Source organism: Vulpes lagopus, chromosome 13, assembly GCF_018345385.1.
Source record: "Vulpes lagopus strain Blue_001 chromosome 13, ASM1834538v1, whole genome shotgun sequence".
Lineage (NCBI taxonomy): Eukaryota > Metazoa > Chordata > Mammalia > Carnivora > Canidae > Vulpes > Vulpes lagopus.
Window position 1 is genome coordinate 52,669,058 of NC_054836.1, and position 144,179 is coordinate 52,813,236.

General features: G+C 35.7%; 1 protein-coding gene across 3 annotated transcripts; it reads left to right on the top strand.

Annotated features, from left to right (window-relative positions):
- The first annotated feature begins 53,334 nt into the window (after nt 1-53,334).
- On the top strand, nt 53,335-54,808 carry LOC121474713 (protein CDV3 homolog). Of its 3 annotated transcripts, none has more exons than XM_041727792.1 (2): nt 53,335-54,097; nt 54,226-54,808. In XM_041727792.1, the coding sequence occupies exons 1-2, from the start codon at nt 53,425-53,427 to the stop codon at nt 54,231-54,233; spliced, it is 681 nt and encodes a 226-aa protein (XP_041583726.1). In that variant the 5' UTR covers nt 53,335-53,424; the 3' UTR covers nt 54,234-54,808. The 3 variants fall into 3 exon arrangements, with proteins under 3 accessions (XP_041583726.1, XP_041583728.1, XP_041583727.1); XM_041727794.1 differs by having other exon boundaries at nt 53,335-54,047; XM_041727793.1 differs by having other exon boundaries at nt 53,335-54,047; nt 54,499-54,808.
- The last annotated feature ends 89,371 nt before the right edge of the window (nt 54,809-144,179 follow it).

The following is a 144,179-nucleotide window of genomic DNA, read 5'->3' on the forward strand; positions in this document are numbered from 1 at the left end:
AAATACGTATTCTGTCTACATTTCACTGCCTAAAATAAAAACACATTCAGGGCCATTTTGATCCCTACTACCCCAAATTACACAGGCACACTTCTAACTGCAACTGAAGACATATGACACAAGTCTCCAAATGCATGTTTAATAGAAATTTAATTCAGCCTGCTGATAGCACTTATAATCCACAGTGGTTAATGTGACAGCAGTGACCCATGTTAAGAAAGTGTAAGGACAAGTGTAAAGGGAAGGGAAAAATGTATCTCTGACTTGTTCAGTGATTCAATCCAAGTCTTTTAACATCGAGTGTACTTTTCTGCCTCCATTCCTCTGTTTCCTTAGCACTTAACTATTTCCTCAGAGTCTTACTTGATTAGGAGTAGAAAATAGTGAAATAAGATGTTTGTTTTAAAAATACATGATGCATAATGCAATTTTGACTTGATCACTTTAGTCATCATAAAATATTTATCAGATGATTCATAATTTAGTAATTGCTTTTTAAAAATCCATGCCCTTCACCAAGAAACTTTTGTGTAATAAAACACATTAAAACATTTAGCAAAAAAAACAAAAAACAAAAAACAGAGTTATCAAAATACAAATAAAGACTAAACAAACATCTTGCAGGACTGTAGGCCAGGCCTGTCTCATTGGATAGGTATGCTTGTAGCCAATTACTTGGTGCCCTGTTGATTGCTGTCTAGCATGCCAGGTCTCTATTTAAATCAGTTGGTCAGAGAATATTATTGTAGAGATTCAAAACAATTGTCCACTTTTGCATCTTATGTAATTGCTGGATCTTACGTAATTAATTACCTATTTTAAAAACCAACATATTCTGTGGTCATGAATGAAGTTAGGATTATGTGGGTGGATCAAAGCAAATCCATCATTGTCATTGGAGTAGCAACTCAAACTGTGAATCCTGACTATCGTAGGTCAGTAATATCATCCTTGCTTATAAGGATAATACAACACCAAGAGCTGTCCCTCATGGTCATTGGGTATGATTCATCCATCTTTTGTCACTAACAGTCTCTATGACCTTGGACAAATCACTTAACTCCTTATTGAGGGCCAAGAGAAACTTGGGTAACCATGTGAGAGAACTTCTGAAAGTCCTGTAAAAAATGTCCTTTGAGGGCATAGAAAAGATGTCAATTTATTATGGTCTACAAACTTAGAAAATTGCTAGGAATTCTGGACCAGAAAAAGACATGAAAAAACATGGGAGAAAAACCAAGGAAGCTGTAAAGCAAGGAAACTTACTAAAATAATAATTGTAGAAACCTTGTAAAATTCTCCTTTCAAGTGTATTACATTTCTACTGAGTCACAAAAACCTTTAAAGAAATAATACATGTCTACATAGTACCAGTTTTGCTTGACACTCTTCTATTGTAGATATTTAATGAAAGCAGGTCTCAACTTTTGTGAAATTTGGTTAATTTGCTCTTTTGCCTAGTACCTAGCATTGGGGAGTGACCTTTTAGAAGTGCGATTTCAGGGTTAACAAGACTTAACATAAAATTTTAGCTCCTGCTCATTGCTGCTGGTGTTTCATAATCCACAGTAGAATTTCAGTTTTCTATTTTAAGACTTTAATCTCTGGCAAAATTTAAATCCTCTCAGGATTTAGCTTGTGTGAGTTTCTAATGTTTTCTGAGAAAAATCTCTATTGTAGGAAGAAAGCAAGAAGCCCTTCCTTGAGAGTGTCTAATATAGAAGAAAGGGGTCAGTGATCAGAATGGAGAGTCACTTAGAATTCCAAATTGGAGAAAGAATGCAAAATACTGACTACTTGAAATGAGAAAGGTAGATGATATAAGTGGGGAAGGTGATGTTTATAGGAATAAAAAACTGAAGTTCAAAGACCAATTGTCATAAAGTTTCTTTAGGCCCCCTGCCTCTATGTTATACATAGAATAACCTCCTAAGTATGACTCTTCAACTTAAATATATTTCTCAGTTTTGTCTGTTAAGGAAAACATACATTCTAAGTTTTCATTTTCAAGGAAAGCAGAGAAAAGCAATAGTGATGGCTGAAGGTAAACCAAAACTATTAATTTAGTTTATGGGTATAACACTAAATATATTAATTTAGTGAATACATATTTAGTGACTGTGATATACAAGTGGGAAAGGCAAGCAATAAAAAATGCAAAAGTAAATATATTCTTGCATATAAATAACATGGAGATGAGTGTTGGGAGGAAAATAAAAAGGGTGGATAAAGGGATTGGAAAACTTGGGGCATGGTTGTTGGTGGTGGTTTATTTCATATGTTACTATTTCATATGGAGTTACTAGATAGACTTGTAAAATAAATTGATATTGGAGCAGAGACTCAAAGAAAATGACACAGGGAACTGTGTAAATAGGTGAGTAAAGAGTTTGCCAGGTAGAGAGAACTGTTAGGTGCAAAGGTCCTGAGGCAAGTGCATGCTTAGTGTGTTCAAGGAATGAAAAGGAAGCCTATATGGATGAAGTGATATGGTAGAGGATAAAAGTAGGAAGAAAGAAGATTCATGAGGCAATGAGATCTTGATTACTCATGCTTTGAGGACATTGTAAGGACTTTGGGGTTTCTTTGAAAGTGAATAGAAACCATTAGAGGGTATAGATTATCACTCTGGCTACTTTGTTGAGAATAGACTGTGGAAAGTCAGATGGATGCAGAGAAACCAGATTTGAGGCAATGATGATTCGAATCATTGTGGAATAGTGGAGGTGGTGAAAACTGGTAAAAATGTCAGTGAATACATTCGGTCAAGAATTCATTCATTAAAACAAATACTAATAGGCAGGTACATGAACCAAACAATATTCTGTGCTGGAGAAATAGTAAACAGGACAAAGTCCATGCCTGCAGTCAGTAAATGGAGATAGATATATAAACACATGCTTTCCATGTAGTATATGATAATTAAATCTAATACAAAGGAAAGAGTGATTATTTTTCTTAGGGAATGGGCAGCATCAGCAAAGACTACCCAGAAGAAAAGATGCTTCAGTTGGTTCATGAGGAAGGAGCACAGGTTTGGCAGAAGACAGGAAGATAAAGAAAAGACTTTCCAGACAGAGGAAACAGCATAGGCAAAGGCGCAGGGGTGTGAACAGCATGGCATGTTCAGGGGCTGTGAATAAATTTGTATAATGCTGAATTTATTGAAGCCAGGAGTGGTAGTAGATAAAAAATTGAGGAAATGCGGAGCAAGGAGGAAGAAGATGATGAGAGAAATTGTGTATCATGCATGACAAGAGGTCTGCAAGATTATTAGCAAGATTATGGGAAATCACTGTGAGATTTTTTGCAAAGAAGTAGAATCAGCTTTATTTTCTAGAAATATCAGAAGTCTTCACTGATAAGAGCACTTCCATTCAACTTTAATTATACAGTTACATTTTGGTAAGGGAGCAATATACTAAAAATATTGTACATATCTTTTTCAAACATGATAATAAGCAGTTTTTCTTTGAACACTTACTGTGTGGGGCACTTGCAAAGGGCATTGCTCACATTCATTCATCAGATCTTCACTAATGCCCAGTGAGATAATTATTATCATTATGACTTCTTTGGAGAACTAGGAGAACCAATGCTTTGAGATGTTCCGGAGTTCACTCAAATCATACATAAGCTAGTGGTAGATGGGGGCTGCACTGGGCTTCCAGCCCAGCATCATGGGCTGTGCTTTAAACCACTCCGGATACTGCTTTAATATTCCTGAAAGGGCAGCAGAGGTTACTAGAAACATCTCTTTTAAAGACTGCTTACATTAAATTGTCTGTTTGCAATAAACTGGCCTAAATTATAATTTCTTAATTTAATTATGTATGTTGCAAAGAATAAAAAGAAATGAATAATGTGCAACATGTACGGGATGAATGCGTTCAAAGTTGAGAAGGAATTTACACATAGATTTGTTAAGTAGCACAGTTTTCATTAGAGCCTCCTGGCATAAATTTTGACTTGCAAAGACAGACATCCAAATCTTCTTGGTTATGTCCACTCAAGCCAGCAAAGGTTTTTTGAATGCTGTTTTTCTACTCCTTTACGAACTGTTCTATTGACAATCCATACAATTTGGCTGCAGTCTAAGGTATCCAGTCCCTGCTACTCAATACAGTGGAACTTTCCTGCCTGTAGCAATTCAAGGCGTAAAGGACTGGAGTTGGAGGGAAGGGGAGAAAAGGATTCTCAGAAGTTTTAATCCCTTTGGGAAGATTTTATTAGGGGCTGTGACATAATTACTGATACACTGGATTTGCTATTAGCAGTCCTTTCAGATGTATTCTATATTGGCAAAAAAAAAAAATCCAGACTCAAAATTTCTTAGAGAATTACTAGGTTATCTGGAGAATGTCCAGAGATGTAAAATCGAAGATCAAGTTCAAATGTCACAGGGTTATAGTTTCTAAAAAGCGATCAGTTGGATGCAATGGGTGATTTCATGCTGAAAGAAAATTCCTAATCCACTGGCAAAAATTCTGTAGACAAATCTCCCAAACAAGTCCCCAAATGCATGAAAAAATAATAATAAATGTAAGAAAAATATCTAGGTTGCTTTGAAAAGGTTGTTGGATTAATGTTAAATACTTAGGAAGACCAATCATGCCTTGAAAAAGTGGAGTTAAATGTTAATTTTAGTTTAATTTTTATATATTTCAGTAATAAAGGAAGAAAGGCTCATTTCAAAATGTTATTTAGACCATAATAAAAAGTTATCATTTATAGTACCATGCCTAAGACAAGATGCATTCTTGATAATACAGGTAAATTTTGACAATGTACCAATCTCTTAATATTTATTAACATGTGTTATCTGTCTAACCTTTAATCTACTGTATACTGCAATTAAATTACTTTTAATAAACTCTCACTCTACTACTATCTTAAATTATTCTTGCAGTATTTAGCACAGTCCTTTCAGGATTTCATGTAGTTCAGCAAATCTGTCCATGGATCAAAGTCTTCAGTCCTCTGAAAAGGGAAAGTTTTTACCTGGCTCAATGCCCTGTGTTATTCAGACATTAGCAGTAGTTTGCTATGTCACTCCTCCTTGCTCTGAGGTTAAAACTGCTTTTGTGGAAGTGGTTGGCCAGGGTCTCTTGTAATTGTTCTCTTCTCTGTTGTTATGGAGATGCAGCTCACATAGTTTTCTTTCCTGCTTACTTTATCATGCTTCATATCCAACAGCACAGTAAACAACCGATTAGGTGACCTACTTAGGTCTGCCAGCATGAATTCACAGACTTCTATTATTTAAGGTGTGTGATCACTTGAATCTTCCCCTGTGGTCTAGCTTTTTATTTCCATCATCCTTACATTTTCAGTCTGTTCCTTTTAAGTGGATTCATTTGGTTCAAAGTAAATACTCTGTTCAATGCCTTCTGCTGAGGAAAAGGAGTAGATGGGGTGTCTAGGCTGAGAAAGTGAATTTTAGATTTATCGCTATTGACACAATACCAAAATCCACTAATTCAAGGACACAAACTAGTGCAGCATGCCAAAACAATGTCCTCGTGTTGTCAGGGACATTGACACCACTTCTCACAAATCTGAGCTGCTGAAGAAACAAAGGGGCAGGAGGACATAAATTTGGTGGCTTATTGTTTTACCTTGCTTACTATCAGGATTAGAGGGAAGAAAGCATATGAATTTGAGTTATAGTTTGCTGAATAGCAAAAATAAAAAAGGTAGGCTCTGGGCAACATTATGTACCGAAAACAAGGTATGTAGTTGCTTGGGGATCTGAATTCAAATTTTGATGTTGTGGAAGATGCTGTTGTCCCCTGCCCAGAATCCTATTACTAGATTGTTGCACCACCCCTCAGTTTCAGAGTTGGCTCCTAGCAGGCCCCAGCCAGAGAGCTGCCTCATCCCAGAAGTTATGCCTACTTTCCACCTCCAGGTGGCTCACATGCAGTGTCCAATGCATACAAAGGTTAAGGTGCTTTGCCCAAGGTTAGGATCAGTTCTGTGGTGTGCTTAATGCTCCAGTGCCATCGTGGATCAGGCCAAGGTTAGATTTAACCCATGACACATTCTTGCTGGGCTCTTTCTCCTTCCCTGCATCCTTCAGGCAGCTCTAGGGTCTCCTGAGAGCACTCTCAGTAAATTCCAACTATTCACATCTCTTTTGCAGGCTCTGCTTCTAGGAAGGCCAACCTAAATTCAGCTTAATTATCAATTAACTTTATGGTGTATAAGCCAGGTGTTTGGTCTCTACGAGGCTCAGTGTCCTCCTTAGTGAAATGAGCTCTAAAATTCTATTTTCGATTCTGAAATGGAGTCTTATGGAGACAAAACCCAATGGTTTTGTCTGTTTGCAGGTCCTTTGTGATCCAAATGTTCTGTTGGATTCTTTAATGCTGGGCATCTTTGATATTTAAAGCAGATTGATAATGACTAAGTCGTCATTCAATTGCAGTCTTCCTTAGCTATTTTTTTTTCTGCCTTTGAGTATATTCATCCTGGAGTGGGGAGGCCCATAACTTAAAGCAATGCAGCCATGGATATATTGGTGATTCCTAATTCCTGGAGTTTGCCAACAATATTGGCCCTGTTATTGGGGAGAAGGTAAGTGTTCTCATCTTAGCTGTTCTTTTACTCTGGAAAATTATTGAAGAAACAATTCACTTTCTTTTTTATCCTGCATAATAATTAAAGAATTCACAAAGGGAATCTCTCACGATGGAAAGTGGTCCAGCAAATCATCGGAATTAGCATCCACAAAGAGGCTTGTAAAATATTAGAAGAATATGAGAAGAATATTGTTAGAATTAGGAGAATAGATAACCTTCTGGATGCTTTGTTTCCAAGACAGGTTCTGTGCTGTCTGGTTAAAATCACAGTATAAGATACAATAATATAATTCAGTTCAAACTCTTGTCAATCAGAATCCTCTCTAGTGAATATTGTAAGCATATGTCAATTGATATCATCTCTTATTTTCAGTAGTTTCCATATAAGAGTTTTGAGAATGGAATTGTAACAGCTAGTTACAAGCACAATCTCCGGCAACACAGCAGCCTTGAAGGCTGGTGGGAATTGTGCAGAGATCTCTGGCTGGCACAGGATAATCAGATACATGGCTTCTTGTTAGATAACAAGAGGGAGGCTGAGCTGTATGCATCTGGCCCTCCAAAAAGTGATTGAGGTCCAGAATAAAGATTACAAGGAATATTGGAGATGACTCACTTGAACAGAATAGCAATTTCTTCAGATCCTCAAGACAATATGATAGACATAGATGCATATACAATTAAAAGAAAATACCTGGTCCTTACATGCACAAAACACCCTTTTTGGAGTAGTTGATTAAAAATGTCTCAGTTGCTTTGAAGATTCATAGGCATTTTAATTTTTTTTTTTGGCATTTTAATTTTTAATGAATAGAAGGATAATTTATTGACTCCTTAGAAGTCATAACATATTTACATATTTGATTCTTGTTAAGTATTACTGCTATAATTGCTTCTGGACAAAACATCTGATAAGATATGAATGAAATGCAGTCTTATGGAGTGTACTGGTTTTTCTGTATTTGCTTCTGTCCCCAGTCCACTTTCTATTCTTCTCTGTGCCTGAGAATATTGATAATAGCATAAATTACCAGGGTTCCTTGCCTTCTGGTTCCAGGAGAATTGGACCAATGTGAGGCACTGACAAAAGACAAGAGGGTGGGGAGAGAGAAAATCTTGGCATTACTTACACTGCTCCCTCATTGGCTTTCCAATCTGGCAGAGGCTGCCTAATCCATGATTATAGTCCATAGTGAGCAATCCCTCTTGAGCAGCTATAGCTCCTAATAGACTCCTGTAACATCACTTTCTCCCTTTGCTGTTCAGGTGGTAGTTTCCTGCTATTGGTAGCTGCTGCATGGCCACTCCTCCGTAAATACTCCCTTACTTATATCCTCTTAGCAATCCTACTTGAGTATACCTTGTTTCTTGCAGGACCCTTACTAATGCATGAATTCTCCTTCTATTCAGACCCTGTTCAAATTAGGAGCTCTAAGTCTTCTCAAATGCCCAATTATAGGGGCAGGGGTCAAAGTGCAGAGCATAGAAGAGAGATAGCTGATTTTATTGTAAGTATGTTTGAGAAGAGAATCCTTCTACCTCATCCTCCATACACACCTTCTTGCTTACATTTCTCCAGTCTTCTTACTTCCTCACTCTCTCTCCAATACATGGAGCATGTCCCTCACTTATCTCCATTTATCATTCAACCAAAATAAGACCTGCTGCACTTGGTAGATTCTCAAATAATCATTTGTTGAATCGAGTTTAATTTCCTACCTTCATAGTTGCTTCTTCCACCATCCCTTTACTTTTGCTTTTGATTTTAATGTCTCATTTTTTTAAAAAATATTTATTTATTCATAAGAGACAGAAAGAGAGAGAAAGAGAGAGAGAGAGAGAGAGAGACATAGGGAGAGAGAGAGACATCGGGAGAGAGAGAAGCAGGCTCCATGCAGGGAGCCCAATGTGGGACTTGATCCTGGAACTCCAGGATCTTGCTCTGGGCCAAAGGCAGGCGCCCAACCGCTGAGCCACCCAGGCATCCCTAATGTCTCATTTTTAAAATACATATCTTTTTGTTTCAATCTGAGCCAATCGAAATGCCCTGTCTTCTTTTCAAATTTAGGAAGCCTGAAATTTGTTGAAATATGACAAGACTGAGTATACTTACTGTTCTCAAAAGGGTTAAAACAGTGGTTCTCAAATCTGATTGTACTTTTAGAATCATTTGGGAAGCTTTTACTGCTTCCCAGATTCCAAACTCAAAGAAACCTGTTTAACTTGTCTTTAATAGTGCCTGGACATTATTTTAAAAAACTCCCCCCCCCCCAAAAAAAATAATAAAAATAAAAAAACTTTCCCTACGATGATTTTGTGCAACAAAGGACTGACACCACTGCCTTAGAGAATCCAGGTTTGTAGATTTATTTTTGCATTAACTTGCAGCAAACTTGTTTAATCTGAAAGGACCCCTGATAATAAGATGACCCAGTGGGCAGACAGTATTACAGATAGCCGGATGCTTGTCCAGATATCTTGAATCTCTCTGTATGTCATGTGGATGCAGCCTTATGTTATCATCACACAAGGAGGATTAGCTGGGAAAAATATGAACATATTTATCTCTATCAGAGTGGGAGGAATTACACAATTGCTGGAGTTTATCTTTGACTCTCTGAAGAATAGGTCACACATTTTTAAGCCAGCCTTCCAGCAGAGATGGAAACATCAGACAAACTGCTTATCTGACATACCCATAATAATTTAACATAGCATGCCTTTCCCTACTCTGTTGTTCATTTGTACTGCCAAACATGATAAGCGAACAAAGATAGACACACTGTTAACATATAAATATTACAATGCTTCTCTGGCTTTATTATCTATTTTCTTTCCATCCATCTCTCTTCCTTTCTTTTCTCTATCTTCTCTCTTTTAATCTTTTCCTCCTCCATCTTAAGGAGCTTTTATGATAATAAGGGTTATTTTTTATTATGAGCAAGTGACACTGTGATAAATTCCTCCATATGATGTATGTAATGGCACATTGTCTTACTCAAATGATTAATTAAAATTGATGATAAAAGAATGCTAATTTACTAAGGCCCCTTCAATACATATGAATCCTGTTATGAGGGAAGATCACAGTGATGGATGGCAGCAGTGCCATTAGTCTTTCAACAAGGAATCCTTTGAGTATGGACAGCTACATGCTTCTGTTACATTCAGTCCTTTTAAAGGAAACAGCAGAATATCCTTTGGCAACTCCCTGACAGATTTCATAGGATGTGTTTCTTTTTTATTGGGAAGTAGAGCAAATGTATCCAAGGGAATTGGATAGACATAAAAATGTATCATTCTAATTATGTCTATATGGATTGAAGATTTATTCTAGTTCTTTGAAAATTTAAGTGTGTATTTCTAGTGTTAACAATGACCTGACACTTTATGAAATGTGCTGTCTTGCAGTGGGTCCCCAGAGACAAGGAAAAAACTGCTGAGAACAGGATTTCAGGACCTGCAGATCTCATCTTTACCTGTCATCCACTCCCTGTTCTAACCAATCAGCTGCATCCTAGCCATTAACATCATAAGGTCCAGCCACAACATAATAAGAAACATAAAGTTATTGCTGTAAAAAGAAAGAAAGGAAGAAAGAAAGAGTAAAAGTAAAGAAATATAAACCATTGAAAGGAAAGATTACATCTCACTGACTTCTCTGAATTCTCATGTGAGGTATTTTAAATATAAATAAATTGAGAGAAGTGTTGATCCTGGTATTATTAATTTCTACTAGTAGAGAAGGCTGTGACTCCTGAAACAAAATGTTTCTGTAAATTCAGGGGGGAAGTCAGTTTTACTGATTATGAGGCAGTTCAGTTCAAATGGATGATCTCATGTTATATTTAGATATACCCTGAAGATCTGACACAGAGACAGAGAATAATCAAGGGCTCCTCTGTTTTGACTACATCAACATCATAATCATCATCAGGCATTAATTGATGTTTGGGCGCTGTGGTAATCACTGGTGCTGTGAACAGTAATGAAGACACATTAGACATATTGGAGTAACAATGTGAATAGGAGGTTGAAATTTTATTTTACAACAGGGAAAAAGCAAATATCAAGAAAAGTATAATGAACAATGCTGTATGGTTGCAAGAATTCTATATAGTGTCACTGATTTATAGCACATTTGGATCAGAATTAAACCAACTGGCTAAGTCAATTTTGGAACCACCTTTGCCCTAAATGGAACCACCTTTGCCCGAAGTACCTCTTGGTTCACATTTTGCAAGACATAATGCACATTTTTAAGTAATGAGGTCTTGGGAAACTATTTTAATTTTCACATACTTGTGATTTGGAAAAAGAAAGGATTCATGCTTTTTCTGAAGCACAAGAGAAACTTGAGGATGAGCATATGAGCATTTGGCTTGCTTTTTTACTTGAGCACCTGGGAAAGTAGGTATCTAGGGTACAAGTGAATATCTTAGAAACACAATCCTAGGGATCATAAGTAGTATTTGCTGAATGCTTACTATGTGCAAGGTGCTGTTCTAAGCACTTTGTATAAATTAACTCATTTAATCCTCATTAAAATTCTGTGTGGTAAGTATGTATTATTTTATTATTATTATTATTATTATTATTATTATTATTATTATTATTATTCAGAAGAACTAAACCAGAGAAGTTAAATAATGAGATTAAGGTCACAGAGCTGGTTAATAGCAGAGCTGGCATTTGAACCTGGGAAAGCTGGGTCTCAGAATCTGTGCACAAAACTATCACACTTGAGTACCTAGATATATTTGGGTAATTAAAACAATTTTTTTTCTTGCCTCTACTTAGGATTCTATCACAATCTTCTGGAGTTAGTTACTTTTTATTATGTGCATTTCAGATTATTAAAAGTTCAATGATTAAAGTAAATAGCTGAGCCTATGTCAAAAAATAATGCAAAATGATCATCAACCATCAGCGGGCATATTTGCATATGGTCCCTGAAGCCTCTGGAAGGAGGGGTAGGGCATAGGCAAAGAGGAACTAAGGATACACAGACTACCAGAATTTTTATGGATTCTAATAGCAAGATTGGACCATAGAAGGAGTGTCACCCAGGCTATAAGATTCACAAATCAATGATAAAATTTCCTGGGGAAAAGAGGTTTGATGTATATCTACGGGGAAAGGCTTTATTGTTGACTTGTCTGAGGCACCAGGGCCCTCAGGCTATCTAGGAGATAGGTACACTTCAAGGGGCAACACAGGTCTGAATAAACGGGGCAGTGTTTTGCTTCTGATATGTTTACTCATTATAGCAGAATGACATTTCCTCCAGGCTATGGTGTGATCCTAGAGATTAAAGTTAGGGCTCTCGTGCTAAGGACCATCATGAAATAGACCATTGTACCATATAAACAGTGATGGATTCCTGGTCTACTTCTATCGATATAACTAATCAGTGCTCTCAAAATGGTTGATGGGAAAGCCTCTGTGATTTTTCCAGATTAACATAATCTAAAACACCCCAGAGGGATGCCCGAGTGGCTCAGCGATTGAATGTCTGTCTTCAGCTCAGGGAGTGATCAAGATCAGGGGATCGAGTCCTGCGTAGGGCTCCTTGCGAGAAGCCTGCTTCTCCCTCTATGTCTCTGCCTCTCTCTCTCATGAATATATAAATAAAATACTTTTTAAAAGTACCCCCCCCCCCGAGAGGAGATGAGATAGTTTGCCTTTTCTCTTAAGTTTCAGAATTGTTCTCTCTAGTGTTCAGCCAATAACCCTTTTAAAATAGATTTATTTATTTATCTGAGAGAGAGACTGAGCAGGAGGAGGGATTGGGGGTGAGGAGAGAGGCAGAGGGAGAGGGAGAAGCAGGCTCCCCACTGAGCAGGGTGATCCATGCATGACTCCATCCCAGGACCCTGGGATCGTGACCTGAGCTGAAGGCAGACGCTTAACTGACTGAGCCGCCTGGGCGCCCCTGCCAATAACCCAATAAAATGTTATAAAAATAACATTTTATAACAGATGTTTCTTTTTTATCCTAAAATAAAATTTTAGATACTATATCTTAAGTATATTTTTTTAGAGATTTTATTTATTTACTCATGAGAGACAGCGAGAGAGGCAGAGACACAGGCAGAGGGAGAAGCAGACTCTCTGCGGGGAGCCTGATGCAGGACCTGATCCCAGGACCCCAAGATCACGACCTGAGCCAAAGTCAGATGCTCAACCACTGAGCCACCCAGGTACCCCTATGTATGATACTTTTAAAAATCAGTACAATGATCTAGTTTCATTATAGAAGAAAAATAAATACACTTAAATGAAATAATATACATTTTAATATGAAAAAACCCAATCATGATTTTACAAGAAGATAAAATGAAGTAGTGAGATGCTTTCATCTACATACATAGGATTCCAGGAATGTGACTGTGCAGACTGATACAAGTATGCAGACTGTGCAAATGCAGACTGACACAGGTATGTTTAATTGGTTGTATTGGTGACTCGAACTTTGCAAGTGACATTACTGTCTGGACATGTTTTTATAAAACTGTAGACAACTTTTGGTTAAAATCCAGATAAAATAAAATCTTCCCACAATTTGCGTAGTACTGGCATTCCTGGAAAAAGTACCTAGGGAAAACCATGCAAAAACACACTGTGCTTATTATAAAATATCGTTAGCTTCTAGGCTCAGATTATGAACAGATTTTTCATGCTGTGTAAGTGACCAGTGGGACATTTGAAAGTCATGTGGGCTGTGGGATGGTTCTTTGTCAGTGGACTGCTTTGCATACTGTAGAACATGCAGCATCGTTGGCTATCTCTCTTGAAAAACTAGTGTCCATCCTCATTATGACAACCCAGAATAACCCATGCTTTTCCAAAATGCCCCCTAAAGATGGTACCACCACATGGAGTACCATTGGCCACTTGCTTCAATAGAATTTAAGTCTTTTTTCCTCCTTTCTTTAGTGGGAATAACATAGCTATTCATCTGTACTCATGTCTCAATGACTAGACTATATGTACTGCACACAAAGGTTATTGTTAAGCACTTCTTTAACCTTATAAAATGCTAAGGAAGACATTAAACAAAAATCTCTCTGTAAAACTGAAGTTGCTTTAAGAATGATTCAGCCATGGCAACAGTGAAAGTTGGTTTTTAAAAAGAAAGTGTTCTTTGGCCAGTGTAAATTCCAGAAGGGAAAAAGAAAAAAAGAAAAAGCCACAGAGACCATCGTGGTCGTTTTGAAGGGCAAAGATATCTAAACTGGGTTTTATCCAAAACACAAGTACAAATGCAAAGCAGTTTTTCAGAGGGTCAGTGGCTCTAACACAAAATTATACAGTCAAGTCCAGTTAGCATGAATCCAGCCACAGAAATCAATGTTACATATGTCCTGTCAGAATGACCCACACATAAATCTCTTAAGTGCCAGACATATTGATAAATCTACCAAGCACTAATGTTATCTGACTCTTTCACAGATAAGATGCCACATTTTTTGTGGCATTCATAGATTATTTTAGACAGGAATAAATTCCTAGAGGAAGAGAGGATAAGAAAAAGAAGATAAAGTATGTGCTATTTAATACATTGAAATTTCTTTTCTCTGTATTGTTTGAAAAAACCACACACACTTAGTGAGATTCTGTTTTGTCAAAGTCGTTCTAAAACTCACTTTATCCATGAAAACAAAATAGAGAATATTTATAGGATATCAGAAACCCATATGCTCCAATGACTACATTGATAGAATATCAGGACAATGCCCAAATGGATAAAGACTTAGACACAAATAGGACAGATCTTAATGCTTTTTAACTTCTTGGCAAGCAGAACACAGGTAAGACTTTGAAAGTTTTTAAGGAGATGGACCCCTAGATTTGTCAATATAGACATGGAGAAACATGCATATTACCTCAAATTCATAAAAATACTACTTTAGATTCATCACATTGGCAAGAATTTCAAAAAGTGAACCTCTTACCCAACAATGTGAATATGCTTAATACTAATAAACTCTTAAAAAAATGAGTAAGATTTTTAAAAAGTGAGCCTCCGCAGTCAAAATCCTGCACTTTTAAAATTTGAATATAGTTGACACAATGTTACATTAGTTTCGCATGTTCAACTTAGTAATTTGACAAGTTTATACATTATGCTATGTTCACAAGTGTAGCTGCCATCTGTCCTGTTACATCGCTATTACAATATCATTGACTATATTCCTTATGCTGTTCCTTTTATTCCCTAGACCTATTCATTCCATAACTGGAAGCCCATTAACTCCCTCTCCCCTTCACCCATTTTGCCTATCCTCCCTGCCCATCTCCTCTGGCAACCATCAGTTTGTTCTCTGTATTTATAAGTCTAATTCTGCTTTTTTAAATTTGTTTTGCTTTTTGTTATCTGGGTTTTTTTTTTAATTTGACTTATGAGTGGAATCATATGGCATTTGTCTTTCTCAGTCTGACTTATTTCACTTAGCATAATACCCTCTATATCTATCCATGCTGTCTCAAATGGTGTAATTTCATCTTTTTATGGCTGTATAAAATCTCATGGTATATATATATATATATATATATATATATATATATATATATATATATATATATTTAACACACCTTCCTTATCCATTTATCTATTGATGGACACTAGGTTGCTTCTGTATCTTAGCTATTGTAAGTAATGCAGCAATAAACTTCAGAAGGCATATAATCTTTTTTTAATTAGTAAAAACTCTATACCTCTTGATAATTTTCTAAGCCCCATGTGCTATATTATGACCAGTTTAGTACAATATCTAGTGGGAAGTAAGCACTGTGAATGCAAGGATGTGATTTATTTTGTTTATAGCTATATCTTCAGAGTCTAAAACTTTTCTCTCAAAGCAGGAGTTCACAATACTTGTTGACTTTATTATTAAATATCAGTTGTTCTCATGAGCTTTAATGTCTTTGAATGCATAATAAAGTCAGTAATAAAATATACTGAATTGTTGGAATCAAGTGAGATAATGTATGCAGAACTACTTTATCAGCTCTTTCCAGTATGAATAATTATTTTTACATGGTGTTATTTTAATAATGTTTATCTTTTAAAATAAAATTAATAACTGAGTAAAAGCCAAAAGAGTACCTGACTTCTCAGTAACGCTACACATTTCCTGAAACATTCTTGTCTTTTAGTTTTCATGCTGTCTCGTGTCTGAGATTTCACTGATCACTACTTCTCAATCTTTTTTGCTTATTTTCCCTGGAACCTTTTTCCCTTGGAGCTTGGTCTTAAATCCCCTTCCCCTCTCTCTTTACGTTCTCTCTTTTGGTGATACTGTTTGTTACCATCACTTTATGTATCATCTGCAGACTGCAGACCCCTCCATTATGCCCATTTCAAATGTCTCTTCATATATATATTTAACTGCCATCCTGACCTTGGGTGGATATCTTACAGGCATCTCAAAATCTATGTGGATGAAACTGAATTTCTTTGCACCCCACCCCAGCCCACCTGTGTTCACATTTGTTCTTCTTTCAAACTTCTCCAACTCAGTAGATGTCAGCACATCTACTGATGTATCCATTCAGTTGCTTAAGTCAGAAACCTTGGAGTCATAATCTGCTGTTCTTAATCCACCAACCCTCCCTCAGCCAATTCATCAACAGATTCCTTGAGTCTTTCTTCAACATAGCTTCACATCTTTATTTTTCTTTATCTTCTCTGCCAAGACTCTGGTACAACATAACCCTCTGTTCTTCCTTGGAGGACAGCAGTAGTGTGTAGCAGCACTTCCTTCTTTCATTGTCTGTTTAATTGTTCCCTACAACTTGAACTTTAAATCATTTCAGTCCTCTTTTATGCTCTCCCATTGCACTAAGAATCTAATCCAAACCCCTTGATATTTCTTATATAGTTCTGATGATATGACTGCTATCTATTTTTTATAATCTCATTTTATGTTTTTCTTCTCTTCCCTCCTCTGTTCCAGCTACTGTGACATACTCCATGATCTTTGAACAAACAGATCTCTTTTTATGTTTCAGGACTTTTATACATGCTCTTAAAATGGCAAGATCCTTCTGATTCCTTAGTCTTCAGCATACATGTCTCTCCTAAGAAAAGTAACTCTTATTTATTTATTTAAATCAGCCCCATTCTTTGTTGTTCTTCATCACTGTACACTGTTTTCTCCATAAGACCAACTATGATTTGAAATGATGTATTTACTTATATAATGCCTGTCCCCCTAACTGTAGTCTAGTTCTTTTAGGACATAAACATGTCTATTTTGGCTATTACATTTTGGAGGAAAGCCTGGAATCTCAGAACCAAGTTTCCTAGGGTACTTACTTTTTTTTTTCCCGGAAAACTTACCTCTGTTTGTAATTATACAATCCTTACAGTATTCATTTCAATCATATCTGTCTGTCCCACAAACCAGAAAGCTCCATGAAGATAGGAACCATGTCTGATTTTGGCCACTTGGTACAAAGCACAGGGCCCACATACAATAATACTTAATGCTTACTTGTTGGATTTTATTGACTGAATAGTAACTTTGGAATTCATAGAAGGAAACTCTTATCAGATCAGCAACCTTAGATCAAAAGCATCAGATTCTAACCTATCTTACATTTTTAATTGCACTGTACTTTTCTAATTACCCTAGGAATGGACATTTCATTTGGTTTCCATTATCTTAAATCTTTATAAAGTGATACTTTTGAAAATTGTGTTTAAGGGGAGCGTGGATGACTCAGTCTGTTAAGCATCTGCCTTTGGCTCAGGTCATTATCTCAGGGTACTGGAATTGAACCTTTTGTAGGTCTCCTGCTCAGGGGGAGTCTGCTTCTCCTTCTTCCTCTTCCTCTCCCTCTGCTCATGCTCTCTCTCTTTCAAATAAATCTTTTAAAAAATTTCGTTTAAAAAATCCTTAAATAAAACTTTCCATGAAGAATTCTGACAACTGTCTGTGTTCATGAAAATAGTGTGAAAACCTCTGCTGAACAATGTCATTGAAAACTAGAAAGTTGGGATGCCTGGGGGGCTCAACAGTTGAGCATCTACCTTCGGCTCAGGGCATGACCCCATGGTCTTGGGATCGAGTCCCGCATCGGGCTCCCTGCATGGAGCCTGCTTCTCCCTCTGCCTATGTCTCTGCCTGCCTCTCTCTCTCTGTATCTCTCATGAATAAATAAAATCTTAAAAAAAGAAAACTAGAAAGTTGTATGACTTTGATAGTAATGCTTCTTGTACTGCCCATAATGAAAATATGAGCTATTAGATTAGTCTCCCTGAGTTTCATTTTGAATTACAGATCAGTCTCCCTTCATGAAAAGAAAAGGAAGGTGGGCATTTTATTTTATTTTATTTTTTTAAATTTTTTTTTAGGTGGGCATTTTATTTGTCCCTCAAGTCTAGTACTTTATTATGGAATGGTAGCACTACAGATTCAAATACTATGGAATGTATTTTAGAACCTGATAACTTCAAAAATGAAAATTGTGAAGCTTATGTTCTAGTAGTTAAGTGGAGGATTAAAAACTGCATTACTGAACTAAGGTCCCATGAAAAAAATGCCACCTCTTGTATTTCAAGGGATTTAAGAGTTTGAAGTTGCAGTCCAGAATTAGCTTTGCACTTTGCATTATTTTAAAGAGATAAAACCTCAGAGCTTCCTTTGCCATAAAGAAATATCCACTAACTTCATTATAACATCATTGTTTTTAAATTCATGCTTTGTGGCTTGCCGTGTTATAGCCTAAGATCATGTTTAACAAAGTCTCTGTAGCAATTCTGGTCACTGAACTCTATAAATAATGAACTGTGAAGGAATCCTTGAAGAATTGGTGACATTTGCATAGGTGACAGAAGAGGAAAGAAAGATGCTTGGAGGTAGCAATGAACATAATATGTTTGCAGGTCAGTAAAAATACTGACCTATGTTGCTCAGAGGGAATATATGGGAAGAAAGAGGAAATATGGCAGGATAGGTGGGGAGGCCAATGAATACCTTGAAAAGCAAACAAGATTGTAAACTTGACCCAGTGGGAGATAGGGAGTCACGAAAGGTTATTGAGTAAGTAAATGCTCCAAAGTCAGCTAGAGCCCTTTTTGTGTTTTTCACAAAAGATTTTGCTTTGAAAGTGGTCAGAGTTATGGATCTGATAAACACAATTGTGAAGCAGTGCTTACTAAAAGAGATGTATGTGTAGAAACTTGTTAGCAGATAATAGATCCTCATTATGTGTTAGCTTCCAACCTTCCTTTCTAAGGCTTTGGCACCTTTGGGCTAGTTAGTTTTGCCCCAGCACATGGTCATTTTCTCTAAAGTAAAGCAGCTATAACATGATACTTGCCATTTGTCTATCTTACAAAAATATTTTGTAAGAGAGAGCATTCAAACATGAATGTGATCATCAAATTCCTGGAGGCAATATGGCTAAAAGAGATGCATTTTGTACAGCTGTTAACTGTTATACCAACACATGACTGGTAATTCTAAACCCAACACATTTTCAGGAAAAACTTGAATAATTGATGAAAATACAAAGTTAGATATCCAGTTATGGTTCAAGTATGCTTGGGGATCATTAAGGCAAATGTACATTTTAGTTGTAAATAACTGTCTATCATAGTCTAGTATTTAGGATTCTCACCCTGGAGCAGCCTTGAAAGAATAACCTGATGTGGAAATCTCAGAGGTTTTTAGGAATAGTATACATCCATACTAAGATTTTAAAACTCTCAACTCTTGGGTGGCCTGGGTGGCTCAGAGGTTTAGCTTTGCCTTCCAGCCCAGGGCATGATCCTGGAGACCTGGGATCGAGTCCCATGTCAGGCTCCCTGCATGGAGCCGGCTTCTCCTTCTGCCTGTGTCTCTGCCTCTCTCTCTCCCCTCTCTGTGTATTCTCATGAATAAATAAATAAAAATCTTAAAAAAACAAAAACAAAAACAAACTCTCAACTCTCTTCCCAACCTACTTAGCTATTATTACAGTGCAGCCATGAAGTCATGGGTGTTTTCTTGGCAGACAGTGACTCGACTGAGATTTAGAGGTCCAGGTGTGGGCAGGTAACATGATTGCCACTGGGGTGGGGATGGAGTGATGACTAAGCAAACATGAGCCATCTCAACTTAGAGTCCCATCCCGCCGCTCTGCTCTCTTGAATGTCTTTCTTGACTACTATAATTAAAGTTGTTTTCTTTTTTCCACAATATATCCAAGGAATGAAACGCCCCCTGAGCTCATGAGTATCCGTTCATTGCAGTCATCACACATAATCTGGGGAAGAAGGTTTGTCAAGGCAGGCTTCCCTAGAGAAGATGAATCTATTTTTGTGAACTCACCTGCCAGTCTCCCTCCCTTAATGAATATCAACAGTAAGTCCTGACCAGAGTATTCCCAATGTCTGTGAGGCCCAACTTCTCTCCAAAGTCTTAAGGTTGACTTTCACTTGTCTGCTTTGAGATTGCCTGCTGAGGAATATGGCATGACATTAGCTGCCGGCCTATACTGACAGCCAACTTAATCATCCAGTAGTGGGAATGCCTCTTTCTCAACATTCCAACATTTTGACTGATGTAGCCAGCCACTGCAATGTGTAAAATGGCTTAGTGGTGCCACTAGTAAAATAAAGCTGCATCTTAAACGGTGCTACTGCTTTGACTCATACCCCATGGCATACCCATATTCTCAAATTACCCATTGAATCCACAAACACTAATTGACTATCTACTGTGTGCCATTGGGGCTGGTTAATCCATATGCCTAGTACTTAGGCCTTCTTGCTCTTCAAAGGCCATTGACAACATTTAAGAACTTAAAGCATTGATTCTAAAATATAAAAAGACAATAATCCTGAGAAATTTAAAATAATAAATGTTTAAATGTCTACAAAAATTAACATTGCTTCAATTTCATTAATTGTTAAGGTTCATGTCTATTAAAATTTCATAACTATTGAAAACAATTCATGATTTAGAATTTTTTTATTTTGTAGGAATTCCTAAAATGTATTATGAGACTGAGACTGTGGAGAAATTAGAGCCAATCACAAAGTGTTTGGCTTATCACCAAATTTCAAAAGAAATAACAAATAGCTTTAAATTTTTATGGTAAAAATATAGTAACTGAGCCATAACTTGACTACTAAAATTTAACATGTTTCTGATGGTGTGGAGTAGGGCCTCTAAGAAGTTTCTCAGTCCTATGGTTACCTTGAGACAACTCTATATGCTAAACATGGTACTAAGAAACACAAAGATAAATAAAACTGTCCCTCCTTTCAGGAAACTCAAAGTCAAATGAGAGTCATAAGCACTGAAACAAACATGTGAAATACAATGTGATAAGTGATACGATGAATAATCTGGCCAGGCAAAAATAAGTGCTGTTAAAACATGATTTTTTTTTTAAAGTTAAATTTAACTTAGTTAACATACAGTTCAGGACTGGTTTCAGGAGCAGAATTCAGTAATTCATCACCCACAGACAACATCCAGTACTCATCCCAACGAGTGTTGTCCTTAATGCCCATCGCCCATTTAGTTCATCCTCCCACTCACCTCATTTCCAGCAACTCTCAGTTTGTCCTCTATCTTTAAGAGTCTCTTATGATTTACCTCCCTCTATGTTTTTACCTTATTTTCCTTTTCCTTCCCTTCCCCTATGTTCATGTTTTGTTTCTTAAATTCCACATGAGTGAAATTATACATTTGTCTTTCTCTGACTGACATATTTTGCTTAGCATGATGCATTCTAGTTCTATCCACATTGTTGCAAATGGCAAGATTTCATTCTTCTTGATTACAAGTATATATATATATATATGCCACATCTCTTTGTCTACTCATCAGTCAATGGACATTTTGGTTCTTTCCATAATTTGGCTATTGTTGATAGTGCTGCTATAAACATTGGGATGCATGTGCCCCTTTGCATCCGCATTTTTTTTTATTCTTTGGATAAATACCTAGTAGTACAATTGCTGGGTCATAGGGTAGTTCTATTTTTAGCTTTTTGAGGAACATCCATACTGTTTTCCAGAGTAGCTGTACCAGTTTGCATTCCTACCAGCAGTATTGAATTTGATGTGTTCTTTATAGACTGTGGATACTACCCTTTAATCTAATATTAAAACATGATTCTGTAAGAGGTACTGCTTACTTGATTTGCTCAAGTTGAACTCCAGAATTTCTGGAGTCTCTTGTGGAGTTATCTCTGTATGTGGCTACTTAATATGGAATCTTAAGAAGAACAAAAGAGGATTCATTGAGAATGGTCAATCCATACTTCAAAATTAAACAGTGTCTGTATTACTGTGCCTTAACTTGAACATAAATCCAAATACCTATAAAATATATGTATTGTATATTTTGATAAAAATTTCCCTTTCTCCCCCCTGAGGAGCTAATTTTGATTAAGTGCTAATAGAGCTTAGATAGAGCTCATCCCCATGCACATGGAGATTTTTTTCACAAGTTTTATAAATATTTTGTTTGTGTTCCACATCATTCTTCCCCAACAGTGTTCTGTCATAAATATGTTATTTCTTTATGTTAGGGTCTTCATTTCTATCTCAGATATATATTTCTAAATCTCTGTTATATATTTTCTCAAGTTTTCTTCAATAATAATAAACAAGCCATCTCTCATTGAATACTTACTGTGTGTGGCTCTGTGCCATACATACACATTTCATGTTGTTCTGATATCTTTTCAGGATGTGTATTATTATCTTCATTTTACAGTTGAAGAAAAATAGTCTTAGAATTTGTGTTACTGTTCCTGGCCACATGGTGAATATCTTGAGCAAGATTTAGCTCCTTGGTGGTAACTCCCACCATCTTTTCACTATAGGATATTTCCTCCCAAATCTTTATCACATTTCTTATTGGATTGACATTTTAATACAGTCTGTAGGGTACCAGCCCCATGTAGGAACCACCAGTAACTACAAGATAGATCACCTTCCATTCAGTGTCTCTGCCTTCTGCATTTTGACCATGATGACAGTTCTTTCTGCCTAGAATTTCTCTGTTATGCTTTTAATACAGGAAAAGTTAAATAGATCTCCTCTGGGCAAGAATAGTCATTTATTTGCTGGAGTCTCAGCTGGAGACAAGTCTCCCCCCGCCCCCATAGCCCTGCAGTGTCAAGGCACTTCCTGTTTAATGCCATTGAGTTACTTCCCATAACAGCAGCTCATAAGTCCTATTGTTCTGTTATTTCCTTTCCAATACTAGATATACTGCTGAATTAGAAAGACAAGCTCAGAAGGCTGTGGATACAAAAGGAAAGGGCACCAACTCATGTGGTTTCTTTGTCTCGGGCCTTACTGCTATTTACAGACTATTCTATTTGCTTGGTAATATAATTGCTCAGAGTTTGCTTTCAGTTAACAAGTCTTTATTAATTGATTTCTATCCCAGTCTGCTCCCTTTAATGCACTTTGCAAAATGCTTGCTATTTACTTACTGTTAAGGAGGGAATGGCTTCTTTCTAATCTGCAGGCTCTGTCCTATGTGTTTTTTTCTCTTTCTGTATAATCAGCAATCTGTTTGCTGTTTACTGCAGCAGTGGAAAGGGTTATAATTTGTTCCCTTTAGTGGGAAGAGAAAGTTGCTGATTGGGATCACAGTTGAATATGAATCTTTTATAGGACAGAAATGTGTACAACATGTTTAGTGATTAAACATTCCTCAGAGGGTGGTCTGGTTTACTCATTTTGACTCAAAATCATGTGCATTATACAAAGTTAGTTCGATATTAGGAAAACAATTAGTATACTACTTCCTACCAATAGGCCAGAAAAGAAAAAATAATTTGGCAACCTTAATAAAATTTGAAAAATTCTGGAAAAAAATTATACTCACTTTATTTTAAAATCTTTCCAAACTCACATATGAAATTTCATTAACATATGTTGTTTCTATAACATCTCAAATCAATGGCTGACTTCATTCTTAATAGTCTCCAATTAAAATCAGGTGGAAAATAAAAATGCCTGTTATTATCATTGTTATCTAATTGTTCTGGAAGCACTAATCAAAGCCATAAGATATAGGACCAAAATAAGAGGTATAATTATTAGAGAGAAAATGCAAAATTATCTTTATTTGCAGATGGTGTAATTATATACTGAGAAACACAGAAAAGGATGAACTTAAAAACCATAAGGATTTATAAGAACCTTGAATAAAATGTACTGTGATGCAAGAGGAAAACACAGATCTCTCTCCTTACCCCATAAGTGGCCCACCAAGACAGGCAGAAGCATTATTATTATTATTATTATTATTATTATTATTATTATTAAAGGTGGTCTCTTAGGGGTCTCTCAGCCAGTGATGCTCTTGCTATGGATGAATGTGGTGAAGATGGAGTACGTCCTGAGCATTCAGCCACAACACAAGCTCAGATTACAAGGGCCCTTCATCAGAGTTGTCACCATCACCTTAAAACTCAGCAGTCTTACAGACCAAATGTGTGTTTTTAAGTGAAGAATCTGGCACCATATTGATACAGAAGGGGAGTTTGGTAAATCTGTGATATTAAAGCCTTCCAATTACAATCCAAATGAGATAAGTAAACACACCTTTACAGTCCAACTTGCATCTGCTCCTCCTGACACTTCTGGTAACAATGGAAGCAGCAGGACCAGAGGCAAAACCAGAAGACATGGATCCAAAACTAGGTGTGTTTGAATGTGTAGCAGAAAATAATAAGCTACATGTTGTAGAAATCAATAAAACACATTTACAAGTGCATCACAGACAAAAACACCAACAGTATCTAAATCTCTCAGTTCTTTTGGTAGGACGCTGCAGGTAAAGTTCAGAAGCTGCAAGAGAACAGTTAAAAGATGATGAGCTTCTGTATTAGTTAGCTCAAGCTGCCATAAAAACATCACAAACTGGGCAGCTTAAACAGCAGATATTTACTTTGTAGCAGCTGGGAGGCTAGAAATCCATGATCAAGGTGCCAGTAAGTTTGGTTTCTGGTGAGAGCCCTCTTCCTGGCTTGTAGACAGCTGCTTTCTTGCTGTGTGCTTCCATGGCCTTCCCTGTACTCATATGGAGAAAGAGAAAGACAGAAAGAGAGACCACAAGAGCGAGAGCAGAAGAGAGGGAGAACCATCTCTGGTGTCTCTTCCTCTTCTCATAAAGACAGTTATTCATTTGGACTAGAGTCCTGCCTTCATAACTTCATTTAGCCTTAATTACCACTCTAAAGACCCTATCTCCAAATACAGTCATATGGGGAAAGGGGTTAGGGTTTCAATATATGAATGGGGGGCACAATTCAGTCTATAATTCCTTCTTTATGTGGGGAAGACAGTGCAGAGCATAATTTGACTTCTATAATTTCAACCCTTCCTCTGGGGGTTTTCTTTCTTTACATTTGAGGTAATTATAAGGAAAATCTCCCTGTAGAGGCAGCATGCATAGGATGGAATATCAGATTGATGAATCTACTGTATCTTGAGGTTTAAATATATCTTAACAATGTTTAAAAATAAATTAACGATTGATGACATCTCACAGGACTTTCCTTCAAATTACCCCTCCCTATACACATATAGACACACACACACACACACACACACACACACACACAACATACTCTTTTAGATAATTTAAAATGTATAGTAAATTCCTTTTTTGGGGGGGTGATGAATGATTTTTATTAACTGACAAAGGGAATTATAAATAATACCACAATGGAGTACTATAAAGGTAATTTTCACCATTTGTAGGCCTTGGTACATATTGCTAGATTCCTAAGGCATTCTTCTTTTCATTGTTGATACTGGCCTTTGGGAAGCTGGAATCCAGTATGGTGAGGAGTGTGATCACTTCCACAGAGGGATACACCAATGGTTCTTTAACTTCAGAGGTTTCTTTCCCATGTCTTCAATTCTGTTTAAGCCATCAGTTTAATGGTACTTAAACACAGACTCAGAAGCCAAAAAGAATTTCATTGTGGTGATGTGAGATGTGCCAGTCATGAATGAAAGGCATATAGTAACTGATTTACCTAGCACATTGAATTTTTGCTACTTTGTTTTCTTAAAGGGGACTAAACTGGTTCATTCAGTAAAGTTGAACTGAAATTAAGAGATATTTAATGCATGGTTATTTAATGTGTTTCATTTGGTAGTTTTTATTAAATTGTCACAAGATTTTAACTAATACTGTGGCTTAAACTCCTGTGTCTTAATGAATACCATTGGGTTAAGTTGGCATTGTTGCTGAGAGCTGTGCTGGCCCCTTATTTCTACATTATTGTGGAAGTTATCATTTATTTACTTGTTGGAAAACAGGTGTAAAGATATGTTTTTTCATGTAAATAGCATTTATCATAGGAAAGGACATACTTAGTAACAACAATCAAATCTAGATTATCCTTTCACTGAAAAAGAGCAGAGAGAAGCTGAACCTAACCAAAAAGCATATACTGTTTTTCCACAATTCCTAATCACCAGTTAATACTTCTAGCACACTTATCCCCATGTCCAGTGGCTTTAGTTTGGAATCATGAAGAGTGATTCAGGCTGCAGAATGGTTAGGAGAGAGGGTAACCAGTTTTGGGTAGAGAAAGAGAGGAGGGGAAAATGGAGAAAGACTCCTCAGGTAATCCAGAAAATAGTCATTGAGACTATGAATATGAACTTTATAATGTCCAATCTTGTTTAATTATATAGCATCTTAAAATTAAAAAAAATATAAAGCTCCAAAATGGAATTCTTATGCTTTGTAACATTTGCTAAATTGGAGTGGTTACTGTTGTTATTATTTTGTTATCAGAAAGTTGATTTTTAAATAGGCTTAGTCTGTGAAAGATATGTTTCACGACTGAGTTGTATTTTCTTTGGTTAACTTTAGCTGAGGGTATGAAAATAACAAAACAAAATCTTTCTAAAAGTGCAGGATCGTTAGCCTTTCTACATTTTACCACTGTAAATAAATACATACATACAACAATAAGTAAGAAATATATAATGTGGAAATATCATTTTCAATCCGAATGGAAAACTGTAAAAGAATCCTTAACATTAGAAAAATACGTGAAGATCACATGAAGAAAACTATAACACTCTACCGAAATGTTTTGCAGCATTTTTTTTTTGACAATTTAATTAATTTATTTGAATGAGAGAGAGAGAGAAAGAGTGGTGGAGGCAGAGTGAGAAGAAAACTTCCTGCTGAGCAAGGAGCCCAATGCGGGGCTCAGTTCCAGAACCCCAAGATCATGACCTGAGCCAAAGGCAGATGCTCAACTGACTGAGCCGTCCAGGTGCCCCTTTACCTAAATGTTTTTTAATTAAAAAAACAATGCTTATACTAGGAAGAATAAATAGCTATAAGACATCAGTCATTCCCAAATCGATGAGAATTCCAATGGATAGTTTCCATGTTGACAAAATGTTTCTAAAGGTACTCTGAAAGAATAAAAAGTTAGTATAATAGAATATAAAATCTAAAAATAAACCCACAATTAGTGGTCAATTAATCTTCGACAAAACAGGAAAGAATATCCAATGGAAAAAAGTCTTTTCAAATGATGTTGGGAAAACTGGACAGCAACATGCAAAAGAATGAAACTGGACCGCGTTCTTACACCACATACAAAAGTAAATTCAAAATGGATGAAAGACCTAAATGTGAGACAGGAAATCATCAGAATCCTGGGGGAGAACACAGACAGCAACCTCTTTGACATCAGCCTTAGCAACTTCTTACTAGACATATCTTCAAAGGCAAGGAAACAAAAGCAAATGAACTATTGGGATTTCAAGATAAAAAAACTTCTGCACAGAAAAGGAAACAATCAATAACTAAAAAGCAACCTTTGGAATGAGAGAAGATATTTGCAAGTGACATATCTGATAAACAGTATCCAAAATCTATAAAGAACTTATCAAACTCAACACCCCCAAAGCAAATAATCCAGTTAAGAAATGGGCAGAAGACATAAATAGACATTTTTCTGAAGAGGATACACAGATGGCTAACAGACACCTAACAGACACATAAAGAGATACTCAATATCACTCATCAGGGAAGCACAAAAGTACAATGAGATATCACCTTATACCTATTAGAATGGCTAAAATTAACAATACAGAAAACAACGGGTATTGGCAGATACAGAGAATGGAGAACCCTTTTGCACTGTTGGTGGGTGTGCAAACTGGTGCAGCAACTTTGGAAAACAGTATGGAAGTTCTTCAAAAAAGTTAAAAATAGAATTATCCTATGACCCGGCAGTTGCACCTAGGTATTCACCCAAAGGATATAAAAATACTGATTCAAAGGGACACATGCACCTCAATGTTTATAGCAAAAAAATAATATTTTAAAATTTATTCAGTAAATGCTTACAGCAAATTAGATTTGATAATATAGAGGTGATGGGTGGCTTTGACCAATGTAGGGTTAGTGCAGTGGTATGAAAGAGCATCTTATCACAGTAGGTTAAGAGAGAATGAGAATTAGAAAATCACCATAAACAACCGTAGTTGAGTATATTCGCAATAAAAAGGAGCAACCAGGGGTGGTGGAGATATTATATCTTTCTTTTTTTTTCTCAAGAAAGGAATTATTGTAGCATGTTTTTTGTGTTCATGGGAATGATCCAATAGAGAGGGAAAAATTAAAGATGCAGAGGAGAGAAGACATAATAGTCTTTGAAGATGCTGACAGTCGCTAGGATATTAGGCAAAAACAGGACTATCTTAAATCCATAACAGAGTTATGGTTTTTTGATAAGATAAAAATAGAATAATAAATTAATATAGGTAAGGAAAGGGTAATTCTTTTTTTAGTAACATATGCGTTAATGAGAAAAAATGTATACCTGGTAAATGTCTGATGGATAACCAGACAAATAAATTATGGTAGGTTTATTACAATAGTATTCAATTATTTTAAATAATGGGTACAAATGTGTTACCATGACCAAAACATAGAATTCCTAAATATACAAGAGTAAGATTAAGGAACAAAAAGCAAGTTTCAGAACACTATATTCATTGTACAATCTTATTTTTAAAAATTATTTATTTATTTATTCATGAGGGACACAGAGAGAGACAGAGGCAGAGACACAGGCAGAGCGAGAAGCCGGCCCCATACAGGGAGCCTGACATGGGACTCAATCCTGGGTCTCCAAGATCACGCCCTGGGCTAAAGGCGGCACTAAACCGCTGAGCCCCCTGGGCTGCCCTATCTCATTTATTTAAAGAAACAAGTAACACATATAACATTTTTGTATGTTATACAAAATGTATGTTTTGTATGTTATACATATGTTATATGCAGAAAATATTTGGAAAAATTCACAATGAGCTTCATAATGATCATATGGAGGGAGGGTGAGAGAATGTCTGCATTGTACTTTGGGTTTTTCTGTGCCATTTGAATTTTTTAACAGAAACATATGTTGAATTTATAATTAAAATTTGTTAAGCAAATCAAAAAGATATACTGATAGATTCCACCCATATATATATAAAATTACTATTTCCCCAAAAATTAAGTAGAAGGGAAAATGAACTAGAAACACATACACATACAGGCAAAGACATTAGTAGTTTAAATGAACAAATTGCATGAGTAGTAATTCATTCAACATTAAAATATATCTGTTCATTAGTTTGTTACTGTGTATCCAACATTTTTAGATAGTGTAAATGCAAATGTAAGCATAAAATATTGTTCTCAAGGAGCTTCCAATCTAGTGGAAGAGACAAGTGTAAATATGAAATTCTAACTCAAAGTGGTAATATGTATGACATGAAAAGGATGGGCAGACATAGAGAACAAACGTAAACTGAATTTCTAACTACATACATTTAAGTTGAGACCCAACAGCAAGTAGGAGTTATCCAGAGAAGAAAGAACATTCCAGGTAGCAACAATAGCAAGTGCAAAGGCCTAGAACAAGCAAAAGTGTCACATGCTGAGAGAACTACAAGTCAGTTTCATTAATGTGTTCCCAATGTATATCATAATGCCTGACACATAATACATACTTATAAATATTTAGTTGAATAAGTTTGGCTGAGCATAGGGTCACATTTGGGGGAAAAGGTGAGGTTGCAAATATTTCATACAAATGACAAGAAAATTCAAGAAAACTATATCAATTAAAATTAAATAAAAACAAGATACCATTTAATTTACCAAAACATTAAGACAAAAGGAAATACCCGGTGTGATTGAGAGTGACACGAAATTGCCAACACTCCTGTGCATTTTCATTGACAGGTAAGTTGAACGCTTGAAGAAAGAAAGTTCTGCAAAATAAATCAAGAGCTTTAAGAATGTACATGCTTCTGAGGCGGCTGGGTGGCTCAATTGGTTAAGCATCCGACTCTTGAGCTCAGCTCTGATCTTGATTTCAGGGTTCTGAGTTCAAGCCCTGTGTTGGGCTCCATGCTGGGTGTGGAGCCTACTTAAAAAAAAAGAGGTATGTGCTTCTCATCTAATAGTTCTTCTGTTGGGTAACTCTCCCAAAAAACATTTAGTTCCACAAAAAACATAGCCAAATCTGTGTACAAAATACCAACTTCCACAGTACTTCTACTAAGTCAGAAGTAGAAATAACCTGTCATAACAGTGAAGAATATTCAAGTAAATTATCCATTCTGCATCACTAAAAAAAGATGCATAAGAAAAGTTTAAAGTTCTCAGGAAAGACCTTTGTTGTGATATAAAAATGTAAATTATAAAAATGAGGAGCAGACTTTTTTTTTTAAAAAAAATGAGGTTCTGTAGAGAAAATGCAGCAAAATGTTATACTTTTTGTATCTACAAGTGATACTTTTTCTTTCTTTTACCTTTCTATAATTTCTAAGTTTCCTGTACATAAGAAAGCCATCACATGTACTAAATTTTTTTTAAAATACCTACTAGTTATCATAAATTGAAAATATCTAGGCTTCTGTGAAGCCATTTAGAAATAATGTCTTAAAGCCTGGAATATGGAGTAGTAGCTTTGATAGCTCTCTTTTCGTGTTAGTTTTGTCTGCTTCCCAAAATTTAAAGGTGACTGTTTAAAATAGGATTAGCCAAAACTGTTTATTCATGGGGCAATAGGTGAAGGAGAGCTAGTTAGAATGGGTCTGGCTTTGTAGTCAGCCTTACTAGAGAGGATACTCCTAAAACCATGAGATGCAGAGTTTCTGGGGGCCTGTATAAAGAAAGGACAGTCGATTTGTAGATTCCATGACATTGGAATATGGTAAAAGCCAGAACACTTTATTATCTAGGTTTTAGCTAATATACTATAGATTCAAATTTTCCAGTAAACCCATTTTCAAAAATGAATATGTCAATTAGTTATGAGTTTTTCTTTGTACAAGGCTGAATTTTTGACCACTTTATTTTCTCTTTATCCCATCGTAAAATTCCAGTGATGGGGGCACATTTCAGGTGAATGAGTTGCACATTTATTATTGTATAGTTCTTGTTTAATAAAAAACAAACTTTTTCTTGGTACTAAGAGATCTTTATATATCAAGGAAATTAGCTCCTTGTTTGGCAAATATGTTGCTTATTTGCTCTCACTTGATCATTTCTCTTTTGACTTTGTTTACAAATTTTCTTTTGCTATGCAAAAATGTATATGTTATCATTTTCTTAAGCTATACTCATGTGTGCAAAAAAAATAATTATATTTTCCTTTGTTTCTGAATCTATTTCTCTTCACTTATATATCCAGCAACCCTGTCTTCCCTTCTCCACGTGATAACAGATGAATTTTATAAATCTAGTCATTTCACGTTTAAACTAGGACTTCCTTCACTCCCCTACCTGTTTGTACCTGAAGAGGCATATAAGTTCTGGGGTCTTGTAGAGTATCATGGTGTTGGAGGAATGTGATTAGTTCCTCAGCTGGGTTCTGTTCATGTTTTCATTTGTTGGGATGGCTATTAACACCCACTGATGGTTGGCCTCACTAAAATGGCTCTGGTCCCCAGTTGTACAGTATAGTCCATGCTGCCATCTGCTGGTGTTTCCTCTTGTTTACAGCTGTGATACCTCTGGGTTCCCTAGATCACTCTAGAAACTTACAACTGTGTATTTATTTTCAGGGTACTTTCATCTCTTCTTTTGCTCTCTGGGGCTACAGAAAGTTGGTGGTATTGCCTCAACTTCTTAATACAGCAATCCCAGTTGCTCCCATTCTACTGTGATAATGCCAACAAGGACTCCTGTGAAGAACTCTACCACTCGGAGTTCCAGATAGGAAGTAAGATATAGGTCTTTTCTACTCTAGGTGTTAGCCTTCTTTCTCCTACCCTTGAGAGAATTTTTATGTCATTTTGGGAAAACGAAAATTGATTTTTTTGTTCTCCATATTTTTTTTTGGTTTTAAAACTGGGCCATAGAAAGGCCGAGAAATTGACAATTCTCTTTGACTACCCTAAGATTGTCCTCCCTCTTTGTGTCAATGAAAACCTTGTGTTCAGTTCTGATGCTTAGAATAACACTGTAGTGTAAAGGAAGTATAGGAAATAATATACATACTTGAATTTAATAATGTCATCTTGCACCAATTTTTATGTAGAGAAATTTGTTTATTCTGTTGCTCTTGCTTCTGGTCATGGTTATTCTAAGGTCTTTTTCACCTTAAGATTTTGCAGAATTTTATCTATATTTTCTTCTAGTATTTTTATAGACTCGATATTTTAAACACTTAAATCCCAGACTTATCTGATATTTATTTTGGTGTACACAGTTAAGACAGGAACCCAGTTTACTAATTTCTCATAAAAATATTTATTTGAGAGAGAGAGAGAGAGCACTCACACATGAGCAGGGAGAGGGAGAAGGATGGGAAAGAATCTTAAGTAAACTCCAAGCGGAGCTTGATACAGGGCTCCTTTTCACGACCCTGAGATCATGATCTGAACTGAAACCAAGAGTCTGACCCTTAACTGACTGAGCCACCCAAGCACCCTAGTTTACTAATTTCTCAAAATGACACTGTGGCAACATACTGGTTTGGATTTCTTGGAGGAAGATTTAGCCTGAAGCACTCCAAGATACCAGAAATAATCAACTAATTTCATGACTGAACCTGACTTTAGAGTAGTGGTTGTCAGCTTTGACTGCCTACCAGAATATGTAAGGAGATATAAACAATACAAATAAGTTGGTCTTAACCCCTCATGAGAATTCTGATACATTTGTATTTGAGAACAGTTAGGTTATGAGCCTATCTTTATGGCAAAAAGAGAGTATAAATGAAACCCATGTGACACTTATTTTCCTATAGAGCAGTTGTAGAATGTGCATCCCAATCACCTGGAGCACTTGTATTCTAGGTTGCTGGGCCCTACTCTCAGAGTTTCTAATATAGAAGGTCTGGAGTGATGCCTAAAATTAGCATTTCTAACCAGTTCCTGGTTTATACTGGTGTTGCTGGCTGAGAGACTGCAATTTGAGAGGAGCTGTGATGGGGTATAGAAAGGACTTTTGGGAAAAAATAGCTCTTGTCTTTTTATTTGGGCAGAAGTTACCTGCATTTACATTTATACTAGTGCTTCTCGTATCTGAATTTTTTAAAAGATTGTAAATAAAATTATATATGCAGAATTTATTATTTATGTATACTTATTTAAGAAATGATTTAAGATGCAGTGGAATAAAGTTTAAAAATGGAAAGAAGAGAAAATTGGAACATGAGTTAAATACTGTTTGGAAAGATAAAATTAAAAGGGTAATATACATATGTACATACGCTGATATTGGGCTATAAATTTGGCTACGGTTTCTAGCAGTGAACATTAAACAGGGAAACAAAATCATGACAGGATTTACAGCTCCTGAAATGAAAACAAGCCAGGTGCTTCAGATAAAAATACTTGTCTCTGTCCTGACATCACAGGAAAATTTCCTACATGTTTACTTTCAAAGATTTGATGTACAACATTGCGAATAACATCTTCTCTTATCATTATCATTGCAGTGAAAGCATATGTTCTGTTGATCAAAGTTTAGGCCCAATTAGTAACAATATATTGGGTCATTTGGTCACTAGGTAATTTGGAGTTTCTTTCTTTTTTATTTTTAATGAGTTTCAGAGCGTATATACTAAGATGGTACCTCAGGCCTCAGTGTGAAGCCATGATGTCCACCAGAATGCAGTAGAAGCAGTGATACAATGGGCAAATATGATATTTGTTCATTGTTGATAGTCTCAATTTGTTGGTGTTTGAGTCAGAGATAAACTTTGAATTATTTTGGGTCTTGGTTCTTACTTTGGTTATTCTAAGCAGTCATATACTTTTTTTTGAGGATATGGTAATAACTAAGCATCTTCTTCCTAGAAAATAACATATATTAATTAACATTATTATTCACAAATTACAAATTTATGAATTTGCTTACTCAGCGAAAGAATTTGTGACCTCAGAGTCAATACTTGAAGTCCTTTCCTGGTCATTTTCAGGCATGAGCCTGTGCAAGTAATGAAAAACTCGAGTTGCCGGATGTGCACATTCTCAGCTGAGGTTAATCAGACAGCTTTTCTTGTTTCAGGTTTCATAAGATAAAATATTATCAGTTTCACATGCCACGTTTTTAACTTTTTTTTTTGTTGGTTTTTGTTGTTGTTGTTGTTGTGATTCCACTGTTTAAAATGGCCCCAAGCATGGTGGTGAAGCGCTTTTCTGAGCATGAGAAGGCTGTAATATGCCTTATGGAGGAAATGTGTGTTAGATATACTTAAGACAGGCATGAGTTATAGTGATGTTGGCCGTTAGTTCAATGTTAATGAATTAACAATAGATATTAAATAAAGTGGCTTTAAACAGAAACACATAAAGCAAGGTTATGTATTAACCAGTTGACAAAATATTGGGACCACAGGCTTGCAGAAATATATCTGTTTCCCCAAGGAAAGAAATTCTTCATTTTCCTTAGGAGCAATGAATTAGTGTTCACTAATTCCACATTCTCAATGACATTATGAAATATGACCATTGCAAGTATCAAAACTTGACTGTGCATACCCCAAATTTGCCTTCAGATTTTTTAAAGAATTTATTAGGTCTCTCCATGTATGTTGGGTAAGAGTCCCTGATGAAGAATGGATGTACTGAGTAGATTCAGAGCTATCTTGCATAAGTAATTTTTTCCACTCAATAGGCTTTTTATAAGAGTTATTGGTTCTAAAGCCAGATTGCTAAGGTTCAAACCATGTCATTTACTAGCTGTGTGGTCTTGGGCAAATTTCTTAGCCCAAGCTTCTTTATCTGTGAACTAAAGGAATTAAGAAAAGGAATTGGAACATCTATGATATTGCTAATACTTTAAATTGACTGATTGAATATTGACCAGAGAAATACAGAAATGATTAGAATTCTCATTACTTAGCAGGGAGGAGGTTAAATAGAGAATAGTAGGCTGCAGATATTAAAAAATAAACCACTCCGTTTTTACACCTTAATGAACATAAGACCTCTCAATTAAACTGTTTACCATTCAGCTCCACATGGTTCTGTTCACAAATGAGTTTGGTGGGAATACCTGAAAGAAGAGCCCACAGGGAAGCAAACTTCTCATTCCCCAACTTTAGGCTGAAAATAATCACGCTACAAAGTAGCTGGGTTTTAAAGAGAAGAAAAAAGGGTTAGCAGCCAATGGAATTAAAAATATTAAAGGGTGAGTTAAAAGATTAAGATAAAAGGCTAAAGGAAAGGCAAGAAGCTTAGAGATTATAAGAGCAAAAAAGCAAAAGGAAAACTCACTAAAGACAAAGCTCAAGATATGTCTAGTTTCCTGAGGGCTTGGTCCCCCACCATAATCATGATGTGCACTACTCTCTGATAAGTAGTTCTACAGAGATCTGTCATAACAAAGTGCAGGACCACTCAGTTCAAGCAACCAGAGGACATTAGACAATGCAGCAATTTATCTCACCTAAATGGGACACACTGATAAAATAAATACAACAGTGAAATAAGTCTGCTATACTAGAGAAGTTCAAGTTTAGCAACCTTCACGTTTGTTCTTCTTTAACATTACCTTGATTATTTTTGGTCCTTTTCATTTTAATAAAAATTTAAAATTACATTTCCAGTTGGAGTGTTTGTAGTGCAATCTGTAGATTACATTTAATTGATGGTAATTGACCTCTCTATAGTATGTCTTTAAATATATGACCATGTATGTATAGTCCTCCATTTATTTAGTACTTTAAATTCTGCCCATAATATTTTGTAGTTTTCAGTATAGTAGCCTTATACATCTTTTGTTAGATTTATTTCTAGGTATTTGATGTTATTTAGGCTCTTATAAATAGTATTGTTTTAAAATTTCATTTTAAAAGTGCTTATGGCTTGTATACAGAGAACAATTGACTTTTTAAATATTAACCTTACATTGAATGACCTGGCTAAATTCACCCATTGCCTCAGTTTCCAGATTCTTTTGGGCCTTCTAACACATTATTATTTTTGATATGAATTGTATCAGCTTTCATTTTTTCTAATTCCTACAATTCTTTTTTTTTTTTTTTAATTCCTACAATTCTTATAACTTTTATTTCCCTTTCCTTCTTTCCATCCTTGCCCTCTCTCCTTTCTCCTATTCTTTTTCCTCTTCTTCCTCTTTCTTACCTTTTTAGACTAGGTACAAACTCCAATTTGTTGAATAGATATGGTGATAGTAAGCATCTTTGTCATGTTTCCAGTTTGAGGGGAAAGCTTTCAGTATTTTGCCATTAAGTGCATTGCATGTTAAGATTATGTATATATGCTCATCAGAAGACATCATTAAGAGAGAGAAAGTGCAGTGACAGAATGGAAGATATTTTTAATACATACCTCTAACAAAGGACTCATGGAATAAAGGGCTCCTATAAATTCATAAAAGACAGATAACTTAATTGAATAAATGGGCACATTTGAACAAGTACTTCACAAAAGAGGATATCCAAGAAGCCAAAAGACACATGAAAAGATGAGTACTTTTGTGAGTCATCAAGGAAATAGAAAATAAGACCACAGTATAATAGTATTACGTAGCCACCAGAAGGGCGAAGATGCAAATAACTGACAATAACAGGTGTTGATGAGAATTTAGAGCAGCTTAAATCTCATGCCCAGCTGGTGGAAATGGAAAATGGTAAAACCACTTTAGAAAACTGTTTGACAGCATCTATTAAAGCTCATCATATACGTATTCTCTGATACAATAATTATATACTCAATAGAAATGCTTATGTACGATTGTTAAAGTACATATGCAGGAGTGTTCATAGAAGCATTGTTATATCTGAAAACTGAGAAATGGATCAAATGTAGAATGAATAAACAAATATATATGTATAATATATACTTATATGTAAGTATTGTATATATGTAGTATATTATAAAGTAATGGGAAGAAGAAGCTATTGCTATACTTGATGGAGTATATACTGTAGGCTTCTATTTACATAAAATTCAAAAGCAGACAAAGCTGATCTATAATATTAGATTTCAAGGTGAAGAATAGTACCTAGAAGAAGGCATGAGGGGGTACTAGAGTACTAGTAATAGTAAATATCTTGATCTGGAGGCTGTTGATATATATGTGTATAAAAGTTCATTGAGCTGTATATTTGTGGCTTGTGTACTTTCCTGCATGTATTATACTTAGTAAAAGAATAATGAAAACAAACTCAAAGCCTAAGGGATTGAAAAAGGCTATTTGATTACAAACAACTAAAAGCTGTCATAAATGTCTAATGTACCTTAGAGGAAAAAGTAATGCATATCTAAAGATGTCTAAAGTTTATAGACTGCAAAGCTTAGAGCTCCACCAAAGATCTTGATGGGAAGACTTAGAAAGGTACCCCTTTCTCATTATGCCCCAGAATAGACATGAATTACAATACACACTTATGGAGAGAAATAATTAGTAGTAGACAGGAGTATCTGCATTCTCACACCATTAACTGTCTCCAGAGTCCATGCTAATCCCCTCACCCAGAACACTTCAAGACAGTTTCCACATTGAATTTCCCAATTCCATTTGTCCCATAGTATTCTTTTCATAATATATGGTCAATTAATGGGTCCTGATTTGAAACTAAATCTACTTTTGTCAGCCACAAACACACGGCCAAATTAACTGTCCACTGGCTGGTGAACCTGATTGCTTTATTGTTTCTACTTCCTTTTTTATTTTAAGATTTTGTTTATTTATTCATGAGAGACACAGAGAGGCAGAGACATAGGCAGAGGGAGAAGCAGGCTCACCGTGGGGAGCCTGATGCAGGAGTTGATCCCAGGACCCTGGGATCACAACCTCAGCCAAAGGCAGATGCTCAACCACTGAGCCATTCAGGTGCCCCTGTTTCTACTTACTTTTAAATGAGGAAGAAGAACAAGCCTCCTGAAGTAAAAGATACAAAGATTTCTTAGTTTGGTGTCAGTGTGATTACAGGATTTTCACTATCTCTATTTCAGACTGCTAATGCAATGACCAACAAAATATGAAAATAAAGACAAACATGTAGCATCTCTGAAAACGAGGAAAGGTCCATGAAAAGATCAAGACTAGAGACCATTGTTAAAGGTTGACTCACCAATTCACTACAAGAAAATGAATCTGCATTCTCAGGATGAAAATGAGCAGGGACGGTGAAGAATGGAAGAGAAGTTCTGGCTGAATAGAAGAGAACTGATTGCCTTTCAATTCCCAGTGTTAGTGGCCTTGCAGTTTGCTCTTCATCTGCCCGAACACGAAGCCATGCCCCATCACAGACGTCTGATCCAGAGCTTCTAGCACAGGCCCCAAGGAGGAGTTAGGGACCGCTTCCTCTGAGCTTGTGGAATAGCACTTACTACTGGAAATGCAGAAACAGAACTCAGCACACCAACCTGTTTTCCTCTCAACATGTTTTTGTGTAGAAGCAGTACTGGAAACTTTTCAGGGAGTCCCGGTCTGGCTAGCCAGCATGAGCTGTGAGCGGGTGATTACGCAGCAGCCGAAGGGGAGACCTGTGCAGGAGGTGGCCAAGGGCCTTCGGCTTTCACCTGACTGGCATTCCCAGCTGTCCCCGCCCTGGTGTTCTTCTGGGCGCACACAGACCTCGCAAGCATGGTCCATGGTCTCCCCTCCAGACTTGGCCCCACGCAAGAGAACAGAGTTCTAAAGCAGAAGGGAAGAGAACTTCAGTGGCTGGGGGAAGCTTTTAAAGGATACCCTTACTGTGTCAAAAAAAAAAAAAAAAAAAAAAGAAGAATACTACCAACATTGACTAATAAGAGAAAATGAGATATAGAGACAAAGATAAAACACAGGGGTAGTGAAGAAACACAGTACTGCTTGTACTTCCTTTTTATTGATTTGAATCAACCATTTTTGAAAGTATCAATTCTCACTCCTCTTTATCCGTGACTTGAATCACATTTCTTAGACTGATTGATTTCTTATTGTTCACCTAGGATAGGTTTTTACCCCCTCAATCTTTTTTTGTTTTTTCTCTGTTCTTCAGTTGGGATATTTTTTATTGATTTGTCTTAAATTTCATTAACCCTTTTATTCTTTTATATTCAAACTCTTTGTAAGCTAACCAAATAGATTTTTTTTATTTCATACATTGTATTGTTCACCTCTGGAACTTTATATTGCTATTTCTGTATATTTATAGTCTGTCTTCTGAAAGACTTCATCTGTTCATTTATTCTATTAATATATTTCTTTAAATTCTTAATCATATTTATAATAGTGATCTTAAAGTCCTTATGTGATGATTATAATACCTACGTCATCTCAAGATTTCTATTGACTACTTTTTATCTAATTATGTTTTCTATTTTTCTAGGTCTTTGTGGGTACAATAATTTTAGATTATAAGGTGAACATTGTGGATGATCGATTGTAAGGATTCTTGATAATACTAGTTTCTTCTTAAAAACATTGAATTTTGTCCTGGCAGGCAGTCAATTTACTAGATCTTGAATCTGTCACTTTTAGTTTTATGTTTTGTTTAAACTTTATGTTTTGTTTTGTTTCTATTCCATCTTTAATCTCAGGGTGTGGCCTTATTTCTAGTACTTGATCTTTACTTCTGTATTTTCCTTTTCTGGGGTCCCAGTTGAATGCCTGAAGGGTTCAATGAGATTTCTTTACTCTGACACAGCTAGTACTCCAATATATCCCAGCACTGCAAAACTTCCAGTGTCTTCTCTTTTCATCTCTTAACTTTGAAGCAGCTTTTTCTATTAGGCTTTTTGAAATCTTTCTCTGTAGGTGTACAGCTTAGACCTTGGTTAAAGACTCAAGAGTAATCTCCATGACTTCTAGGTCTCACATCTGTGTATCTCCTGGATCTCATTTTTTTTTAAACTCTGTCTTGAAAACTCTACTTCTTTTAAGTGCCCGGAACCCCAACTTCTGCCTCATTAGCTTAGCAAGACTGCTTCTCTGCTTTGGCTCCAATGTCTCTTAGTTCTGATAGATGTGTGTTTCTAGGCAGAAAGCCTAAGTGATTATAGTGTTTATCTCACTTTGTTTCCCTTCTTTCAAGATCGATCTTGCCTATTATGCAATGACTAGAAACTATTGTCTTGTATGTCTTGTTAAGCTCATAGTCACATAGAATGTGTGTATGTACGAGGTGAATTAAATATCGGTTTTCCTATCATTTAAAAGAAAAGTTGATGAGGTTTTAAAAGGAAAACAAGAAGATGTAGAGTGTTACAATTCATGATATTAAAACGCATTATAATATTACAATATTTTTTAAAAGGCTGTAATGACTCCAGGATAGACATATTATGTTGAGCAGTGATGTGTACTATACTCCTATAAACTTTCAATACTGTATTCAACAATGTTGTATTATCACACATCTAGTATATACCCTATTTCTTGGTACACTCATTATGTTGATTTGTATCATTTTTTTAATTGCTTCTTCCAAGAGTGTTCTCATTGTGGCTTTATATGTGGCAAAATATCTGAGACTTTATATGCCTAAGGACATAAAGTTCTTCTTTTTCAGTATTTTAAATATACTACTCCTCTGTCCTTTTGCCTTCAGTGGTGCTGTTGAGAGATTTGACATTAATCTTTTGTTTGTGGGTGATCTACTCTTTTCCTTTACATAGTTTTATTATTTTAATATTGTATTTGTTATTCTTAAATTCCATGATCACTGAGATGTAATTCCCCTAATGTTTGTGGATTTTATTTCCCCCCACTGGCCTGCTAGTGTCTTTTTGTTTGTTTGTTTGTTTTTTAGTGTCTTGCTAAAGTACATAGAGTAGTGGCTTCTTCTTGTTCACCAGGTCCAATTATCATCAATGTTTTGGACCAGTATGATGGAAGAAGTGAGGGAAGAAAAAGATAATCAAGTTCTTTCCCTGTGATCTATGTTATGATGTAAGTCTGATGAGTTTATACACACCTTTGGTAAGACTATGAAGACTTTTCAATTCAGATGGTCTTTATAAACCATTAGAGCAAGAACAAAAAAGCCTTGACCTGATCAATAGTTGCATACGAGGTGTCAGGGGATGTACTGACTTGTTTAAGCAATGAAACCACATCTAGAACTGCAGCTATAATTTGAGTCACCAACACCTGATTGCACTTAGGGTAATTCACTTTTATTCTCAGAGTAATGTAATCTCTGCACAGGCCAAATAGGCTGAATTGGAATTGGGTAGGAAGGAATTTAATACTAAATGTTGGCAAAAATGGAAGATGGGGTGCTTTATGAATATTTGGGCATATACACTTGCACAGAAATTTGGGAAACCAATCTAGTAGTATGTAGGAAAACTGCCCTCTGATCCAACAGCATACATCTATCTATCTATCTATCTATCTATCTATCTATCTATATTGATATATATGTATGTATTGATATGTATATAAGACGGAAGAAGAAAGTCCTTGAATACAGTATGCTAGCATTTTCATTTTTATTGTTAAATCTGTGCAAATTGAATGAAAATGTATACCAGTATTAAAAATGTATGAGAATGTATACCACAGTATTAAAAATGGTTACCTCAAGTTAAAGGAATTAGTAATTGTAAGTTCTAGATTTTTTTCTTATTTTTGCTTTGACAACATATTTTTAGGCAATAGATAACTAGGAAAACTGTCCTAATATGATGTAAAACAAGAAAGCAGTATGCAAACCATATGTATAAAATATGCATGTAATAAAGGAAAATGGAAATATGCCAAATGTTAACAGCTTTTATCTTTCACTATTATTATCATTTCATTTTCCCCTTGATATTTTCTTTTATATAAATATATAATAAATATAATTTCTTTGTAACATAAAATTATCATCTTTTTAAAATGTTTGTACCATTTGATCAAGTTTAGAATAATTTATGGAGATATTAAATGAACTAATAAATATTTATAAAGATTTATTAGATATAAATTTGGAATTATCCTATTAAAAAGAAATAATTATAAATACCTATTAAGCAGAAATGCTTAACTATTGAACTCATGTTGCAAATATTTAGTATTAAATATTGATAAAGCATTTGATACATTTTCAGGTTTAAAAAGCAGATTAAAGTGTGGTACTGGCACAAAAACAGACACATAGATCAGTGGAACAGAATAGAGAATCCAGAAATGGACCCTCAACTTTATGGTCAACTAATATTCGACAAAGCAGGAAGGACTATCCACTGGAAAAAAAAGACAGTCTCTTCAATAAATGGTGCTGGGAAAATTGGACATCCACATGCAGAATAATGAAACTAGACCATTCTCTTACACCATTCACAAAGATAAACTCAAAATGGATGAAACATCTAAATGTGAGACAAGAATCCATCAAAATCCTAGAGGAGAACACAGGCAACACCCTTTTTGAACTCGGCCACAGCAACTTCTTGCAAGATACATCCATGAAGGCAAGGGAAACAGAAGCAAAAATGAACTATTGGGACTTCATCAAGATAAAAAGCTTCTGCACAGCAAAAGAAAGAGTCAACAAAACTAAAAGACAACCTGCAGAATGGGAGAAGATATTTGCAAATGATATATCCGATAAAGGACTAGTATCCAAGATCTACAAGGAACTTATTAAACTCAACAGCAAAGAAACAAACAATCCAATCACGAAATGGGCAGAAGACATGAACAGACATTTCACCAAAGAAGACACAGACATGGCCAACAAGCACATGAGAAAATGCTCCGCATCCTTTGCCATTAGGGAAATACAAATCAAAAGCACAATGACATAGTACCTCACACCAGTGAGAATGGGGAAAATTAACAAGACAGGAAATAACAAATGTTGGAGAGGATGTGGAGAAAGGGGAACCCTCTTACACTGTTGGTGGGAATGTGAACTGGTGCAGCCACTCTGGAAAACTGTATGGAGGTTCCTCAAAGAGTTAAAAATAGACCTGCCCTACGACCCAGCCACTGCACTGCTGGGGATTTACCCCAAAGATACAGATGCTGAAACGGCAGGACACCTGCACCCCAATGTTTCTAGCAGCAATGTCCACAATAGCCAAATTGTGGAAGGAGCCTCAGTGTCCATTGACAGATGAATGGATAAAGAAGATGTGGTCTATGTATAGAATGGAATATTCCTCAGCCATTAGAAACGACAAATACCCACCATTTGCTTCCATGTGGATGGAACTGGAGGGTATTATGCTGAGTGAAGTAAGTCAATCAGAGACGGACAAACATTATATGCTCATATTCTTTTGAGGAATATAAAATATAGTGAAAGAGAACAATGGGGAAAGGAGAGAAAATGGGTGAAAATATCAGAGAGGGAGGCAGAACATGAGAGACTCCTAACTCTGGGAAACGAACAAGGGGTAGTGGAAAGGGACGTGGGTGGGGGGGGGTGACTGGGTGACGGGCACTGAGGGAGGCACTTGACGGGATGAGCACTGGGTGTTATGATATGTGTTGGCAAATTGAACTCCAATAAAAAATTTTTTTAAAAAGCAGATTAAAATACGATGCTAGTATGATTTTGTGGACCCAAGATATGTGTTCATATACTAAGAAAAATATGCTAGGAGGATACATCAGATGTTCTCAGTGGTTGTCTCTATATGGCTTTGTGGTGGGAGAAATATTGGATTTTATTTGTCTTTATTTTTCTGAATTTTCCTATGTAGTTTTCAAAATACACATCACATTTTAAAATTACATATTATAAAAGTGATTTTTCTCCTTCTATACATTATTTTTTTAATTTAGCATAAAAAAGAACCAAAAAATGCAAAGAAATGTGAAAATAATTAGAAAATGATAGGAAATACGAATATAGGCAATATAGAAACAAATGGGATGTAATAGAGTCTGAGTAAATATAAAGACAATGTTCAGCCACTTATTTTAATGACAAGAATCTATTATATTCAAATTAAGTCTTCCAGAATATTTTACTTATATCTAATATTTTTAAAAATAATTTATTTATTCATGAGAGACAGAGAGAGAGAGAGAGAGGCAGAGACACAGGCAGACAGAGAAGCAGGCTCCCTATAGGGAGCCTGACGTGGAACTCAATCCCAGGTCTCCAAGATCACACCCTGGACTGAAGGCGATGGGATGAGCCTTCAGTCTGCTAAACCGCAGAGCCACCCAGGCTGTCCTTATAGCTAATATTTGTATAGAAAGTTGAGGCTTTCAATAGTTATTTTCTAAAAGCTGTTTAAAAAATGTTTTCTTTTTTTCAAGAAAAGCAATCAGCTATTGAGATTTAAATCTGTAACAAATATAGGTAATTAAAAAATACACCATTTTGCTATATTGGTGTTTACTTAGTGTAGGAAAAGATGATGATGCTTACCTGGCTATTTCAGTGCAGACTGACACTAGGTATTGCATAGTAATTATATGTTTCATCTTCAAATATCTGAGCAAATACTATCTATAACAAGTGCAGGTTTCATTTTGTTACCGATACTTCTGTATCAAAAATGTTTATGTGAAAGAATGTGTAGAATGTCTGAGAAAAAAGTTAGGTATTTGTGTTTTTTTCTTAAGAATTAATTTATTTATTTATGAGACACACACACAGACAGAGAGAGAGGCAGACACATACACAGGGAGAGAAGCAGGCTTCTTATAGGGAGCCTGATGCGGGATTAGATCCCCAGACCTGGGATCATGCCCTGAGCTGAAGGCAGATGCTCAACTGAGCCACCCAGGTGTCCCTTTTATGCTTCTTTTAAGAGATTTACCCCAAAGATACAGATGCAATGAAACGCCTGCACCCCGATGTTTCTAGCAGCAATGTCCACAATAGCCAAACTGTGGAAGGAGCCTCAGTGTCCATTGAAAGATGATGGATAAAGAAGATGTGGTCTATGTGTACAATGGAATATTCCTCAGCCATTAGAAATGACAAATACCCACCATTTGCTTCAACGTGGATGGAACTGGAGGGTATTATGCTGAGTGAAATGAGTCAATCGGAGAAGGACAAACATTATATGGTCTCATTCATTTGGGGAATATAAATAATAGTGAAAGGGAATAGAAGGGAAGGGAGAAGAAATGGGTAGGAAATAACAGAAAGGGGAGACAGAACATAAAGACTCCTAACTCTGGGAAACAAACTAGGGGTGGTGGAAGGGGAGGACGGCGGGGGGTGAGGGTGAATGGGTGAGGGGCGCTGAGGGGGGCACTTGACGGCATGAGCACTGGGTGTTACTCTGTATGTTGGCAAATTGAACACCAATAAAAAATAAATTTATTAAAAAAAAATGAAAAGTCATTTAATCTGCTGTATGTTCATTCTTCAGATTATAAACCTTTCCTTGGACCTTTAAGGGAATTTATTTAAAATATGTGTAAGTATTATTTTATTTTTATTTATTTATGTTTTAGTAATAAATTTATTTTTTTATTGGTGTTCAATTTGCCAACATACAGAATAACACCCAGTGCTCATCATCCCATCAAGTGCCCCCCTCAGTGCCCGCCACCCAGTTATTTTATTATTTTAAATCTGTTTCATACAGAAACCTTGGCTCCTTACTTTCTCCCGAGCAAAATCTAAACACTTTATCCTTAGACTCAAAACTCTCTAGAGTAAGGTCCCTATACACTTTTAAAATCTTAAAATATATACGTACACACACATACATATACACATATACACACATATATATTTATATACATAAATATAAAGTCTTAGATATATTTTGAAAATCTTTTATACTTTATACTTCCAAAATCTTATATATATATATACACACATATTTATATATGTATATATGTGAATATATATGTATATTTTTTTCCTTCCTCCACCCCAAATGCCCTGCATTCTTTCCACAGCAGTGTACTCATCATTTTCTGAACATACTGCATTTTCCATGTCAGTTTCTTATCCCAGAATATCCTTACTGTATATCTCCACCTGTCAAATTTCTACCCATCTTCCAAGAACTATCTTATGTCATCTGCTCCACAAAGCTGTCTCTAAATTTAGATTATGCTCATTATTCAGGTATTTTAAGGTATTTAAAAAATATTTTTGCCTGAGGGGGTGGATTATTCTAATAAGTAATGTCAATGTTTGTAGTATCTCCTTCGATAAGTGATTCTCTTCAGAAACAAAAGTAAGAACAGTAACATAACATTAATTTTCTTCCCTTTGGTAAACATTTGCAACTTTGTCACACACATTGGTGATTGTCATGAGCAGGTACGAAACATTTTAATTCACTGGAATGTGTGTCTTGTAATGAGGCAAAGAGGAAGAAATCCAGCTAGATGGCTATCTGACATGGCATAGTCTTCTTTATAGCTGCAGAACTAGAAACCTATTATCATGCATATGATGTGCCACTCTTCTAAAAGTATCTGTAGGGAAGACTTGGCATGAGATCTAGCTATTAAAATCTTTCATACTATTCTATGTTAGGGGTATAGCAACAACATAGTTTGTGGGATAAAATAAAGTACATCTTCATTATTCATGTCAAAGATAGGAATATTTTTCTTCATTCTGTCCTGGAAGTGAATAATTTTAGTTGGCAGATCCCACAACTGGAGGCATCCTGAAATGCCTAAGTAGATCCCAGGTATCCTCAGTTTGGAAGCTTAGGTCTATGGCTTTCTAAGATGACTTATAAAAGATTGTGCGATTGTGAGATTTTAAGGACTTTCTGCAGTAACTGGAAGTCAGGGTCTGTGGTTTTCACAGCTTTTCGAGAGTCAGTCTAGCTCAGTTCCACCTCCAGCACATTCCAGGCAGTTAGCTCTATAATGAAAGAAGCTCTAAGGATAAAGGAAGGAATGATTCTTTTACTCTGGGTATTTTTATTGTCCAGTCACTTCATAATCAGTGGTTCAGGATTAATGAATAATTGCTAAGTATCTTCTCGAAAGAGACATTCTAGATAGCTAATCATTTTGAATTTTGTTTTTATGGAATTACAGGCATTTTACAATGCAAAGCAATAAGCTAACATTTGAGTTTACTAACAACATTGTCTGCTACAGTGTGGATGACTAATTAAACTTACAATATTAAGATATATTACTTGTAAATAACAGTGATTTTTGCCAGCAAACATAAAGGCATTTATCCTATCCAAATTACCGGTTTTTAGCTGTGTGTTTGTAGATTCAAAATTCGAATTTTACAATTATACTAACATTTACAGATTCATCTAAAAATTCTTTTTAAAAAAGATTTATTTATTTTAGAGTGAGAGAAAGAGGGGGCAGGGACAGAAGGAGAAGAAGAAAGAGAATCTCAAGCAGACTCCCCTTGTAGAGTGCAGAGCCCAATGTAGGACTCCATCTCAGGACCCTAACTAAGATCATGATCCTCATGAGCCAAAACTCAGAGTCAGAGCTTAACTGACTAAGTCATCTTGGTACCCCTCATCTAAAAATTCTTAAAGCATGTATTTTAAAACTGGAATCTTTGAAAAACAAAACAAAATGGCAAGCAGAAAAACCTGTTAAAAGGCATTTTTTAAAAAAGGCATTTGACTTAAAAATACCAGATTTTTAAAATGTTTAGTAAATCACTATTTTCATGACAGTATAGTATTAAATCAGAATAAATGGACAATACTATTTTCATAGTTATACTTTAAGTCTATATTGGGCATTGTTTTGATTTTATTGTTTTATTCATTTTCCAGGATATATGGACAATGATTAGCAATTTAAAGAGGTAATCACATCAAACTCCTAGTATAAAATTTACAATTTCTGTGTATCCAGAAACGATACATGATGATGTTATTACACTTCTTTGGGCATTGTTACTTGAGAGTTAAAGGAAACTCTAAATCAGCTCATATGCTGTGGTTTGTGATTATCTTTCTCTGTGTGAGAAAGATAATCTTTCTCTGAATTCTATAAATGATGAATCTTATTGTTGTTATTAGGGGCATAAAGCAGAAGATATACCATTAAATTCCAAACTATTATAGACCTTTAGTTCTAATGGGAAGATTTATTTTCCAATTCCAAATATTTTTATTCCTCCATCTTCTTTATAATCTTTTTTCAATATATATTTTTTGAATATATACCATGTGCAAGTGTACAACTAAGAAATAAGGATATGAATTCCCATTTCCATAAGCCTTTCATTTGTGTTCTGTCACTGAGTCATTATTTTATTGTAAAGTTAATGATAGTAGGTTTGAGTGAGGGTTCAGTCATTTCACTAGAAATTGAAAATTGATTTTGTTTAATGTTTGTTGTATCATCATTTAGATTCAAAAATAATTTTAAAAATTTCTCAGAAATTTGTGCCAGATTTGTTTTCCAAAAGAAGAAAAAAAGACTTTATTTTGATATATTTCACTGACAGATTTCTTTACAACTAAATAAATTGAGCAATATTTAGCTTTATGTTCCTCAACCCCTCAAAAATTTTATTATTAAATAATAAACCAAGAAATATTTGTCCATAATTGACTATGTCAAAGTCAGTTTAGATGAGCATCAGACATTCTACTTAAAAATGCATGAGGAAACCTTAGAAGCATGCCTGGAGTGAAAATCCCCAGTTAAGTTCCTTGACCTGAGTTGAACAGATATTTTCAGGCAGATAGTATAATAAGCATATCTTTTACCTCAGAAGTGTATTGAGTCAAGTTATCACATTCTCTGAAGCTCAGTTTATATTTTATGAAATTCTTAATACTCAGATCTGTAAGAATCCTAATGTTTGACATGACCACATAAAGATCACTGTGACAGCCAACCATATTGATTTCTTTAGTGGTCTAGAAAAAAAATCAAATGCCAGAAATCTGGAAGCTTAAATCATTTCTCTGGGTATGATCTTCCTTTAAATGATTATTCTCAGACCTAGTATTCTAAGATCCTTTAAGAAAAGATCCTTTACAACATCAAGTGATTTTTGAGAATTAAATATGTCATGTTCTTTGTGATTAAGTGCTCAGTACTACTAAGGGTTACTATGCATTTAATCATTGATTCATTCAATGCACATTTATTAAACATATTTTTATGCCAAAGTGCAAGGCTTTGTGATGTCAAATGAACAAGAGTGCTCTTTGCCCTCGAGTTATTTGCAAGTAGAGTTAGACATAAAGACATTTCAATTATTTGTAACTTCTACAGTAGATATGTGAACAAAATGTTATGAAATCATTGAATAAGGAGCAGTGAAGGATGCCTTTCTATAAATGAGATAAAGCAAAAGTTTAGGCACTTTATCACTAAAATATGGTTGTTTCCTATAGAGAAAGTCTTACTTAGAAATGCTCATTGTGGGGAGAGTGCTTAGGTGGCTCAGTTGGTTAAACATATGCCTTCAGCGCAGGTCATGATCCCTGAGTCCTGGGATGGATTCTCACATCAGCCCCCTTGCTCAGCAGGGAGTCTGCTTCTCCCTCTGCCTCTCTCCCCTGCTTGTGCTCTCTCTCACTCTCTCAAAAATAAATAATTTTTTAAAGAAATAGTAATTTTACTAAGTAACATTTATTAGGTTTTCACCAAGTGTGAAACATTGTTCTAAAAAATGTTTAAATAATATTAATAATATTAATCCCCCATCCTTATCCAATTTACATCAGTGGGCTAAACAAACATAGATGCTATACTTGTGGTTCTCACACTGCACCAAGGTGCCCTGATGCACCGCAACAAACTCAGGACAACATGGAATATATTTGCTTTTTAAGGGTAATATAGTGATACCTGATAACTATGAAACTTCACAATTTCACATTAGATTTCACTAACTTATTTTTAATTAAAATCATATTTTTAAGGGATTTTAGGAATGATTTTTTCCTAAGTTATCTGATTTCTTAGTATCTAACTATTTACAGTAATCTGTTATCACACTATGTATATCTGTGGTTATCTATTGTATTGTTTTCTCTTCCATTTCTTATTTTGGTTTTTGACTTTTCTCTCTCTCTCTCTTTTTTTTTTTTTCTTAGTCTAGTTTAAAGCCTGCCAATTTTGTTTATTTTTCGGGAGAAACTGGTCATTACTTTCAATGTTATGTTAATGTTTATTTTTGTCTCTATCCTTTCTTTGTTATATACTAACAAACTATATGAATAGTAAGTTTGAATACTAAGTTTCAGCTCTGTTTCTTCTTATTCTCATTCCTTGTAATGTAATGTTAAACTGTTTCTTTTTCTTCCTTTTTTTTTTTTTTTGGACCTCCTTTTCTTAATATAAGAATTTATAGCATGAATTTCATTCTAACAGTTGCTTTTGCTGCATTCCATAGGTTTTGGAATATTGTGTTTTATTTTTCTTTTGAGACATATTTTGATTTGCCATTTGATTTGTTTGGCCCATGGCTTGTGCAGTAGTGTGCTAATATTTACATATTAAATATTTAGTATTTACATTGTAGATTTTCCAGCTTTGTTTCATTGTTGATCTTTAGTTTTATACCATGTGGTTGGAAAACATACTTGGGATGATTTCTCTTTCCTTAAATTTATAGTATTTGTTATGTCCCTTTTTATGTGATTTAACCAGGGGATTCTTCTGTGTGTACTTGAAGAAAATGTGTATTCTATTTTTCTTGTTTTATATATCTTTTAGAACCATGTATTCTGAAGTATGCATCAAGTAAAAAATTTTCTTGTTGAGAAAAAAAAATAGCACATACTATCTATCCAAAAATCAATATGGAAGAGGCAAAATGGTATAGTAGATAATTTTATTCAACATCCTCTGATTCTTTTATGCCAACCAATCTTGGGTAGCCTGCTCATTTAACTGAAGTTGACTCTATTTACTAGTTCATTTCTTCATGTTTCAGTTTATGTGAGAATGTGACTTCAAGATAGAGATTAGGGATGTAGGAAAGCAAATACCACATTTTGTTGTCTGCCAACTAACTTATACAGGAGAGACAATGAAGTGTGATAGAACACTAGTTGCAGAATTAGATGACTTTTTATACAACTACTTGCATTCCCTTGGTTAAATCTATTTCTCTTTTGAAGTAATTTTTTCCTTATTTGCATAAGACAAAGTTCAATAGCATGGTATTCTTTAAATAGCTATTCTAATGATGCATATTTTTACCATATTTTAACACTTTTTAAGGATATAATCTATGTGAAATCACTACAAGAAACTCACTACTGTTGAATAGTGTATTTAAATTATGTGTTATATATTGAATACTTCTGTAAATAGACAAAGAGAAGGCATCACCTGAATTCCATCCTTCATGGTCACTAGACATGATAAAAACCATTGAACAGGACAGTCCTTAGCATTTGATCAAACAAATTATACATTTGAAACTGAGAGGCCCTGTTTTTATTGTTTTAAAACCAGACTATAAAATAAATCTATCTTGCTCTGGTTGCATTGTGGTTCTCTACAAATGGGGCATTGGTGCATGTAAACAAAATAGTTCCACTTAGAGCACATAGCTCAGAGCCTTCTGTCCTGTTTTCAGTGACCTGGAAAGTACAAAGAGAGCCATGTCACAAAAATGGCTTTACTAGTATATTTGTAGACAGATAGAACCCTCACTATCACCATAAATTTAAGATCTATCCACTTCCTCCAAGGAAAGTATAATAGGAGAAACAGAAATATTGAGTTCTGTTTCAGAACATTTTCATTTGGAAGATTGTGAAAAAGGAGAGGGAAATAGATTGGGAAAATCTTTACCCCTGACATGAAGTAATAATAAATTAAGAACTTAAAAGAGGAAGAATTTTCTACCAGTAGCTTATAGAATTTTATTCACAATTGTACTCCTTTCTAAATAATATTTTACCTATTTGATGTACCTAAAATTAGTCTTCTGCACCAAGCTCATTTAATCACTGGCATTGGTGTCTTTAGTCTTCATAAGTAGAAAAAAAAATACAAACTCAAAAGCATTAGACAGTTTTATTGCTTACTAAAAAGATAATAGAGAAATAGCTTATTGAAATATATTAGTATGTTATAAATTGATTTATGGTCATCATCACTTTCAGTGAAAAAACTTCTTTTATGTAAGATTATAGATATAATCTATCTTTATAACTACTTTTTGAGGAATTCACGAAGGTGATTTAATATTTCTTAAGAAAGTTAAACTGATTTGGAAATGTGTTTGTATAGAATCACACTGCAGTTTTGTTTTGTTTTTGCTTTGTTTAAAGTTCTATTATATTTTCCTCTGCAACTCAGACATGTTGGAATATACTTATATTAAAAAATATATCTGTTCTAGATTCAGATAATTAATAAGTGAGATTCAATTGTAAATGATTGTTTTTTAAAAATCTAGTGTTGATGAGACTAAGGCCCCAGCTGCATTTATTTGGCTTAGCAAAGTAAAAGTAGAACTCTCAAAGCTCTAAAGCCAATCAGTTCTTCTAACTTTGATGCTTTAATGCTTCATAATTTACAACCAATACTGTAGTTTGTACATTTGAAGAGATTATGTAAACACTCGAGACATTCATCTTTAACGTTCCCATTTATGCAAAAGAAGGCGGCTTTGTGTATTTCATTTATATACACGAATTTCTGATATTTGATATGGAGTTTAATTTTTATACTCTTCCCTTCAAGGTGTCACTTTAAGATGCTAGAATTCATCTCTTCCTAATAACTGTTCATTTATTAAAATTTTGTTTTACCTTTTTAGCGATATGTAGGACTTTATTATTACCTTCATCAGTAAACCTTACTTTCTGTGTTAAAGCTAGACATTTTTAAAAAACAGAATGCTTTATTTCATTTACTACTGAGTGATTTAATTCTTTCATGTTGTTAGGACTCTGTTCTGTATTTCTGTTTTAGTAGATGTGTTTGTCTTTTATTAAATTAAGCTGTAGCTGTGTTTTTTAATGAATATCTCACTAGTATTTAGAAACCTAGTGAGGATCTTTTCCCTTCTCAGTTTCATCAACCAGCTGTTTTTCCCCTTTAATATTGAACATACATAAATATTTATCTGTATTTTAAATATACTTGTAGTTATCATCAAGGCTAGTCTATTTAGCAAGTCAGTCAATGTAAGTAAGCAGATCGCTCATTTTAATTGTATTAATTCGCCTTCTCAGAGAAAGAAGGCGAAGCTTCCATCTGTCTCTGTCAATTTTGTTTCTTTCCAAGGAGATGACAAAGACATTTTTACCATATAGGTGTGAAATGCACAAGTGTGGTAACCCAAGTTCACTCCCACGCCTACTCATTCCCCCATAAATCATCCTACCAGCAAGTGGAAAGCTTAAGGATGAGTGACACTAGTGGGTTCAGAATCCTTACTCTCAGTCTCTATTTAAAAAGCAAAAATCCCGGCAGAGCCGGCCGCGACCCCGAGCTCGGAGCCCCGCGAGCCGCGCCCGCCGCCGGCCCCACCCATCCGGGCCGAGGAGGAGGCGGCGGCTGCGGCCATGGCCGAGACGGAGGAGCGGAGCCTAGACAACTTCTTCGCCAAGAGGGACAAGAAGAAGAAGAAGGAGCGGAGCAGCCGGGCGGCGAGCGCGGCGGGCGCGGCGGGCGGCGCCGGCGGGAGCAGCGGAGCGGCGGGCGCGGCGGGCGGCGGGGCGGGCGCGGGGGCCCGGCCGGGCGACGGCGGCACCGCGGGGGCGGGGGCCACGGGCCCCGGGGCCGCCGCCAAGGCCGCGACTAAGGATGAAGATGAGTGGAAAGAATTTGAGCAAAAAGAGGTTGATTACAGCGGCCTCCGAGTTCAGGCGATGCAAATAAGTGAAAAGGAAGAAGATGATAATGAGAAAAGAGAAGATCCCGGTGATAACTGGGAAGAAGGTGGAGGTGGCGGTGGTGGTGTAGAAAAGTCATCAGGTCCCTGGAATAAAACAGCTCCAGTACAAGCACCTCCTGCTGCAGTAATTGTTACAGAAACCCCAGAACCGGCAATGACTAGTGGTGTGTATAGGCCTCCTGGAGCCAGGTTGACCACAACAAGGAAAACACCACAAGGACCACCAGAAATCTACAGTGATACACAGTTCCCATCCCTGCAGTCCACTGCCAAGCATGTAGAAAGCCGGAAGGATAAAGAAATGGAGAAGAGCTTTGAAGTAGTAAGACACAAAACTAGAGGTAGGGATGAGGTTTCAAAAAACCAGGCCCTTAAACTTCAGCTAGACAACCAGTATGCTGTGCTTGAAAATCAGAAAAGCAGCCACACACAGTACAATTAAGGAATGGTCTTTGCTAACCCTTCTAAGGTAACTAGACTGCAGCTAACCACCAGGAACAGCCTTTCATCATCTGATCTCTGCTGGATCCACAGCCGATGCAGAACCACTCCATATAAGTGACCGGTCCTCTGGCACTATGGAAGTAGAAGTGTCACAGCTGCTCTTTGTATATATTGGATTTAGGGGGATTCTCATTCTATAAATGCGTGAACTAGATTCAGCAGTGTTCTTTCATTATTACTCTGCAAATACAAAAACAAACTGCAGCCAGTGGTCATTTCAAAATCTTTTTATGTTCAGATACTGAGCCTTCGTAAGGGCTGACTACCTCAGGTTTGCTGCACTCGTTGCGGACTTCATGTGGATCACAACTTCTGGACACGAAGGTTACAGCTAGTAAGTGTCGGTGTGAAGCTTGAAACCAGCTCTACTGGATTCCTATCAGAAATCCTGCAGAAAGTCAGCCATCTGGGTTCTGATCTGCTGTAAAAGATGAAGATTTAAGTGACCTTAATTAACCTGTCCTGTGCCCCACCCTTAAGGAATACTCTGTAGTGGGCTGTGTTAGACTTCCTGGAACATGCCGCTCTCAAAAGAACTCATGTGTTCAGATGATCTGTGTACGGTTGTGATTTTATAATTTAAACTTTGAGTTGTATTCTGAGGTAACCACAGATTAAATTCAACTGAACTTGGGTCCACCAAGTGGGAAAGGGGGTGGGGGAGGGAGTAATCTTATTTCTTTTAGTGATTTTTTTATTTGGGTAGTGCTTTTTTCTGTGTCCACATTAAGGCCTTTTTTTTTTTTTTCCTTTGACTTGGAATAAATTCTTTGACAGAGCATATTGCTTGGTTAAATAAGTAACCTGAAATATGCATTAGAATTGTGAAATGTCTCGTGAATTTGCCAATCCCTAGAGTGGAACCAAATAGCCTTTGATGTCAAGGGCAATGGATGTGGGGGGCTCTACTTCAGGTGCTGCTAAGCCTCCTCTAATCAGGTCAAAACTGTACAGGAAACTGCAGTGGAAGGAGTATGGGTTCTGCCAAGGGATTCACTGACCTGTCCTTATCAATTCAGAGCAACATGAGCAGAACCTTAACCTAAAAGCCACTTAGGTTTTCACAGATCTTGTATGATCTTTGACAAGATTTCCAGATACACTCGTGCCCAAATTTTCCAGGTATTGGATATTCTACAGATGCAGTGATTGTGCCAGTTTAGCTCTGTTACCAACCTTCTGGTATGTCTTTATGTTCATTTGAAGAGTCAGGGGCGAAAGACAGGTGATGTAGCACTTCTGTTTTTAATAATTACAGCTTAAACTATCCAGTAATTTTTAGTCCCTAAAGGGACTTCAGGAAGCTACCCAGGATTACTGAGAAGTCTTTCCATCTAATAAGATAGTCTGGTAATTGACTAGTTTTGTTATCTTTGGTTCAATAGAGAGATTTCAAAGTGGTGTGTGACCACTTTATGCAGAGTCTGGGTTTCTCTATTATAGATCCCTTTGCCAAATGCAGGAGCTGCAGACTTGCTACTGGCAAGAGTGAAGCAAGTGAGGGTGTAGAGCTATCCTGGTGTGGGGGCATCCCTTGGAGTTCGGTCTGGATGAGAGTGTCAGTGCAGGAATGGGCTCCCAGGAGGTGACCGTGTCTCCGGACAGGACCTGCCCACCACATCTGGGCCATGATGGTGTTTGAGGTGGCGGGCAGGGTGTCTGCCTTCTGGTGTACTGGGGTGAGTAGCTGAGCCAGCCAAGAAGAGGTTGGATGATTAAGCAAGAAACAAGGGATTCTTGGTTAAACTGAAGACTTCATTTGGGAACCAAAAATCTTATCTCTTGGACCTTGAGCCACATATTTCCCCTGAAAAGTATACTTTTTTTTTTCTCCAGCAAAATTTTGTTGGGGGTTGTGTTACTGAGGAATGAACTGAGATGAGTATGTGGAACATTTATTTAATGGCATACTATACTAGAAACCTGAAGACCTGCAGGAGATTTAAAATTCCAACTCTTGTTACAACTTTTTAAAAGATTGTGAAATTATAAAAATGCACATGAATCAAGTTTTAATATACTGTATGATGGGTGGGTGAGGCTGTCCATTGTACCATTTCTTTCTTTGAATTCTCAGGCATGGTTTGGCAGTGTAAGAACTCTGTAACATTAACAAATTCAATAAAATAAATATATGGAAAAAAAAAAAAAAAAAAAAAAAAAAAAAAAGCAAAAATCCCAAGCCAGAAAGCTTCAGTGAGTTCCTAATGCTTTTCTACTGCTATAGGACTTGTAGCTGAACTATTAGTGATGACCTACCCTGCTGGGATATTGCACAGTCCCTTCATGCATGAAATTAATTCCTTAGTAAAGGCAAAATAAAGTCTCATGAAGCCCCCTCACTGTAATTTTTAAAGAATCAAGACAGGAAATGTTTGAGAAAGAAAATGTCTTATGTAAGATATAAAATATAGGTTTATAGATTTGACTAGTCATAAAAAATAAAGATTTAAGTAACATTTTATGTGGGGATTGCTATAACATGTTAAATTAGTAAAATCATCCAAGGGTAACATACTTTTCTACTTAAAAGGTAATAGGATCTTTTGGCTACATAGACTCTCTGCCTGGGGCAGCAGGACACAATGACATTGCCTTGCTTTGTGGCAAGGAAAAATACTCCCCTCCTTCTGACTGTTTTCCCACAGAGTTCATACTTATTTCTAACTTTTTTTCATACCTGACCTTCAGCTCTCCATTTCAAGTGATTCCCTTGATTACCACAGCTATGCTTTTAGCAGCTTGACAAGTCAAATTATGCTTTCTCTTACCACTTATGTCTGTATAGAGTCTTGTAGTCAGAGAAGTCAGAGTAGGGATGCATGAAGAAAATTCACTCCACCTAAACTTGCCCTAACCACATCTTTTATTAGCTTTAAAGTATTTGGAAAAAGGGAACAGGACTATCCTCATTCAAGTAAATAGACTGTCACTTAGTTTCTAAAATGTTGGCTGTTGGGCTCCCAAATGCTTTTTTTTTTTTCATTCAATGAAGTAATTTTATACAGAGGAAATGTAAAAATTGTAGAAGGCTTAAATTTTAGATTAGAAATAACCTTAGAAGTAAAATATTTGTGTTCATCCCTATGAGATGGAAAGAAAGAAATTGCGACCCAATATATTTATGTAACTGAGTTCTCACTTGTAATGGTTAAAGCAGAATCTGATTTCCTTCTATTCTAATTGCTGAGAAACACTCCATTTGCACATGTAATTACCAACTTGTACTTTTATCATAATACTTGCAATGCTAAGAAGTAGAATGATAAATATTAAATTTTCAATAAGGAGAATGAGTATTAAGAAGGTTTCCTATAGGCCAGCTGGTTACGTTGGTCAAATATTTAGGGAAAGGGTGGTTGGAAATTTAAGTAAGGAGAAACAATATTTCTGTGGTGTTTTACATGCAAATTTTCCCTTAAATTAATCCTAAAATGTTAACAGTAACTTTTATCACAACTTACCTTCTTTTTTTTGGATTAATAAACTTTATTCTGCAGTTTCAGGTGCATACCAAAACCAAGCAAAAGTATGGAGAGTTTCCATATAGTTCCTGTTTCCACCCATGCACAACTTCCTCCACTTGTTGACATCCACAGTGGAAGAATGCACATTGACACATCATTATCACCTAACATCCATGGTTTACATTAGGATTCACTCCTGGCATTGTACATTCTATGGATTCTAAGGACATGCATTTGTTATTGTAATATCATATATACATATATAGTATCATTGTCCTAAAAATCTTTTGTGCTCTTATTTACTTTTTCACTCAACCCCTGGCAACCACTGATCATTTTATATTTCTGTAGTTTTGCCTCTTCTACAATGTCATATAGTTGGAGTCATACAGTATGTACCCTTTTCAGATTGGCCTTTTTACACTTAGTAATGTGAATAAAAGTTCTTCCAGGTTTTGTTTTTTTTACCCCGATTTTTGGTAATATGATTTTCCCATACTTCTTTTTCTTTTTCTACTGCCCCTGAAGTATAAAATCATTCAGAGATCGGAGAGTGAGGTTAGTGGGGCACAGTTAAGGATATGGCTGATTCATCTTTTTCTGAGGTTCTAAGTTACCTTCAAGTATTAAGAGAATTTATAGGAATAATCTAGTCAGACAGAAACAGCATATATGGGGAAATGTAATTAAATAGCTTGGATTTTACAAAATCCATTATTTATAGCTTTATAACGTCTCTTGATAAAACCTCATTGAAAGGAATTCCAACAGGTTCTAAGGCATCATCCAGAAAAATGTGCTACAGAATCACAAGTGGCATGCATGGGAGTATAAACCATAGGGACTTCAGCAAAGAGCATTCATTCAACAACTTAAAACAGAAGATACCAGAAGTTAATATTTAGGAAACTCAGAAATCAAATTAAGGAATTTCCTTCTTAATAGGGGTATCTCTTTCCATTATGCCATCCATTTTTGCTGTTGTCTAGATGATTATACTGATTTGAGAGGATCATCACAAAATAACAGGTTTGTCTTTCTGTTATTCTGAGAAGGAATTTCAGTTATCAAATGAAAATTCTAGTTCTAGAGAAGTAATGTAGAAGATGAAATTCTAAAGAGATCATATTAGAACTCGTCAACCTATAATGAACATTATATTCTCAAAAACAAGCAACAAACTTAATATTGAACTTAATATTGCAACTTTAGAAGAATTTGGGACGCAGTTTCCTGAATTTTATAAGAAAGGACATTGACACCTGATTTTGAATTGATATTTATTATGCTTAATTTTGCCTACTATATAAACCAAGATCAACTATCACATTTATAGAATTCAGGTTTCTTTCTTTTCCCTTTTTAATTTTTTCTAAAGTAATGTTTGCATATTGTTAAAAAGATAAAATAATGCCGAAGAGATTACAATAAAGAGTAACTCTCTATATTCACCTCAGTCAACCAAGTTATGCTGCTACTTGTCCTGCCTCCCAGGGGAAAGAAAACGTTTTTTAACCTTTATGATAATTATTACCAAGCAACTAAATAAGAGACAAAATTTTATTTTTACCAACTTAAGATCTGTTTATCTATTGACTCAGCATTATGAGAGTTGAAGATTTCTGTGAAATCCTCTCTATTTTAATAGGCATTAGTTTTTCATTTGTCTATTGGCTAGTTTGTAATGTTAAAACTCTATCTGCATATGTTCAGTTTCTGGTTCAACATTTGGAAGTCGCCACTCTGTCGTAAAGACAAGTAAAAAAGGTGAATAGTCTGAAAAACCAACTACTCGTCTTGAATCTCTAAGAGTGGGAGGGACACAGGGCAAATCACCACCCCTAAAATTGGAAATACAGGCCAATATAGAGAGTCTTGGCTTCCCAGAGACACAAGTGGAAACTGCCAGAGAAACCATTGTCAAGGTAGGAAATCTGAACTGTAACTGATACATTGCTGGAGGCTTAGTGTGGACAACTCTGAAAGTTAAAATCTCCAAAGAAACCCGGTGAAATTGGAAGGGGTATCCCCTATACTTTTGTGAGTTTTACTTCCTGGAACTCAACCAGATTCTTAAATGCTGGAGAAAAATCCTCTATGCTTCCAACAAGGAGAGGGGGAAATGAATCATTTTGAAATATTCCAGAGCATTCTGTTCTCAAGTCTTGCCCTCAGGAGAAATTAGTTAACCAGAACCTAACCTGCTGGGATATTATGAAAGCCTAAGTGACCTGGCAGAAAGAAATATCCAATTCCAGCCCACTCTAGCCATCCAAGGAGAGAAAAACAAAACAAAACAAAACAAAAAACAAAAAACCTAACACTTGGGAAGTTGCACTAAAGACTGTGATTTAATCATAAGAACAATAGAATATTTTGTCTCCTCTCACACCTTACCACTACATTACTAAGGCCTACTTAACAATAATTCTTTTTACATGGTGCATCACATCTAGTATCAAGAAAAATTACAATGTATACTAAAAGACAAACAATATTATTTGAAGAGAGAAAGCAAGATAAGAATCAGACATGGCAGAGATGTTGGAATTATCAGACTGGGAATTTAAAACAACTGTGAGTGATACGCTAAGCATGAAAGAACAGATGGACAATGTAAGGAGAAAGATGGAAATCCTAAGAATAAAAAAGAAATGCTAGAGATAAAAAACACTGTAACAGAAATGAATGGTTTTGATGAGCTTGTTAGTAGACTGAGGGAAGAATCTCTAAGCTAAAGGATATATGAATAGAAACTTTCAAAACTAAAAAGCAAAGAGAATAAAATCTGGGGAAAAAATCAGAACAGATTATCCAGGGATTGCGAGGTAACTGTGTAAGTATGATATATACATAATGAGACCTACCAGAAGGGGAAGAAAGAGAGAAAGGAATATGAAACAATAATGACTGAGAATTTTCTCAGATTAATGTCAGATACCAAACCACAGATCCAGGGTACGGTTAGCAAGATAAAATTCCAAATAAACTGCACCTACATTTATCATTTTCAAACAACAGAAAATTGAAGGGAAAATAAAATCCTTAAAGAAGCGAGAGGGGGAAAAGTATCTTACCAATAGAGTATGAAAGATGAGAATGACATCTGTCTTCTCAGATGCAAGCAAAAGAGAATGGAGTGAAATATCTAAAGTGTTGAGAGAAAAAATTCCCAGCAACCTAGAATTCTGTACTAAGTCAAATTTTTCTTCAAAAGTGAAGAAATGAAGACTTCCTCAGACAAATAGAAATTAAGAGAATTTGTTGCAAGGAGACCTGTTATGCAAAATATCTTAAAAGAAGTTCATTAGAAGAAAAATAATATAGGTCAGAAATTCAGATCTGCATAAAGTAAGGAAGAGCATCAACGGAGGAATAAGTGAAAATAAAATATAACTCTTTTTTATTTTATCTATTTTAATTGATCTAACAGTTTGTTCAAAATAATGTCAACAATGTAATTATGTGTGTGTATATATATATATGTGTGTGTGCTTATGCATGTTTATATATAAACGAGATAAATCACAGCAATGATATAAGGCCAGAAGGGAGGAATTAGGATTATTTTGTTATTATAAGGTACACACTTGTGAAACAATATACTGTTATTTCAAAGTAGCCTTGGGTTATTATAAATTGCCAACTCCAGAGCAACCACTAAAAACCTCTTAAAAGTTTTAAAGAAAAGTATAACTGATAAACTAAGACGAAAAAATGGAATTATTTAAAATATTTAATTAAAACCACAGAAGGCAGAAAAATAGTAGAAGACAAAATTAGGAGCAGAATAAGAGCAACAAATGGAAAACAGTAACAGATATGGTAGTTATTAATCCAATTATATCAATAATCACTTTGAACATCAGTGGACTAAATGCAGCAATTAAAAGACAGGAATGGTTCAAGTAGATCCAAAAGCAAGTTCCAGCTATATGTTGATTAAAATCCATTTTAAATATAAAAACATATATAGATTAAAAGTAAATGGATAGAGAAATGTATATTGTGCTAACATTAATCAAAAGAAAACAGAAGTAGGTATATTAATTTCAGATAGAGCAAATTTCAAAGCAAGGAAAGTTATCAGAGATAAAGGCATTACATCATGATAAAAGTTGGTCATTTCTCCAAGAAAAAAATAGCAATCTCGGACATGTACGCACTTAACAACAGTGTTAAACTATGTGAAGCAAGAAGTCCACTATCATACTTGGAGACTTCAGCATCTCTTGTCAGAAATGGACAGATCCACCAAACGGAGTATTAGGACATAGTCGAACACCGTTGTAATATAGTCAGTCAACTATATTTCAGGGATCTGTTTCTGGGCTCTCTATCCTGTCCTATTGACCCATTTGTTTGCTTGTTTACTTATTTGCCAATACCACATTGTCTTGATTGCTTAGGTGTTTTTTTTTTAAGATTTTATTTATTTTTTCATGAGAGACACACAGAGAGAGAGGCAGAGACACAGGCAGAGGGAGAAGCAGGCTCCATGCAGGGAGCCTGATGCGGGACTTGATGCCAGGACTCTAGAATCACACCCTGGGCTGAAGGCAGCACTAAACCGCTGAGACACCCAGGGAACCCCTGATTGCTTAATTTTGTAATAAGTCTTGAAGTTAGGTAATAAGTCTTGAAGTTGAGGAGTGAGAGTCCTCCATGTTTGTTCTTCTCCTTCAATATTAGGTTGGCTACTCAAGGCCTTTTGCCTCCCTATATAAATCTCAGAATTAACTTGAAAAAGGAGCAAAAACAATACTATGGAGGAAGGATAGTCTTTTCAATAAACGGTGCTGGAACAACTGATATCTATGTGCAAAAATAATGAATCCAAACACAAGCTTTGACTCTCTTCACATCAGTTAACTCAGAATGGATCACAGACCTAAATGTAAAATGCAAAACTAAAAATCTTCTACAAAACTCCTGAAATGCAAATTAAAACAATGAGATACCACTACACATCCATTAGAATGGCTAAATCTGAAACACTGTCAACAATAAATGCTGATGAGGATATGGAGCAACAGGAATTCTCATTTGTTGGTGGTGAGAATGCAAAAGAGAGTGGCAGTTTCTTACAATACTAGATATACTCTGACCATATTACCAGGTCACATACTGTGGTATTTACCTGCAGGAATTGAAAACTTATGTTCACTAAAAACCTACAAACGAATGATTACAACAACTTTATTCATAATTGCCAACCAAGATGTCCTTCATTAGGTGAATGGATAAATAAACTATAGTACATCCAAACAATGGGATATTATTGAAGTCTAAAAAGAAATAATCTTTCAAGCATTGGGACAACATGGAGGGACTATTTCTTATTCCATCACATTTGAGATAGCATCTGTTGACCAGGGGATACCCTGACTATTTGATGAGATTATTAGTGTCTCTTTGTTCTCTCCCCTTTACCCTTCCATCATGCCTGCTAATTTCCTATCAGCTGTACCTTTACTTTTCTATAGGTTTTTGACCAAAAACATTAATATTATGTTTTATAAGTATATTTAAATCCTATTCAATTTATTAACCACTATGGACTCTGTTATTGTCTTAATTTTAATATAGAGAGTATCATTATAATAAAACAAAAACAATGAGTGACTTTTACTGTCTGCAAACTTCAGATTTTTTTTAAGTTTATAGCTAAGCTGAAACAATTGAGACCAGTGTTTTATGAGAGGGACAGATGATGATTTAGGCTCTTTTATTATTTTTATCATCTCTGACGTTTTATCATCTCTGAAGTTTAACAAACTTCTGACGAACAACATAGGATTATATGTAGCATTTATTGATCCCTTCGTGACCTTTGACTCCAAGTCCATTAATCAGTTATAGATCTAATCAAATTAACATAGTATAGGCCAGCAGCTTTCGTATAATCTGCACTTAGAAATAGTCTCCTGATGAGTCAGATAATAATTTCCTGCACAGTAAAGAGAACTGTGTATTGGCATCCCTCCTCTCCAACTAATTATGTAATAACTTGGTACTCTTTGAGTAGTTTGCCATAGATACCTGCTGGTTCTCCAACTGGAAAGAACAGGAAAACAATCTCTTGTGTATTTTGGGAGCATTGTTTTACAGTCACAAATTGGGAATGGTGTTAGCAGTATTATCTAACTAATGTCAGATAGAATGGCTAATCATCAACTATTTTGAGTGAATAATCATTTTTGGCAATGAGTATCCACTCTTCATCTAGTTTGTAGTGAACAGGTTTACAGTGTTCCCTAAACTTTGATGCATCAGAATCCCTTAGGAAGCATTTTAGACATACAGTTTCCTTGGGCCCACTCACAAGAGATTCTGTTAGTGGATGTGTTGGAATGGGACCTGAAGGATTTGTGATTTAGAAAAGCTTCTCAAGTAATACCAAGGCAAGTCAGGTTTTGTAACTACTATATTCAGCAAGCCAGCCTAGTCATTGTTTATAGATACCTTCTATAGAGAGTCATCAGAAAGTCACATGATCTAAATATGAACAATCATTAGAAGTATTTTAGAAATTTTTTTCATATCTATTAGCAGGTGTTTAGTAGCATTTGTTTAAATTATTTTTCCATTTTAGAATTATCATGGCTGTTCCTGATGTATCCTTTGGAAACTTGATTACTCATTTATTTATAAACTGGAATGGTTGCAGACTTGTTTTCCAAGGATAGCTTGTCTCTGTTCATGGCTACCTACAGAATCATTTACACTAAAATGAGCTTTATTCTTCTTGGAGAACTAGTATGTCTTCCTGAAGAACTAATATGTCCTTCTTTTCTGTCACATATTCTTTATGTGTTATATTCTGTTAACCTAAATTTCTACCAAAACTTTGATCATTAGTGCATATAAATCAAATATTAACTGGCAGTATAAGATAATTACACTCCAGATACTTATCACATAGTAAGGTCTTGACCTTTCTGCCATCTAATACTTATAAAACATCTGTTAAATAATACACTTGAAAGACTATGTAAAATGCATGCATTCCCAACCTTAATAAAATTTACTCTTGGATCAAGTCAGACCAGAAAAGATCTTAGTAGTATTCTGCATTGTTTTGGCTCCTAGTGCATTGCTTTTATTAATATTAGACAACCAGCCTCCACTGAGAAAACAAAAATCTATATAAAAGTTATTATAGTTATTATTAACATCTTATCTATCCAGTATTTTTTAAAGATTCTATTTATTTATTTGAGACAGAGAGAGAGCATGAGATAGAGACAGAACGAGAGCACAAGTAGGGGGCAAAAGGGGAGGGAGAAGCAGGCTCCCTGCTGAGCAGGGAGATGATGTGAGGCTCAATCCCAGGACCCTGGAATCATGACCTGAGCTGAAGGCAGACTCTTGGCTGAGCTTCCCAGGCACCCCTTATCTGTCTAGTCTGTAAATTAATAAAAAAAATTTTTGAGAATCATTGAGTATCTATAACCTACAAAAGATAGAGGAGAATATATTAGTGTCTCTCAGTTTATGGAATATAACTGTTAAGTGTAGAAATTAATTGTAGACTTGTGTTTTATCTTAAAAGCTCACTAAAAAAAAAGCTCACTGATTTTTTCTGCTACTATATACATATTAGTGTTGATTTTACAAACAATGATTCTTATTCTTTTTTTTTTTAAGATTTTATTTATTTATTCATGAGAGACACACAGAGAGAAAGAGAGGCAGAGACACAGGCAGGGGGAGAAGCAGGCTCCATGCAAGGAGCCCAATGTGGGACTCGATCCTGGATCCCGGGATCACGCCCTGAGCCAAAGGCAGACGCCCAACTGCTGAGCCACTCAGGTGTCCCAATGATTGTTATTTTTATTTAAATTTTCAAGTAAAGTTAAAATTCCTCAGAGATGAACTGTGTTTATCCTAGGATTTGAGTAGTACCAGATACTTGGCATGACTCTCAGTGGTAAGCACAATCAGTTTAAAAACCAAAAGCATTGCCCTTTTTTGAGAACTCATGGGATAATTTTTTTTATGTCCTAGAATGATGAAAAACTGGGTTCCTAATGAACAACTTTTGGTTTGTATGTCGTAGACACTGTGAACATTGTAACTGATTCAGTTTGTTTTTTATCCCCTCCCTGGAAGCTTCAAGTCAAATTGTCAACCGTCTTGAACATATTTTCAGAACTATTGGACCTCTAACAATTCTTTTGTTCTAATCATTTATCTGCCTATTTAATTTTTCTGCCTTTTTATTCTTCTGTAAGAATCTTGACCCATTTTATTGCCTAGGGAAGCTCCCACTTTAAAATTCTAAATTCCAGCATCCCACTTTAAGACTACAAGCTTCTGTACTTCCACCACTTACATCACTTAATCTACTATTACATCTACTGTTTGACCCTATGGAATCCTTTATTTTATTTATTTGCTATTTGCTAGGTTCATTTCCTATTTTGGTAAAATGACATAAAGATCCATCTCATCACCCATGCCTGAAACCTGGGGACAATCTTAAGTGTCTTTTCCCAAAGTCGTTTTCCTCCATTAAATTCTTTCATTTCCACCTCTTTAAAATCTTGAGGATTCATCCCACAGACCGTCATCTTAGTTCAGACCCACAGCATTTCGTGGGGCCCATTATTTCAAGTCTTGTCTTCACCAATTCTTCCCCATACTCTACCAGAGTTACTTTTTCAAAATACGAATCATCACAAATCATATCATTCACCTACTTAGAATTCCTTAGTGTCTTCCCACTGTCTACAGGATAAAGCCTAAACTTCAGCATGCCATACACAGCCCTTCATGGTTGATTCCTAACTATTTCCCCCTACGTCCTAGGACACTCTCTACTCCAGGCTGCCTAAATATTTCAGTGTTCCGGGGGTAGCATACTGATCCTTAGCTTTGGTTGTTTGTACATACATACATTTTCTGTTAAATAGCCTATTCAATTCTTCTACCACTCCAGTTGTGTGGTGATTTTTAATTCTTTGTTAATGCTGTTTATACTAGCAAGGCCTGTACTCTCCTGGAATTTATATCCTCAGTACCTAATATAATTTCTTTCTTTCTCTCTAGCCTCCTGTCCTGTCACTCTGTTTTGTGCCCATGTTTCACCGATACAGGATTTCTTGTGCTTTGGCCTCTTCTTTTCCCATGTAAGACCTTCATAAATGGTATTTCTCTTGTTTGCAATGTTTTCTTGCTTTACTTTTCATGTCAACTATTCACACTTATTTTTCAGATATGTGTCTATGTCATGATGAGCAAAGATCTCCCTGTGACCAAACCAAATGGAAATTTTTCTTGCCTTCATCATGATCTCTCAGCAATATTTAATAATATATAAAATTTTACTATTTTTTAAACATTTTTATCTTTCTTTTCCTTCAGATATATACTCTTCTTTTTTCCTACCTCATGGACCATTCCTCCTGACTTTATTTTCTGGTTCTTGTTACTATCCAAAATCTACTTGCTAGAATTTCTCATTACTGAGTCCTTGGTCCCATTTTCTTCTCCTATTATGGTCCCTCCCTAGGTGATTTCACCAAGTTTCAAAACTTAAAATACCAGATGAGGATCTTCATCCCTAAATATCTATCCCTCAATATCTGTTCTAAGATCCAAATTATCCCCAACACTTTACACAGTGGCTGCAATATGGCAAATGTTTTATAAATGTTTCATAAGTGTTTGAGTAGTAAACAAATATCTGCTACACTGTAGAGCTTTTAATTTTGTCTATTTAAGCTTATTCATTTTATTTATTACATTTATTAACTTTTTATTGACTGAATTACTTGATTGAATCAAAATTGCTAATGGTGGCTTAGAGACTTTTTTTAAATAGTAGAAATGAATTAAGTGTAAACAAGATGATAGGAGCTCTCATATTGAGTTGGAGCTTAGAGAAGATTGTGATTTGATTATTATAATCCAAATAGTATTTTGTCTATCTCTAAAAATAGACACAATCATATAAATCTAAAAACACTATTTGGTAATTTGCACAAGAGAAGAACATTGGCTCATAGTAAGAAGTACTTATTTGCCTGATTAAACAAAGATTCTTTGTTAGTATGGAGTCAAAGAACATAGGTTAAACTCAGCAACATAGCAACAAAGACAATTGATTCAGCAACATAGACCGTTGATTCCCTTTGAAAGGCAGAATAATAGATCTACACCATTCATCAAGAATAGAAAATACAGACTGATAAATAAAAACTATTACAACAAAACACATGTTGCAGAAATTATCAGGAAAAAGATTAAAATCAAGTAAAATGAAACATAACATTATATACATGTGTATATCTTATATATATTATATATTATAACAAAAATAATAACATGGAAAAATAAAGACCTAGATTAAGAAACTCCAAATGTGTTTGCAGCTAAAATGGTGTGGGGAGCGGGAGCAGGGAACTGGTTCCCCAGTGAAACAAGTGTTAGAAACACTGGATCAAACAAAATCATGACCATGTCTTTCCTGAGAATTTCTCAAAGCTTCTAATGTGCTATCGTGCCTTGGGGCTCATTAACGGAAATATATGGAATGATTTTTCTTCCCAGATGTATTTGCCATCAAACTATTTGTGTGCAGAATATTTAATGGAATTGATCTAGGAAGGATTAGTCTTGGTACTGAAAGTATCCTTCCCATTGGCAGAGATTTAGTTCAGTTTTGTTAGATGAGAACTGTTAATAGTCATCCTTAGATTATTAAAAGGGGATTTTCCCAACTAGGCAATTATTTGAATATATTCCCTGTGGTTGTTTAGGGACAGATCCTGATGTTTCTTTCTATATGTGAAGAGAATGCATATCATTCTATAAGGGAATGTCAAGGAAAAATGGATTGTGGGAAGAAAGGAGGAAATGAGAATGGTGAAAACAAAGTGCAGATATACCTTAAATGCTTCATGAAAGAGTGAGACAGTCAAAACTGAAATAATCCTCATCCAGTCCTTGACAGAGCCTAATTCATACATTTCAAAGTCATTAAAGGGGTCAATATGAGGTAAGTTAATGGAAACTACATGCTCTGTTGACCTTATTATGTCATGAAAAGATCAGATTTTGGCCTGAAAGTAGAAGATTCCTTCTCAGTGATTCACATTACCCAGAAGTCTGGGGCTTACTGGAATTCTTAATGAAAACTACAAATCTCCTTGCAATAAATTTCAAGTGCTGGTTCTTGATAATTTTAAGTACACTTTGCCATTAAACTTGCCCATTATCAATTATTGCTTACCTTTCATTTTATTTTGATTTTAATCTTTTTCCTGATGATTTCTAAGTAGTATTGAGCCTTCCATTTTCAGTTTATCTGTGGTCACTCAGGAAGTTGATTTTAGTTTTTGTCATAAGTTCTGGCATAAAAAGCCCATATGGTGTCCTTAACTGTTGCTTATTTAGCCTGAGAGTGCTTCATCGTGTGGCTTCCACAGAGAGACTTAGCTCTCATCCTTCCTCTGGAATAAACTGACTTTCTAATCTTAAACCAGATTGTAAACTCCCTTTCCCTTTGCTCGTTTCACTGCTTTTTTCCCCTTTCAAGAAGATGGAAAAAAAGTAGAAAAATCATAATTCTCTTTCCTTCTTCCTTGTAACTATATTTTAAAAAGATAACAGCTTTTTTTTCTACATAAAATGATACATGCTCATCTTAAACAGATTCAACAATATAGAGAAGAACAAAGAAGAGGCAATTCATTCAAAATTTCATCACCCTGAAATGACCAGTAGTACATTTGGAAAGCATTTCCTCAGATATATCTCTATGTGTATACACAGAAGAGAAGAGATAGGATGCCAAATATAATTTTATAATAATTGAGTGATAGACAACTGCTTTTCTAAAAATAAAATGTATTAAGTTTAATTCCACTTGAAGAACAAGAAACAAGTAGAACTGATGGAATTATTAAACTTGAAATGAGTGTTTCTTTTTACTCAGGGATTATTAATTATTAAAAAAAGAAGAAAATAGTAAGGAAAAATATTATAGGTATGAAGCCTTTTTTTAATTTTAATTTTTAAAATTTTTTACTGGTGTTCAGTTTGCCAACATACAGAATAACACCCAGTGCTCATCCCATCAAGTGCCCCCCTCAGTGCCCATACCCGGTTACCCCCACCCCCTGCCCTCTTCCCCTTCCACCACCCCTAGTTCGTTTCCCAGAGTTAGGAGTCTCTCATGTTCTGTCTCCCTTTCTGATATTTCCACTCATTTTTTCTCCTTTCCCCTTTATTCCCTTTCACTAGTTTTTCTATTTCCCAAATGAATGAGACCATATAATGTTTGTCCTTCTCCGACTGACTTACTTCACTCAGCATAATACCCGCCAGGTCCATCCACGTCGAAGCAAATCGTGGGTATTTGTCGTTTCTAACGGCTGAGGAATATCCCATTGTATACATACGCCACATCTTCTTTATCCATTCAACTTTCGATGGCACGAGGCTCCTTCCACAGTTTGGCTATTGTGGACATTGCTGCTAGAAACATCGGGGTGCAGGTGTCCCGGCATTTCATTGCATCTGTATCTTTGGGGTAAATCCCCAGCAGTGCAATTTCTGGGTCGTAGGGCAGGTCTATTTTTAACTCTTTGAGGAACCTCCACACAGTTTTCCAGAGTGGCTGCACCAGTTCACCTTCCCACCAACAGTGTAAGAGGGTTCCCCTTGCTCCGCATCCTCTCCAACATCTGTGGTTTCTTGCTGTGTTAATTTTCCCCGTTCTCACTGGTGTGAGGTGGTATCTCATTGTGGTTTTGATTTGTATTTCCCTGATAGCAAGTGATGCGGAGCATTTTCTCATGTGCTTGTTGGCCATGTCTGTCTTCCTCTGTGAGATTTCTGTTCATGTCTTTTGCTCATTTCATGATTGGATTGTTTGTTTCTTTGCTGTTGAGTTCAATAAATTTTTTATAGATCTTGGAAACTAGCCCTTTATCTGATACGTCATTTGCAAATATCTTCTCCCATTCTGTAGGTTGTCTTTGAGTTTTGTTGACTGTATCTTTTGCTATGCAAAAGCTTCTTATCTTGATGAAGTCCCAATAGTTCATTTTTGCTTTCGTTTCTCTTGCCTTCCGTATGAAGCCTTTTAAGTTCCCTCTCTGTGCTTGGTCTGAATGGACCAATAGCTTTCCATGGAAGAAGGAAGAGTGAATTCTTTTACACTTGCTTCCTCTCCTATTCCTTTCCCCTGAGTTCTGTTTTCCACCTTACAATATCAATGTCCTAAATGACAGCTGAGTTGAATATAATTCTATATAATACTGTTGTGTCTTTCTTTTCAGAACATATAGACTTGGCTCCATTGTGTTCTGGAATTGAATGTTTAGGAAATATTCTTAGGTCAGTCTTCATCTCCCTGTTTTATTCTTTTACGACACCCTGAGAATTATTTTTTTATCTTTAATTCAGTTATTTAACTAGCATGCTTTGTTATTGGTCGTTCTTTGTCAGCTCTTCCTAAATCTGAAGATTTAGTTCATATAAATATTGTGTATCATATCCTTAAGTACTTTTTTTTAAGTTTGTTGAGTTTTCTACTTTAAATAGCAGTTTTCTTAATGTTGTATTGTTTTTGCCCTTCAAATCTGTCATTGTTTGATTACTTTTTTTCCTCTTCCACATTTATTGTGGTTATCTCAAGTCATTAAACAAATACTATTTAAGTCTATTTTGCCCCTTATGTGTTCTGATTTATTGGCTCTGTAATGGTATTTTTTTGATTGTTCATTTGCAGTCGTTCTTAATTTACTTCCTTTGGATTGCAGTTCCTTTGACAGTCCTTTCTATGGCTTTATCTTTTTGCCTTTGAGCTAATAAATCCTATCTAAGATTTTCTATGACATAAGTCATTCATGAGGAATGTGCTTCAGTTCCTAGGGTTTTGGTTTCATCCAGATTGGTCTTGGTTTATCTCATTCATAATTTGTTGTTTTCTTTCTTCTACTCCTTTCTCCTTTCTATATTTCCTTGTGCCTTAATAATTAGTATTATTACAATCTAATTGCTTATACCTGGGTGGGCTGTAATCTAAAATGACTGATGTCTTTATTAGAAGAGTTTAGGATACAGACAATACAGATTGAGGGCAGAGTGAGAAATCAGCCCTCTGCAAGCCAAGGGAAAGAGGCCTCAGAAGAAACCAAAAGCTGCTAACACTTTGATTTTATTTTAGACTCTAGCCCCTTGAACTGTGAGAAAATGAATTTCTGTTGTTTAAGCCATCCTGTCTGTGGTATTTTGTTGTAGCACCTGAGCAATACAGACTACCAACCTGACCTAACCACTGATGATGTGAACCATGATCTTCTACCCCAGGTAGTTTTTCCACAGTAAATTACTTTTTTCTTCTCTATTCTTTTGAGGGAAGTTACTAAGTGTAGCTCACACAGGAGGGGGTAGGGAGAGTTTGACTCCACCCTCTGGGTAGGAAGTATTATTTGGAATTCTGTACAAAAGATTTGTCTTTTCTCCTCCATTATTTATTTATTCAGTTGTCTTTACCCATATGGACTCATTTATTTTTATTTTATACTTTGGGTTATAATCCAATACTGATGAATTTTGTTGTTCAATTTGTTCTGTCTTTGGCCACAGGGACCTTTCAATTGGCCATACATTCTTTTGAATGCATCCATTGTTGGTTTTAAGTTTTTTAGCACTCTTTGATTTTCTGTCTTGTATTTTTCCTGCCCCAGGTCTAGAATTAGCCAGTTTTCCAGGGAGCGCTTCTTCATTTTATTGGAGAAATCAAGATTGAGTGCTAGATTGAACATTATTTTAAATACAGTCTCATAGAATTCTTCTAAGAGTGTTCTCCATACATTGATTACAATTTCTTTATTGAATTTGTTCTCAATTATTCAGGGAAGTCCTGCTTTTCTCTCCTTGATGTAAAGGACAAACTTCCTTGGTTTTTTCTGTTTCTTTCTTACTTTTGGAACACAAGGCCTCTACGAAGCTCTGCAAGAAAGAAGGTTAACTTCATGATCAAGTACTTTTGAAAGAGCATAGTGTATCACACAGCCTCTGGAAATTCATATTTTACATTGACAATAATAAAGAACTTTCTTAAAATGTTTGTGCAGTAAAAAAGAAATTAATTAACCTGCTTTAACCCAATTTTTTTCCAAACTTATTTGACTATAGATACCACCTTTTTGGGAATAGGTATTGACATCTTATAGAATTTGTGTTCCTTGGAATTCACTAGGGACAGGCCAAACATAATACCATGGCTTGGAAGCCCCTTGCAGCTAGCTACACCATACAGTACTTTAGAGAAGTGTTTTCTTTTAAATGCACCAAGGCTGGAATGAAAATAATCCTTCCGAGGTACAGTTTTTTGAATGGTCTTTTCATGAGAGCACTAGATCTCTTTCATTTCCTTGAGCACTAATCCTCCAACTCTGCTGAGCTCAGGCTAAATTCGGGTACTGTATTCAGTATTGTTGCCTAGTGGGGTTGGGAATAATTTTCTCATCTGTCTCACTCAGACCATTTCTCCATAACTCTGACTGTGATTTCCAGGTTCTATTTTCCTTATACATCTCTAAGAGATATGTTTTGAGAGAGGGTGCATCCAAACTATTAAGTAAAAAAAAAAAAAAAAGATGGATCCTTTTTATGAATTAACTGAAATTAGAGATAATAAATTCAATAAAATCTTGATCAATAAAAATGCAACTGATTAGAACAACCAATTACCAAGAATTTTCCCCCTGTAATACTTAGAGGAGTTACAGAGGGAAGGCAACAAAATAAATTGTCATCAGAAAAATAGCTTCAATTTAAGTTTTAGTTCAGACATACTAATTGAACATTTTTTCTTATGGAATAGTGACATAAAATTAGAATAGAATTATTTTTATTAAAGATAATATAATAGACACCATTTCAAATTACTGTTTTTCAGTTTGTAATTAATAAATATCTTTTTGAGATACTTTGAGGCTATGTAAATATTCTGTTCCTCATTAAATTTTCACACTTTTGTTTCAGCATCCATTGATTTTTGCCTGACTCAGTTATGTGTTGATGGTTGCCAATTGATAATTTTTTCTTTTTCTTTTTTTCAAGTTATTTTTCTAATCCTATCATTCTTTTCTAATCCTATCATTCTTCTATAGTAGAATGGCTGGCATTCTACTATAAGAAAGGGCTTTATTTCATATTGTTTAATTGATTGATTAACATCAGCATTTACTAATGAATTTTTTAATGGGTTTTTATTCTTCTTATTATTTTTTAAAAATTTAAAGATTTTATTTATCCATGCATGAAAGATACAGAGAGAGAGAAGCTGAAACATAAGTAGAGGGATAAGCAGGCTCCATGCAGGGAGCCTAACGTGGGACTTTATCCAGGACTCCAGGACCATGCCCTGAGCCAAAGGCAGATGCTTAACCGCTGAGCCACCCAAGCATCCCAGGGTTTTTATTTGTTAAAGTCAATATTTTGATGCTCAGATTGTTCCAGCTTTAATTAGTGGAAACACTTTCAAGCTAGCTCTTGTGATCTTTTTACACGTTTCCATTCTTATTTAGGTACTTTCTTCCTACCTTGCACTGCAAGATATTTCACTCACTGGCTTCATAGTTTATAGCATGGAATTCCTTGGCCTTTGGTGTCCATTTATGATGCCCTTTGTCTCTTCATGGATATCAGAATGCTTATTTAACTCTGTCTTCACCAGATTCATGAGGCTTCTCAAGATCCTTTCAGTATCCCTGCTTGGCTGTGTCCTGTCTCTTCTATTTTGACACCTATCAGATATTTCCTTTGCTTTCTTGAATCTACCACAGCATGGGATTCTGTATGATGCTGCACCCTGTGGACATTTAATAAGTATTGATTGATTTATAGACATATACAGAACACCTTTCTGCATTGTAAACCTCAGGAAGAAGAGAAAGCTAAAAAATTACTCAACCTTTCCAATTATTAGCACCATAAGGACCTGCAGGGCACAAGATTTTGGATGAGGATCCTAGGATCATTAATTGTCAGAGTAGTCTGATTGTTAGCAGGATACCTATAGTGAGGAAAATGTGTTTGTACTTGCTGAGGAGAAGACTAATGTAGCAAAAAGATATTTAACATTGAAATATACCTTAATCAGGTATTTTATACTTTCTCGTGTATTACATTTATATTAAATATCACTGCTATTTCTCTCACCTGCCACTTCCACCTGGATAGCTTCCCTCCTTATTGTCCCTATCTTGCTCAGTCATCTTTGTCTGTGTGGGTTTCTGTCTTCGGACAAGAGAATGAAAAAGAGATGGGGAAGAAAAGACAAAAGTAATAGAGAAAATGTTTAAATGATGTAAAGCTAATATGCATCTGAGCACCTATGGTTGCTCAGCAAGCAATGTTGATACAATGAAGGAAAAGCTATGTTTGGGAATTGTGACACTAAAGAATGTCATGGTGTTAGACACATAAAAATAATTTTGTGGGCACTTTCTTCATTTTCTCTATAATAGGTTATTTGCTAAAAGAAAATACTTTTCATGGAATGCTGGGCATTCTTCAAAACAAAGCAGTACAAGATATATTTTAATGTAAAGAGTGCAGACACTAGAATTAGTAGGAGTTGCTGTTTCTGCTCATTGGCTTTGAGACCTTGAGGGAGATAGTAATATCTATTCTATTATGGTATTGTCAGGCATGGAGACAATAGTAGAGTGCTAACACATAGTAGATACTTAACAAATGTTGCTATTGGTCTACCAGATCCTAGAATTCCATGCTGGTAAGAACCCTCTGAGGGTATTATTATAAAAACAAAATGAGACAAACAGGTCTCCAAGCTTTTCTTTAGAGATTCTTATTCACTCAGTCTGGGAAGAAATCTGGGAATATCTTCTTTTCTTTGTAAAATTTCTTTTAGTGAACACTTGAGGCTATTTTTATCATCAGCAAAGGTAGGCAAACATGTAACAGAATATCCAGTGCAGCATGGGCCTATCAAAGGGGAGGTTGCCAGTACTGATGAAACCTATACCCATATGATCATGATGCCCGCGGTCTATTTCTAACTCATAATTTTTCTAAGCTCCTGTCCTCTTTCTATTTTACTGCCTACTTTATATGTTGTACATGCCTTTGAAGCTGGAATATCCAAAATCCAGCTTAGCTGTTCCTTTATCACTTACCTTTCAAAGAAGGGAGCTCTTCTTTGTTTCCATTTTCAGGAGAGGCACAATCATCCTTCTAGTTTTCTAACTGAGATGAGAAGGGCATCTTCCATCTCTGCACCATCTCTTCCAAATGATCTCCTGCCCCAAAGGTCATTTTCAAAGAGTGATAAAAAAATACAAAACTAACCATGTTTGGAAATTTTTAATGTCCCCTACAAATATTCAGAATGAAATACAAATTTCTTATGGAAACATTTGAGATCTTTTACCATCTAACCTTAGCCTTTCTCTTTTAGGCTCGCCTTCTACAGTATTCCTTCCTTACTCTTCTCTCTAGATAAATCACAATACTTGCTTCTTCCCACAGGTTTTAAGGCCTCGTACTGACTTGACTATGCTGTTGGCAATCTTTTTCTGGAATTATCTATCAGCTGCCACATTTCACCTAACTCCAATAAACTCCTCTATTCTTAGTTTTTTAGATATCTGCCAAGTATCCTAAAAGACTCAGATCAAGCATTACATGTTCCTGAAGCTTTTCTGAGGCCATTTCCCCACATCTGCTAATCTTTCTTCTAGGACCTTCTTCTATAGCTCTGATAATGCTTTATTTTAAGCATCAAGTTTCTAATTTATTTTCTTTTAGACTGGATTTACTTTGAGAAGAATATATCTTAGTCATCCTTATTTTCTCAGTTATTTGAGAAACTTGTGATATATGGAAAGCTCCCACTAAATATTTGTTGAATGAATGAATTGGGAACCAAATAACAATTTCTTTTTTATTCACTAACAATTCACATTTATGCACTAACAATTCACACTCAACAATCAAAGTAACACTAGTTATTAAGATCTCATCCTAATTAAAATTACATAGATTTATCTTTATCTCAGACACATTCTGAGAGTAGAGTAGGATGTTTCCCCTTAAAGATTCTATAAAATATAGGTTATTATCATTTTTATCCTCATAAAATTTGGAAATGAGAAGTGGGAATGTTTCTGAGATTATTTCTTAATTCTATTTCAGCAGATATGGGGAAGGATAGCCTGGATTTTATCTGTCCCACTTAGTGTGCCTTACTTCATGGATCATCCGATCACTAGTGACAACTTACAGTTAATTATTTCTTCCTGTCACTAATGTGAGTAGACATACTCTGTCAGTAGAAACAGCTCAGGGGAAATGATTCAGAAAGAAAAAGAAATCACAACTTTTTACTTAAATATCCAGTCAGTGAGTGTGCGTTTATTGATTTTTTTTTTTTTACTGATGATCAAAATGGCTAATTTATATTGTCACTATCCTTTGCGTGATTGGGAATATGTAGACCTTAATGATTTGCATGGCAACTCCTGAGGAAAATACCTCAGAATGCAAAAATGGTGGTGAATTTACAGTGTTTTGCTTGGTCGTTTTCGGGAAAGCCTTTTTCTCCAATTTGAATGTAATTTGTCTTCTGGAAGCAAATGAGTTTCATTATAACAGTTCATTATAGCATGGACTTCAGCATAGCAGTCATATTTTTTGATCCATTCGAGATGGCTTAGACTACAGAGTATATAATAATATACACTGTACTACTTATTGCATGAATCCATACTATTGAAAAGTATTTTACAAGAAGGCTTTCCTTAAAGGTTTTCTTATGTGGGGTAGGGGATAGTGACAGTATCTGTCTTGTTTACTAATGTACTCATATACTAGTAGTATTAAAGTATTAATATAATATAATACAATACACACACGTGTGTACACATACATTAATTGGAGAATAAATGAATGCAAGTTATGATGGCTAATGTCAAGGATAAAGAATTGGGAAATTTATTAATCATCCTCTGTAAATTTCCAACTAAAAGTAATAATCATGAAACATGTTGTAAATTAATAATAGACTAGCATTGAACATCAATAACTAATCTGTATTGCATAAAAATGTGTACATTTTAGTTTTACCCAGATAGATAAGATCAGACAACATTTCTTCTAGAAACCTCTTATTAAGACAAAAAACTTGATTTAGACATACTCAGTTTTACTTTCGATGAAAAGAAGGATTAATTTATTTGTTCTTCCCTGCTGCAATTAGTCAACACAATTTGCAGCTTAAAAAAAATGAAAGATACACTTACATAATAGAACTTTAAATGATAACATTTGTTTACTAATTCAAAAAGACATTGTTAATGAATAGAATGAATGTCTTAAGATTTTTTCTCCCCTCACACTAGTAGATGGGCTTTAATATTCTACAGGAGACTCAGATTTCCAATTTTTCCAAGCTCATTAGACTTTAATGGTCCCTTATCACTGTCGGCATTGTCAGGGATTGGACAAAAGTCCAACAAAGCTGCACATTAATTAGGCAAAGACATGAATGTCCTCCTCATAGCTTCTGCATGTACAGCTGTGTGCCAGCTCCCACCAGAAAGCAAAATAGCAGGAGTTAGACATTTTATAAGGTTTTACATTTTAAATAAGGACATGGAAATGTTAACACTTTACTTTCTTTAAGATTGTGGAAGGAAGGTTCATTTCCCCTCCCAGTTTTATTTCCTCCACAATTATTCTCAAAGCAGTAGGCAGAGAAATGGCTGACATATTTTGAATTCATAAAACCAAAGGCATTTTTCATTCATTTCTGAATTAATACTTTTGCATCCATATATTCTGAGAGAAATCAAAATTTTAAATTTTATTATCATGATCAAAGACTGATTAGTATTGTTAGTACTCTCTCAACTTTCTTAAGCAAGGAATAGAAAATGAATCTCAAGGTAGATTCGGTAAATGGGGAAGTATTCATTCACATGATAAAATTATAAAGAGAGCTAGGGTGAAGGAGCCATAGGGAATTATGGGAACCAGGAATTTGTATATTTGAGGATTTGTACTCTATTCTCTTTCTCCCTTCCTCTCCCCTCCTCCTAGTACTTTCCTTCTTTTTTTTGTTTTTGTTTTTGTTTTTTTTTAGATAGATTTATTTATTTATTTATTTATTTATTTATTTATTTATTTATTTATGATAGAGGGAGAGAGAGACAGCAAGTAAGCAGCAGAGAGGGACAAGCCGACTCCGCACTGAGTGCAAAGCCTCATGCGGGTCTTTATCCCATGACTTTGAGATCATAACCTGAGCAAAAATCAGGAGTCAATAGCTGAACAGACCAAGCCACCCAGGCACCCCTTGTTTTCAGTTTTATATCGGTGTTTGCCATAAAGTAAAGGTTTTACCCTCCAGGAGCTTCAGGCTTACCTTATATAGCTTTGTATCTAAGGAAGCGAGATGCTTCCTCTCAACTTCAGTTGGGAAATATTCAAAGGAAAAAGCAAACAAAAGAAAAAGAGAATAAGAATAGTCTCTGGCTAGTCACTGAGCCAGAGCAAATACTGACAAACACAAAAATAAATGTTCAGATCATGCTTCTTTTCTGAGGGATAATCTTTTGTTAGTTCATAATCCTATATGATGCTTATGTCACCACAAAGGAAACCATAATTCTGAAATATACAGAATGATACACTTTTTTTAACCTAAAGAAAGCTAATGGCTTCATGAAGGCACAATTTATTACTTTTTAAAAAAGTGAACAGATGAATAACGAGATAATAAAGTATGATAGAATTCCTCTAATTGAATTTGCTTGGAGTTGGAAAAACTGCAAGAGATCTAAGTCATTTGTTCTTGACATGCCCTCCTTCTTACCCTCTGCCCTGCCATACAAATTCATTAATCATTCCTTAGTCTGTTGAGAAGCCTTAACAAGTTATGGTGTTCCAGAGGCCTAATTGTATAGAGGCCTATATTAACCATGTGGAAGCTGAATATACAAATAAAATCAGAGAGAACTCAAGATTGGCAGAAAAATTCTGAAGGATTCTGAATTGTCCTTATCCCAGATTCAGTACTAAACATCTGACATTATATCCCTCGGGAAAGAAGTATGACTGGGTCAGTTAATTGCCTGATGGCTGTCTTAGTTTTAATTTGATTGCCATTAAAAAAATATCTCCTTATATTTGGGAATATTCTTATTTAGTCACTTTTAACTTTCCCATGTTCCCTCCCCCAAAGAGACTACAGATTGGGAAAGGCAACAGATGGAGAATGAATGTAGGTTCTTCCTATAATTGATATGTAGCCTAGATCATGGAGGAGTCTACCCATAGTCTATTTTGAATATCAAAGGAGGAGACCGGATCTTGGAAACATAAACACCTGGAACCTATCTTAATTCTTTACAGTGTGCTTGTATGGAATAAGGAAGGGTGAACTTTGAGAAGAGAAGGAAAGATACTGTAATAGAGGTAAAGAAGGAAAGCTGTGTTTTTTGTTTTGCTTTTTTTTCTATGTAAGGTTGGGCCAGAACAGTGTTCAAATGTCAAGGTATGGGGACATCTATGTCTAATTAAATTTCCTGTGAGCCTTCAGGTAAGATTAATCCTTTCTATACTTAAATTCAGGATTTTAGGAGACATGTTATTAGAGGCATAAGTGCTGGTACCTTCGCCAATAATATTTAATGAAAGTTTATTATATGGCAGGCACTAACATATTTAAAAGATAAAAGAAAGCGGTGATGCAATCCTGTGATTTAAAAAGTTTAATTTCTTAGTGAGTCAAGTAGACAAAAAGGCATGATAAAGTAATACAAACATGTAAGGATGCAGTAGGGGCATGGCTGATGAAATCAATTCTATATGTGGTAAAAAGAGATCAGAATTTACAGAAGTTACATTTGAGCTGAGTCCAAAGATGAGTAGGCATTTGCCAGGGAGACCAGAGGAAAGCATTCCAAGTTGAGCAAGCAGAATCAGCAAAAGTGTGAACTATTAAGGTCCATTAGGGGAACTGTCAGCATTTCCTAACGACTGGCATATAAGCTAAAGGTGAAGATCTGTAAGGTCTTATACCATGTCAGAATCCTGGATTCTTTTTTCCTATGGTAAAACTAAGCTGATCAGGATTTGCATTTTCTTAAGATCACTTAGTTTGGACGATTGATTATGACAAGACATGAAGCAAGGAGACAGGTTAGGAGGCAATTGTACTAGTCTAGGTGTGACAGTGAAGTGGCCTGAACTGGGTTGAGGATAGGGATGGATGGTTAGGCCTGTTTACCTGCAAATATTATATTAGCATTTTTGTAATTGTTAATGTCATGGAATTGCCTGGTGTCTTGTTAAAATTTTAATTTCTTTGACTATCATTAATGGCCATTTATATTCTTTGTGATTTTTCTCATATTCTGTTTGACAGAAACTGCCAGCTATTACTATTATGTTCTCTCTCGTTCTCTCTCTCTCTCTCTCTCTCTCTCTCCCTTTAGTTGGGAATAAGCTCACAAATTTTATCTGGACACATAGTTATTGAGATAAAAACAAGTTCCAGGCTTCTTGGCAGCTGGAGTGGTCCTGTGACTGCTTTCTGGCTAGTGTGTTCTGAGCAGTATTGATAGTGTGACCTCTGGGTCCATAAAAAGAAAGAGAGAGGGATGCTGTCTACACTCCTTTCCCTCCTCCTTTTCAGCTGGAATAAGGACATGATGGCAGAAACTGGAGCAGCCATTGTAGCTCACAAAATGGAAGATGCATGTTAAGAGTAAAGAACCACAGGTAGAAGGAGCCTGGTGCTTACCACCATCCCGTTGAGTTGCCATGTCAGCCCCAATATGTTCATGCTTCATGCTCAGTTCAGCATGAAGGAGAAATTAATTTCTATATTTTTTAAATCCCTGCCATTTGATCAACTGGTATAGCAGTTATACCTTTATCCTTACAAATATATAGTGTTTGGATTGTGTTTGTTAATTTATAAGAATTCTATATGTGTATATGTATATAATTTTATTTATGCATGTATATGAAGTATTTGAATCATTCTGTGTTATAAATATGCAATACTTTTTTTTTCCCATTTTGTCCTTTTCCTTTTAGATTTTTAACTTTTTTCAGCAGTTAAGATTCAGAAACTATTTCTTCTGGAAACTATTGTAATTTTCCTTCTTAGATGAATTATTTTTTTCTCTTTTGTTTCTTCTCTCACCCTTAAATCTATGCATTACTTAAAGTCCTGTCCTTCAGTACTTTCTTGCTTGAAAAAGATTCTCTCCCTGAATCTTTATCTAGGTGCAGAATTTCAAATATTTTATTGCTCAGGTATATAGGAGTCTGAAATACAGTTCTCTCATCTAAGTCACTCTTCTGAGCTTTAGACCACTAACTTGCTAACTTTCTGCCTTACAAGGTGCTGTGGGCACTGTGTGTTTAACATGTCCAATATCATATTTATTGTCCTCACTCCAGATCACATCCTTCTCCTTGATCTCAGTTTTCATCAGTGGTACAAACATTCTCTAAGGTACTCAGACTTAAAATCCTGGAATCATGTCATTCTTTTCCTTCATTCCTCACAGCCAGGCAGGTGTCAAATTCTATATATACCATCTCTGATGATTTCTTTACTTCTTTCATAGTCTACTGCAAATACCCTAATTCAGGCTCCAAAATTTGTTATATCCTTGACTAGAAAACTGATAAGTTTTTGTTTTTGTTTTTGTAATGGATCCAACCACCTTGGCTTTCCATAATTCTAGTACAGGGGTTGGCAAACATTTTCTGTAAATGGCTACATAGTAAATATTTTTTATTGAGGGTCATATAGTCTCTGTTGCAGTTACTGGATTGTGTACTTACAGTATGAAAGCATCCATAGACAATTCTTTTTTTTTTTTTGTAAAGATGTTATTTATTTATTTATTTATTTATTTATTTATTTATTTATTTGAGAGAGAAAGAGCAAGTGAGAGAGAGAGAGCATGAACAGGGTGAGGGAGTGAGGGAGAGAGGGAGAAGCAGACTCCCTACTGATCAGGGAGCCTGATGCAGGTCTCGATCCTGGGACTCAGAGATCATGACCTGAGCCAGTGGCAGACACTTAACCAATTGAGCCACCCAGGTGCCCCAGCCATAGACAGTTCTTAAATGAATGGATAAGGCTGTGTTCCAATAATACTTTGTTTACAAAAATGGCAGTGGGCTGGGTTGGCTTAGAAACAATAGTTTGCCAACCTGTATTCTAGACCAATGAACAAGAAGATAGTTCCTGTCCCCCAGGTAACTTCTAATTTAGACAATTTATGCAAAACAGGAAGAAGCAGATAAGTAAATGACCAAGATTATGACCCATTTCATTACTGTAGTAAATATGAATAAGCCAATGGAATGGATGATATAACAACAAAGGACTAAGAATTCTCTTTAATATTGGATGGCCAGGGAAAGATTCTCTGAGGAGGCAGAAGCAAGTCAAAGGCCCCATATTGTGAAGATTTGTTTGTTTAAGGAACTTGTTAGTAGGAGGAGAAGTCAGAGAGGTTTCTCATGTTGGCAGGACCTCTTGGAGGCCTTCTACAAAGACCATGGTAAGGATTTGGGGTACTATTCTATATCCAGTAGAAAATGTCTAGAAGATTTTAGGGAGGGAAGTGAGAAGTTTTGATTACTTTGAGAATGGATGTGAGAGGGTTGAAACATGGAGGCAGGAGACAAATGAGAAGGATATTGTCATAGTGATTCAGTCACTAATGAGTATGCTTTAAGTGCATCTGTCATTGATATGGTTGCAGTGGAGAGGAGGCGAAATAGAATATATTTTGTAGGGAGACTAATACAACCTATTTCTATTAGCTTGAATGCAGCAAGTGAAGGAAAGGAAAAATGAGGATGATTTCTAATATTTTGGCTTGAATAATAGGATGGTGATATGTATTGTGGCATAGAAAAATTAGGAACATGTTAAAATAAAGGTGTATGATGAACACAGGGAAAATCAAAAGACTCTTGACTATGTTTAGAAATGCTGCTGAGATAAGAGGGATATGAGTGTTAGATATTGTGAAAGAGAAGTGACTGATTTTGACAAGAATGATTTTAGCAGAGTGCTAGGGAAGAAGACCCATTTATAGTGAGTGAAGAAGAGAATGATCAAAGTGAAGTGTAGGCAGCAAGTACAGATACATTTCATGAGAATTATTGTTTTAACTATTTGCTATGGTACCTAACATGATGCTCTATGCATATGAGATACTAAATAATATTTGTTAGTTGCTACTTAAACTACTAATGCTTGAGCAACAGAAAGGAAATGGTAGCTCTCGGTATTTTAAAGAAAAAAAGAGAATGATTATAGACATTCCAATCCTGGTGAGAAGCTATAGCAAATCTGAAAAATCAATGTGTAATCATATGAAAAATCACAGTGTATTAGCTGAAAAACATTTTGGTCTTAGAACAATATTTATATTGACTGTATTATTTCTTTGCAATAGTAGCATACTATAGTGAGAAAAAATAGCTCATATCCTTCACTTTGTTGAGGCCTTCAGGTCATTTCTTTATTCAAAAAAATGACATCTAAAAATAATTTTAAAAGAGGGGCACCTGGGTGGCTCAGTTGGTTAAGTATCTGCCTTTGGCTCAGGTCATGATCCCAGGGTCCTGGGATGCAACCCACATTGCATCAGGCTCCCTGCTCAGCAGGGCGTCTGCTTCTTCCCTCCCTCGGCCCCTACTCCCACTCATGCTCTTTCTCTCTTACTCTGATAAATGAATGAAATCTTTTAAAAAATAATAATTTTAAGGAAGAAAAAATAATATTTGAATGTCTAGTCTCTGTCATACTGAACCAAGCAAAAGATTTTAGTGTCTTTGATAGTCATATCTTCAGGTGGAGAAGGCATGAGTTAAGTCTATATTAGGTAGATCCCAAATGAAGAAGGCATCAACATTATATGGGAAGAGATATCATAATGTTTCCCCTGGGATCATTTTAGTTTCATAATTAACCATTTGATGATGCAGTTGAAATGTTGCGTACTAGAGTTGTTTGGGAATCACTACCATTTCAGAAGACCAAATGGTATTCAAAATGATGACAAATTACAGTGTAAGTTTTGGAAGAGGTGAGAATAAATTAAACAAACCTAGAAACTGTCATATTGGTATTGTCTGGGAAGGACATGTACACATTGCAGTGTAGTTGATGTTACATAGGGTTGCAAAGACAATAAATGAAGATCTCTGACTTTGAGGAATTTATAATCTAGTTCAGTTTGGCTGAAGCGTAAGATTTACAAAGGAAAAGAGTGAAGGATAATGTCTGAAGGATAGATTAGCATCACATTTGTGGAGGGTATTAAAAAGCACGATAAAAAGTTTGGACTTTATTCAGTAGTCCATAGGGAATCTGTGAAGGTTTTTGAACCAGGGAGTAACAAGATGGTTATTCTTTAGAAAGATTAATCCCGCAGAACTGCCAGTCAGAGAGGGAGAGAAAACACTGAAATTGGGAAATAAATTAAGATGTTAATTCTATTTAATATCCCTATATGTCCAAATAAATACCTGGTTACATTATTACTATCTCCTTTTATAAAAATGAAATATTCTTTCAAGTATCTTGCAGCCAGCTATAAAATATGTGATAAATGAAAATAAAAATATTCTTGTACTGTCCCATTCTTATTTTGAGTTTATTTACTGATTGACTAGCCCAGCACTTCATCTAAGGGATCACTGCTATTTTTCAGCTGTTGCTATATGCCAGGCACTGTCCTATGTGCTTGACAACTGTGTCACTGATACGTACCATGCCCCTATGGGGAAGGGATTTTCACCCCTTTTCTACTTAGCTGGAAACTTAAACCTATAAAAATCTAGTTCACCCAGATAAGGACTCAGACCCAGTTGTTTCTCTACAGAGCCTATGCCTTCTCTTAAACACTTTATCATTGGATTTCACTAAAATGGCAATTTGTTCTCCAACAATTTATATGAAAAATAAGCTTTTGGGGGCACCTGGGTGGCTCAGGTCTGCCTTTGGCTCAGGTCATAATCTCAGGTCCTAGGATTGGCCTCCTTGCTCTGTAGGGAGTCTACTTCTCCCTCTTCTTGTGCCTCCTGTACCTACTCATGTTCTCTCCCTCTCTTTCTAAAAAAACCAAAATAAATAAATAAATAAAATCTTTAAGAAAAGATAAGCTTTTATAGTAGTGTGCTACTAACAGCTCTTGGAACACCCACTCAAACAGTTTTCTTAGTGTTACTTAGTTTGTTGTTTTCTCCCAAGTTTAATTTTGAAATTAAAATCTATTTTCTTTTTCCTCAGGAGATTGTGAAGTTATAGCACACAAGTGCAGTATGGTGTAGAGTTTTAGAAATATATATGAAACAATTTCAGTGTCTGCCTATTTATATAAATAGAGCTTGCAAGTCTCTGTGACATTAAATAGTGGTCAGGTTACATGGCTGGGTCCTTGAGATTATGGCTGCCTTTTTCTGCAGAGCATAAAAGTTATATTTAGAACTAGTGTTTATTTCACTGTTAGAAGTCTTTTTTTAACCAAATTTTGCACTCTGAAAGCCTTTTCTAGGTGGAATTGAAGGAGAATAATGAATAGTGAAAAACCAAAATATTTAGTGAAAATCTATGCATACAAATGGACTGTCCTCTTTTTATAACTCTTTATGTTGCATATGAAACCATTCCTGGAATTGTTCTAAGAGAAGGAGCATAACACTAGGATTGCAGATGATTTAAAGCTTTTGTTCACTTTTTTCTCTCTTTGTGAGTATCCTTTGAAGCTATGCCACACACAAGAAACAATAGCCAAGTACATTTCTTAATTCCGAGGCAAGTTAGAACTTTCTGAATGCAGGGCTTCTCTGATAAGCTAGACCAAAATGCTTCCAAATCACTAGTCTCTGGGTTTAGAAAACCTCAGTCTTCCAGACAGACTCTTAATCTCCTTGCCCAGTCAGTCCCATTAGTTAGAAGTACCTACCCATCCACAGGGAGAGACACCAGAACAGAGAGGGCCTGTATGGGCATCTTTGCCTTAGTGAGAGACACTTTCATGTCTACTTTCCACAAGGGGGATAAAAAAGCAAGTTAAATGGTGTAACAAAAGAAGGTGTAAATCCTCTTGGCAGACAATGAAATGAAGGGGAAGAGAGGCTCCCATGTGGTTGGCTTTCAAGGCACAGTAACCTATCATTTGGAAAGCACAATGACTATCTCAGGCTCTAACCAATTATGTCACCAGCCTTCATTTGGTGAGGAGTTAATAAAGGATTGCATATAGGGTTGAAAGAAATCTCTGTAATACTTCTGTAAATGGGAAAAAGGTGTAAAAAGTCCATTCTCATTATAGTCTCATTCTCATTCAGTCCTATATTTGATAGGGCTGAAACGTGAACAAAAAGGAAAAACGGTCCCTGTTACACAACTGTACCCAATGAAACAGTACTGAAAGTTATCTTAAAAATTTGGCCCTGCATAATAAAGAAATACAAAATAATTATATTTGACCTGTTTCAGAGGTAAATTGTGAAATAATTAAGAAGCATAGAAAAAAGTAAAATGGATAGTTATAGCACTTAAGCAACAAAACAGATGAACAAAGAAAGGGAAGAAAAATAAGATAAAAATGGAGGCAAATCATATGAGACTCAATATAGGAAGCAAACTGAAGGTTGCTGGAGGGGAGGGGAGTTGGGGAAAGGGGCAATTGGGTGCTGGGCATTAAGAAGGGCACTTGATGTAATGAGCACTGGGTATTATATGCAAATGATGAATCACTAAATTCTACCACCGAAATTTAAATACAATTTTTTAAAAAAGAAAACCACAAACTTTCTATAGAAGTATATAATTAATTTATAGCCAAACAAATGTGTTAGACACAAACAATTAACTACATAGAAGAAGTAGTTATCAATCTAGCTAGTGATAGTAATTACCATCTGTTGGACAAGAGTGCCAAAGCCCTGGTTAAGGACATTACTGCTTTATCTCATTTAATCCTGGAGAATCATATTACATAGAAATTGTTAGTATTCTTATTTTACACTGTGGAAAAGTAGAGCCTTACCAAGGTTTAAATAACTTTGTCAAAAACATGCAGCACATAGCAAATATAGGAACTAGGGCTGGTGGATATCAGTTTTCATACTAGTATCAGCTAGTATGAGCTGATATTTATCAGGCTTGAACAAAGTTCCAGCAAAAGGTGTAAAAGTGAAAAAATATCTGTGACAATTCTGAAGACTTTGGATAAGAGAAAGAACAAGTATTCCATCAGTTAACATGATTTTCTAAGAAAGCTCCTTGGGAGAAAGACTCTTGAATTTTCTTTCTGTGCATAATTTTGAGAAAAGTTCACATGTTTGAAAAGTCCAATGTAAAATTTCAACCACCATGAATACAGTTTTGAGTAATTTCTACAGATATTCACAACATTCACAATGATACAAAACAGGAGGAAAAAGTTAATGTCAAAGCAGCTATTTCTAGGTTTTTAGAGATACACTTCCAGATGAATGCCATATGCTTAAGCCAATAATGCTCCTAGCCCGACCCCCCCAAAATTAAATTCCATTACATCTTTCCAGGCCTCAGGACAAGTGATAATTCTGGGTGATATTGGTCTCATGCAATATCATGCTTCATGGCTCAGCACCATAGGAATTCAAAGGATATCTGGATTATCTGTTTTATCAGAGCCTTGGGCATAAAATTTAGATCCACATGGTTAAAAGTGTGCACTCCAGAGAAGTTACCAATTTATGTATAGGAGCTATGCATTCCTTCTAAGTGAATGTAGGTTATCTCAAATTTATGAATGACTAAATCTTCAAGGCAATCATCATCGCTAGCTTCTAAAATGCTCCTGGCAAACGTCCTAAAGTGATAGTAGCAGATATGGCCAACACTCCAGTAATTCTTACCAGATCTTCCCAGTTGAAGCATTAGGTTCTTTTATCTAATTGTGTTCGGAAAAATCAGTTATTTTATTATGAAATGTTTAAAAGGCAGCAGAAGCAGTAGTAGTAGTGATAACAATAGTAGGAGAGTATTAGTAGTAGCAAGTGTAGTTTAAGATGACTGAAGCCATATTATGCCAACTGTGAAAGACATTGTATAATTTGATAAATAATTTTTAAGCATAACTAAATATATATCATAATACTATATCTAGTGATTCATTCATCCATTTTGCTTAGTAAATTAAGTGACTGAGATACAATAGCAGTGCAGAGAAGGTCCTAGCCTTATGGAGTGTACTACAAAAGAGAAGAGAGTCAATAAACGAGTAAAATAAACACAATTAATTAATGACATAATTATAAGTTGTGAAAAATAGTGCAATACAAAGAAGGTGATGTGATACGAAGCAGAGAACTGAGTTCTTGCCACTCTTGACAATGTGATCAGAAGAGCCTCTGGTGAAGTGAAGTGACATTTTTGCTTGCTAAGAGTGTAGGCACACACAGACCAGTGAATTACAAAGGCTCTAGGGCACGTAAGAGCTTGTCTTGCTCAAGGAACAGAAAGGAGACCATTGTGGTTGTGAGTGAGAGTGATGACATTGGAGAAGTAGCAGGAGCTGCATCATGCATGGCCTATAGGACAAGGTAGCCTCATTTTTATGTTATTCGACAAGATTTCATTCTACATGCAATGGGAACAATCGAGAGTTTTGAAGGAGATTGAGGGTCTGAGTGGCATTTTCAAGATCAGTCTGGCTGCCAAGAGAAGAACAAAGTTGAAATGATACAAAAAGTTACTTCAGAAATCTCATCAAGAGATGATAAGGCTTGGACCAGAATAATGGTGGAGATAAAAGGACCAAGGATGATGGAGAAAAAAGGATAAACCCCTGTACATTTTTAGTTGAGCTGATAGGCTCTTCTATTGATAAGATATAAGAGGGAAAGGGAATGATTCCTGGGATTTTGGCTTGAGAAACTGAGTGATGATGAGACCATCTATATGAATAAGGAGGGTTCAGAGAGAAATAAAGCTTGTTTTCTGTTTTGGACATTTTAGTTTGTGATACCTATTAGTCATATAAAATGTCACGTAAGCACCTAGATATACAAATCTTTAGCTCAGAGATCATATATGAGCATCACACAAAATGCCAGAGATTACCATGAAAAAAGAATCCAAATAATTCACTTTTTAGTGAACTCATGAATCATGCATGCCTCTGTTCATGCTCTGAGATACTATCTTAGGAGAGGCAAGGAGAAAAGCCCACCTGAGGAACTGACCTAATCCTAGGAAGTCTAACATTACTTTAGCTTAATTACTACTATTTAAATTATTATAAATATTAATTATATTCGGCATGTAGTTAATTTTTTCCCTGCTAAAGGATGGGTGGACTTGTATGGAAGTACAGATAATCTATAATAAAAGATAAAGGAATTTGCTTTTTCTTCAAATATACAGATGTAGTGTGAGTTAAATTTGTTTACCCTACATTATAGAACAATTTCTGTGGTTGAAAAAACTTCTTTCACAGATAACTTATTTTGATGATGTATGGAGAGCAGATAGACACTCATGCCACAGGAGAAGGCATTGGTCAGGGTGGATGGATGAACCCAGATATGGGTACATTTGATTATGACATCATCTTGATTTTGGCACTATTCCATGCAGCTTAGAAACACATGATAAATTAATGTTTATTTGTTTTGACCAGTGATCTGAGTGGCTGTCTCAACTGTTTTATGTTTAGCCTAACTTATTCACTGGCTTATTTGTAAGCAATATAGAAAAGCTGGTATAAGGTCAGTCAAATTTCATTTTAAAGAGAGATAAAGTGCTCATTCAATTCCTGGCTTTGCATGTTCTGTATCGCCAACACTCCTTCCTTGTCTCATTAATTCTAATATGACTTCTTGTAAAAACTGCTGAGTTCACCCCAGTCCATACATATGTGTGCCTGTCTGTGTTTATCCAATACTATGTGCAGGAATTCCATCATAGTGCTTTTCATATAATATTTTCTTTTTAGTTTTTAACTTCACAGTAGATAGAAGATTTCTTTGCCACAGGACCTTTTTGGGTCTTATTTGTCTTCAGATTCTCACTGTCTATTCCACAGTTTGTTATATATTGAATATTCAACAGTGTTATAGGAATATGTGAGTGAATGAATGAATCAACCAAATCAATGAGCTTCAGTGTAATTATCTCAGATGTTATCTTTAAAAAGTCAGGCAACTTAATTACTCAGTGGGTCAGTGATCAATTTGCAAGTAATATAGATCTAGCTTACAAATTTTAAGTTCTTTGAATGCTTCTGATTAATTGATAAACCGAGAAAAAGAAAATTTCCACATCAAGAAATATACATCATCATGAAAGGCACCAAATCTACAAAGATACTTTATTTGAAGAATGAGAAGAAATATTGATGGAGGCTTATATTGGAGAAATACACATTACAGTTACTTTATCAGTGAAAAATAACCTATTTTAAAAATGTGCAGTACTCAGAGTGCTTACATATAAGTCTTTGTTGAAATTTTTTTCTAGGTATATATCTGCATTTTAAGATGCTCTGCTTGCTTCTGTGATTTCCAAATTGTCTGCCATCTGTTGCTATTGCATTTTACCTACAGGGAATTTTGGAAGCTTGCAGACTAATTAAAACTCCATAATTGTCATCTGAAATGTTGCCTGTGATATTATCTTTAAATACATTTTTCTTAGGTAACTTCGTGAACCACATTTCTATTTTTCTCTTGCATAACTTTTTGAAGACTGTTTAAAGAAAGGATATTTTCCTGCAACTCTGGAACTTTTCAGGTTATCAATGCTACAGCCAACATGAGAGCTCTCACTCCAAAAGTCGTAGACTTTTATCTCATTAGAGTTACAGCATTTTTTAAATTTTTTTAAGATTTTTTATTTATTTATTCATAGAGACACACACACACAGAGAGAGAGAGAGAGAGAGGCAGAGACACAGGCAGAGAGAGAAGCAGGCTCCACGCAACAAGCCTGATGTGGGACTCGATCCCGGGTCTCCAGGATCACACCCCAGGCTGCAGGCGACGCTAAACCGCTGCGTCACCGGGGCTGCCCAGAATTACAGCATTTTTAAAGTATTGTCTTGCTTTGCAGAGGAGACAGGGAATTTATGCCAAATGTTTCACAAGCAAAGCCTCTGCAATAGAAGATACAAATGTATTGATTTTAACAGTTTTATTGAGGTATAGTTACAAACAATAAATTGACTAAATTTATAGTGTACAATCTGGTAAAATCTAAGATTATATCTGTAATCAAAATATTAAACATTTCCATCCTTGCAGCTTTCCTCATGTCTTTCCTTTTCGCTCTTTGCTTTAGTAGTAAAACACTACTAATTTTACTAATTTTATTTGAATTCTATTTTTCTCCTTTCTGCTCCTTCCTTGAGCCATTTTCAGGGAATTTGTTCACAATATTTTTCATTCTCTGTATGTGAACTTTGACAACATTTACCTGAGTTCCCTCCTCAGAAGTTTTAGATTGTCCCAGCACACCATTAAGCTAAGGATGCTGGCTCATTATTGTTGTATTCTTATTGGGTTATGTTTGTTTTCTGAGTTTTGGACTTTCTATTTTATTTCTACTCTTTTGTTCTTTTAAATCATGTCTGTAGGAATCCAGAAATATCCTGCCATTTTGGTCAGAAATTTAGTAAAATTAATAAAACACTTTAGTCAGACCTCTATGAGTTATAAATACAGAGCTAATTTGTCTAACTCAAGTGACAGAGTAAACCAGATGGTTTGGCCTCTGAGGCCTTGACCCATCTATGGTAATCTTTTCTTTTCATGGCATCTTCTATTTTTCTTGCTGTTTATAGTATATATTAAATTTGATTTTCTCTCTTAACTACTCTTTTTTTTGGCTTACTGTCTGTGTCGTATATATGTACTTCCTGCTGCCATCTGGCCCCCCTTCCCTAAATATTATTATTTGAGAATTACCAATGGCTACCTATAATCTCAAATATATGACATGTTGTTCTCTATTGTAGCACCCAGGTCTGGAGGTATTATTCTAAAGGGATAGCATATAGGTCACCATTATGAATTTGGGTTGCAAATGTAAAAGAAAGTTTGACAAATCATCAGGCTATGAATTGAAATGAGACATATTTATGAGGAGAATTGACATAGACTAAGGAGAGTTGATTAACAGGTAGGTCTGAAGCCTGTAGGAGGCAACAAGCCTGGAAAACTTCCCCAAATCCAAAGCCAAGAACTGTGGCACCTGTTAACCCAGTTCTTGGGGTCATTATTTTAAACATTTTATCCAAGAAGACTAGTCATTCAGGTTCAGCTTCTTACTTAACTGCATTATGCCTAATAGTTTGTCTTGCATTTTCTTTATATTGAGAGACCAGCCACTTGGGAAACAACTCCGTGTACAAGCCTTAGATTTTTTTCAATAATTATTATCGGTAACCATATATTTCCTTCTTCTTAAATATGAATCATTCATTCAATAAGCAGTTACTGAATGTTTATTATATGCTGGGCATTCTACCAAGAATCATTCCCGAGTAAAATAAACAGACTCTTTTCTGGTGAAGGTTAGTCTTCTATGCAAATAAATATTGTCATCAACAAATATGACAAAACTAGTTGTGGTAAGTCCAGATACATAAAAATCTGGATGTGAATATATAATGCTATAATTCTGCTCTCAATTACAATATATGTGGTTTTCCAAACCACCAAGTAATTCTCTGACAGTTCAGCTCAGTTCTGATAGTGTCTACCTGGAGACACTGTCACATCCCACATATGAAAAGCACAGTCCTATAAGACTTATAAGACTGCCTCCTCTACCCACCAAACTTCAGATGGCAACTGCAAGCCTAGGTTATGACCCAGGCTTCTATTGGATAGCTATAGAGGTTCCAATGACCCCCTCCTGGCTTCAGTTAATTTGCTAGAGTGGCTCACAGAAACACTTTACTTACTATGTTGCCAGTTTATCATAAAATATATAACTCAGGGACAACCTGATGGAAGAGATGCCTAGGGCAAAGTGTGAGAGAAGGGTGTAGAGCTTTCATGCTCTCTCCAGGTATGCTACTTTCCAAGCACCTCCATATGTTTACCAACTTGTAAGCTCTGTGAATCCAGCCCTTTTGAGTTTTTATGGAAGCCTCATTACGTAGGCATGATTGATTAAATCATTGGTCATGTTGATGGATGCAATTTCCAGCCTCCTACCCCTCCCTGGAGGTCAGCTGGGTGGAACTCAAAGTTCCAACTCTCCAATCATGTGGTTGATTTCCCTGGCAACCAGCCCCCATCCTTCAGTGCTTTTCTAACTTTAAAGGTTACCTCATTAGCATAAACTCAAGTTGAAAAGGGCTTATTGTGAATATCAAGACACCTTTTTGACTGTAATCATTTAGGAAATTCCAAGGGTTTTAGGAGACCTGTGCAGAAAGGGGCCAAAATGAAATATGTATTATTATATATTACAATATCATAAATGACAGACAAATGTTTGAAGTCAATATTAAAACTAGCATTTGACAACTTTTAAAAAATTACTTAACTGTTCAAATAAATCTGCAGCCAAAACTGGTCAATGATTGCATGAAAATAAATCCATCTCTGCTCATTAGAGCCTCAATTTAATCTCAAACATAGTGTAGTATGGTTGTGCCCATAACATGTTAGTTGATTTGTGTACCCCTTATGTGATTAGTAGAATCTTTAGTATTCAGTTAAGCTCTCTAGTAAGGATGAGGAGAAAAGAGTTAAGAGGACTTTTCTCTAAAAAAATTATCTAGGAATGAAAATCAATCACTGAACCAGGCTATACATTAGAATATTTTTGTTTTATGACAGAAAGTTAACCTTTAAAATAGAAAATTCACAGAGATGCTGCATTTTAATGTTCATGAAAAATATATTTACAGTCTAATTCATTAAATTGGTTGCTCATATGCCCTGACCATTAATCCATTAACAATAAAGGACCATAAATCACAGGACATGTTAGCTATGTATTATAGATGGAGTGTTTTTTTTAATTAGCTTAATATATAGGAGTCTTATAGCCAGATTTTTTGAGTTGTACACAAAGTCCTAGATTGTGAAAATTGAGAACTATACTTATTACCACTATTTTATAGACTTGATGTACTTTGCAGGGTAAGACTGAGAAAACTGATTTTACATTCTAACTTATACATTGGCCATTTATTATGTAGACTTAGCTAAGCAGTTTACTACCTGATGAGAAAAATGACTCATAAAAGACTAGGTTAGATGGACTTCCTACATGCTCACATAATACCCATGATTTAGTCCTACTATAGGCTTTACCAGTCAGTGTATATATTGCCTTTTTTGTTTGCACCACAAGCTGCTTATTAGCCATAAATTGTAACATCAACTCAGTCTTTGTAAGTTACCTTACTATATCCCTAAACAAGTATTCTTTTATTCAAACCATCTTTTATTCCCCCATTAAAGATCTTCTCCTTACCTGCACTAAAATTTCTGATCAGTTAATCCTTTCATTTTACGCAGGTCTATTTTTTATTTTTCTTCTTCCCCTGCATGGATATTCTGTGTACCTACCACTTTCAGCACCGAATGGCCATCTATTTCAATATTTCTCTGCCCAGGACCCTAAACCTCCATATTTTGTGTCAAAGCTAGTGCTAGTTGCAATCATGGGTTACATTATTTACCTTCTCCTTTTGTTAAAGATTAGCATAGGAAAAATTATGCAAATGATCTATAGCTGTACTCTGCTTTATATACAAAAAGGGGCTATTTTATTTTATTTTTTTTTATTTTTATTTTTTTCTTTCTGATTCTTTATTATTATCATATCCTTTCAATAATTCCTTTCCTAAATTTTTTTTTCTTTCTGATTCTTTATTATTATCATATCCTTTCAATAATTCCTTTCCTAAAATTTTTTTTTTAATTAACTTTTATTGGTGTTCAATTTACCAACATACAGAAAAACACCCAGTGCTCATCCCGTCAAGTGTCCACCTCAGTGCCCGTCACCCATTCCCCTCCAACACCCGCCCTCCTCCCCTTCCACCACCCCTAGTTCATTTCCCCGAGTTAGGAGTCTTTATGTTCTGTCTCCCTTCCTGATATTTCCCAACATTTCTTTTCCCTTCCTTTATATTCCCTTTCACTATTATTCATATTCCCCAAATGAATGAGAACATACACTGTTTGTCCTTCTCCGATTGACTTATTTCACTCAGCATAATACCCTCCAGTTCCATCCACGTTGAAGCAAATGGTGGGTATTTGTCGTTTCTAATGGCTGAGTAATATTGCATTGTATACATAAACCACAGCTTCTTTATCCATTCATCTTTCGATGGACACCGAGGCTCCTTCCACAGTTTGGCTATTGTGGCCATTGCTGATAGAAACATCGGGGTGCAGGTGTCCCGACGTTTCATTGCATCTGAGTCTTTGGGGTAAATCCCCAACAGTGCAATTGCTGGGTCGTAGGGCAGGTCTATTTTTAACTCTTTGAGGAACCTCCACACAGTTTTCCAGAGTGGCTGCACCAGTTCACATTCCCACCAACAGTGTAAGAGGGTTCCCTCAAAAAGGGGCTATTTTAATCACTCATTGAATAACTCTATTAGAACTCCTTACAGGCCCTTTGAAATTATCACATCTCATACTGAACTAGTTTCCATCCCTGAAAATCGACCTCTTTTTCTACGTAGGTACATCTGGTTAACGGTAGGAGCTGGTTGGTCAAGCCATGCTCATTGAAGTTGTTTGACTCATCTCTTTACCCTCAAGACATTAATAGTTGAATATCAGAAATATCTCTGATATGTGCCTCTCCTTTTTTTTAACAATCATTGATACCATCCAGATTATTATTAACCCTTGCTGAATTATTATGCTCATCTCCTAATTGGTCTCATTGCTTCTCCTCTACATACAGTAACCCAGGTATACTGGATACTGACAGGCTTACCTTTCTAAAATACAAATTAATTTTTGTCAATATTTTGCTTTACTTTAAAGCCATTCCTAATAATTTATTCACAGAATAAAATTAAAATTTATTAGCATAATAGAAACTTCCCTTTATAACTTGCTTCTACCTAACTTTCTAGGTTTACTTCCTCCAGGCTGGCCCCTCCTCTGTCGTACAGTTTAACTATATTGAACTCTATACTGTTCCATGGAGCTCCCACTCTCCATGTACTTGCACACCATTCAGCCTTTCCTCAGGCTGATTCCCCTCATTTCCTTCTCAACTTTGTTTGCCAGGGCATTGCCTGTTTATTCTTAAAGAGGGAGCACAAATGCCCCTCCTCCTATTAGTTTTTCCCTAATCTCCTCAGAATTAATATCTTCTTTGATCATATTTTCTTAGCATTTTATATACCTATATTATAAAATGTACAATATTCTTCACTTTCATGAATACATTTTTACTGAAGTATAATATACACTCAGTAAATGAACTGATCAATATATAGTCAGTGAGTTTTGACAAATGTATTCCTGGGAACTGACACCCAATGAAGATATAAAACATTTCCTTAACCCAGAAAGTTCCTTTGTGCTCACCTCTAGTCCCCCCTGGGGATGGAGATATTTTGATTTCTGTTGAGATAAGTTAGTTTTTGCCTGTATTTGGATTTTATATAAATGGAATCAGAGTATGTGGTCTCTTTTCTGGCTTTTTTCACTCAAAATAATGTTTTTGAGATCCACCTATGTTGTTGTGTATATAAGTACTTTATTCACTTATTTTAATGTTTATGAATATTTAGTTTGTTTACAGTTTTTGGTTCTTATGTGTAAAGATGTTGGAACATTTTGTACAAGGCTATTTGGGAGCATATGTTTTTATTTCTCTTGAGCAAATATCTGGGAGTGGAGTTGTTGGGTCATAGGGGAGGAGAATGTATTGGTCAAGATTCAATCAGAGAAGCAAAACCACAGGGATCATATATAATAAGTGTTCTCCTATGGGAATTTGACCCTGGAGAACTTTTGAAGCTGACTAGTTTCTATGATGCTATTGTGGGTATTTCTAGTTCTGTGGCCTAAAATAGGGGAGGAAGTTGAGAAGGAAAGATGAATGAGAAATGAGTGTGGGGAAATGATCAGGAATAAATAGGAATCTGCAAGTATAAGCAGAAACCCATGAGGTTGGACTGAAATCCAAGGTTTTAACTACAGTGCAGGGTGTGACCCATCAGAGAACCTGGTGCCTTTCATCAAAAAGCTAACTACACACCTGGCTCAAGAGTCAGATTAGAATAAGATTTGACAAGATCAGCTGGAGGAGTTGCTGACTTGGTTGCTGTATTGAACCACCAGGTTGAGCCAGTGGATAAAGGGCACCATGGGTGAGTTGCCATAACTCTTAATATTTAGCATCTACCCCTTTATTTTTGTGTAAAAATAATACGGCTACTGCTTCATTTTTGCTTTTAAAATCTTCCATAAAATGTTTTTGTTTGTTTGTTTGTTTGTTTGTTTTCTATAATAACCTGTGCAGAAGTCACTCTGTAGAAAGTGATCAATATTTTGGGGGGAATCAAACCTAAAGGATTCCACCTGTGTATGTTTTGTACATACCTCATTTTATATAAGAGCTAGACTTTTAAAGAATAAAACAGACATAAATATTTAAAGTTAACTCACTGTTTAAAATAATTCTATAGCCAATATTTATTATTCTTCATATTATTGCTCCAGATCCTTGCCAACCTTTATTGTTATCAGTTTTTATTATTTTAGCCTTCTAATTTTGGGATTGCATTTCCTTGATGACTAATGATATTGAATACCTTTTCATAAGCTTATTGGCCATTCAAATACCATTTATGGGGTTGTGCATGTCAGTTTGTCCAATTTATAAATTTGGTTATTTATCTTTTTATTATTGCTTATTATTTATGTATCATGTATTGGTTAGATGTATTCTCTTAGACCACAATTTACTTTTTGAATCCTGTTAATGAAGTCTTTTAATAAGCAGAAACATACACAGTTAGACAAAATGACATGTCACCACATTGATAGCCAGAGTTGATTTGGCTGATCTGGCTGGCGAGGGGGCAGTCCCCTTCCTCCCTCATCACTCCATGTGTGTCCCTCCCAAAGGTGCACACTTGGTGGAGGAGGACAACCTTCCCTGAAAGAGGAGGATTGTTCTTCACTTGAGGGTAGTTGAGTAGCTGCATTACACTGCTAGAACCTCCAGACAAGCTTTCAAGGTCCATTTGTAGGAAAATGTAGGATAGTCAAGCTTCTAAGACTCCAGACACATCCAAATGAGGTGCTACATGTGGCAGTCTGTCTTTCTTTAAAAAAGAAACAAGAAATGAAAGAGGAGGAATAGTAACCAGCCTCATAGAAATACGAGCATTTATAAGAGAATATTATGAAAAATTATAATCCAACAAAGTGAGCAACCTAGAGGAAATAGATAAATTCCTAGAAACATATAACATCTCAAAACTAAATTGGGAAGAAATAGAAATTTTCCCCAGACTGATTACCAGCAATTGAAACAGTATTCAAAGAACTCCCAACAAACAAAAGTGCAAGACCCAGACAGCTTCACAGGCAAATTCTACCAAACATTTAAAGAAGACTGGATATGTATTCTTCTCAAATTATTCAAAAAAAAAAAGAAGAGAAAGGAAAATTTTCCAAATTCATTTTATGAGGCAAGTATTACCCTGATACCAAAGCCAGATAAGACACTACACAAAAACAGAACTACAGGCTAATATCTCTGATGAACAAAGGTGCAGAAATTCTTAATAAAATTCTAGTAAACTGAATCCAACAATATATTTAAAAAATTGTTTACCACAACCAAGGGGGATTTATTCCTGGGTTGCAAAGGTGGTTCAATATTTGCAAATCAATCAAGGTGATACATCAATTATTAAAATAAGGGATAAGAACCATATCATTAGATGCAGAAAGAGAATTTGACAAAATACAGCATCATTCATGATGAAAATCCTCAACAAAGTAGTCTTGGAGGGAGCATACCTCCACAAAATAAAGGCCTTATAGGAAAAACCCACAGTGAAACATCATCTTCAATAAGGAAAACTAAGAGCTTTTTCTCTATGATCAGGAACAGGACAAGGATATCTACTCCCACCACTGTAATTCAACATAGTACGGGAAGTCCTAGCCACAGCAGTCAGACAACAAAAAGAAATAAAAGGCATCCAAATATGTATAGAAGTAAAACTTTTACTCTTTGGAGATGACATGATGGTATATATAGAAAACCCCAAAGACTCAACTAAAAAATCTGCTAGAACTGATAAGTGAATTCAGTAAATTTGCACTATATCCATCATAGTACAGAAATCTGTTGTATTTCTATACACTAGTAATAAGCAGCAGAAAGAGAAAATAAGGAACCAATCCCTTTTACAATTGCACCAAAAGTAATAAGATACCTTGGAATAAACTTACCCAAAGAGGTGAAAGACCTGTCCTCTGAAACCAATAAGACATTGATGAAAGAGATTGAAGATGACACAAAGAAATGGAAAGACATTCCATGCTCATGGGTTGGGAGAAAAACATTGTTAAAATGTCCATTACTACCCAAAGCAATCTACACATTTAATGCAATCTCTATCAAAATACCAATAGCATTTTTTACAGAGCTACAATAAAACAATTCTAAAATTTGTATGGAACCAGAAGACCCGGGATAGCCAAAGCAATCTTGAAAAAGAAGAGCAGAACTGGCAGTATCACAATTCCAGACTTCACGTTATATTATTTTTTTATTTTTATTTATTTATGATAGTCACAGAGAGAGAGAGAGAGAGAGAGAGAGAGAGAGGCAGAGACACAGGCAGAGGGAGAAGCAGGCCCCATGCTGGGAGCCCTACGTGGGATTAGATCCCAGGTCTCCAGGATCATGCCCTGGGCCAAAGGCAGGCACCAAACCGCTGCGCCACCCAGGGATCCCCTATAAAGCTATACTAATCAAGACAGTGTGGTACTGGCACAAAAATAGGCACATAGATCATAGAACAGAGTAGAGAGTCCAGAAATAAACCCACAATTATGTGGTCAGTTAATCTTCAACAAAGCAGGAAAGAAAATACATTGGGAACCACTTCAACAAGTGGTACCAGGAAAACTGGACAGATACATACAGGAGAATGAAACTGGACCACTTTCTTACATCATACATGAAATTGTACTCAAAATGGACTAAAAAACTAAAGGTGAGGTCTGAAATCATAAAAGTCCTAGAAGAAAGCACAGGCAGTAATTTCTCTGATATTGGCTGTAGCAACATTTCTATTCATATGTCCCCTGAGGCAAGGGAAATAAAAGCAAAAATAAACTATTGAAACTACATCAACATAAAAAGTTTATGCACAGCAGAGGAAACAATCAACAAAACCAAAAGGCAACCTACTGAATGGGACAAGTCATTTGCACATGACATGTCTGATAAAGGTTTAGTACCCAAAATATATAAAGAACTGATACAACTCAATGTTAGAAAAACAAACGATCCAATTGAAAATGGGCAGAAGTCATGAACAGCCATTTTTACAAAGATATAGATATCCAACAGACACATGAAAAGATGCTCAACATCACTCATTGTCAGGGAATCATAAATCAAAACTATAGTGAGATGTCATTTCATATAGTCAGAATGGCTAAAATTAAAAACACAAGAAACTAGTGTTGGTGAGGATGTGAAGAGAAAGGAACCCTCATGCTCTGTGGTGGAAATGCAAACTGGAGCAGCCACTGTAGAAAACAGTATGAAGTTTCTTCAAAAAGTTAAAAATAGAACTACCCTACTATCCAGTAGTTGTACGAGTAGGTATTTAAAAAAAAAGTACAAATAATTCAGAGAGGTACATATATCTCTATGTTTATTGCAGCATTATTTGCAATAGCAAAATATGGAAGCAGCTTAAATGTCCACCAATACATGAGTGGATAAAGAAGAGGTGGTACGTATACACAAGGGAATATTAATCAACCATAAAAAGGAATGAAATCTTGCCATTTGCAAGAACATGGATGGAGCTAGAATAAATGCTAAGTGAAATATATCAGTCAAAGAAAGACAAATACCATGTGATTTCACTCACATGTAGAATTTAATAAAACAAATAATAAAAGAAAATAAGAGAAACAAGCCAAGAAACAGTCTTAACAACAACAACAACAACAAAAAAACAAACTGATGGTTACTAGAGGGAAGATGGGTGAAATAGGTGAAGGAAATTAAGAGTACATTTATTATGATGAGCCCTGAGTAATGTGTAAAATTATTAAATCACTCTATTGTATACTTGAAACTATATAACACTGTATGTTAACTATACTAGGATTAAAATTTAAAAAACTTAATAAAGGTAAAAAAAAGAAATTTTTTCCTGTCTTAAGATCATGAAGATGCTCTCTTATGCTTTCTTCTAGAGACTTTGTACATTTGGCTTTATAATTAGGACTATCATCCATCTTGAATTAACTTTTGTGTGTGGTGTGAAATAAGGTTTGAGGCTGGTTTTTTTTCTATTTGTTTATTCAAATTTTTTAAGTATTATCTCCTGAAAATTTTGGTTTTCCCCCTATCACATTGTCTAAATGACTGTCAAGAATTAGTTGACTATTTTTGTGATTATTTCTAGATTCCCAATTTTTATTTCATTGATCAGTTTGTCTATATTTGCACCAAAATCACACTATCTTGATTAATGAAGCTTTATAGTAAGTCTTGAAATCAGGTCCTCCAACTTTTCTTTTCCAAGGTTGTGCTAAGTCATTTGCATAGCGTATAGTTGACTGGGTTTGGGGGAGCCCATCCCCACCCAACTGAAAATAGAAGTGTAACTCTTGACTTAACTACTAATAGCCTACTGTTGACTGAAAGTCTTACCAAAAACATAAAGTCAATTAATACATGTTTTATATGTATCCAATATATGTTTTATATGTATCCAATATATGTTTTATCTTACATTTGCAGTATTGTACTGTATTTATTGAAAAATATCTGTGTATAAGTGGATCCATGCAGTTCAAACTTGTGTTAAGGTTCAACTGTATTAGTTTCTATTGCTGTGTGACAAATTACCATACACTTAGAACTTAAGATAATGCCATATATTATTGCGAGTGGGGGTTCAGGTACCATTTATCACAGTGCACCCCTCAGGCTCTCAAAAGTCTGCAATCAAGGTGTTAGCTTGGGCTCAGTTTAATCCTAGGCTCAGGATCCTCTTCCAGTCTCACATGCTTATATTCGAATGCATTTCTTTGTAGCTATAGACTTATGATGGATGGCTTGCTTCTTCAGTAGAGTAGAGGAATCTCTGAACTCAGGGGAGACCCAAACCCTCTTTAGGCCAGCTGAACCGCATGGCATTTTCTTCTTTTCCTGCCTCAGAACCTTGTCACAACCTTTTCTCTTTACTTAAAATAATTTCCATGTTGGTAAAATCCATTCTTCCATCTATCAAATGTTAAGTTCAAACAGCTTTTAATTTAATTATTTATTTTTTTATTTTTTATTAAAATATTTTATTTATTTATTCATGAGAGACAGAGAGAGAGAGAGAGAGAGAGAGAGAGAGAGAGAGACAGGCAGGGGGAGAAGCAGGCTCCATGCAGGGAGCCCAATGCGGACTCGATCCCGGGACTTCAAGATCATGCCCTGGGCCGAAGGCAGGAGCTAAACCGCTGAGCCACCCAGGTATCCCAGCTTTTAATTTTATTTAGAAAAAAAATTAAAACAAAAAATCTGTAAGAATAGTATAATGAACATATATTCAACTTCCACCTACATTCACCATTTATAAATATCTTCATCATTTGTGTGTATTTTATCATTCTCTGTCTCTATTTGTCTCTTTGTGTCTCTGTATGTATCTCTTTCTTTCTCTCTCCGTCTCTCTTTCTATGTTACATCATCTCAGGGTAAGCTAAAAATACCATGATCCTTCACCACTAAATAATTTAGTATCTGTCTCTTAAGAATAAGGTCATTCTTTTTATATAACAATAGTACTCTATCAAATTAAGGAGAATTAATATCAATAAAATACTTTCATTTAATATGTACTCCATGGTCAAAATTTGCCAGTTGGCTCCATGTTCTTTCTAGCAACTTTACCTTTCCCTCTAGGATCCTTTCCAAAGTCTTACATCACATTTAGTTTCTCTAGTCTCCTTTCATCTGAAACAGTCTCTCAACTTTTCATTATCATTAAAAGAGTTGGGGCATCATTGATAAATCCAAGCCAATCTTTGTTTTTTTTTTCAATAATTGCCTGATGGTTAGATTTAGGTTATTTTTTTTAAGATTTTATTTATTTATTCATGAGAGACACAGAGAGAGGCAGAGACACAGGCAGAGGGAGAAGCAGGGTGCATGCAGGGAGCCCGACGTGGGACTCGATCCTGGGTCTCCAGGATCACACCCCAGGCTGCAGCAGGCGCTAAACCACTGAGCCACCCGGGCTGCCCTAGGTTTTTCTTTTTATTTTTTTTTAATTAGGAATACTACAGAAATAATTGTATATTCTCAGTTTGACCACATCTATTGTCCCGTATTTGGTGGTGATAACTTTGTTCATTTTTAGAGTCTACCAGAATGCTCCACTGGAAAGGCACCTTTTCTCTCATTTGTAATTAACAAGTAAATTGTGGGAATATAAGCTTAAATTTCACTTTCTTGACTTTACAATCTAAGTTATATTCCCATAATATTGTAGCCTCTGTAAGGACATGGTATTTAACTATATATTAATTATAGTTTCCAATTATTTATTCATTATGTCTACTTGTAGCTATCTCCCTGAATGAATTGTATCTGTTTTATTCACGGTTATATTTGCAGTGCCTGCACAGTGTGTGGTACAGAGTGGACACTACTAAAATAATTATAAATGATTAAATGCATGAATATATAATTACATTTAGGAAAATTATTTAGTAAAGAAATTTTAGGATTTCTTCATATGAGTGATAGAAATAAAGCATGGAAGATTTCATTTTAAACTCTATGTTTTGCTGATAACTTTGTCATCCTATCCCTAGAGAGTTAGAAGACGATGCTATTTCTCTAAATTGGGCATTTCTCTGTAATGCACATCTTGTATTCTGAACAACACAGACCTGTAGTCAGAAAGACAGTAATGGAAATAGAAATCCCAGCTCTTGAATAATAGGCTCAGATGTTTTTTAGGGAGAACAAATTCAATTGACTTATAGTTATACCACGTCTGTAATGATCTATCCAATATTAGACAGTCTTTCTGCAGATTGGTACAGAGTATTGGACATGTTTTTAGACTTGTAGTTTGTCATTCAGCTCAACATGAGGTAGACTGTGTAGATTGCTGTCAGAGATTGTTCTTGGTCACATTTTCTTTTCTTTTTTTTTAAGATTTTATTTTTTTATTCATGAGAGATACGGAGAGAAGGCAGAGACATAGGCAGAGGGAGAAGCAGGCTCCATGCAGAGAGCCAGATGTGGGACTCGATCCCAGAACTCTGGGATCACGCCCTGACCAGAAGGCAGACGCTCAACTACTGAGCCACCCAGGTGTCCCTCTTGGTCACATTTTCTTAAGTCAAGTAGTATTATGTTTTTAAATAATGAAATTACTTCTTTTAGTCTTGTATTTTTTTTGCAGAAACTGATTTCTATACATAAAATTATTTTTTTTCCTTTTGCTAGAATAGTGAATTCTTCATTGCCTTTCCACTCCCTCTAGGGTTATCTATTTCCTTCTTACCAATCCATTAAATATTTGGTTATACCTCAGAGTCAGTAATTAAAAAGTATGAATTTTACTAACAGGAGATTTTTTTAACTTGCCTTTCTGCAGAAGTCTGATGTTTTCCATAAAAGAGCAACCTTTGATTTAACAATGCAGAATCCTCTTGGAAAATTCATTAACAGATCTTCACTATATTCTGCTATTGCATTTCAGTGTCATTGCAAAGCCCTATGGGACCTGATGAGTTGTGAGTCATAAATGCTATATTTTATAACCTTTGAAATTTTATGCTTCTAGCAAGGCTGTCCCCCTATTCTTTTTTTAAAAAAAGATATTATTTATTTATTTGACAGAGAGAGAGAGAGAGAAAGAGAGAGAGAGAGAGAAAGCAAGCTGGGGGAGCAGCAGAGGCAGAGGGAGAAGCAGGTTCCCCACTGAGCAGGGAGCCTGATGTGGAGCTCGATCCCAGGACCCTGGGATCATGACCCGAGCTGAAGGCAGACACCAACCAACTGAGCTACCCAGGCATCCCTATCCACCTATTCTTAACAGTTACTTAACAGAGCTCAAGAGGGGTATAGACCATTCCATGTTCCTGGTTAGGTCAATATTCATCAAAACCATCTACCCTCTGACTTACCACTATAAATTACCTGATAACTGTCCCAAGGTGAAAAGTAACATAGGGCTTCTACTGAAGAGAGTAATTTCATCATGTCTCCCATTTCTGTGTACTTCAGTCAATGGACTTAAAAAGTCCAAGTTTCATAGGCATCTCTTATTACCCAGAGTCTCTTTTCCACATGGCTCTGCATATTCTATAAATGGGCCCTCATTTTTACTCTTAATTGGAAGCTAGCTTTCTTACAGACTTCTCAGGTGGTGAGAAGTCTGATAAGTTCAACTTTCCTCATTGCTCCTTCCAGATATTGTTTCTTCAGCCACTAAAAAAAGCCCAGTTTTGATTCTCATGTTGTCACCTTCTGTTCCAGTTATCTTCATTGCTAATGGCCACTTTCTTTCATTTATTGATGATAATAGCAACTGGTTCAAGATCTTTTTCTTCACCATCATTCCAATTCTTCTCAGAGTAATTTCAATTGCATGCATATCATCTATATAATACGTTCAATATTCTGACTTATTAATTTCTTGACCTCCCCACGTCGAGTGATTTTTTTTCTCTATTTATCTCAGCCATATACTCTAATGTATTCCAGGTCTTGCTGTGTGCGATAACTACAACTGATCTAAATTCTTTATTACAAGTATCCCTGTCTTTGCCAACCAACTCCATCTTTCCATCTTATTTTTCTAGCACCCTAAGTCCAACTACTCTTTCACCTGACTCAGAACTCCAATATATTCATTCTATTAGCATTTCACTGTCACCCATGTTATGTCCTCATTTCTTTTCTTACACAGAATTAAATGCCATGATTCACTATTATAATCACTCTTTTGCATATACCCATAATTCTTTTTTTTCTTTCTCCCTTCCTCTTGGCAAAATTCCAAAGCTTGTTAAATCAAACTCTCTGCCTACTCCAGATGTACATCAGAGCAACATTGCTGAAGAAAATACAGCCAAGCTGACTGGTCTCATTTCAGATTCTAAATCACAGAATTCAAATAAAACCCCAGTGCTGCCCAATGCTTCTGTGACATTTTCATAATCAGTTTGTATCCTTATTTTTTAAGAATACTATTTCTTACATTTTAATCTTCTATTCCTCCTTCATCTTCACTCTCAGATGATGAGCTATCTTATTAATTCAACAAAATAAATGAAGTAATTTTATTTTATTTTTTTTTATTTTTTTTTTAAGTAATTTTAAAAGAACCTCTACATCTTCCTGCAAGTGAGCTGTATGTATACCTCTGCAATTTGCCTTTTCTTATATTATAAGGAATGTAAGGTCATCTTATTTGTGCTCTGGATTCTATACCTCATCAGAATTAAGGCCTTATCCTTTAATTATCCTCCCACTCATTAAATAATTAATTTTTTTCACTGTACTGGATCATGTCCATCACAATGTAAACATTATATATATCCCATTTTAAAACAACCATAACAAGTACAAACACTAAACCTTCATCTTCCCACAAGCTTTTCCTTTCTCTGTTCTTGGTTGTTGTTGTTGTTGTTTTTAAGATTTTATTTATTTATTCATGAGTGAGAGAGGGAGAGAGAGAGAGAGAGAGAGGCAGAGACACAGGCAGAGGTAGAAGCAGGCTCCATGGGGAGCCTGATGTGGGACTCCATCCCAGGACTCCAGAATCATGCCCTGGGCCGAAGGTGGCACTAAACGCTGAGCCACCTGGGCTGCCCTCATATTCCTTCTTTAAACATTTCTTCACTCACATTCTCCAGATTTTTTTTTAACACAATTACCAGTCCTTTCCAGTATCTTTTGCTGGAAATTCCTCACCTTTTCAGTTCTTAAATTTTATAGTGGTCTGTATCTTAGGCCTGGAACCTGTTCTCTTCTCTCTGACCACTCACTCCCTAAGAGATCCTATCCATTGATATGCTTCAAATTATATCTGTGTGTTGTGGGCTTCAAACCTGTAGCTCCAGACTCAACCCCTCTCATAGCTATTATAACTGAATTCCTTCTTATCATTTCTACTTGGGTATCTAATAGGCACCTAATAGGCACCTAAATATATGAGATATTAAAGCAAGCTTATTAATTCTGCCTTTAAATCTCCTCATTTCTTCATCTTCCTTATTTGGGAATCGAGTTTTCTTAGACTCAAATGTGTGATTTCCAAATTTGCGTTGTCTCTTAAGTGTGAAATTAAGTGAAATGAGCCTAGTTGATATAATTTAAACTACAGTGTTATGGTAAATGAAACGAAATACAAGAAATAATAAGATAAAATTAATTCTAATTGTGAATATTTTTCTAAAATCAACCTATAGTCCAGTTGTTATTTCTTGTCAGTTAGTAAAATAGACACAAAATCCAGAACTAAAAATATTGTTATAAGTTCTATTTACTTTCTATAATCTTCAAAGACATTTGAACTTCTTAGTAACCTAGATGCTATTATCACAATTTACATTAAGTGTATAGCTGAGGTCTTTACCAGCTAAAGAAAATTATAGAAAGTAATATTATAGGAAATAGTGCATAATAGATTTTGGAGTTCATGAAAGCAATATTGTCACAGAAAAACTGCATAATTGCAGTGTTCTCCTGGGGTGAAATTTAATGCCTCCCATAAATTGTCTTTCTGTTTATTTATGGCAAAGTCTGTTGCCAAGGTAACAACTATACAGAACCATCATGTCCATATGGTATGACCAAATCCTCCACTTATAGTAGTGTCTTTTCTATCCAGCCCAATAGCAAATAATCAATGGTCTCATACACAAAGTTTCTGTTTCCATTGATTGCTCAGCAACTGACTTTTACTAGTGTGACTTTATTTCCTAGAACATTGGATTCAGTTCAATTCAAATACTCAGCTTGAATAAATGATGATTCTTCGTAAGAAAATTCTAAATATTATTGCAGTACAGAGACCTCAAAAATGAATCCCTGAATAATGAACTCTTAAATGTGTATTCAATAAAAATGATCATAAAAACTCTATCTATATCCCAAAATTGCTTTCACTGGGTTTAGTTCTTTAAGAAAGAGTTCCTTTTGTCTCACAAGTCGAATACTTGGTTTAATTACACTTTATTTTCACCATTTACTACTCTACTCAGCTTTGAAAGGTTAATAGATACCAAGGATAATTCTCCCTTCTCAAAGTTGAAAATCTTGACAGCGGCCATTCAAGAGAGTCTTCATGGAATTCTTTGGCACTATACTGACATATGAATACAAAGTTTTACTCCATTGTGGACGAACCAATCAATTAGAAGATAGAAAGAAAAATTAAAAAGTTTACTAATCAGTGATCACTGACATGAGATACCTGGACTTGCTTTCATTTCCATTATTTTCTATTCCTTGAGACATGTTCATTGAAAGCTTTGTGCCATACCGAAAGAGTTAAGAAAATACTTAACATTTTTTATGATATACTCAAATATATGCTTATTTTTAGTGCCTTAAACAAGACACGTTGAAAGTTAAATTTATTTTTTTAAGACATCATTATATAGACTGTTGTTGGTTAGTGTAGTTAAGATCATTAAGCTCTAAGGTAGTCTTTGCTAACTTGTTGCACAAATGAATCAATAAACAAGTATAGATATGGAGAATTGGGAAGTAATGTAGATGTCTGAATCACTGATGTAAATACATGCAGCTTTATTATTAGGTGCCTGAATGATCACCAGGCACAGAGCTGCCCATGAGTTGGCAGGTAGATTGCACTAACATCTGTAAATAGACAATTCTAATCATGTGTGATTTAGTGGCTTGCCCAATCACTCATGTTATTTCAAATAGTTACGAGTATAAAATAAATTTAAAGATAAAAAATTACCAGAATATGGTGTAATATCACCTCTGACTTCTATTGATTACAAAGTCATAGACACCATTAATACTAGTCTGTGCTGCTACTACCTACCTTCATAACTGAAGGAAATGCTAAATTTCAGTAGAGGTTTTATGAAAATAAAAATTTCAGCCTTTTTCCATACTAGAACATATACCTTTCTCAATTCTCAGTTTAAGAACCTCTGATTTGGGACTCCTGGGTGGCTCAGGAGTTGAGCATCTGCCTTTGGTTCAGGGCATAATCCCAGAGTACCGGGACCAAGTCCCACATCAGGCATGGAGCCTGCTTCCCCCTCTACTTATGTCTCTGCCTCTCTTTTTCTCTCTCTTTTATTAATAAATAAATAAAATCCTTTAAAAAAAAGAACCCCTGATTTATGATGTTTGACAAATCAACTGAAAGATACCTAAGCAGGGCAAGTGTATGTTTCAGAAGGAGTACAGTCACCAGTGTTTATTAGGAGGCTGCTGAATGAATAATCCTGTTTAGGTGTACAGTGGACACAACACAGGGGTAGGAAACAATGCCTTTGCCCTGGAAGAGTTTATAATTAAATAGAGATTTAGCATGTGCTGACATTACTTAACATTCCTAAATGCTTTAGGTCCATTTTAGATTTGAAAAGGGAGTATTTACGAAGCGTATGCAAAGTCTAAGCCTACATAGGAACGATGATCAGTTGCTACTGTCCTGTAAGTAGTAGAATTTTTTGTTAATTCTATGGCATGAGTGTAGACATTTTTCATATCTACAAGTGATACAGCTACCCCTAAGAGATATACCAATACTTACTTAGGTCTACAACTGAGGTCCAAAGTCCAAAGAATATTTTTGAAACATAGATTTTGATAACTCTGGGAGAATTGATGTTATTTCTAAGAAATGATAGCTAGAAATGTCATTCATATTTGAAGACTTAAACAGGTTTAGTTCCTATGTATTTGATTATAACTAGAATATATTTTATTCATATTTTTATGTTTCTTCTAAATAGGTTGCTTTTTGGTTAATGCACCAGCTAGATCTAAGAAAGCCCTTGGCTATGTGCAATGCTGGCTCAAGTCTTTACTACCCATTGAGTTTGGCATTTTGAGTTATCTAACTTGGATTTATATTATCAAAGCTGTTTCATTTTCACCCAACACCAGCAACACAATAACAAGAGTCCCCACCACCTACCCCCATAAAAAAACTATTACCATGAAAAAGTTTAACACATTTTCCAAAGATGTCTAATTTACAATCAGGTTGTAGCTCAGCCAAAGCTTTGGGGAATGTGGCTCAATGATATAGTGTAACAAAAATGGATGAGAAACAGCTGCAGAACAGTGAGATCCTGTAATAAAGTAAAGTAATTTATTATTGGTTCTGAATTCAGAATCATCAGCAAACATTCATCAGGCATCTACCTTGTGCCTGCCATTATAGGTTTGAACACCAAACTTCTAAGGCCAGACCTGCACAGTGATGCTAGCCTGTGACCTCTAAGGGGGGCAGTTCAGGAAGAAAGATTCATAAGACCATTTAGAGGCAGAGCATTGCCAGAGAAATGTTAAACCAGAAAGGAGAAATTAAAGCAGTCAGTTCCACAAATAAGCACGGAACTACAACAAATGGGAGGTCAGAGAGACAAGCCCAGTTGATGTAGAGAGAAGCTGAGAAGGCAAAGCTGCAGACACCAGATTATGGTTTCTTTATTCATTACTTGTACAATTTATGTGTATTTGCCAGGGCCTAGACTTCTAACTGGGCCCAAAATGAATGACTGTTTCTGGAAGCCTGTGGGCCTGTGACCTTGCTGGTATTGATTTGCATGTGATGTTCTGCTTGGTGCTTTTGTTTCTGTGATGTTAGGAAGAGATTTGTTTTGATGCAAGAACACCAGCCAATAAGAGCAAGAGAGAAGATAAAAGGCCTTGCCACTGTCTCATTTTTGAGTTGGTTTGGGTGGCATGGTATGTAGATGAGTTAACAGCATAAACATGAGCAGTGTTCCTAAATGACTTCATTTGACTATGGGAACAAGCATTAGTAATTCTAAGTTTTATGACAAGTACCTGAGGAGAGAGCCATCTGTTCCTTCCCATCCCTGTATTACACATTGTGCTGTAGGGAAGCTTTGTCACAATGAATATAGTGTCCAGAGGAGATGCAAGAATAGTGCTTCTATTGAGTGTATAGGAAGCTACTACAGAAGTGAGACATAACTGAAAGTTGTTAGCCAACACTACTGTCAAGGTGGCTGAAGCAGAAAAACACCAAAAATAATGTTCCTGTTCACATCAACATGTGTTTAGGTCTTAAAAATATAGGAGCTTGTAAATAAAATGAATAGCTATTTATATATGTTCTGGTTTATACAAATACTGCTTTCATATTCCTCTAATATGATGTAAGACGTTAAAAGGAGGCTTATTTTCTATTGTACTGTGTTATAGACTACCCTTCAGCTTTGGCATCCTCATATGGAACAGAGGGGGTAAGATATAGGACCTGATGGCCTAGGCCACAAACAGAGAAATACTGTGTTTGCTGGAGTAAACTGAGAGACTATGGCATTCTGAAGGCCGGTTTGATAAGTGATAGCTTCTGGCAGCAGCATAGCTGCTACAACGTAAGTAGCACATAAGTAGCACACCTTCTCCGGACTCTTGAGATATACCGTGGTAAAGGACAGAGTGGGGAAGTGATACTTGTAGGGTGCTGGAGAGCCTGTTGCCGTGCTGGTCAAGCCTACCAAGCTAGATAGCAAAATTCGAGATTTATGTCTATGATATCCTTGGTAGGAACTGATGACACTTGAATCACACATATGCTATATCTGAATGGAAGTTAAAATACCATCAAAATTGCATAGTTCAGGATTGTAGCTTGTTGATGGCACAATTTGAACCAAGGATAAAAGTTAAAATGCCTAAAACAAATGGACTGCTTTTCCTTTAGGCAATTTTCCATGAAGCTTAATTGCAGATCATCTAAGCTGACAATTCAGGTCACATGCATTTGATTTGGTGAACAGTTGGTTTATTGAAGTTTGGATTGAAACCTTATGAAAATAAGATATCCTAGTCAAGATACATGTCTGAGTAGAGGGCCATCTCACATATGGTACAAGATACGACAAGGCTGTGTCTATGAGTAGGGCCAGTATTTCTTCAAAATGGAATTCGAAAGCTACTCAAATCCTGGACTACGGAGCCATCAAGACCTCAAAATTTGAAAAGTATTACACGAACATTTTAGCCTTGAAATGTCAGAAGCATTTCAAATACCCAATGCAGTCATTAAAAATTGTAAATATATTGCCCATGGTTGCCAAATTTTAAGTAATGGTAAGTTCAAGAAAAACAGGTTTCAAAATATATCTTCAGGTATTTAATTGATTTTACTTACTCCTCTGTAAATATATACTAATTGTTAGAAGATAGCTGCCAAAATGGTCATTTGAGTTTAAAAATTATTCTTTCTGACAATAATTAGCTAGAAGAATAGTCTTTATTGAAACCACTTCTAAATTTGGCAGTAAAATCATGTCATCAACATGCCTTTTTTTTAAGGAAGAGATGACAGAAAATGACAATTTTCCACCCAATCAGGAGCATCCAACCCAAGCATGATAGGGCTAGGCATATTATAACACAATAATAAAATCTGATTTCATGATTTCCCATGAACTTCCATTGAAATAAATTTAATCAAAGCTTTCCAATAAAATTGATATATCTGTTGGGTGATAAATGGTTCAAAGGACATGACTAATTTTTCAGTCACTTTCAATAGGGTTTCATCCAACTCACCAAACGATTCTGATTTACATGATCAAGAAACACAGAAACTTTTTTTTTTTTAAGATTTTATTTATTTATTCATGAGAGAGAGAGAGAGAGAGAGAGAGAGAGAGGCAGAGACACAGGCAGAGGGAGAAGCAGGCTCCAGAAGCAGGGAACGTGATGTGGGACTTGATCCCTGGACTCCAGGATCACGTCTGGGCTGAAGGCAGGCGCCAAACTGCTGAGCCACCCAGGAATCCCCAGAAACATTTTTTTAAAAGTCAAAGTTTTAAAAAAAAAATCAAGACATGTAAATACATATAAACACAGATCTCAAGCCCTTCTAGTGATCAAAATATATAGGCAGAGTTTATACAATTTATCAGGGACACACACAAGATTTAGAGGGACATGTTACTTTCATAGGTGATAAGCAGCTATTTGGGTGAGCTTGACAGACATCAGTGTGGCCATTTTTTTATGTCAAGATTTATTTCTTATATTTTAACTTGAAAAAATATATTTAAAATTCAAACATGATTTAAAAATGAATAATAAGGAGTCATTAATATTAAAACTTATTAGAAAAGCTGTTTTTTTTTCAGAACCCTTTCTCTTTTGGATTCTATCCAGATGTGTTCCAGATGAGGTATCTTAGTAATTAGAGGGACAGTCTGGTGAATTTACTAAATTTGAAAGAATCCAAACACTGGCATTTTCATGTGGCTTGGCCTAAGCTGAAATGGAGCAGCTGTTTGAGAAGTTTGAACTGAATCTAGCAAGCTGGCATCATCTCATCTAAACAGTGACATATTCAAGCCAGTTCTTGAAACCAGTAGCCTGAATGATTTCTAGATTGAGTCATTTCTTTGCACTAAGAATAGTGGCTATCACTCCAATTTCCGTATCATCTGAAAGTGTATTAAGAAGCTTAATAATACCAATTGGTTTCTTAGGGAAGTTATATAAGGGTGCTATGTTGAGGGTCTTTCACAAGGCAGACATTTCTGTTCAGTCTCACTTCCTGAGTTATAGCATTAATATAAGCTTGGTCTGATATCCGACTACTATATATGCTATATTTTACAGGTTTTAGCATATAAAGCTGTTTATATGAGCATTAAATGTTGAGAAATGATATGACTTAATATTATTTCAAGGGACTAAGCATGCTACATTACAGGAGAGAAAAAAAAATGCTCTGATAAGGTTTAACCCCTAAGTTTCCTGACCTGTGTGCTGTTGAAAAAAAAATTAATCTTGAGAACTAATTGCATGAAATTGAGGTTTTTATAGGTCACCATAGTAAAATATTGAATATTATGTATATAATCTATATTTTTCTTAGAGAAATTAAACATTTTCAAGAAGATTTTTTTTCAAAATAATCCAAAACAATGTTTTTTGACCAAACAAGGTTTTTGACTAATATGATAATGAGTCCCTTGATTTTTCCTTATTTTTTTTAACTTTTTTTAGTTTTTATTTAAATTCCAGTTAGTTAATTTACAGTGTAATATTATTGTCAGGTGTATAATATAGTTATTCAACACTTCCATGCTTTTTCTCTGATATACTCCTTGATTAGAACTCAAGAAATAGGAATCTTAGAAATTCCAATGGACACAGACTAAAAACAAAACAAACAACAACAAAACCTGTAATCCCTAATCAAAATACCAGGAAAGAGAAAAACTATCAAAATGAAAAACTTGTATTAATAACCATTCTACTCAGGCAAAATGCCACAGAAAAGGCCATGTCTTGACTCCCATCCATTCTAGTGAGGACATGTGGAGACCCAAACTTTTTGCTAGCGTAGTGAACATAAAATTATGAGAGTGGGGCTTCTAACCTCACCAGGTGTTCTAAAACCACACCACGAGGGTCATTGGAGACCATGTCAGGAATCGGGACTTCCACCCACAGCCAGCGTTCTCGCTCCATCCACATCCAGCACTCTTGCTCCATCCTATCCACTCCTCACTGGGGTTGTGTCAGAAGAAGCCTGGTGGAGATTCAGGACTTTCACTACCACTTAGCACTAATGAGAACACCCTTCACCCCTGTGGTTTCAGCAGAGGCCATATGTTCTATACATCACTAAGTGAGTAATCAGAAAGTCAGAATGATTATATGGCTAAAAGATTAGACTATTATTTGTATAGGCCAGATATATTCACATTATGACAAGTCTACATTATTTTTTAAAAAGTATTCAAACTTAAGTTTTAGGAATGAGAGAGAGGTCTGAAAGAAATAGCAGAATTAAGTCAATTTGTTCTTTTACTAAAAGAAAAGAAGAGTCACAGAATTTTTATTGGCTGTCTAATGCAATTTCTTTCAATCCATCAAAAATATGTGACTATATTATAACTTCCCTTTAGTGAGTATAATAATCTCAGCATTGCCATAAAATATGTCATTACATCTTACAAAACATTGAAACTTGTGGTAATTTTCCCTTATGTCATACTCATTTTTCTTAATGTTCTGTGAAGTCCAGGAAAGCTTTCCAAAGTTAAAAAGCACTGGAGAATATCAGATGGCTATAAGTACTTCTAATATTGCTAGTATGCTGCATGGAGGATCTATTTTCAAAAATTAAATATTCCCTTAGCAGCTTCAATTGAATCATTGGCTGAGTTAACCACTATGATCAGTGAAATATGTTGCTTCTATGAGTAATGTTGAGATTGGATAGGATTAATTAGTTGGATGGCTATGGATAGGGACAGTACAAGTTTTACAAAGCTTGAGTAAAATGTTATAGTCCACACAATGATGATGAGAATGATGAGCAGCACAGGGGAAAGAGAGCTTTAACCAATAATGCTATTGGCTGCTCAGTTAGAATTCTATGAAAGGGAATAATCCCTAGTCTGGCCAGCCTATGAAGGGGAGAAAACAGCAAAAGAGATAGTAAGTCGATATCATTCTGCAAAAAGCCATGGCATTAGAATGGGGATTGCAGAAAGAGACTCTGAAGGATGTAGGATTTATAAGGATTAGAGAATCAGCAGAGCCTAAAGGACAACCCTCAGCTAAGAAATACTTGGAAACGGGCGTAAAGTGGACAGACAGATTGATGGAATCTTGGTGGTGGGAACTGATGAGCCGTATGTGTCCATAACTATTCCTTAGGCTAATCTATCCTTGCCTTTTCTGATAGTTACTATTGTTACCTATTCTGCAGTTTCCTTGGAAATTTCTCACTTTCCATTTGGTGACAGAGCAGGTTGTTACTATTTTGTTTGTTTGTTAAAGATGTTATTTATTTATTTGAGAGAGAGAGAGAGAGAGAGAGAGAGAGTGAGAAAGCACAAAGGGGAGAGTTACTCGATAAAGAATTACTTGAGGGTGGTTCAGCCCAGGTGGCTCAGCAGTATAGCGCCGCCTTCAGCCCAGGGCCTGATCCTGGAGACCTGGGATGGAGTCCCACGTCCCTGCATGGAGCCTGCTTCTCCCTCTGCCTGCCTCTCTCTCTCTCTCTCTCTCTCTCTCTCTCTCTTTCTCTCCCTCTCAATAAATAAATAAAAATCTTAAAAAAAATTACTTGAGGGTTTCAAGACTGCCTTACTGTGGTCTCTAGTCATTTATAGGAAAACTCAGAAATTTGTTCTGCTAGTTATTCAAAGTGCAGATGCTTTCTAGTAGCCTCCAGAACTAAAAACCAATGCAAAACTCATACTTTGGCTTTGTTAAAATTATTTGCTTCACAAATACATAAGGCCTCAATAGACAAATTGCAATATTGCTTATCTAAGATAAAATATTCAGGGCACATGTTGTCAGCTATGGGCTACAGAGTATTACAATACAGAGTATTACAATATGGGAATAAACCCATTTTGCAGATAAAAATGGGTATTACTACTACTACACATGCACACACACACACACACACAAAACAAAACAAACCCAAAAACTCAGTTAATTTGGGGGACTAGTACAACATTATAGACAAGATTCCAGCTTTTGCAGAGTTGACCGAACGATAGAGCAATTATATGAAAATTCTTTCTAGAATATGGTTCAGTCCCTAGGATCTACAGAGGCTTTTGAACAACTGAAAATGGCTACAGCCTCTCTTCCAGCTCTGAGAATTTCAAAATTTGAAAAACCCAACCTGAATTACTTGATATTCCTGTTTAGATTCCATATTTGATGGTGTTTACTGATGTATCATGTACTTGGGATAAAATGACCATCTTAATACCTCCTATGCTGAAGTGATTTATTGTAAAACACTGGAGGCTTATTTTGTCTATAATTGAGTCTGCACAAATAAATGAGTTAACAGCAATTACTAGATGAGAGATTCTTGGCTAGACTGAGATACATGATATATATTTATTACAAATAAATATATGTTTGGAATGTCATGCACAATTTTAAAAGTAGAGTTTTAATTTCAATGAGAACTAAAAATAACTAGTGAAGAATTGATAGTTGATTTGTTAGAAATTTTAAAACTGCCTGCTCAGATATTAGTGGTTTATTTTGCTGACAGAGCTATAAAAGCTGCTGTTAAAAAAATGGCAGACTGAATTTCAAAGCTCTACTCTTAACATAAGAAGAAAGCCTTGTTTGTTTTCAAAAACATGCTTCACAAAATGAAGGAGACAAGTTGACTATAAGAGGGACTAGAAGAAATGTAGTTGGACCATGGGAATTACCTAATGAAGTAATTTCTATCCATAGTCCTGATTTGCTTGGTTAATGTTGTTGTGGTATCAGCAAAATCATTTGAATAAAAGAGGAATCTTAAAGGCACTAGGCTCTTACTATGCCTACTCAAAAGATGAAATGATTCAAAATGTATTTAAAAGATGTACTTTTTGTCAGAAGAATTCTTTATAGACCACTCTCAAGATCAATGCAGGAATCCCCAGCCAACTCTCCCAGGAACCTGGTGGCAGTTGGCTTTTATAGAATTCATCCCTGTGGAAAGTAAGAGATCTTCTCTACTGGTGTATATTATACTTGGATGGCCTGAAGTCTTTCCCTCCAAAAAAAATGATTTAAGGCCATTCTTTCAATATGTGAAATTCCCATTTTTGGGATACTAGAGCACATTGACTAGGATTAAAAAAGTTATTTTATTTCTACGGTTGTCCAGGAATTATGTAAGTGTAGATTCCTATAAACCTCAGGCCTCTGAAAAAGTAGAGTGAACGAGTCAAACTGTAAAAAAAAACTCCTTGGCTAAGATTTAGCAATCTATTGGGTTAAGATGGGACTTTACCACTAGCTGTCTTAAAAAATGAAATGACACCTGCATAAAAGCATAGTATCTCTTCCATTAAATTTATGTTTGTCAGGTCTGTGAATTTGGGTCTGAGACCATGTCTTGTGCCTAATTTAACAGAATCTTCCTATAATCGTGTTCAATATATAGCAGGATTTTTTTTTCTATTTCCTAGAAACCCTGAGACTTAAAGTCAAAAAGAACTGGGAGTACCTGCCAAAGGAAGTCAGCTACTCTGATCGACTAAGGGGGTAAAGGTGTTCTTACATGAATATGTTCCAAAGGAAAGGACTGTCACCACATTGACAGGGACCCTTCCAAATGTGTATCTCTCATTAGAATTTACTATCAAATATTATGGTTCATTAATAGTTTCTTCATGTTTCTTTTTTTTCTTTTTTTAATTTTTATTTATTTATGATAATCACAGAGAGAGAGAGAGAGAGAGAGAGAGAGAGAGAGAGAGGCAGAGACACAGGCAGAAGGAGAAGCAGGCTCCATGCACCGGGAGCCCGACATGGGATTCGATCCCGGGTCTCCAGGATTGCGCCCTGGGCCAAAGGCAGGTGCCAAACCGCTGCGCCACGCAGGGATCCCAGTTTCTTCATGTTTCGATGTAATTTAAAAAACACATGTCATTTCTATTATAATCAGTATTGCCCAGGAACACAGTTGACAAAGATAATCCTTTTTTTTTTTTTTTTTGGTTACTAGAGGCAACAAAGCTAGAGAGTAAACCAAAGGTCAATTTTTCACACAGCAACCAGAAAGATTTTAGTCCTTTTCCACTCTGACTATGGCAATTTAGGTTTGAAATCATCTAGTTTGTCTTGGTTTCCTCAAACCAAAGATTTGAGGGTAAAAAAAAGTAGTCATTTAATACCATCACAATCTAAACCACTTAAAATAGAACTTGTTTTTGAAAATTATTTGGGCACCATGGCTGTCATATAATTTTTAGTGGATACCTGTATACCACTGTGTTGCTCAAATCCTCACTTCTCCTTACCTCCATTTCTCCATTTCTCATGCCATTCCCCATCTTCTCTTCTGCGAAGTTTTTTTTTTCTTAAAGAGATATGTATAGTCATATCATTATTATTTCCAAACTGAACCATGCTGTCAGTTGAGGGTGGGGAATCATCTTTCAAAAATTCAAAATGCTTTACTAAATAAAAGAATTTCCTGTTAAGAAGAATGCTTCTACTTAAAAGGCAGGAAGAAGTTTAATTTCTAAGCCTACTCTTCCTCCCTTCCTCTCCCCCCTCCATTTCTAATTTTTTTACCTTTGTCACTACCCAGGTTCCAATTTTCTAGTTTCTTTTTCTAGTTTTAAAATCACTTTTTTCTTAGAACATTCACCTTGGACTGAGTTTTTTCTTAGAGTGATTGGCATTGACTTCTTACTGTCCTATTTTGGTAAGGCTTTGGTGTATCCAGTTAATTTCTTAAAAAGCTGTGTTCCCTGTTTCAGTACTTATAGCTTATGAAATACCATGGAGTGTCTTTTCTAGGGACTATCTGGCTCATGAAACATATGATGAGATGGACTCTGGACTATCAAGTGAACTTGGGTAGAGTTATCCCAATAGTTATATAAGCTTACTTCATAGCATAAGAATATTTAAGTAAAACTTAAATTTTCCAGATTGTAACCTATCTAGTACAATCATGGTTGTCATGGATATTATAAGGGACATTCTAGCATTCATTAGAGAAAGGGAAAGACTCTGTTAAAAACACAAGTTCTAGAGCTTTCTTGTCCTAAATTTAGTGACCTACAACCAATTTTTCATTTTACCAAATAATTGTGTGTATAAATTTTCATTATAATTTTATAAAATGGAATATGTTTTATTTTTTAAGATTTTATTTATTTATTCATGAGAGATACAGAGAGAGAGAGAAGCAGAGACACAGGCAGAGGCAGATGCAGGCTCCCTGCAGGGAACCCGACGTGGGACTCGATCCCGGGTCTTCAGGATCCCGCTCTGGGCCAAAGGCAGGTGCTAAACCGCTGAGCTGCCAAGGAAGATGTTTTAATATAAAAGCAAGAAGAGCATGGAATAAAAAGATGAACAAACCTAATTTTATGAAATGTTTACCACCTTTTTCTAATTTTTCTCATTTTCCCCATGGCCCCAACAAAGTTTATCATGGAGGGGCAGCCCGGGTGGCTCAGCGGTTTAGTGCTGCCTTCAGCCCAGAGTGTGATCCTGGAGACCCGGGATCGAGTCCCACATCAGGCTCCCTACATGGAGCCTGCTTGTCCCTCTGCCTGTGTCTCTGCTTCTCTCTCTCTGTGTCTCTCTCATGAATAAATAAATAAAATTATTTTTTTTAAAAGGTTTATCATGGAGAAGGCATTGTCGACAGCATTTGGCATTATAAGCAAATGACTTTTAAGTCCTCATTGTCCGATCCTTGTGATATTATGACCCTGTAACTATCAATACAGCAACAAGATGGAAGAGAAGGCAAGGGTGCTTAGGACTTAAAGTTGCCGTGAATGGTTGTGCTGATAGCAGAAATCAATAGAGATAGAAGTGTCTTTTGTTGTTGCACTTGTTAGAAAATGAAAGATAATAGGTAATCCAGCAAGATCTCCTTTTTTTTCCACATAGAAATTAATAAGATGATTCTAAAATTTCTGTAAAAATATTATGGACACGGGAAGCCAAATAATCTTGAAAAAGAAGAACAAATTGAAGGAACTAACTAACCTGACAAATAATAAAAATAAAGTAGTCAAGACAGTGTAGTGTTCACACAAGGATAAAGTTCAGAAATGGACTCATACAGGGGATCCCTGGTGGCTCAGTGGTTTGGCGCCTGCCTTCAGCCCACGGTGTGATCCTGGAGACCTGGGATCGAGTCCTGCATGGAGCCTGCTTCTCTCTCTGCCTCTCTCTCTCTCTCTCTCTCTCTCTCTAATGAATAAATAAATAAAATCTTTTAAAAAAATAAATGGACTCATACATAGTCAACTGATTTTAGAAAAATATCCATAGCAATTCAATGGAAAAAAATGGTGTTGAGAAAATTGAACAGCAGCACATACAGAAGAATGAAACTGGACCACTTTCTTATACCATATACAAAAATAAATTTAAAGTGGATTAAATAAAAAAATAAATAAAGTGGATTAAATGCCAAAACATGAGACAGGAAACTGTTAAAATCCTGGTGGAGAACACAGGCAGCAACCCCTTTGACCTTGGCCGTAGCAACTTCTTACTAGACACATCACCACAGGCAAGGGAAACAAAAGCAAAAATGAAGTAGTGGGACTTCATCAAGATAAAAAGCTTCTGCACAGCAAAAGAAACAATAAAACTAAAAGGCAGCTTGCAGAATGGGAGAAGATATTTGCAAATGACATATCTGATAAAGGGTTAGTATCCTAAATCTATTAAGAACTTATCAAACTCAATACCTAAAAAACAAATAACCCAGTTTAGAAATGGGCAGAAAACATGAGTAGACAACTTTTCCAAAAAAGACGTCCAGATGGCTAATAGACACATGAAAAGATGCTCAATATAACTCATCATCAGCGAAATACAAATCAAAACCATGATGAGATGCCATCTCACACCTGCCAGGAGGCTAAAATTAACAACATAAGAAACAACACGTGTTGGTGAGGATGTGGAAAAAGGGGAACCCTCTTGCACTCTTGGTGGGAATGCAAACTAGTGCAGCTTCTGGAGAACAGTTTGGAGGTTCCTCAAAATGTTGAAAATAGAACTACCCTACGATCGAGCAATTGCACTACTAGATATTTACCCAAAAGATACAAAAATACAGATTTGAAGTGATACATGCACGTTGATGCTTATAGCAGGCATTATCAACAATAGCCACATTATGAAGAGAGCCCAAATGTCCATTGACTGATAATGGCTAAAGAAGATGTGATGTATATAAATACTTATATATTTGTATGTATAAATAATATTAATATTATATACATAATAAATAGAGAACATATAGGAAGGAAAAGAGAAAAAAAAAGGAGAGAGGGAAACAAGCCATAGGAGACTCTTAATGATAGAGAACAAACTGAGGGTTGATAGAGGTAGGTGGAGGATGGGCTACAGGGGTATTAAGTAGGGCACTTGTTATGATAAGTACTGAGTGTTGTGTGTAAGTGATAAACCACTGAGTTCTGTTCCAGAGGCTGTGCCTAAAATTTAAATTAAAAAAAAAAAAGACCTTGGAGTACTTGGGTGGCTCAGTTGGTTAAGCATATGACTTCGGTTCAGGTTGTGATCTCTGGGTCCTGGGATTGAGCCCTGCATTGGGCTCCCCATTCAGTGGGGAGACAGCTTGTCCTTCTCCCTCTCCTTCAGCCTCTGGCCCCACTGTGTTCTCTCTGTCAAGTAAATAAATAAAATATTTTTTTAAAAACACATAATATACCACTGTTGAACCACTGGAATGATTAAAATTTTATTTATTTATTTATTTATTTATTTATTTATTATTATTATTTATTTATTTATGATAGTCACAGAGAGAGAGAGAGAGAGAGGCAGAGACACAGGCAGAGGGAGAAGCAGGCTCCATGCACCGGGAGCCTGATGTGGGATTCGATCCCGGGTCTCCAGGATCGCGCCCTGGGCCAAAGGCAGGCGCCGAACCGCTGCACCACCCAGGGATCCCTATTTATTTATTTATTTATTTATTTATTTATTTTGATATAAATTTATTTTTTATTGGTGTTCAATTTGACAACATATAGAATAATACCCACTGCTCATCCCGTTAAGTGCCCCCCTCAGTGCCCGTCACCCAGTCACTCCCACCCCCTGCCCACCTCCCCTTCCACCACCCCTAGTTCGTTTCCCAGAGTTAGGAGTCTTTCATGTTCTGTCTCCCTTTCTGATATTTCCCACTCATTTTTATAAAAAATAGTGAAAGGGAATAAAGGGGAAAGGAGAAAAAATGGAATGATTAAAATTTTTTAAAAAGAATGAAAACATAAATATTGGCAAGGGTGTAGAGCAATTGGAACTCTGAAACATTCTGATGAAAGTATAAAATGGTAAAACCACTAAGTTGCAAATAAGAAAATGTGGAAGAATAGATCATATGCTATGGTGTTGGGTTGGAAATGAAGATATCAGTTGAAACACATGCCTAGAGAGAAAAAGATAAATAAATAGATATTATGTAGGTGTGAATGAATGTTTGAGTATGTATATTTGTGTCTGTGTTTCCTAAGAGGATCTAGAAGCATTAGTTATACACTTTAAAAAACCAATTAAAAGGACCACACTAAATGCCCAGACCTTGGTTTCTAAGTATTTTTCTTTACTGAAAGGAATCTGAACCCTTGCTAGAAATAACTGATTCCAGGATAAGGAATAAGGAAATTTCATAATGAGCCTAAAAACTCTTATTAGCTAGGAAATAACTCAAAGAATGATGAGGGTATGTCAAAAGAATACGGGACACACTTTGAAGAGGGTTTTTTGGCTTTCCAAATCTGGGACATTTGTGCATTAAAATAAATAATGAGAGTAATGGATTAATGAATGAAATAGGAATCCTTAAATACATACAGACTTGAATAAACAAGTAGTAAAAACTCCTACATATATTAGAAAGCATACGATGGAATGACAAAGGATTGATTGAGCTAGAAAATCAATAGATATTAATAGTAGAGGAAACCTTGATGAAGAACATTACATCATGTCAAAATATCTTCCATAAATAAATGATTAATTATAAAACAGAAAAATAGTAACTTTACAGTATGTACACCTAGTAGACACTATCTGATTAAAGTTCAAATCAACAATTTTGAAGCAAATCATGTGACTCCTGATAAATTGCACTGGGAAGAACACAAAACCAAATATGTGATATTCCTGCCAAAAATTTACCATCCACATCTAATTATGAGGAAATCTTCTTATTTTGTTGTAAACTTAAAGCTCCTCTACAAAGTAGTCTTTAATTAAAAATAATTGTTTTAAAAGCTAAAAAAAAAAAGAATAAGGCAATGGTGAATGTTCATCAATGCCAAGGAAAGTTGTTTTCCAGCTTTCTAGTGCTGTTCTGTGGTAGAAAAAGTGCTAATTTACTCCCAAATCATATTAGCAGCCACATTGTGTATGCATCAGGCCACATACTTCCGAAAAGCTGTTTCTGAGATATTTCCAGCAGTTGCCTGGGAGCCCATTATGCTGCCTTAGATCTGAAGTGACAGCTGATGGGTAGATGATTTCTATTCCTCTAATATGTGAGGAAGTGTGTTTCCTACAGTAAAAAAACAACATGTTATTCGCTGGTATAAAACACCTTGCTTTCAAAAATAACAAAACACCATCTCTATTAGTAACTGGTTAGCAACTCGTAAGACTTTATTTTTTAAAAAAATGCTCTTTTCTCTATTTTTACTCTTACATTATCATGAAATACATTTTTATAATGACATTTAATATCCTTGACCTCAGCTCAGAAATCTAGAGAATGCATGTTCACATATTAATTTAATTTTCATGTTTGGGAAAAATTAATATAGTCTTCAGTTTATTAAAGCATATTTATGAGTAGTTCTGTTTCTAGTAACTAGTTCTACTGGAAAATATAATACATAGTATTAATCAATTATAATCACCATCCATGAACATTATTGAGTATTTTAAATCTTAAGTATTTAAATTTCAGTTAATTTTCAAATTTTTAAGTTATAGCAGCAATAAAAAGAATTTCTTTAATAAAGTTTGGGTTAAGACAAAAACACTTTTTACACAAATTACATCCCTATGATACAGCACTTTCTTTTTGTTTAATTCAAAATCAGTGTATGTGTGTTTTGTTTATACATACCTATGCATATGCAAAAGCATATAGATTTATCCTATACTGCAACTCTGGGAAGCCTGTTATATTATTTGTTATTCTGCTTTTAAAAGCAATGGACACTTTTTGAGAGCCAAATGCTGAGGGTAAATTGCAAAAAAGACTCAACTCTGCTATTCAAAGGGACTACAGTTTAATAAGATGAGACTGCTAGTGGCAAAAGAGTATAATATGTGCGACGGTAAGAGTCGATACTGTGGGTACTTATGTAAGAAGACTTTACAGTCTTAAGGATGAAGGTGGAGTGTCAGAGAAGTCTGTGCAGGACGGATGTCTAATCTTACCAGTTAGCCTTGGTGGATGGATGTATCAAGTTATGTCTTTTCCTCTTCACAAACTATTTTAAAGAATTGTCTATATATCTAGTATGTATATTTTCAGTTTCCTACTTTTGATCTTACCTGAGTTCTGGCTTCAGCCTCAGTCACTGCCATTAGCAGGTGCCCCTTAGGCCACCAGTGATTTCTGCTGTCATACATCCAAGGCACTGTTTGGTCAGTTCTCATCTTCTTTTGACCACTCTGCCCTTCTTAAACTTTCTTTTCCCTAGACTTTTCTGAAAATAGCCTTTTTCTTTCTATCTTTTAAACATATTCCCTTCCTGTTTCCCTTTGCAGAGCATGTCACTCTGTCTAGCTTTGAAACAATGGAGCTTCTCAAGGTTTATACAATATTTCTTTATCTAGATAATGATACTTTTCTAGGCAATCTCATCTATGCCAATGAATTCTAATCACAAATTTCTACTTTTACCTCAGATTTCTTATCTGAGCTCCAACCACAACCGGGAACTTTCCATCTTTTCTTGGATGTTTCAAAGACAGCTCAAACCAAATATATCCAAAATTAAACTTATAATGTTTCTCATAAATCTGGTACACTTCCAATAGTACCATTTATCTAGCAGTACAAGATATAAACATAAAATTTATCCTTAAAACTTTTCTCTGCTTCATGCACCATATCCAGTAAATCATTAATTTATGCCCAGTTTATTTATTAAATCTTTCTCAAATCCATCACTAGTTCTGTATCTCTAACATAAGTACCACTTAATTCATGCCACCGTTTCTGGCCTGTACTACTAAAACCAAAATTCTTTAAACTGATCCTTCTATATCCTCTTGGCTCCTTAAATTTATTCTTGACACAGAACCCATGATAGTATTTTAGAACAAAGTTTAGCAAAGTTTTTCTGTAAAGGAGCAGTTGATAAGTATTTTTAGCTTTGTGGGACATGTAGTCTCTCTGGCAACTAGTGGATTCTGTAATTGTAGCTTAGACACATCCATTGAGAATGTATGAAAAATGCATATGGCTGTGTCCAATAAAACTTTGTTTATAGAACAGGCAGTAGGTCAGACTGGATCAGGGGGATGTATTTGCCAATTCTCGTTTTAAGATATCAAACTGCTAAAAAGAATCCCTTGCTTAAAACTCATCACTGATTTCCCAGTACTGTTAGGGTAAATACCAAAACATTATCTGTAGGTTTTTCAAGATCTGGCCACTTCATCCTCTCTTATCTCCTACACCATCTCTCCTATACCTCTCTCCTCTCTTTATTCCAGTATCCATTTTGCAATTCTTCAAATGTATCACATTCCTTCCTGCTATAGGGCTTTTGTCTTTGTTTTTTCTTCTGCCTGAAAATTCTAGACTCTGTAAAATGCCTCACGAATCTCTCTTTCAAAGAAATGACTACATACATATTTTCACACTTTTTTGTGTCACTCTTTGGTTAATGTCTTACTCCCAGTAAATTAAAATCTGAGAAAACATTGTATATTTGTTCACCGTTTCAGTTCTAGCTCATAGCACATTACTCAGTCCTTTTAAGTGTCCCATGCACTTACACTCATACAAAATGGGAAATCGTGGCTTGTTAAAGGAACTAAACATTCTAGTGGTATTGGAGAGCTACTGAAGGGTTTTAAGCAGAGGAGTTTCACGATGAGACTGGCTTCAGAGTGCATGCAGGAGATTTCAGAATGCTGTTTATTTATATATTGCTTCTTTTCTTCTTTACATCAAAAGCCTATGTACAAGCTTTCCTTGTCTACATTTCTGTCAATTATTTTATATAGTTAGGCTTGCTCATGTTTTCTCAATAAAATCATGTCATCTTGTAATTCTTTTTTAGGTGTGTGTGTCTGTGCATGTGTATCTTTGGGGAGGGAGTCTTCTGAGCCTTTAGTATTTGGGTTTTTGTGCCTAATACCTTTCATCTTTCACAGCCACATACGAGCCAAGTTGCTGGAAGAATCCAATATAAAATTTTAGCTGATACATTACACACTATAGATTGGGCCACTCATTACTACTCTATCAAGGTTTCCAGCACAGCCATAATTATTCAGCATGGGAGCTAGATATTAAATTTAAACCTGGCAATTTATTTCACCTTTTATTCTGCTAGAGAGGTTTGGGAATCTAACATTAAGACAGCAAAAGAAAGATTGATGACTACCCTGTGTATGGTCCATGGCTTGTTAGAGTCTCTCCTGGCTGAATGCCATAAAAACACTTTTAGGTCATAGACCTAAACAGGAAAATATACGCTGGTTGTTTTAAAGAGAGCTAACACCATTGACTGTGTTTATTATTATTATTATTATTATTATTATTATTATTATTATTTCATCTAAAGCAGAGGGATCAGTCCCTTTCCTGACTGTGCTAACATTAACCAACTTCGTCACAGTCTTTAAGAACTAGACGAGTTTGACCTAGCAATTACCAACCTCTGTTTGATAACTCTTGTATCCAAGATTTCAAAGTTCCAATAAAAATAAAAAGAAGTACACCTTTATATACTTATATACATAAACATGTAGCCACTTTGGATGGGCAGGTAGGGGGGAAGATTGGCTATCCAAGGTTGACATTTTGAAATCAGGAAAATGATACAAATGACTCACCTATTAAAAAACTCAGTAACCATGGGATTCAAAGGAAAAAGGAAATAAATCTGAGTTCTCAGTCTTGTAAGCTCAGTCCATGTTGGACTTAAATTTTAGTATGTTCTCATTTATTAAAGTTTTTAAACCATGACCACTCCAAAAATATTGTAGTAATTTGTAATTGTGTGTCAGGAGTTACAGATAGATCATCTAGACAAAACCCCTCATTTTACATTTAGAAAATAAGGAACATTAAGTGACTTGCCCAAGGTCATCCAGTGAATAACTTTTTTGAAGTAGTTAATATATGCAAGCACACACTTAAAATTCAGCAGAATGCTATGAATCAGATATTATGTATGTTTTATAAATGGGGATATTTAGGACAAAATGCTTCAGTAAATTTCCCAAGCTGTATTACTGGTAAGCAATGAAACTGGAATTAAAATCCCAGTTACCCTAATTTCAGAGCTTAGAATAAACCCAACCAAATGCTCTTTCCACAATAGCATTTACACTTTATTATTTTTGTTTTGTTGATTAATTCTCTTTCAAGAGTATAACATTCTCTGTCTGAAATCATGTGAATTTCAAGCACAATATGAACATGTCCACCAGGACTTTACTAATATTTTGTTTTTATTCCAAGCTAACTTTTTGTGCTTTTTTTTCACCACATCTATTTTCTTGAGACCATTCTTCATGGTATCTCTCCTGTACCAGGTGGCTAAATGCATTCTCATTTTTGTTGCAAGAGGCCCAGGAGAATGTCTAAACCAGGTTTTTACAAAGGAACATATTTAAGGGCTGAGTATTTGTTTTAGAGAAATCTTCCTAAATTAGTAACTCCTAATCATTTCTTTTCATTATCAAGAAACTTTTTGATACTTTATCATCCTGGACTTTATGATACTTGAAAGATTTTTGTCTTCCCCAAACTAAGCAATTCTTATAAAAATATTTTATTACTAATATAAAATACCAATGAGAAATTCTAAATAGCATGAGGTAATTAGCATTAGCAAAGCCAAAAAATTAATACTTTACTTAGCTCATATTGCATTTATGTAGGCAAATGTATACCTGCTTAAACCTTTGGAAATATTAACCAGCCATCCCACTGCTATATTTTTATAACACTTGGGGAGACTTGGGGAGCCATTTGGAAATTGCTGGTTTAAAGACCCTGTTGATGCACCTCATGATTTCAGTCTGACCCCCAAAAATGCCTTCTAACATTGTGCAAGCCCTAATAATATTATGGCTATCCCCGGATGCAAAACCTCCTTTTTTCTGGAGAAAAAATAGGCTAATTATTTCTGATTATTTTCTGGTATGAGAGATATAAATAATTAAGTATGACACTCCAAACTTGAAAACGTTTAGATATTTTTTAATATTACAACTGTAAGATTTTAAATCATCATGACCTGAGTTATAATACACGAATATAATGGAAAATAGTCATTAAAATTATTTTTAAAACTGTGAGAATATAAAACATTATGTTTACGCATAGTATTTTTTTCAATCCATAAACATATTACTTTTACACTAAGAGGAACAATTTGGGAGGAAAATAAAGACACCATCAATATTGGTGGAGAATAGAATGAATTGCTGAAATTGCTGACTCCTATATTAATTCAATGTTGTCAAATTAAAATGGTTAAATACAGAGTGCTGCAAAGGAAACAGAAAGGTCTTTCCAGATTCAAAGAAAATAAATGGGAAGATGATGAACAAAGATGAGTAGGAAGAGAAGGGTATCCCAGATAGGAGGTTTTGTGGAGTGAAGGCATGCCAGGTCCCCAGAAGTTCTCAGATGAGGCAGAGTTAGGGCAATAACTTCTGAAGGTAACGTTCATGGGTATAGTGTTTTACTCTGTCAAAACTGTTTCTGGACCATATTGAGTTTCACATCCAGCTCAATTATTGTAAAATACTTTTCAAAACTCACCTTTCTTCTCCATACCCACTCTGAATGAACCATGCTACCTGGTCTTAGTTTTAGTGTTACCCAACCTCTCATTTGTCTTCTTCTTCCTCTATTTTGGATTCCTTGTATAAAAGGGAAAATATATTGTATGTGGGGATGAGAAGGGATAAGAGCCATAAGGTAGTGTGTGTGTGTGTGTGTGTGTGTGTGTGTGTGTGTATTTGAAAATACTCATCAACATACCTAACTCAGTTACAGAAATTACAGCAAGCCGGATGCTTCTGGGTATTGTTTGTCTGTCTCACCAAACAGGCTTGATCTTTAGTTCATCATTATAATATAATGGAGATAAGTATTAAGAAAGAGATTTTATCCTTAGGTTGTCCCCTTAGAATCTTTACTTGGTACTGATTGTTTCCTGACTTTCACAACCTGGGCACCTACCCTCTCTCTGTATGTCTTCTGTACCATTCTTTTATTCCATACACTTGAGCTTCAGAGTACATGTGGGACTAGCCAGATTACTTGACCAAAGAATTGTAGTTTTACTGGATTTAGTTAATGGGCCTTCAGTGATCTCTGTATCTGCATTGTGATTTGGTAAATACTTGAATTAGTGCCAGCTGGTTGATCTGTATGTGCTTGTAAACTTTTAAACAGCTTTTGCTCTAATATTTTACATCTTAAATTGTTCATCTGTATGTATTAAAAGTGCTTATCATTTTTTTTTAATGAACACATTCACCTGCTTAAAAATTGAATTTGTCGGGACGCCTGGGGGGCTCAGTGGTTTAGTGCCTACCTTTAGCCCAGGGCATGATCCTGGGATCCCAGGATCAAGTCCCACATCAGGCTCCCTGCGTGGAGCCTGCTCCTCCCTCTGCCTATGTTTCTGCCTCTCTCTCTCTCTCTCTCTCTCTCTCTCTCTCTGTGTGTCTCTCAAGAATAAATAAATAAAATCTTTAAAAAAATAAAATAAAAATTGAGTTTGTCTATTTAGAATATTCACAATGTCTGTAGAGAAAAATGAAGGATGATTATCTTAATTTTTTGCAGGCTGCTTAGGAGCCTGGGTACTTGATTGGACAAATTTAGGGGAATAGGGCAAAGGAGCTTGGGGTACGATGAAACTTATGTCCTAATTTTTGGCTCACAAATCCATACAGTAAAACAAATTCTCAATGGCATTTTTATTAGTGTCCATGTGAGTAATAACTTATTAAAATGGCTCTTGAATGTTCTCAGTTACCCAGATCTATTCAGCTCTTCCAAAGTCAGGCAATAACATTTCTTTCACATTAAAACCTCATTTCAGAACTGTCGTCCTAATTCAATTCTCTGTGCCCTCTTACAGACTTTTTCTTTGAAACAAAAACCTATGCTAGTCTCTATTTCTCTGTCCCAACTGGTTTCCTTTCTATGCTATAACTTTCACCCTTACAATTATTTTCATTTCACTCTAGCCCTTAAAAAAGTATCTTTATCAGGGTCCATTATTTTTTATAAGATTCTTTTATGTCTAAAATCTAGAATAAAAAAAAAATAAAATAAAATCTAGAATAACCAGATTAAACATACAGCCAGTTTTGTTTTTGCTAGTGTTTATTTGCCTTTTTTTTTTTTTTTTTTTTTTTTTTTGAGAGAGAGAGAGAGAACAGTGGGGAGGGGCACACAGAAAGGGAGAGAGAGAATCTTAGACAGGCTCCGGCCCAGCATGTGGTCAATGCTGGGCTTGATCTCATGTCCCTGAGATCAAGATCTGAGCCAAAATTCAGAGTCAGATTCTTAACTGACTGAGCCATCCAGACACTCCTTTGTTTTGCCATCTTACAAAAAGATAGTAATTCAGTTACTACAGTGATTATAAGGCAAAAGATTAAATTGGCTATTTATTTCGTATAAATGGAAATTTCTATTAAGATGAAATCTAAAATGAACATAAGTCAGTTTAGGCAAGGATGTATCAATATTGGAAATAGATTAGTAAATACAAGGGCCACCTGGGTGGCTCAGTGGTTGAGTGTCTGCCTTTGGCTCAGGTCATGATCCTGGGGTCCTGGGATCAAGTCCCAGGACCCTGAGATCATCTCCTTCTTCCTGTGTCCCTGCCTCTCTCTGTGTGTTTCTCACAAATAAATAAATACAACCCTTAAATACATACAAAAAGCAAAATATTATTTTTTCTGTAAGATTACCATCAAGTCAAATATTGAATTATTGGAGGGAAAGTGGAAGGGAATATGATCTTGGTGAGATCTAGTCTTCGTTTGACTTCATGCTTCTGCCTGTATCCATGGAGAGAGCACAAGTTCAGCATAAGTCCCTTCTATTACCTGATAGTGTTGAGGGTACAATGGAGAGAGCCTAGCACTCAGTGGGTTACCTGACACTGGAGCCTAGCTAGCACTCAGTGGGTTACCTAATTAAAGAAAAATCGTTATTTGTACTAGGCCTTTATTTCACATTTTCTATATCCAAATAGGTTAATTCAACTGAAGACAGAGTGGGAGGAATAAAAAAACTCACTCATATTCTCCAACACAGTTTATTGGAGGCCTGCATTTTCTGGGTTGTTAGGATGAGTGCTCAGATTAATAAACTGTGCTTTATTTCTCATTTGGCTGTAAATCCTTTGTCTGTATGTTCCACAGGCCATTAACTCAGAAGGAGTGAGAGTAAGAGGCATCAAGAACCCTTGTTCCTATCTAAATGTCCTTTAAATTTCTCTCTGCCAAGATTTTACTCATCCTGTTTCCTCTAACTGGAATACCTGTGAATCCGCTCCATCTCTCATGAACTCTTCCAGCTTCTTCTCCCGTAAAGTGACTAAACCCTCACAGAATTTTGTTGGTGGCATTTATTTAGCATTTTATTACATGTATTTTTAATAGATTTTTTTCAGAGCAGTTTTAGATTCACAGAAAAAATGAAGAGAAAGTACAGAGAGTTCTTATACAACCCCTTCCCTTATACATACATAGCCTCTTCTATTACCATCCACACCTTAGCATCCAAAGTCTGTAGTTTACATTAGGGTTCACTCTTGGTGTGGTATGTTCTAATGATTTGACAAGCATATAATGACATGTATCCACCATTATAGTATCATACAGAATAGTTTCACTGCCCTAAATATGGATTATTTAATTGTCTTACTCCCTTTATTAGAGTATAAGATTCTTAAGCAGAGGGGATGAATTTTATTGATCATAATCTTCCCAGTGTTAGAATGAACAAGGCTCTCTGTGAATTTAAGGATGACAAATGTTAATTGAATTGGTAATTTTCAGTGACTATAATATAGAAAGAGAAATATGTATCTTGTTTGCGGCTTAGTTCTATCAAAATGCAACCTTATTCTTTGTAAGAACTGTCCAGTGATCTCTTGTAAACCAGGGAGTAAAATACTCCTGCACTCAATTAAAACATGGATGGTACTCTCATAGCTTAGGATGAATCACAGAACCACTATTATCAGTTCAAAATTAAATATTGTATATAAATTTATCCATATTTTAAGATGACTGAGGCTGGTCTTTAGGAAGGGACAAAATCTTTGAAAAATTACAATATCTATTACATTTTACTTTATCCCTCATCACATCACCCATCACAGACCTGGCTCTGAAACATTTTATAGTCCTTAAAATAGGAAATACTACATGTTATATATACATCTTTAGGGACTTAAGTCCCTAAAAATCATACTCAAAAGATGCTACCATTACGAAGTTCAGTTGGGTTGTAGCACACAAACCTGTCCTTGTTCCATGCAGTTTAATATTTTTATCAATTACTTGCATAAAGATCTATGTATTCTGTGCCTTTGTAAGAAATTACAGACTGCTTTCCCAAAGCTGTGAGTGATTTGAAGTGAAAATATATAATCACCTGTCTATTCTCCTGGCAGTGAAAATGCCTTTCATTTTTGGGTAATATAAATGGCAATTCAGTAAACAAAATAGTCAAATTAATCAAACTAAGCTAAAATGGACATGTAAGGTCCTGAATTAGAGGGTCAAAATTTAATGCAGAAAATAGTACTCAACATTTAAAGCACCACTTAGCATTTTAAAGCCTAGCTATTACAGTTAATATTATACCCAAGTTGGGTGAACATTATGAAGTACCTTTAAGGACTTCACTAATCTCTTTAAGGACTACATTCATAGAAATGTAACTGTGATAAGAGAGGAGATAATCCTACTCACTGAATTCAAGTCACTACATATGCCTGGAATAGTGTGTTCCATTTAGGGAGCTATTAGTATGAGGGATAGTAGAGTGAACCCAGGAGAAATCATCTGTAGTTATTTGCTTACTCTAAAGAAAATAAATTTCTTAATAAGTCTCTAGCAACATATTAATTGTATCAAAATTTACTTCTTTAATAAATATTATTGTATACTTAGTAAATGCAAGTTCATGTATTTGGCAATGTAGTTGCAATAGACAAAATAAAGCTTCCCCAAATATCTCTGCATCATACTCCCAAGAATGGATAAATATGTTATTTTACATGGCAAAAGTGGCTTTCCAGGTATGATTAAATTAAGGACACTAAGAAAGGTTATTCTGGATTATCTGGATATGTTCAATATAATCACATGAGTCCTTAAAATTGGAGAACCTCTTTTGGCTATGGTGAGAGAGAGAGATGTGATGACAGAAGCAAGGTCAGAGAGATGCTATGTTGTGGCTTTAAAGATGAAGAAAAGGGTCCATGAGCCAAGGAATGCAAGCAGCCTCTAGAAGCTGGAAAAGTGAGACAAATAGATTCTAACCTAGAGCTTCTAGAAAGAAGTGCAACGCTGCTAATATCTTTATCTTGCCTTTTGAAATTCCTGTTGGACTTCAGACCTATAGAACTATATGATAATACATTTACATTTCTTTAAGCCACTATATTTGTGATAATTTGTGATAGCAGCAATTAAAAAAAATGAATACAGCAGCCTATTCTTCAGTGGGGTGAGGTCTACATAAAAGAATTATCCAATCACAAAGGTGAAGTGCTTTGAAGGAAAAATGACCAAAAACTGTAGGCCTGTCCATATTTAATCTAGTCATTGAATTAATGACCAGAAGGAGTGGACATTCCTGAGTGATGATCTGGACAGTCACAAAGGCATGGTCAAAGACTATTGGGATACGGTGTTTTTACAGGAGCTGTAATAGTCAGTGTTTAATCAAAGAAGAAGAGCCACCATGAATTCAGAAGTAGACACTGATTATAGGAATTTTGTTGGGGAATTGAAGTATTAGAGGTCTTAGGAATCATTCAAGCTAAGCCAAGCACATTTAATCACTTAAGTGAGGCCATGATGGAAAAGTCAGTGGAGGGTTGTTGCCTCTGTATGTCCACAGCTGAGGGTCCAGTGAGGGCGCTGGAGCCAGTTGAACGACAGGGCCATTTGTCAGGAAGAAGAGCTGACCATGAAGTGGAAGAGGTAAAGAACGACCTGAAGCTTGCTGGCACCTTTGCATTTATCTGTCACCACATCTAACCACAACAACGTTCAGAGATTAGTGGCTCTTGCCTCCATAGCTTACACAGATTTCTCTTTGACCAACTGAGAACCTAAACCCACACAGGGAAGGGGGTTCTGGGAAGTGTAGTTGCCGACTTCAAATTGGCAATAGAACAGTCCACCAGTACAGGAGCTATACTTTAAGAGGAAGCACATGATTATTTATATTAGCATAGGAAGGCATCTAATCTGGCTTGGAAACATTAAAACAGTGTTTCATCATTTTTTGTGCATACTTCCATAACTATACACTCAGATGTCAAAGTCAACTAAAATTACTGTTACACACTACCCCCACCCCAAACTTTTAGTGACTTTTAGTGCCTTTCTTCATAGTAACTGACTTTACTCTTCTAGGGACATTAATGGGGAAAATGTCAATTGTGTGAGTAGGAAAAATTCAGTGTTCTTCCTACATGTTTTTCCTTTACTCTCACACTATTCACATACTCACAACACTTCACACTCACAACACTTCAACACCATGCAAGTTTCTGTGACTCAGCTGGTGTCCTACAAATTAACTCAATTTTGATACTGTGTACCTGGAGATAAGCTTAGATCCTACATGTAAAGGACCTAGTCCCATGAGACTGATCCTCCTGCCTCCTGATTTCAGATATCAATTGAAAGTACTAATAGGTTCCTAGGTTACTCACAACTTCTGTCCAACTTAGCTACAAATCCAGGGTTCCCATGACTTCTTTACCCTTGGATTCAAATATTTCCTATAATAGCTCACAGAATTCAGGGAAACCCTTGCATTTATAAGTTATTATCTAATGAAGTATATGATGAAGGATACAGATGAACAACAAAATGAAGAGATACATAGGGTGAAATCTGGGAGGATCCTGAGCGTAGGAGTTTCTGAGGAGTGCAGGTATATCACTCTCTCTGTACATGGGTATGTTTACCAACCTGGAAGCTCTCTTAACCCCATACTTTCAGAATTTTTATGGAAGCTTCATCACACAGACATGATCAAACATTAACTCCATTTCCAGCCCCTGATCCCTCACTGGAGAATGAGAGTCGGGACTAAAAATTCCAAGCTTCTGATTATGGCTTGATCTTTCAGTTGATCACCCCATTCAGAGCCCACCAAGAGTCACTTCTTTAGAACAAAGGATCTATGAGCCACGTAATTCTAAGGGATTTAGGACCTCTGTCAGAAACTGAGATCAAAGATCAAATATTAGAACAAAAGATATTCTAGTGCTCTTATCACTTAGGAAATTACAAGGGTTTTAGGAGTTTCTGTGACAGGAACTGGGACAGAGACCTATATATATGCATATATGGTGTGTATTTGCATGTATATATGTGTGTATGTTATATACACACATATATATATAATTTCACACATTGACATAAATACAGTAAGTGAATTGTCGAATGATATTGAATGAATGAGTTGTTCTAAAAAGCAAATAAATAGTATATTGATATAATGGATATTTCTTTGCATTTGCTGAAGGCAACAGTATTAGGATATTAGACTAAGAATAATCCGTATATTAGAAAATATTACCAATTTCTTATTAGAAGAATTATTTTGTTTTTAAGATTGTTATTGTTCTTGAGAACTTTATGGTATACTTAGCTTAGAATTTGAACAAGCTATTTAAAAATTTAAAATATAGGGGAGCCTGGATGACTCAATTAGTTAAGGAACCGAGTCTTTCTGCTCAGGTCATGATATCAGGATAGTGAGATCCAGCCCTACATCAGTCTTCTTACTCAGTGCAGAGTCTGCTTGTCCCTCTTCCTCTACTCCAACCTCTGGGATCTCTCACTCTCTCAAATAAATAAATAAATAATAAATAAATAAATACATAAATAAATAATAAAATCTTTAAAAAATTTTAATGTTACTCTAGACCATTGTTTTGTATCAAGTATTCAAGAAATACCAATTATAGTTATATAAATTAAAATGAAGAAAATATTTTCAATTCTGTTGTATATCAGTTACTATGATGGAAAATATTATACATATTTAAATGTGGGCTATCACTTCATATAAGGATCAGTAAAATCCCTAAAATATTTTGATTAGTGGAGACTGCAGATATCAGGTACATTGTAAATCTTGCCAATGGTTTAGATTACTGTGCATTGTTGTGTGGAACATGTAAAGCATATCCCAAGCATTTAATTTAAACATTGTAAGTAAAATCTGTGTTACTGATTATCACACTTTCTATTTATTAATCCATAAATAAGTCTATTTTTTATGTTAGTAATGTCATAAATAATTTCCATAAAATAACTCTTCTAGGAAAAATATTGTGTCATACATACATGAGTTGAATTTACATATTGTTTTGTAATACAAATAATGATCCACATATAATGTGCCACTTTTTCTAAATGCTATAAATATTAACTTAAATACAAGTTATTTATGTCTTTAAGCATAATACTTTCTATTACATTTCAAACACACATATCTATGTAACTGTAAAAGTATAATCACCCATACTCTTCCTAAAGCATTGTAGCTTTGGAGCTTAATATAATAATTTTTAGTTATGTTTGTCTGGCTGGCACAGTGTTTATAAAAATGTCTTTGAAAGGCTTTGTGTAGCCCATGGATGTACTAATCCATCCACAGCCTTCACTCCTCCCCATTATTTTTCTCCTGCTCAACTCACACATTTATGTTTTTATTATACAACTGTAGATATTTCACTTTTCTGATCCTTGTTGTACAATATATCATATATCATTCTCTCCTGTAGCTTTGTTACTGTGAATCTATCTCACATGCTGTCTTCCAAGCATTTTAAGGAAATGGGCTCCATCCTATTTCATTTTCCAAGTGCTTTACACAGGGAGGAATTCAGTAAGAACTTATTGAAATAGTTGAGGAGGTGGGAAATATCTTGAACATATATAGAGGATGCTTCCTGAATACTTAAAGAATTAAAAGCAAATTTCATATTTTATAAAACTAGGGTTTTTAGAAAGATAGCAGTCTGTGGTAACAAATTAACTGTCCCACTTGACGGGATGAGCACTGGGTGTTTTTTTGTATGTTGGTAAATTGAACACCAATAAAAATTAATTAAAAAAAAAAAAAAAGAAAAGCAAAAAAAAAATTTAACTGTCCCTTGTAGAATAAATAAAACTTTCAACAAAACAATAACTGGCATTCCCTAGTCTTAATTTTTTCTGTGATCTGGATCTTATTTTTTAAATTTTTTTTTTATTTATGATAGTCACACAGAGAGAGAGAGACACAGGCAGAGGGAGAAGCAGGCTCCATGCACCGGGAGCCCGACGTGGGACTCGATCCCAGGTCTCCAGGATCACGCCCTGGGCCAAAGGCAGGCGCTAAACCGCTGCGCCACCCAGGGACCCCTGATCTGGATCTTATTCCCAGAGTCTAAGACTTCTAGTTTTTCTTTAATTTATATGTTGACAAAGTATCAAATGTACATACTTTTAAAAAGTCAAATATTTAAATGAGCATATAATAGAAAATAACAGTTACTCTGATATGTGTGTGTGTCTTTGTATCTTAAAGTAAAAATTAATAAGAATGTAAGATGGATTATGATTATTAGAGTGAAAAATGGATTTTAAGAACTGAGTAAAATGCATTTGAAATCTCAACCTCTACTCCATTCATTCACATTCCATAATAATAAATCTTTGACTATTTGAAAACATCATTCGTGGGTGCCAGAATTACCATTTGTCTTAGGCAAGTAAGCAAACAAGTAGAGAGCACGCAGGTTATTCTTGCGAGGTCAGTTATTACCTGTGAAAACTGGCTTGGAGACCAGAATTATTTTACAATAACATAAATCTTTAAATGATTTTTTTACCCCTAAATATTTTTAGATTACAAGGGCAGAACCGATCATGTATATAATCCTCAAAGAAAGCCCTTGAACCAAGATTTACAAGTTTCTAAGAACCAGATTAGAAGAAAACATTTCTTAATGCAATTTATTTTGCTATTCACAGAAATTTGGCATATTGTCTTATTGGCTTTTACATCATTCAAATGGCTAAAAATATATGACAATAACAACACCATTTACATTACCATAAGAAAGAAGTAAATGTCTTGGTAATTTTGTTGTTTAGATACTTTTGAAGATGTTATATGTAACAAACGTTGTATTAACAATGCTTCAAAAAGATGTTTCTTAAACTTCGGACAGATAATTCTTTTTCGGGACTTAACACTTTAATGCTGAACTAGACCTCTCACCCATAAAAGAATCATCTAGCATACTTAAGAAATAACCAGGATACAGTTTGTATGTAATACCAGTATAGCCAGATAAATTGTGGGGGGGGGGGGGAAGCCCGTTAAATACTTTCACTGGTACCATACACACACTTCATAAAAAGAAATTTCTGTAACTCAAATGGAAGCATCTGATTTGCTTACTTTAGACTTAGAACTGTTGGGTTATAAAATTAGAAAAATTCAAATTATGTAAGCAAAACTAAAACCTTTTCTATTTGTGGTGTCAGAAAGCTGAGACTTCGTAGCATGGTAACATACTATGGTTTCATGCTGTCCTTTTTTGTCTGGTATTTAAAAAAATATTTGTCTATATTATGGTATAATTTTAGTCATCTCATATCTTGGTGAGATCTTAAAAAAAAAAAAAAGGTTTTCCAAGGAAATGTGAGACCTCCCAGTGGATTTGCATTAGTCTAGTATGTTTTTAATTCAAAAGTTGAGCACAGAAATAGTAAGCAAAGGATCTTAAAATCACATTATTATTACATTTGGTTATAATAAAGGTGATGAAATCTCTGTGGAAAGGCATGCAGTAGCCAGTAAATATCATGCTAATTTCTTCTCTCTATTATCATTAATAAGGCATGAATTATTAACGAGAGAATACTTCTAATGATTCTGATTTGTGAGCCTTTGTAATTTATGAACTTCTTCAAATTGAAAATCTCCAGGGTGAAAAAAATATCTCATCTCTCTATATATATTCTGTCCACCCAGAGTATGTTACCAAGTCCATCTACCTGGAGAATGCAGCCAACCTATAGACCTATAGTCTTGATCTACAGTTGTGATTATAGCTGCATTTTATTTCCAATTAGAGATAGAAGTTTGGTGATGGCTTCTTAGAGAATCACCTTTAAAGGCTTATTTCAAGGCGAATTTTCATGTCATTTAGGAGATATGAACCTTTTCAGATTCCTTCACGTGGGGAAGGCTGTACTGTGGCCCTGGAATAGTTTGGCTACACTTAAATTTTGGCTCTAATTCTTGCTATTCAACCATATCGGTTGCTATGGGTATGATCTCTCCGTGCCTTGGTTTGAGTATCACTAAAAGTAGAATAATATCCTGAATAAAATTGTTTTGAGAGTTGAATCCAGTTAATCTACATAAACATCTATAGCGTGCTGTTCAAAGAGGTTAACTCTAGCCTGAATAAATGACCTTGAGGCAATTTCTGCACTCTAAATAATTTGTAGTGTATCTTGATGATTTTCTCCAGGCTCTTCATAACTAGAGAAAAGTAAAGGGTCTTGATGAAATACATATTCATTGGCTCTATATTTTAGGGCAAGTTTCGGCAAAATTTATCCATAAAGGGCCATAAAACAAAAGCAGGCTAAGGAAGGATTTGGCTTGCTGGTCGTCATTTGCCAACCTCTGCCTTAGAACAAAGAAATGACATTTTTGTGAATGAGGGATTCCTCTTTAAATAGCTTCTACTTTTTCTATTAAAATTTAATCCATGCTCACTGTGAAAGGTAACAAGGAAAATAGTTTGAAAATATGGAAATGTTTTTCTAGATTACTCATAATCACATAACTCATGAGTAACTACTTTCAACAGTTGATGATTTTCTTTATAGAATTTCAATTTATCTATCTAAACCAGAATTAGAAATGTACTGTGAATACTTCCAGGGAAGATGATGGAGTAGGAGGATCCTAAGCTCACCTTGTCTCACATATACTAGATAACATTCACATCAGTGTAAATAACCCAGAAGACAACCCAAAGACAGCAAAACAAACTATACAACTGAATTTAGAGAAGAAGCCACATCAAAGTGTGTAAGAAGGGCAGAGACATGGTTGAGAGCTAAAGGGGACCTTTCCAGGTACTGTCCCTGGAAAGGAAGGACACCATGAGTGCAGAGAGGAGAGAAACAGACTCTCTACATTGGTGAGCCCACATGGGAAAGATGAATTCCCATATCATTTGGCTTTGAAAACTAGAGGGACCAAATTTCACCCATTCTTACAACCTGCAGGACTTAAAACTTTAAAATCAGCAGTCTCAGCTCTGGGAGAGCTAGGATGGCAGAAGGGTGAGAGGAAACCAAGTCCTCACCCTTAAAGAGACAGTATAACCAACAGTCCAGTGGAAATACAGCATAAGTGCACCTGGATGACTCCGTGGTTGAGCATCTGCCTTTGGCTCATGTAGTGATCCAGGGGTCCTGGGATCGAGTCCCCCATGGGGCTCCCTGTGGGAAACCCTCTTCTCCCTCTGCCTAGGTCTCTGCTTCTCTCTCTGTGTCTTTCATGAATAAATAAATAAAATCTTGTTTTTTTAAAGGAAATACAGCATAGAAGCAGCGGTTTGAAAATCCCATGAGGTACAGAGGACGGAGCCTGTGCTGGAACAACAGGGATCATTAGGAGATTTCTCCAGAAACAAAGGAGCTGGCCAGAGCCATTTTCTTCCCCCACCCCTAAGCTGAGTGTACCATGCAGTCCTGAAACTGGAGACATAACTTGCTAACCTTTGATTCCCCCTATGAGTTCCCCTGTAGACATGCCTCCTCCAACCAGGTCTCAACTCCAGGTCTTTTCCTACAGCATAGCAGTACTAATTTTGCTAACACCTCACTAACCCCCTCCACCCCATCCCCAGATGCTTCTGCAGATCCACCCCCTTCAATGCACTCTTGGCTGGAACCCATCCAAAACAGTACCACAAGCCTGGCCGTGTGCAAGCAGCCCTGGGGCCAGCACCACTCCAAAGTGATGCATGCCCTGAAGAGAGGGAAAGATAACCAAACACACCAGTCAGACTGTGGCCTTAGCAGTGGGTTGGGGCAGAGAGTTGGTCTGACTGCAGACACCACTGACCAACAAAGGTATCTTGGAGGACAAAAGAGGGAAAGCACCCTGCTGTTTGGTGCTACCACATGTCTGGCAAATGCCTGATCCCCAGACTGGCCCACTAACAGCCAGTACAGATGACTGGACTGAAGGCAAATGTGGCTCAGATATAAGAGCAGGCTGCAACACACATAGGAGACACTCTTGATTTACCACATCCTGGTGAACAGGGGACATTACAGTGAAGGACACTACAGGACCTCTTTTTTATAAGGCTACTACTTTAAAAATAAGAGATGTAGCTGACTTTACTAACACAGAGAAACAGACAGAGGGTTAGACAATATAAGGAGACAGGAATATGTTCCAAATGAAAGAACAGGAAAAAAAAATCACAGCAAGGTGACCTTAGTGAAATGGAAAAAAAGTAATATGTCTAACAGAATTTAAAGTAATGATGATAATGATACTCACTGGACTTGAAAGAGTAAAGTACCTCAGTGAGACTCTTTACAAAGAGATAGAAAATATAAAAGAGAACCAATTAGAGATGAAGAACTCAATAAGTGAAATTTAAAAATACACTAGATGGAATGAATAATAGACTAGATGAAGCAGAAGAATGATTAGTGTCCTAAGGAATAGAGTAACAGAAAGCAATAAAGCTGAGCAGGTGAGAAAAAAAAAAAACAATATGAAAATAGACTTAGGGGGATGCCCGGGTAGCTCAGCGGTTTGGCGCCTGCCTTTGGCCCGGGGCGCGATCTTGGAGACCCGGGATCGAGTCCCACATCAGGCTCCCTGCATGGAGCCTGCTTCTC

Coding starts and splice junctions, on each gene's coding strand:
- LOC121474713 (XM_041727792.1), top strand. CDS start 53,425: ATGGCCGAGACGGAGGAGCGGAGCCTAGACAACTTCTTCGCCAAGAGG.